Source organism: Argopecten irradians, chromosome 4 (assembly GCF_041381155.1).
Source record: "Argopecten irradians isolate NY chromosome 4, Ai_NY, whole genome shotgun sequence".
Classification (NCBI taxonomy): domain Eukaryota; kingdom Metazoa; phylum Mollusca; class Bivalvia; order Pectinida; family Pectinidae; genus Argopecten; species Argopecten irradians.
In genome coordinates this window covers 26,820,505-26,964,683 of record NC_091137.1, presented here as the reverse complement: position 1 = coordinate 26,964,683, position 144,179 = coordinate 26,820,505, and the positions used below count along the sequence as shown (strand labels likewise).

At 36.5% G+C, this 144,179-nt stretch overlaps 3 protein-coding genes and 3 long non-coding RNA genes across 7 annotated transcripts in view; 3 read left to right on the top strand and 3 right to left on the bottom strand.

Annotated features, from left to right (window-relative positions):
* LOC138321132 (tetratricopeptide repeat protein 28-like) overlaps positions 1 to 16,398 on the top strand; it is a 20,007-nt gene extending 3,609 nt beyond the window's left edge. The window contains exons 6-21 of one of the 2 annotated variants that reach the window (XM_069264572.1): positions 1,111 to 1,454; positions 1,794 to 2,426; positions 2,985 to 3,154; positions 3,386 to 3,610; positions 4,042 to 4,189; positions 4,810 to 4,982; positions 5,597 to 5,700; positions 6,559 to 6,784; positions 7,570 to 7,655; positions 8,180 to 8,337; positions 8,625 to 8,745; positions 8,881 to 8,946; positions 10,912 to 10,988; positions 11,408 to 11,486; positions 12,060 to 12,074; positions 13,829 to 16,398. In XM_069264572.1, the coding sequence (XP_069120673.1) occupies positions 1,111 to 1,454; positions 1,794 to 2,426; positions 2,985 to 3,154; positions 3,386 to 3,610; positions 4,042 to 4,189; positions 4,810 to 4,982; positions 5,597 to 5,700; positions 6,559 to 6,784; positions 7,570 to 7,655; positions 8,180 to 8,337; positions 8,625 to 8,745; positions 8,881 to 8,946; positions 10,912 to 10,988; positions 11,408 to 11,486; positions 12,060 to 12,074; positions 13,829 to 14,074 (2,871 nt within the window). In that variant the 3' untranslated portion in view covers positions 14,075 to 16,398. The remainder of the gene's footprint in view (positions 1 to 1,110; positions 1,455 to 1,793; positions 2,427 to 2,984; positions 3,155 to 3,385; positions 3,611 to 4,041; positions 4,190 to 4,809; positions 4,983 to 5,596; positions 5,701 to 6,558; positions 6,785 to 7,569; positions 7,656 to 8,179; positions 8,338 to 8,624; positions 8,746 to 8,880; positions 8,947 to 10,911; positions 10,989 to 11,407; positions 11,487 to 12,059; positions 12,075 to 13,828) is intronic. The other variant, XM_069264573.1, reaches the window with a different exon arrangement.
* Positions 16,399 to 23,494: 7,096 nt separating this feature from the next.
* Positions 23,495 to 85,981, top strand: LOC138322448 (uncharacterized). The gene is made up of 12 exons (XM_069266476.1): positions 23,495 to 23,553; positions 25,057 to 25,086; positions 25,786 to 25,862; positions 26,321 to 26,395; positions 63,549 to 63,666; positions 66,131 to 66,240; positions 81,602 to 81,676; positions 82,019 to 82,160; positions 82,529 to 82,576; positions 83,339 to 83,476; positions 84,942 to 85,077; positions 85,725 to 85,981. Exons 1-12 carry the CDS (start codon positions 23,520 to 23,522, stop codon positions 85,915 to 85,917), a joined length of 1,176 nt encoding a protein of 391 aa, XP_069122577.1. The 5' UTR covers positions 23,495 to 23,519; the 3' UTR covers positions 85,918 to 85,981.
* Positions 85,982 to 93,765: 7,784 nt separating this feature from the next.
* LOC138321130 (uncharacterized) lies at positions 93,766 to 106,073 on the top strand. Its single transcript, XM_069264571.1, has 13 exons — positions 93,766 to 93,901; positions 95,110 to 95,139; positions 96,446 to 96,522; positions 97,145 to 97,219; positions 97,836 to 97,953; positions 98,447 to 98,556; positions 100,070 to 100,144; positions 100,487 to 100,628; positions 101,503 to 101,550; positions 104,065 to 104,265; positions 104,471 to 104,869; positions 105,277 to 105,415; positions 105,799 to 106,073. Exons 1-13 carry the CDS (start codon positions 93,868 to 93,870, stop codon positions 105,989 to 105,991), a joined length of 1,641 nt encoding a protein of 546 aa, XP_069120672.1. The 5' UTR covers positions 93,766 to 93,867; the 3' UTR covers positions 105,992 to 106,073.
* An 820-nt stretch (positions 106,074 to 106,893) lies between these two features.
* Positions 106,894 to 114,658, bottom strand: LOC138321131 (uncharacterized). The gene is made up of 4 exons (XR_011208286.1): positions 114,523 to 114,658; positions 108,698 to 108,779; positions 107,688 to 107,777; positions 106,894 to 106,996 (listed from the first exon to the last, which is right to left on the bottom strand). It is a non-coding gene; the product is annotated as an uncharacterized lncRNA (long non-coding RNA).
* A 4,548-nt stretch (positions 114,659 to 119,206) lies between these two features.
* Positions 119,207 to 122,245, bottom strand: LOC138321129 (uncharacterized). The gene is made up of 4 exons (XR_011208285.1): positions 122,151 to 122,245; positions 120,516 to 120,591; positions 119,902 to 119,949; positions 119,207 to 119,622 (listed from the first exon to the last, which is right to left on the bottom strand). It is a non-coding gene; the product is annotated as an uncharacterized lncRNA (long non-coding RNA).
* A 4,484-nt stretch (positions 122,246 to 126,729) lies between these two features.
* LOC138321128 (uncharacterized) lies at positions 126,730 to 131,161 on the bottom strand. The gene is made up of 4 exons (XR_011208284.1): positions 131,034 to 131,161; positions 128,948 to 129,023; positions 127,512 to 127,568; positions 126,730 to 127,182 (listed from the first exon to the last, which is right to left on the bottom strand). It is a non-coding gene; the product is annotated as an uncharacterized lncRNA (long non-coding RNA).
* Between the last annotated feature and the right edge of the window lie 13,018 nt (positions 131,162 to 144,179).

Genomic DNA, 144,179 nt, shown 5'->3' with positions numbered 1-144,179 from the left:
CTTATTTTAGTTTCATTTTGTGCACATGTGCACAGACACAAGAAATTGTAATGAGCATGTCTTATTGACTAGAGCTCAACCACCAATTTCCTTTAGTCGTTCAACGTTAACTTAACTTCTTATGCACATACGTAATTTTTTGAAAACATGGCAGTGATTGGTTGTGGCTTATTACGCATTTTTAATTTCAACAAATAGAACAGCATTACCATAGTCATTAGTCAGTGATTGAATTCACTCTATATAAACAACTGTGAAAGTGTAGTCTTTAATTTATATTATACATTCTGTATTTTCGATGTCAACAAGATTTTATTGATTTTAATTAAAACAGTGAATATATCGGATATCAGGCTACCCTTATTTAAGTCCTTTCCAACTTGGTTATTAACATATATACATTCTGTATTGAAATGTATATGAGAAGATATAATTAACACCAAGTGAAGTCTATGGAAACCATTTATTTATTTGTGAAATACTTCCCCTTTGTAACTATTGAACAATTAATACCATAAGCAAAATTACATGACTGATTTTTTGTATTATAGTATGTCCTTTAAAAACATAATACTCATAAGAATTACTCACTCAGTAATGTTGAGAAATAAGGATATTTCTGAAACTACATAACTTACAAAGTATTTTTAATATATTATAAATATGAAGAAGACATGATATTGTATAATGTATTTTATGTTGATCAATGGGTGACACTTTAAGTAAACCAACATTTTCAACTTCCTTAAACTCAAAAACTGGTTGCCCCGGGCATCAGGCAAATGGATTTCAACACCCCTGTTTAATAAATTAATTTATTATTAATATTATCTTATTGTATGTTTTTAAAAATAACATCAAATGGAAATAATTATTTTCATTTTTCATTCATGTGTAGAAAATTGACTGTCAAAGTGCTTTATCTTAAAAATAAACTACCATATGATGGACTATTTATATCCAACCTTTTTCCTTTTGGAGAATGTAATATTCATATAAACTCCTGAGATCATGTAATACAACCAGATTTTAAGTACTGCTGTATAAAACATTAGAATAAACCAGAATTACCACAAAGGAGCAGATTTAACATGGATGATTCTCCTTCAGGTAAAAGACACTTTAGATGAAATGAGGGAGTATACTGATCGTAAGTCACTACAAAGCTCCTGTGAGAACAGGTGCTTACCTCCAAAAGATCTGGAACTGGAGTTAGTTAGGAAAAAAAACTTGATGCTAGGGAAGACTGACAGTGACTTAAAAAAGACTACATCGGAAGAGGATGCCTCCATGGAAAAACCCCTAAAAACACCAGCACGCCGACTATTTGACCTGTTACTGGCTCCAGTAGAGGACATCCTGATAAAACTGGAGCCTAAAAGTCCTCTTATCATCATCCCAGACAAACAGCTCCATCACTGTCCTTTTGGTATCCTACAGGACTGGTATTCCAGGTAACTACGTAAGGGACATTTTTATGTTAGGTTTTTGATGGTCAATGGGTGAAAGTATCTGAAATTCTCCCACCTGTCCTTGATTCCCTCTGGGTTGATAGAAAAAGCCCTCATGAGGCATTTGCTAGGTTCTGGCCGTAGGTCATTGTGTTTTTACTGGGAACTCTGGCTTTAATCAACCTACTTCATTTATATACAACGCAGCAGCCAATGTTTATAAGTGAATAGGACATTAACACAAATTCCAGTAGAATTGACTCTTCATGTTTGCATATTTCGATATTAATTATTATAGTATTTTCTAAATTACATATTTTCCTATTTTATTTTAAATTTCAGGTATCTGTATGACCGATTCCGCATTACCTACCTTCCAAGTCTTCTTGCATTGGAGAAAGTTATAAACAATGAACTTAATCACTTAAGAGAGAAGGATGATTTAGAGTTTGAACGGACACAGGCACGGAAGGGTGGTCTAAGTAAAGTGTTGTCCTTAATGATGCCATCTGCCAGTACGACACCCGGCGAAAACTCAAGTGTGGCCTCGTCTGAGGCCATTATAGACCTGAAAAAGGTGTCCAACCCTCGACTTGTCACATCCAGCATGTCCAGAGGAAAGACGCCAGTAAAAGACAACACAAAACTCTCGGATGACCTCAATAAAGTATCTACAAGGCAGTCCACTCAGATTCTACCTGGAATCTCTGAGTTTTCCGGCACGGAGGCAGCCAGTTTACAGCATTTACCTGTAGAGAAACTGAACCCAACGATAAGTGTGTTGTCGCCGCGACCAGTTATAGGTTACCCTGTACTTCCAGACAAGATGTTAAACATCCACAACTACTCCACTCTCACCACCCGGACCTCAACTGGTACTGACATTACAACCTCGGCTCAGTGTATCACCCAGTTTGAGCAGGTTTCCAGTCAAGACAGATGTATGGTGATTGGTAATCCCATGCTCCCGGAAAAGTAAGTTTATTTAAATGTCCCCGAAATATAAATAAGTTTGATACTACCAGAAAAAAGTTTATTTTAATGTCCCCGAAATATGAATTACATTAATACTACCAGAAAAGTAGGTTTTGATAGTTGAATGTGCGTGGAAAAGCAAACTGATTAATGATGTTCTCAGAAAAGTATAAGATAAATTATGTACAAAAAGAAAGTTATGTGTATTTTTTTATAGATTTTGTTTTAATTTCATTTGAACTCTGCCAATTAGAAATTTTGCAATTACTATGCTGTAAGATGATATCTTAGTCACATGTGTAAGATATCAACTTACCCAAAGTTAGCATATATCTTATTATAGTTTAGGGACAAGTGTACTAATCATGAATATTATATAAAAATCAAAAATCATTCAATCTTGTGTTAGGAAGAGTATCTTTAGTTTAATAGCTTTAATGACAGACTCATTCAATCAATATCACTTTCTTTTGAAGCTCTATTGTTCGATTAATGTGATGCATTTGATTAAGTTGTTAATCACGAAATGTAAGACATTATAGAAGAGAATACTTCCAGACTGATGCTTCATGGGCGTGAGTGGAGGCCATCGTTGTTGGACCTAGACTGGGCACGTCAGGAGTGTAAAACTATCGCCTCGTACCTAGATGTTGACGCCATCACAGGTTGCGAGGCCACGAAGGAGCGCTTCCTACAGGATGCTCCCAAGGCCACAGTCCTACACATAGGTAAGGTTTTCTGGATTTAGTCCATTACAGTGTTAGAGTTGGTTTGTTCTGAATATTATATTAGTGTTGACAAAGGTGGTTATAGGTATATCACATTTCTCACACTCCTTCAGTTTTGTGATAACATAATAGTATATGAGTTGATATTAGGCTACTGACATTAGGCAAATTGAAGTTCTAAAAAAAATTGAAACATTCTGTGGTATTCAAGTGATTGATTTCTTGTTTCAGCTTCCTATGGGTGTTATAAGGAGGGATTACTTGTGTTCAGCCCCAGTCCCGTCCAGTTGGAGGAGGGGCCCCCTAAGGAGTCCTCCTATCTAGTCACTGTTGAGGATATTCTGGATCTAAAGTTGTCGGCCCAGCTCGTCGTACTAAATGTGGGCTATAGTCCCTACCGTCTCAAAGAGACCATCAACCCTGGCTATGAACTGGCTGGTGCTTTCCTGGCAGCCGGTAGGTATATTTATACACTAAAGGTCAATCATCAATATGCAATTCTCTTGATCTGAGAGTCTATTAAAGAGCTGGAATGTGCAAACTTAATTTTCTAGCTCAGCTACTGTATATTTTATCTGATTTCCATGATGAACAGACATTTAACATCATTGTTCATTGCAAAGATGATTTTCTGCTTATATGAGCTTAATTAAGAAAAAATAAGAAAAAAAACCATTGCCCACTGATAGATCATCATTTAAACTCTTTTCATAATATTCTAAACTTTATCTTACACCTAATTGAGGAGAGAAATCACAAGTCACTGTATTATAGTTTGAGATATGCTATTCCAACAAAACGTTTTGTGAGCGACTGAGTTTTGGATCATCAAACCACTAAATATTTAGATAAAATATGTAACACTGGTAATGTACTCACTGATATAGGTGCAGAGTGTGTACTTGTGTATGGCTGGCCCTTACCTAACGAAGCAGTCAATAAGTTCTACTTTCACTTCTACGCTAACCTACAGAGTGGTACTTATTTGACAGCAGCAACAACCACTGCTCTTCAGGCAGTCAGAGAGGACAACAGGTCTGTATTATATCTACAGAAACGTATCAATTATGTCTTCTATTGTATTTCTTTACTGTTTTTGTCACATGAAACCTGACTTCAAGATGATAAGTCATATTTGTGTAAACATTTCAACATTTCTTGTCTGGGCAATAATTTTTTACTCTTTTAAATTTTCTGATGAAACCTTCAAGCATGTGATGCTCATGTATCATTTTTAAACAAAATTCAGTGCAATGAAACTAATTCTTTTCCACCCATAGGCTAAGGATTAACACCAAAGTGATGCCATTTGTCCTTTAATTTTTATTATTTTGAGACAATATGTTTTTGTTCAGAAATGCATGTCTCTGGTTATTGGTATGAATATAAAAGGAAACCAAATTGATTTGTTCTAAATGGAGTTTAATGTTTTAAAGATATATAATTAGGTTAGTGTTGTGCTCAAGTAACAAGATTATAACCTTGGTATAATTATATGAAATATAAAACTTTACTCGTTGGATTGAAGGAATGTCATTAAGACACTAACCCTTTACAGATTATATACATTGATAATAATCCATTTTAACCTTGATTCCAGTTCTATTGTATTATATGTATAATGGTACATCTCAGTATTATAATTTCCATGATAGATTCAGCGAGCCGTACTACTGGTGTCCGTTTCTGTTGGTGGGTAAGGATGTGATGGTGAACCTGAAAGAGATCCGACATTCCCAGTTGGACCAGACGCTTGATAAAACAGAGAAGACAGTAGAGGAAGAGATTGGACAGGAGATACTCAACCCCAAGTCTTCACTGCCCAAAGGTGATAACCACATAACATTGAATTATAATCACGAATCACGAACTTTATATCCACTGCCCAAAGGTGATAACCACATAACATTGAATTATAATCACGAATCACGAACTTTATATCCACTGCCCAAAGGTGATAACCACATAACATTGAATTATAATCACGAATCACAAACTTTATATCATCACACAAGTTGTGCAGAAGGCTTCTGTCATTGGAATCAAATCTGATTCTTCTTTAAGCTGTTTTTCAAAATTTGTAAAATTTTGTGGATTTCATCACACACTGTTACGCTCTGTCATTTTTGTGACAGTTACTCTTCTTTGCATACACTGCAAATGCCATTTCATCAAAAGTTTTCAAATTGAGACCAAATTGTACTTGTGCACCAGATATTATATTTCCTGTTCGGGTATGCTTTTGTGCCTGTTTGAATTAAGTCTTCTTTGTAAGTTATAGGCGTATGTGAGGACACTAACTATTGACTATTTTTTTATGGTTCTTCTCAGGGAATTCTAACTTTCCTTTGCCATTAATATTTAGCTCTTTCTTAAATAGACATCTGCAATCATAGCCTAGCTTTAGATAATGTGAAGTGATGTTGATGTTTTTGGTTGCAGTGCCTGTAAGAGAGGATCACTTGCTTACTCTGCAGTCCCTACTGGGCACTATACTCTATCACCACACCAAGCAGCCACATGTTGTCCCAGAGCTGATCGACTTGGTAAGTATCAGGCATTTTCATTGGATATCCTGTCTGAACTGATAGACTTGGTAAGTAACAGGGATTTTTATTGGATATCCTCTCAGAACTGATAGACTTGGTAAGTAATATGCATTTTCATTGGATATCTTATCTGAGCTGATAGACTTGGTAAGTAACAGGGATTTTTATTGGATATCCTCTCAGAACTGATAGACTTGGTAAGTAACAGGGATTTTCATTGGCTATTTTATCTGAAATGATGGATTTGGTAAGGTAACAGGCATTTTCGTTGGATATTCCCTCAGAACTTATACACTTACTTAAGTAACAGCGACTTCCATTGGCTATTCTTTCTGCACTGATGTACTTGATAAAATAAGCATCATGTATTTCCTTTGGCTGTTTATTCCTAGCTTGTGAAATGCTATTCAGTGGGTTTATATTCAATGACCTTTATTCCTATTAGGCCATATCAAACATAATAATTTGATGCTTAAGATATAGATTTCAAACTAGTGTACCTAATAAGTTTTTGGGCCACCGTGGCCGAGTGGTTTAGATGTCTCGACAAATATGACCACAAGCCCTCCACCTCTGGGTCTTGAGTTAGAATCCCATGTGGGGCAGTTGCTAGGTACTGACAGCTGGTCGGTGCTTTTACTCAGGGCACTCTGACTTTCCTCTACTAACAAACCTGGCACGTCCTTACATGAACCTGGCTGTCAAATTAACTTAACCCAAAAACCCAGAAATTTGAGCATTGACAACATTTTAACAAAACCATCATACCACATATGGACGTAAATTGATATTATTACATATGATATACATTATATTGGGTATGATAGCTTCGGTAATTGGTCTCTTTGTTTCCAGCTTGACAGCTCCCTGAAGAGACTCCATACTGAGGAACTTAACCAACAGACAACAAACTTGTCTCTACACCTTACAGGAAGTATTGGTGGCCTTGACCTACTCAAGTGTCTCGGCTTCCATTTCCAGGCTAAAGGGGCCACCCTGTCTAACCCCTATGTGGTGTATCCCCACTGGAACAGGGATGAACTACTTGTGCCTTGTTATGATGCTCTGAGGGCAGTGAGTGGTGAGTGAACTGGATTTAGTTTGCCATTACCTTAATTTTTATAATAGCAATGTGTCTTATAGAACCATGATAGCATGACTGAAACATTTACATTATTCACTGCCTAAATGGCAGCTCCTGCTGTTCGATTCACAGGAAATTCAGAAAGACCTTCCCTAGATACCAATGTCCAAATAATTTTTTGATGATATTTGAACTTCTGTGACTGTTTTATCCATTAGAAATTCTTAATGTTTATTATTCATTATATTTCTTGATTTCCGTTGTCTAACTAGTAAACTGAGTTTTTAACTAACTGATATTTAGTGATACTGTATTGGAACCCGTTCAATGACAATCTCCCAAAGGATGAAGAGAAAAAATACTTTTATAGCCATCAGGGTATTTTTTATTAAAGGTCAAATTGTATTGAAAGTGGTTATTTGGAACCCCCACCCCCTCAAAAAATAAGTATTCTCATTAGGCAAGTAATTGCTACAGTGAGATGGTTGCTGAGATGGTTTTACTGTATGTGTGTTTCTAGATACTTTGGTTTTCCTGTCCTGCTAATGATTTTGTTATCTTTCAACTCTATCAAGAAAATATCATCTTCATAAGTAATGAGCTAGTATATTTGGACAAACAAAAATCTGGCAATTGATAGTTGATTTCCCATTGAAACAAAAAGCTATCTATAATAGCCCTGTTCATGGGTTAAAAAGTATTGACTCTATAGCCACTCCTGTTGTGATTCATTGGATAATATGGCCTGTATGTCCTATAGATATGGGAGTATGTGTTTACAGAAATCACTAAGGATACCACATGTACAGAGAGGATCCACAGCATGCTTCCTCTGTCACAGGACATGGTCTCTCTTATCATTGACCTGGTACGTTACAAGTCTACCTTTACAGATGTCTGTACTAGTGTAATACAGTAAATATGCCGCACAATCATTTATCATTATGTATACAGTAGATATTCTACAACATCGCACAACTTTAAAAATAATTTTTCTGTACATATATACAGTGTGTATTCTGCAATGTTGCACAAATAAATTATTTAACATGAAATATAATTTGAACACCTGACATATTATTTGTTATATATCTGCATGGTAAATCTATATACCCTACACAAATTAAATGAATTTCATTGTTTCTACTATTACGTATACAGCAGATTTTCTAAGACATTACGATTTATTTGTTTCATAAATAATCTACAACTTGACAGAAGAATGCAGCAATGCATTGGCTATGGCTCTTAATGAATATCCTTTGATACCATAATGAATCTTCACAAAATTATTCCATATAATTACTGTACCACTGCTTTAGATTAATCTTGTATATTGAAATCAACGAGATTTGTTGTAGTGAATGATACACGTATTTCCTTAATTTTCAGACAAGCATCACTAAACATGCTCCTGAAATCCAACTAAAGGTTAATGATCTTTCTGTGAGGCCTCTGTGGCAAAATCCATCAGTGAAAAAAACTCTCAACGCAATAGGCTTCCATCAAATTGGTCTCCTGCTCAACTTTAATCGTACACCTCAGAACAAGTAAGGCCTAGCTCAATATCTTAACTACAAAACTGCATGTTTTAATAGATGAGCTGTTACATTTCATTTACCAAATCTACTGATAAAACAATATTGATTAATTTTGTTTTACAACAACAGCCATGGAATTTACACCATGCTTGTTAATCTAGATGAAATCAAACAAGCAATCTAACTTAACAAAGAAACGTCTCTGATAGATGAGAGAGAGAATTGATACCAGTACTTACATGCATGTTAACCAATGTTGTTTTGATACTTAAGTTATTCTTCTGTCATTCCTCCAGGACCCTGCTGACCGCCGTCCTTCAACTGTTCCTAGCCTTGAGTGCCTATAAGAGTCAGGTATTATTGTACAGACTGGATGTCAATCTCTTAGGGAAGCCTGGAACAACAAAGGCTATTAAGGTAGGCCTTTATATATGTCAGTCATTTTATTCGAAAAAATGCATATTTGGTGTATTTCTCGATCTTTGACAAGCAAAGATGACATTGCAATATTTCTAGAAATATTTTACATATTTGCTTTGATTTTTTTTTTAGCCTACAATGTTACAGGAGGTTGGTCGCCTACCTTCTCTTACTCCACTTCTGCTCCCAAGGAACCAGGTAAATGTAAACAGTTCTACAACATATATAAACAACATATATGGTAAACCAACTTCCTTTCACAGCTACTCAATTTCGAGATTTTTAATCCAACACAAGTGTGCAAAGATATTAACGTTCGCGAATTTGAAAATTAAATGCAAATATACCGTATTTTCCTGACAATAAGTCTCACCTGTGTATAAGTTGTAAAGGCCTTTTTAAAAAAAATCATTATATCAATAAAGGTTCATGTATGTTTGTGGTTTTAAACATTAGCAAAAGTAAATCGCACGCAGAAAAAGTTAGTGTACAGTTTTGTTTTATTGAAGATGCTCCACCGCCAAGAGAGCATAAACAATACTCATCATTTTAACAATAATTGGTGTTTAATTGTGTATATATATGTCTAATTAACACAAAAAATGATATAAAATAGTTCATTTTTCTGTTGGTGCTTGCGCAATAAGTACTTAATTCCATAAAGGACACAGTGCAAAGGATGTTTTTGGGGATACAATTAATTATTTTTAAAGTTTTTATCTTGAAGTAAAATTAGAAGCTCAAACTTGTCAATGGTGATATTGGTGTAATGTAAATAACTTTTGTAACTGGAGAAAAATACTATATTGTCTGCTCCTGTTTTTGATAGAGAAAAAGTACCATTTGTCAGCAGTGGAGCATCATTAAAGATCAATTCCATTAGAGGTTGAGGCCTTGGAAAAAAAATAAGCAATAGAGCTCATTACAATGTATAAACAAACACGATAATGATGAGAGAACAATTTGTATTGAAATCCATTCAGAACAATGATAAATTCGACATGAGTTGTAAAGAATAATTTCAATTTGACATGTGAGAATCTATATTCATTGATAGGTGATATTGCACCATTGTTCTAGCCAATTATGTTACTGAAAGCAACATCATTATAAGTTATGATATCTGATGATATTATAACATTAATTTTAAGCCAATATATATGTTTTTTTCACAAGTAAGACTAGACAACAAGGAAAACGTAAAAGTCGTTTTACAAATGATATTGCAAGAGTAGAATTAGTCACTATCAACATGAAGTCGCTTAAGCAGGCTTTGAATTAGTCACTATAAATATGAGATCACTTAAACAGTCTTTGAATTAGTCACTATAAACATGAGGTCACTTAAGCAGGCTCGCTTGAATTAGCAGGCTTTGAATTAGTCACTATAAACATGAGGTCACTTAAGCAGGCTTTGAATTAGTCACTATAAACATGAGGTCACTTAAGCAGGCTTTGAATTAGTCACTATAAACATGAGGTCACTTAAGCAGGCTTTGAATTAGTCACTATAAACATGAGGTCACTTAAGCAGGCTTTGAATTAGTCACTATAAACATGAGGTCACTTTAAGCAGGCTTTGAATTAGTCACTATAAACATGAGGTCACTTAAGCAGCTTGAATAGTCTTAATGAGGTCACTTGAGGCTTTGAATTAGTCACTATAAACATGAGGTCACTTAAGCAGGCTTTGAATTAGTCACTATAAAACATGAGGTCACTTAAGCAGGCTTTGAATTAGTCACTATAAACATGAGGTCACTTTGCAGGCTTTGAATTAGTCACTATAAACATGAGGTCACTTAAGCAGCCTTGAATTAGTCACTATAAACATAGGTCGCTTAAGCAGGCTTTGAATTAGTCACTATAAACATGAGGTCACTTAAGCAGGCTTTGTTGTTGGTTCTGCAGGTAACAGGGTGTCAAAATAATACTTGCTGCACATGTTGATTGTAAAGGCAACTTCATTTGGGATATTTTCTTTCCTGTTCCTTCTAAATTACTTAATTTTTCCTGATGGCTCCTTTTATAAGGTGAGCTATGGCTTCTTTCTCCAGGTCGAGACAAAATTTGGTTGTTTTTCTGTTTAATCTGCCATAATTTAGGGCTACTTAATTTGAGACATTATATTTCATATGGTTTATATTTGTTTTCTTTTAAAAGTTACGAATGAGTACACCTTGGTTAAGTCGAGCAGAAAAGGCTGATGAGATGGATGAGAAAGTCAAGTTAGCACGTGGGTAAGTGCCTTTGGGTAACATGAATCTAAGTTTCTGATAGTAAGCACAAAGATAAGAATCTTAAAAATCAAGTTAACATAAGACCAGGTTTATTAACATGATGTCTTATAAAATCTTATTATCAAATGTAGTTACCTGGATTATAAATGTTGTACAAAACCCAGCAAGAACTATCCATACAAAATAAAACAATAGTAAGCGTCTCATTAAATCTAGAAACAACAAGGATAAACGACTGACATAATTAATTTAGCACAATGATACTTGCTATATAAAATTACATAAAAATAATTAAATGGCTTTAAAAATCAGTTGTTGTTGAAATCTTTACTTAGTTAAGACAAAGTTCCTTCTTTCAGATATAAAGTATATTGTTAGAGTATATGAATTTCATAGAAATTTCACCGTTTGATTTCTAGGAAATCTGACCTTGATGAGCGATACACAGAGTATCAGGAAAGAGCCCGGACCTGGCATCAGATAACTGTTGTGGCTCAGGTAAGGCTTCTGGCATATGTGTTCTAAATCTCTCATTCAAACTTCGTCAGTCGATGTTTCTGTAAAACAGGAAAGCTTATAGAGTAACATCTGTCAGAAAAGTGACCCTTTTACGGAAAAAAGACCATGAGAACATTAAAACATGATGAAGTAATCCCAAAAATATATTTATGAAAGTAGGCCAACAAAGTTGATGTTGAAGAAGTTGTAGTCTACCAAATGATAGATGTTGGTAATTAGATAATAATTTTAAAATTCATTTGAAACGTTTCAAATTATTTATATTAAGTTCTGGTCATCTAATAATTTGATATCAGTAATTCATTTAAGATGGAATCATTGAGTTACATCAGTAGAATATATGTTTTACCTTGAAGTGATATGCCAATACCTTCATACTACCATCATTACGATAACCGCTTCACTATTGGTTGATGCTAACACCTTAACGATGTTCATTACAAAATACAATGTTTAGTCTATAAATGGGATGTCTGATAAAGAATAAACAGCAATGAAAGAGTAGTTTCTATTGGTGTAATTAAATTTTAACTCCTTATTTAAATACATTAGTCGGAATCTGTCAAGGTAAGCTAAATGCATGCATATTATCGAGTGGATATTGTCTTATTTTGTTGATTAGGTTTTGAACTTTGCCAGGTACAAGTACAAAGTTTATCTGAAAAGTAAAACTTTGCTTGGAGGTCTTGGACATGATTTATACAAAATTTCTCTCTTTCCAGTAGGCAACCAGCTTGTTTGATTTTGCCCATAAAGAAAAAAAACGTACATACAAACCTAAAACTAATCGATGATTACCAGACTTTCTCATGGTCTTGTCGAAAGATAAAACTAATCATCATTAAATACATTTTTATTCCTGTATGTACCACTAGATGTGTTGGTAATGCAATCAAATACTTACTGTTGACAGTGTCAAATCAGGAATCACTTTTTTGTTCATTTCATACACATTTTATGTTTGTGCTGCTTGAAGTGTCATATATGTACATCGAATATACATGAGACATTGTATTTTGCTGTTATATTGCCTTATTGTTAATTGGATGAATTGATCAGCAAATATATGTGCTATTTTGTGGGGGACCTTTGAAAATGGTATTAAAAATATATATTGCCATTAGACAGAACATTTGTGTATGTTCTTTGCCCCAAGCGCACTCAGAAATGGTCATTTCAGAACACATAAGGTAATTTTAATGATATATCGTGTACATAGACAATGATTTTGTACGAAAGAATAATGTTCAAAAATCTAGTTCAATTTGATAATTATAGTGGTGAGCTGGCAAAAACCCTGAGTGGTGTATGGAAAGTGAAACTGCCACAACAACCATATTAAAATTAAAATGCTAAAAGTAGTCAATGAGTGACTATCGAATAAAACGTTTCTTTAAATCTATGCATGTTGTGTTTTTTGTTAAATTGAAGTTCTTCTATTAGTGTTATTGATTTCTGTTATCGCTTTGTTTGGTTTTTGTTTATTTGTGGCTGACTTCGTTGTTGTGTTGTTGCTATTATCATTAGTTTTCCGTATGGTGTTTTCCTTTCATACTGCTGTGTGTCATCTTCGTACTGTCTGCTTTCTGATCTGTGTCTTTTGTTCAGTATTTTAATAGTATCATTGTTGATCAATACAACATTGATACTATTTTTGAGCATAAATCGCCATGAGGAAATCGCCCTGTAATGTAGTCTGTCTTTTGATATATTAGTTTTTATTTAATAATAATGATGTTTGTATCATTTGTTTTCGATGACACTTTCAGCGAATCTATCACTCCTAAAAGCCAAATAGGCTGTAAATTCAATGGAGTCATTATATCGCCAAATAAAAGGACTATGGATGAAATGAATGTGTATACATTGCATTTGTGTTTTTGCGTGTTTTCTAGTAAATATATCTTTAAGACTTCCTATCAAATGGGGGATAATTGTATTTATTTATTGTAATTATAAGTTAATAGCCTAAATATTTGCCATCCGATACTGAATTGCGATTTTTTTATCGATTTTTATTTATATTGTCTGTCTATTGTGACCTAGATTTATATGACGGTTATCGCTGTGACCTAGATTTATATGACCTATGCCGTCGATGAAGTAATGAGAAATATTCAACCAGACCAAATCGTTTTATCGTCTGTTTCTGTTTTTCAGGAGTTTACGTACATATGTCTATTCGATTTCGGATTATGATTTTATAATGAATTCGGCGTTTTAACACGAATTTTATTTTAGTTGTCCCGTACATTGAATTTAATGCAAGTAAATAATAATTCTTGTTACCATGTAATAATGTAGTGTATGCTGTTTTCCAGGCCAACGAATCTCTTTCTAAGTTTGGTCGTCCGCGCACCACGCCGACCAAAGTGAAAGTCCTGCCAGGTGCTAGTGCATCACGTGAGAGAATACCCGTTCAGCGCGAGCACATGATGGGTATTCCGGAGGTGGATCAGAGACGGGACTATGCTCAATACGTTTTACAGCAGAGGCTGAATAATATAGACCTGAGACATCGCAATGACGTGATGAAACTGTACCTCCCTTATATACAGAGTACATGAAGGTCTTTCACTTCACAGGGGTAGACTTGAAGTATTGTATGATTTATAATTTATTTGCAGCAATGGTTTAACCAATTTCATTAAAGGGGTTAAACTGAATAAACACAATTTTCGGTAGAATGACATTGTTACATGTTGATGACATTAAGACGTAATTAGACAATACCCACTTGTTTCATATTAGCACGTTATACATTATCCTGAATTACATCATCATTTACATCAGAAGAGAAGTATTAAGTAGTGCGTGTTGGCTTTGAGGTTTTCGTATACTACAGATTCGTGTAGAATATAAATAGACACAGGAAGGATTGGTTCTGATCTGCAAAGAAGCACCATGCATGCCAACAGACGTATTAAAATGTGGAAGTGATGCAATGTGTTTGTGATAGAACTATTTAAACGAGATGATCACAGGATTGTATGAACCTATTGGTATAAAGATTTTCCCTACTGTTACAGATACATAATTATATAAATATTTGTGATATAAATATTGCCAAACAATTGGAAGGTAGATCTGATATTTGTTATTTTTTATATACAATGTACTGTGATAGTCTATTTAGTTATGTGTTTTATGTTTACGGTAAAATCAGCCAAAATGTTTAATCATATCGGTATTTTATCTTTAGATGTGCTAATAACTGTACTTTTATGTGATAAATATTAGGTGTGTTGATAATTGTTGAGCTTTTGTTTTCTGGATGAAATTAAATCTGAAATCAAAATGTATTGTATTATTTTTTTCTGTGATAGCACATATGACATGAAAATGTATATAAATGTTTTGTAATTATCTTTGTTTGTGTGACAAACATCGTTGTATGTTACGATGACAATATGATTGTTTCTCGATTGAACAAGAAATAGTAAACCGGTCAATATAAAATATTGTTTCATGAAATAATGTTACGTTTGCAATTGTATATGTAATAACAATATAATACAAAAAATGTAACATATAAAAGAACGCGCGCAGCAGGCGACATATCAAGAGATTTTATAACATTGTAAATAACGTAAACTAAATGAAAAATAGATAATGCAAATAATAATTTCATGCAGTAATATTATACACAAGGCATTGCATGTATGACGACTTTTTCCATATACAAAACATATAACAATATAACATTCATATCAATATAATGTATATTATTTTTTGTCTATTTCTAATATTGGTTAAAGTGAGGCTATGTATCAATACAATAATAGTGAGCGTCCTCTTGGTAAAAGGAATTTGTTAAATAGCATTATGGGTATCAAGAAAAAATGTATTTTTAATAGAATTGACTGTCCTTAATATCACTATATTACGACATATTGTATTTTGTAAGTAAACATATAATTTTATGGCCATTATTTATAGTATATATTTACAAAACATGACACTTTCGATTTTTGCTCGTTTTCAATATTATCTATTTCACTGAAGATGTCTTTCATTTTACGCCCATTTTAGTGACGTTTTATAACAATAAGCAGTAAATCTTCTTTCATGTCGACTTGTAAGGAAGGAAAACAGGCATTTCATTCGAGAGCATTATTACAAAGTGATGTATATCGAATGATTTACATGGAGATTTTTTAAAGCTATAAGTATGAACAGTGGCTATTTTTCTCAATTATATATTGAATTTTTATTAGGGATCTTAAATTCAGTGCTTTTTTCAAGATGGAATGATGGTTGTGCTAATTGTAAATTAGAACATATATTACGGATGTCCTATTGTGTTAAGCAATTAATTTCAGTAAGAGGTTTGATAATTACCCAGCATACTTTAAAACAATTGATTTTCGCGTTCGATTATTTTGCGGTTAATTAATATTCGCGAAAATCAATTGCCGTAAAAATAATTTGATTTACAATATACATTATATCACAATTTGAACACATGGAAAAGTGTTTCTTCTATTTTATCTCTGATGCTGTGTGTTATCCTGTTGTCCTGTTTGTATTGTTTGCTCAAATTTATTCGATGCAGAAAGTATTGCACGTGTTGATATTTCACCTCTGTAATGACCACACGTTTTAACGCACATTTTATATAAGAGAACTTAAGTTTACGTTAGAATAAGTACTGACACAGGATTTTTTTGGGTGGGTTTACAAGACGAAACAGCGTGTTGTTTTAATATGGAAGTATTTTGCGATTAAAATAAAGAAAATTTTTAAATTACAAGAAACTGAAAATGGTAACTACCTTAATCAAACATTATAGATAATACTTTGATTTTGTTTTATAGGAACACAAATTAATCTTTGTTGTTTAATGATAATTATTTTATTGATTTATACAATAAATATTCTTTATTTTTGATTTTCTGTGTTGTTTTGATTTGTTTTATTCAAGTCACTACGAAAACATTATAACATATTAGGGAACAACCAACTAAATAAAAAAGACCTTCGAAATGGCCCCTGTGTATACAAGATTGAGCCCAGGATAGAATTTTAACCCGGTCGCTGATTGGCTGGCTAAATATGAATTTCAAAAGTAAAAATCTTTTCTGAAAGGTAATTATTCCTAGATAACCATGATATGAATTTGGAAATTCATATTGAGATTTAGGTTCAAAATTTCAATTTTGTTAATGAATAGGTAAAAACATTAGAATTTCAGGATTTTTTCGTGCAAAATGCGCCTGATTTCAATGAAGCTACCCTGGTTGGAGTTTGAGCAGAAGGACCCAAACTTTTTTTTCTATCTAGTGTTATATGAGAACCTAGACTTAAATAATAGAACACAATAGCTAACTAATATTCCTTTGTTTTAATTATACAGTACAAAACTTTAACAAAGTTTAACACTGTGGTCTATGTAAAATTATTTAGTTGGTTGTTCTCTATTAACATTTATAGCTCTCTATGATGTTGACAGACAACATATTAATTACCATGGACTTTAGCTCTCGTCGATCCGTAAAAGAAAACAAATATGAAATGTCAAAGAATTACCATTGAATCTCTTCTAGGCCGTTGAGAATAAAATAAGCGCTTTATGTTGTGGAGATATTAGCCAAAATCTGTATAACATGTGTAGAGAACTGTATCGAGGCCCGTCAGAGCCGAGATCTGTTCTTTCTCCAACATATTGTACAGTTTGTGGCTTATCTCTTACTTAAAACATAGCTAGTCTTTGTGTTTATAAAGTTCATTTTATTAGGTCATCCCGATGACCTATAGTCGTCATGTTTCGTCCGTCGTCCGCCGTTCGCCGTGCGTTAACTTTTGACATTTTGAACTTCTTCTCAAGTTCTACCAGTGCGATTTGGCTGAAACTTGCATGAAATGATCCTATTTTTCGGGTCGATCCGAAATCCAAGATGGCCGCCACAGCCGCCATCTTGAAAACACATTTTGAACTTCTTTTCAAGTTCTACCGATGCAATTTGGCTGAAACTTGCATGAAACGATCCTGACATGGTCCCGACAAAGTGTTGTTATTTTTCGGGTCGATCCGAAATCCAAGATGGCCGCCACAGCCGCCATCTTGAAAACACATTTGGAACTTCTTCTCAAGTTCTAATGGTGCAATTTGGCTGAAACTTGCATGAAACGATCCTGACATGGTCCCGACAAAGTGTTGTTATTTTTCGGGTCGATCCGAAATCCAAGATGGCCGCCACAGCCGCCATCTTGAAAACACATTTTGAACTTCTTCTCAAGTTCTAATGGTGCGATTTGGCTGAAACTTGCATGAAACGATCCTGACATGGTCCCGACAAAGTGTTGTTATTTTTCGGGTCGATCCGAAATCCAAGATGGCCGCCACAGACGCCATCTTGAAAACACATTTTGAACTTCTTCTCAAGTTCTAACGGTGCGATTTGGCTGAAACTTGCATGAAACGATCCTGACATGGTCCCGACAAAGTGTTGTTATTTTTCGGGTCGATCCGAAATCCAAGATGGCCGCCACAGACGCCATCTTGAAAACACATTTTGAACTTCTTCTCACGTTCTACCGGTGCGATTTGGCTGAAACTTGCATGAAATGATCCTGACATGGTCCTGACAAAAGGTTGTTATTTTTCGGGTCGATCCGAAGTCCAAGATGGCCGCCAGAGCCGCCATCTTGAAAACACATTTTGAACTTCTTCTCAACTTCTACCGGTGCGATTTGGCTGAAACTTGCATGAAATGATCCTGATATGGTCCCGACAAAGTGTTGTTTTTTTCGGTTCGATCCGAAATCCAAGATGGCCGCCACAGCCGCTATCTTGAAAACACATTTTGATCTTCTTCTCAAGTTCTAACGGTGCGATTTGGCTGAAACTTGCATGAAATGATCCTGACATGGTCCTGACAAAGTGTTGTTATTTTTCGGGTCGATCCGAAATCCAAGATGGCCGCCACAGCCGCCATCTTGAAAACACAATTTGATCTTCTCACGTTCTAACGGTGCGATTTGGCTGAAACTTGCATGAAATGATCCTGACATGGTCCTGTCAAAGTGTTCTTACATCTCGGGTTGATCCCAAATCGAAGATGGCTACCATGACATGATATCTAATTAATTTCCTATATGATTATTGCCAAGGTAGTCAGATGACTGTTAAGGCTCTTGGGCCTCTTGTTTCTAATCTAAGCCAGTTTTTTTGTCTTTGTATATGAGCTTGGGTAACTCTATCAATATGCATTCAACCATGACAAATCTAATATAGACAATGGACACATAGAATAACCTTTGCCGCGGTTATATGTGATGAACGGAATGCATGAAGCATGCTTTTGGGTTGGACAACTATCTGTAAATTCACTATCATCATGTCCATCGACTGTGATGAAGGGATATGAGGGGTGTCTTGCTACAATGATCGCATATAACAGTAATTTCTAAGCCAGTTCAAAACAGTCGGTGCCCCGTAGAACTTTCATTGAATAAGGAGGATTTAAAAATTTCAACATCTCTAGGGATAATCTTGGATTTATTGGGAAATACTAAATCATTATGCACACTTGTATCTTCATACCATGTGCAATTTCATTGAAGAAGCCAATGGGATTTAGGTGAAATTCTGAAATATTGTTGAAACACTATCAAAATAAGAGTAAAACTAGTGTAGATAATTTGGAAATTTAAATTCAAAAGTGGTGTACAAAAACAACAAGGTTCCAGAAAGCGGGAATTTGGGTTAATGCTGAAGATAAGTTTTATTAAAATGGTGCATTCATAAGAAGGAGGAAAAACTAGATCTGGGATATATAAAGAAATTCTGTGGATGTGTTTAATTCCGCATCAATAGAGGCTAAAATTCTCTTCATATTCATTTTGTGGGATTTTTTCGTAATTTTGATTAACAAAATAATGAAATATTTCGACAGGTTGTGTGTTCATTATAATTATGGGATTATGCCCGGAGACATACTCACCCGTATTGTGTAACTCTTCCATTAGTTACCTTTTACTGTCTTATAAGTGACTGTGCTATATTAGTCACATATAATACAGTAAAAGGTATTATTATATGACTGTGTGTTTTGCTCGCTCCTGATAGGCTGAAACTACACTTTCCCGACACGATACAACACGATATCGACCAGAAAATTCCGAACTATGCATTGTGACGTCATCTCAGGTTGATATAAGATTCCGAAACCCCCAGGTCGTGCCCATATATAGAAATCTTGCATTGTGAAGTAAAATGTATTACGTGGTGTTTTCTCTATTTTATTGATATTATCAACCTTCATTTTTCTTTTCGAAATTTATTCAACAGGACTATTGAGTATTGGGGAGAGGGGTTGCTCAGAGGGGTCAGTATTGAGAGGGGTTGCTCAATATCATGAAGAGGAAATACATGCACATTTACATGTAGTCAAATGGTTTACATTATGTAAATGCCATATAATAAAACAGATATCTACCTGTTTTCAGGTGGATACGGTGATTTATCAACTCTCGAAAGTGATATAACCCTCTGCCTTCGGCTTCGTGTAATATCACTTCCTAAGTTGATAAATCACCATATCCACCTGAAAACAGGTCGATATCTGTATATTATTATATGGCTGTGTGTTTTGCTCGCTCTTGATTGGCTGAAACTACACTTTCCCGCCACGATACAACCCGATATCCACCAGAAAATTACGAATTATGCCTTGTGACGTCATCCCAAGTTAATATAAGATTCCAGACACCAAAGTCGTACCCAAATATAGAAATCTTGCATTGTGACGTCATATAAAATGACGTAACAATCACTTCACAGGTTGATCTAAGATTCCAATGGATCCAGGTCGTACCCAAATATAGCGTAAAGGGAATTTCCGTGACGTCAAAAATATATTGTGACGTCATCATTCAGCGAGATGTGGCGGAAAGCAGATGGTTTACTGGATTCAATGTGACCCTGCCATTATTTTGTGTGTATTTTCCTCTATTTTATTGATATTATATGCCTTCATTTTTCTCTTTGAAATTATTCTACAGGACTATTGAGTATCGGGGAGAAGGGCTACTCAATATCATGAAGAGGAAATAAGTGTGCATATACATGTAGTCAAATGGTTTACATCATGTAAATGCCATATAATAAAACAAATATCGACCTGTTTTCAGGTCTATACGGTGATTTAACAACCCTCGAAAGTGATATAACCCTCGGTCTTCGGCCTCGGGTAATATCACTTCCTCGAGTTTATAAATCACGGTATCCACATGAAAACAGTTCGATATCTGTATATTATTATATGACTGTGTGTTTTGCTCTCTCCTGATTAGCTGAAACTACACTTTCCCGCCACGATACTATACAATTATCGACCTATTTTCAGGTGGATACGATGAGTTATCAACCCGAGTAAGTGATATATCCCGAGGCCGAGGGTTATATCATTTTCGAGGGTTGATAACTCACCATATCCGCCTGAAAATAGGTCGATAACTGTTTTATTATATGACACTTACATGATATTTACCCGACTCTTCTAAAAGACTAACCTAAAAAAAAAAAAAAAAAAAAAACCAAACAAACAAACAAACAAACAAACAAAACTCACCGTATCCACCTGAAAATAGGTCGATAACTGTTTTATTATATGACACTTACATGATATTTACCCGACTCTTCAAAAAAAAAAAAAAAAAAAAAAAAAAAAACCCACCAAAAAAAAAACAAAAAAAAAAAAAACAAAACAAAAAAACCGAAATCTGCAATCTTTCTGTTTACATGTAGTATATGGTAAATATCCAAATGCGTCTTGCTAACGGCGTAGACTGGTAGAACTGGAATATTGTACCAACAGCAGCCCGTCTGGCATTCTTGAACGTTTTCCATAAATTGAAGTTTGTAGTTGATCACCGTTGATCGCAGTAAATTTGCTGCCTTCCGCCATAATATATATGTTGCCGAATATAATAATGACGTCACAACAGATTATCCCGACGTCATTGAATGAGGGAAACTCCCGTTACGCTATATTTGGGTACGACCCGACGTCAAAAGTGATTATGACGTCACATCTCAATGGAGTTTTCCTCGATCTATTTTTGACACAGGTTACTGGACTCGCGAGAGGTGTCTGAACTGAGTCCAGTAACCTCGCGTGTTTTTTGCCGCCGATTTCGGGGTTGATGTCGCATTTGATGAATACTTCTGAGAAACGTATTGGCCAATTAAAATACAGCAAAAGCACCAGTCATATAATAAAACACGATATCCAACAGAAAATTCCGAATTATGCATTGTGACGTCATCCCAGATTGATATAAGATTCCAAAACCCACAGGTCGTACCCAAATGTAGAAATCTTGTATTGTGACGTTAGGGAAAATGACGTCACAATTACTTCACAGGTTGATATAAGATTCCAATGGGTCCAGGTCGTATCCAAATATAGCGTAAAGGGAATTTCCGTGATGTCAAATATCTATTGTGACGTCATCATTCAGCGAGGTGTGTCGGGGAGCCACCATCCTCGATACTCCAGGGCTTCCGATCACTTACTATCTCTACACCCCTGGACTATCTCATAGTGAAATTGAAGGCAGCTCAGTGGAAAACATTTGTTCAATCAGAGGCTCGCAAAGACTTCCTTTGAAGACTACAGAGAGAGCGACGCCAAACATCAAAGCCACACAGTCAACCACAGTGTACCGTTATACGGCTCTTTTGATGTACATCAAATGACTAAATTACCTGTTCTATTCTGTTGCCTCCAGTTTTACTATGAGATAGTCCAGGGGTGTAGAGATCGTAAGTGATCGGAAGCCCTGGAGTATCGAGGATGGGGAGCCACAGGTCTAGTGGAACCAATGTGACCCTGCCAATTATTGGTGTGTACATTTTTTGTCAGATTTTTCAAATAATACGTAAAATGTATTGCTGTTTTCTCTATTTCATTGATATTATCAATCTTCCTTTTTCTCTTCGAAATTATTCAATAGGACTATTGAGTATCGGGGAGAGGGGTTGCTCAATATCATGAAGAGGAAATACATGCACATATACATGTAGTCAAATGGTTTACATTATGTTAATGCCATATAATAAAACAGATATCTACCTGTTTTCAGGTGGATACGGTGATTTATCAACTCTCGAAAGTAATATAACCCTCGGCCTATGGCCTCGGGTATTATCACTTCCTCCAGTTTATAAATCACCGTATCCACCCGAAAACAAGTCGATATTTGTATATAGGACAGTTACAGATAATCGTCCGATAATCCGGGAGTTAAAGTAGAGAAGCAACAATAGATGACATCACAACTGTGTTTTAATACAAAGTTTTTTTTTTAAATGAAAATCCAACATATATTCTACATATTGTTATCACTTTCTTGATTATGCAAAGAGATGAATATCGTTGGAATTATTGGACAATATGTTGATAAAATTAAAATATGCATATTATTTCCATGTCAGTAATTATGCCCTGATCATTAGGTCCATTGTGTTGAAATCAAGCTAATGCAACAGACATGCCGATATATCGTGCAGTGCACTGACAGTTTGGCTTGGTTTATTATAAATACGTTACATAGCTAGGGCCATTTAAGGACGGCAATCTGTGGATGTGGTGTCTTGTGTGTATGAAATGCGTGTTCTGGGAGACAACGGTACATTCGTATTGTGTCTTCTTGTATGGTGTAACTCTTGTGCTTTTGATAGTGCTATATCACTGTGGCATGCAGTTCATGACATCAAGTAACAAATCCCACCCGGTCACATTACACTGACAACGGGTGTACAAGTCGTCCCACTCCTGAGCGCTAAATAGAGACAGAAACTATCACTTTTATAGACTTTGGTCTGTCGGCCAGGGGACAGAACCCAGAGCCTTCCTCACAGGGGCGAGCGCTTAACTTAAGGTCAAAAGTATTGTGGTGTCAAGATGACGTTGGGAAGAAAGAAAAGATAAGATCCTAAATTTACTCGCTTTCTACAGCGATCGACCTATATCTGTAAGCTCATTATAAGGAACAAGGCGAGTCATGCAGAGCCTTCAGGCATTTATTCTTCTTTTCGGTATGTAAACACTCCATCAACTGTGACCTCTGTAACAAAGCTAATTTATACATACGCTGTTGTACCAAATATTTGTATTAAATATTTGTTAAAAATAATTGAGATAATTGATTTGAAATAATTCGTTCAAAGAGCATATGTAAGTCTGTATTCATTGACTGTATAAGCAAAGAAAAGACATTAACGGGAAATAATGAAAATCACGTAAAGTCTTCAGGAATATGAGAGTTCTTGAGTAATTTTCAGAGGTCAAGTGAGATTAGAAGGTCTTGTATGGTTTCTTGTGGCTGTTTGTGCTCTCGAGCAAATCATGGATTTATACTACCAGTAGGGTATAGCATCAGTAAATTGTCTACTTTTGTATATCAAATATGAAAGATGAATAATTTATGCAAAATGAAAAGTTGTATTTTATTAAAGAAAAAAAATTACTCCATAACTTTTACAAAATGGAATAAACGAAGTTTAAACACACTGACCACATGATCAGATGTTTGTGCTTGCTTCAGAAACAGTAACCTTTTTTAAAGCTACGATAAATTAGAAACGAGACATCAGAAAAAAAAGTTAGCCATCAAGGCATTTTGTATGAAGCGTTGATTATGTCAAAATTGTGAAACACTGTAAGATACAAAAATAATGGGTTCAGTGTGTTACTGTAATTTCTATAAACGAAAAAGTAATTTTGTCAAGTATGCAAACAGTCATACTTATCAAACAAACAATTAAGTTTGTTTGGTTGTTTGTGTTTGATTAATTAACGTCCTATTAACAGCTATGGTCATGTAAGAACGGCCTCCCATGTATGTGGTGTGCTGCGTGTATGTTGTGCGAGGTGCGTGTTTTGGGAGACTGTGGTATATTCATGTTGTGTCGTCTTGTATAGTGGAACTTATGCCCTTTTTATAGTGCTATATTACTGAAGCATGCCGCCGAAGACACCAAGCAACAGACCCACCGGTCCCATTATAATGACAACGGGCGAATCAGTCGTCCCACTCCCTGTATGCTTAGCGCTCTGCGGGTGCAGATAGGCGTGTCTCGGCCAGGGGACAGAACCCAGAGCCTTCCTCACAGGGGCGAACGCTCAACTCAAGGCCAAAAGTTAGCCGGTGCCAAGGGAGGCATTATGAAAGATAAAGTTAGGAGGATGAGAAAAGATTATATCCTAAATTTAGTCGCCTTTTATCCTGCAGACATATACCAGAAAAAATACTCATAGGAAAACTCAGTGGTGACGATCCTTGACATTCATATAAGTTTAGGTATCATCCATATTTACAATATACATGTAATATGTATGTCAAAATTAGGTTCATTTTATATCAAAATTGGAATAAAAGTTTGAAAAATAAATCATTTTATAATAGAATGAACTTAGTAAAACCCTAATGATATCTGTATAACTTTCTTATCCTAGATGTTCACTTTGATGCTATCTTTTTGCAGACAAGATATTAGTGGTAGTAAGGACATGCTTTAATGTGTTTTCTTTTTCCACAGGTTTCTGCAGCTGTTTTATCGCAGTTAATGGTAATGTTGTTCTATATTCTTCAGAATCATCATCAATATCTTTATACGAGTAATTTATATAAGCGTCAGCCTCAATGATTGTTCATGTACTAATTTCCTCTAAATGAATTTCTGGACCGATACGTCAACAAAATGACCAATAGGAATCTTGATTTTGGTTGCTGAAGTTTTTTACCACTATTTCTCAAACAATATCTACGAGATCTCTACGTACGGGTCTTAGTTGTGCATATTATATTTTTGGACCGATCCACCAACAACATGGTCGACAAGCAGCAATTTTGGATTGTGATAGTTGAAGTTTGTTATTTTTATTTCACTAAAGTACTGGAGTATGATATTATCCAGTATTTCAGTGAATATTTAATTTGTAAATAAGTAAGCTGTCTTAAATTTCATAGTATCAAGATGTGCAAGTTGAAAAAAATTAAAACACAAAACATTGACATATTGTTGAATAATTTGTAGATACAACACATACACCTGCACGTGTAGAGTTAATAATACCTGTATTATTCAGACTTATTAGTTAAAACTATTTTCTATTGATGATAAGTTTGATATGGAACCAGATATATGAAGGTAATAATTGATCTGGGCAATAATTAGAGATCAATAGGATGTTTTCTTTGGACTGTTCAACACTTATTCCTAATATCTTCGCGTATTGCCATATTAACATTGATATTCATCCTATAGGTTTAATATGTTTTTCCTGTGACGAAGCTGAGGCACCGGATCAGTGCACAGAGTTGAGAGAGTGTGAACCGAACACTGTATGTACCGCATATGTGATAATATACTTACAGTAGTATTTATTCATCGCATACATTGATATAGTATTTTCACTCAGTTTTACGTCTGTTCAAGTGATAGTATCTCGTATCATTATTTGTTCTTTACTTATATACCTCAATTGTTGGATGGGCTCAAATTCTCATTACATATTTATGGTGCATCGTCTTATAATATGCTTGTTGTTATGTTATTAAGCATTTTTCGTTATCAATTCAAGATTCACATTATGTCTGATACAGTCGTTTTATCACATATCCAAGCAAATTTTGTGATATATTTGTATTTAAAATCTCCTGCTTCAAAACTCAATTCAAATTATGCAACTGGACTATAAGTTCATTTTCCGTTGTCTACGAAATTTGTGGATATCTTATAATCGGTGTTACAGATAAATAAGGCTTATGATTGATTTGTCGAAATACGTTCTGTATTAAAGGTGTGTTACTTAGAACGATATGTCAGAAGATTAGACGCAAGGATGCTCTACAGAGGGGGATGCAGACAAAGGCTGGTGAGACACAAAGAATGCATTTTTATTCTATGCATGTGTATCGTTGTGGGCATGACAATCGTCATACTCTTATCTTTTCAGTTCTTCACGTTATTGAGACTAATAATTCGGATAAAGCCGGCCATGTGATTTTTATGTATTGCAGTATACTTAATCTGATTAAAATGCAGATCTTTGGTATCACTCAGTTTTTTAGAGGATCTGACAACATCCAATTTAAGGTCACGTTTGGGTGACATTTATACTCAGTTCAAATGCATTTTCTCCACCTAGCTACATCAACTAAGAAATTCATTTCGTCTCAGCCCACATATACCTTTAGCTATAGCGAGATGACATCATTCCGTCCCAGCCCACCTATACCTTTAGCTATAGCGAAATGACATCATTTCGTCCCAGCCCACGAATACCTTTAGCGAGATGACATCATTTGGAACCAGCCCACGAATACCTTTACCTATAACAAGATGAAATCATTTCGTCCCAGCCCACCTATACCTTTAGCTATAGCGAGATGACATCATTTCATCCCAGCCCACATATACCTTTAGCTATAGCGAGATGACATCATTTCATCCCAGCCCACATATACCTTTAGCCATAGCGTGATGACATCATTCCGTCCCAGCCCACATATACCTTTAGCGAGATGACATCATTTTGTCCCAGCCCACATATACCTTTAGCTATAGCGAGATGACATCATTTCATCCCAGCCCACATATACCTTTAGCGAGATGACATCATTTCATCCCAGCCCACATATACATTTAGCTATAGCGAAATGACATCATTTCATCCCAGCCCACATATACCTTTAGCTATAGCGAGATGACATCATTTCATCCCAGCTCACATATACCTTTAGCGAGATGACATCATTTCATCCCAGCCCACATATACATTTAGCTATAGCGAAATGACATCATTTCATCCCAGCCCACATATACATTTAGCTATAGCGAAATGACATCATTTCGTCCCAGCCCACATATACCTTTAGCTATAGCGAGATGACATCATTTTGTCCCAGCCCACATATACCTTTAGCTATAGCGAGATAACATCATTTCATCCCAGCCCACATATACCTTTAGCTATAGCGAGATGACATCATTTCATCCCAGCCCACATATACCTTTAGCGAGATGACATCATTTTATCCCAGCCCACATATACCTTTAGCTTTAGCGAGATGACATCATTTCATCCCAGCCCACATATACCTTTAGCTATAGCGAGATGACATCATTTCATCCCAGCCCACATATACCTTTAGCTATAGCGATATGACATCATTTCATCCCAGCCCACATATACCTTTAGCTATAGCGAGATGACATCATTTCGTCCCAGCCCACATATACCTTTAGCTATAGCGAGATGACATCATTTCATCCCAGCCCACATATACCTTTAGCTATAGCGAGATGACATCATTTCATCCCAGCCCACATATACCTTTAGCTATAGCGAGATGACATCATTTCATCCCAGCCCACATATACCTTTAGCGAGATGACATCATTTCGTCCCAGCCCACATATACCTTTAGCTATAGCGAGATGACATCATTTCATCCCAGCCCACATATACCTTTAGCGAGATGACATCATTTCGTCCCAGCCCACATATACCTTTAGCTATAGCGAAATGACATCATTTCATCCCAGCCCACATATACCTTTAGCTTTAGCAAGATGACATCATTTCATCCCAGCCCACATATACCTTTAGCTACGCGAGATGACATCATTTCATCCCAGCCCACATATACCTTTAGCTACAGCGAAATGACATCATTTCATCCCAGCCCACATATACCTTTAGCTATAGCGAGATGACATCATTTCATCCCAGCCCACATATACCTTTAGCTATAGCGAGATGACATCATTTTGTCCCAGCCCACATATACATTTAGCGAGATGACATCATTCAGTCCCAGCCCACATATACCTTTAGCTATAGCGAGATGACATCATTTCATCCCAGCCCACATATACCTTTAGCTATAGCGAGATGACATCATTTTATCCCAGCCCACATATACCTTTAGCGAGATGACATCATTTCATCCCAGCCCACATATACCTTTAGCTATAGCGAGATGACATCATTTCATCCCAGCCCACATATACCTTTAGCTATAGCGATATGACATCATTTCATCCCAGCCCACATATACCTTTAGCTATAGCGATATGACATCATTTCATCCCAGCCCACATATACCTATACCTTTAGCGAGATGACATCATTTCGTCCCAGCCCACATATACCTTTAGCTATAGCGAGATGACATCATTTCGTCCCAGCCCACATATACCTTTAGCTATAGCGAGATGACATCATTTCATCCCAGCCCACATATACCTTTAGCTATAGCGAGATGACATCATTTCGTCCCAGCCCACATATACCTTTAGCTATAGCGTGATGACATCATTTCGTCCCAGCCCACATATACCTTTAGCTATAGCGAGATGACATCATTTCGTCCCAGCCCACATATACCTTTAGCTATAGCGAGATGACATCATTTCGTCCCAGCCCACATATACCTTTAGCTATAGCGAGATGACATCATTTCGTCCCAGCCCACATATACCTTTAGCTATAGCGAGATGACATCATTTCGTCCCAGCCCACATATACCTTTAGCTATAGCGTGATGACATCATTTCGTCCCAGCCCACATATACCTTTAGCCTTAGCGAGATGACATCATTCCGTCCCAGCCCACATATACCTTTAGCTATAGCGAGATGACATCATTTCGTCCCAGCCCACATATACCTTTAGCTATAGCGAGATGACATCATTTCGTCCCAGCCCACATATACCTTTAGCCATAGCGTGATGACATCATTTCGTCCCAGCCCACATATACCTTTAGCTATAGCGAGATGACATCATTTCGTCCCAGCCCACATATACCTTTAGCTATAGCGAGATGACATCATTTCGTCCCAGCCCACATATACCTTTAGCTATAGCGAGATGACATCATTTCGTCCCAGCCCACATATACCTTTAGCTATAGCGAGATGACATCATTTCGTCCCAGCCCACATATACCTTTAGCTATAGCGAGATGACATCATTTCATCCCAGCCCACATATACCTTTAGCTATAGCGAGATGACATCATTTCGTCCCAGCCCACATATACCTTTAGCTATAGCGAGATGACATCATTTCATCCCAGCCCACATATACCTTTAGCTATAGCGAGATGACATCATTTCGTCCCAGCCCACATATACCTTTAGCTATAGCGAGATGACATCATTTCGTCCCAGCCCACATATACCTTTAGCTATAGCGAAATGACATCATTTCGTCCCAGCCCACATATACCTTTAGCTATAGCGAGATGACATCATTTCGTCCCAGCCCACATATACCTTTAGCTATAGCGAGATGACATCATTTCGTCCCAGCCCACATATACCTTTAGCTATAGCGAGATGACATCATTTCGTCCCAGCCCACATATACCTTTAGCTATAGCGAGATGACATCATTTCGTCCCAGCCCACATATACCTTTAGCTATAGCGAGATGACATCATTCCGTCCCAGCCCACATATACCTTTAGCTATAGCGAGATGACATCATTTCGTCCCAGCCCACATATACCTTTAGCTATAGCGAGATGACATCATTTCGTCCCAGCCCACATATACCTTTAGCATAGCGAGATGACATCATTTCGTCCCAGCCCACATATACCTTTAGCTATAGCGAGATGACATCATTTCGTCCCAGCCCACATATACCTTTAGCTATAGCGAGATGACATCATTTCGTCCCAGCCCACATATACCTTTAGCTATAGCGAGATGACATCATTTCGTCCCAGCCCACATATACCTTTAGCTATAGCGAGATGACATCATTTCGTCCCAGCCCACATATACCTTTAGCGAGATGACATCATTTCGTCCCAGCCCACATATACCTTTAGCTATAGCGAAATGACATCATTTCGTCCCAGCCCACATATACCTTTAGCTATAGCGAAATGACATCATTTCGTCCCAGCCCACATATACCTTTAGCTATAGCGAGATGACATCATTCCGTCCCAGCCCACATATACCTTTAGCTATAGCGAGATGACATCATTTCATCCCAGCCCACATATACCTTTAGCTATAGCGATATGACATCATTTCATCCCAGCCCACATATACCTTTAGCTATAGCGATATGACATCATTTCATCCCAGCCCACATATACCTTTAGCTATAGCGAGATGACATCATTTCGTCCCAGCCCACATATACCTATAGCTATAGCGAGATGACATCATTTCGTCCCAGCCCACATATACCTTTAGCTATAGCGAGATGACATCATTCCGTCCCAGCCCACATATACCTTTAGCTATAGCGAGATGACATCATTTCGTCCCAGCCCACATATACCTTTAGCTATAGCGAAATGACATCATTTCGTCCCAGCCCACATATACCTTTAGCTATAGCGAGATGACATCATTTGGAACCCAGCCCACATATACCTTTAGCTATAGCGAGATGACATCATTCCGTCCCAGCCCACATATACCTTTAGCTATAGCGAGATGACATCATTTCGTCCCAGCCCACATATACCTTTAGCTATAGCGAGATGACATCATTTCGTCCCAGCCCACATATACCTTTAGTCATAGCGAGATGACATCATTTCGTCCCAGCCCACATATACCTTTAGCTATAGCGATATGACATCATTTCATCCCAGCCCACATATACCTTTAGCTATAGCGAGATGACATCATTTCGTCCCAGCCCACATATACCTTTAGCTATAGCGAGATGACATCATTTCCGTCCCAGCCCACATATACCTTTAGCTATAGCGAGATGACATCATTTTGTCCCAGCCCACATATACCTTTAGCTATAGCGAGATGACATCATTTCATCCCAGCCCACATATACCTTTAGCTATAGCGAGATGACATCATTTCATCCCAGCCCACATATACCTTTAGCAATAGCGAGATGACATCATTCCGTCCCAGCCCACATATACCTTTAGCTATAGCGAGATGACATCATTTCGTCCCAGCCCACATATACCTTTAGTTATAGCGAAATGACATCATTTCGTCCCAGCCCACATATACCTTTACTTAGCGAGATGACATCATTTCGTCCCAGCCCACATATACCTTTACTATAGCGAGATGACATCATTCGTCCCAGCCCACATATACCTTTACTATAGCGAGATGACATCATTTCGTCCCAGCCCACATATACCTTTAGCTATAGCGAGATGACATCATTTCGTCCCAGCCCACATATACCTTTAGCTATAGCGAGATGACATCATTTCGTCCCAGCCCACATATACCTTTAGCTATAGCGAGATGACATCATTTCGTCCCAGCCCACATATACCTTTAGCTATAGCGAAATGACATCATTTCGTCCCAGCCCACATATACCTTTAGCTATAGCGAAATGACATCATTTCGTCCCAGCCCACATATACCTATACCTTTAGCGAGATGACATCATTTTGTCCCAGCCCACATATACCTTTAGCTATAGCGAGATGACATCATTCCGTCCCAGCCCACATATACCTATACCTTTAGCGAGATGACATCATTTTGTCCCAGCCCACATATACCTTTAGCTATAGCGAGATGACATCATTTCATCCCAGCCCACATATACCTTTAGCTATAGCGAAATGACATCATTTCATCCCAGCCCACATATACCTTTAGCAAGCGAAATGACATCATTTCGTCCCAGCCCACATATACCTTTAGCTATAGCGAGATGACATCATTTCGTCCCAGCCCACATATACCTTTAGTTATAGCGAGATGACATCATTTCGTCCCAGCCCACATATACCTTTAGCTATAGCGAAATGACATCATTTCGTCCCAGCCCACATATACCTTTAGCTATAGCGAGATGACATCATTTCGTCCCAGCCCACATATACCTTTAGCTATAGCGAAATGACATCATTTCATCCCAGCCCACATATATACCTTTAGCGAATAGCCAGCCCACATATGACATCATTTTCGTCCCAGCCCACATATACCTTTAGCTATAGCGAGATGACATCATTTCGTCCCAGCCCACATATACCTATACCTTTAGCGAGATGACATCATTTTGTCCCAGCCCACATATACCTTTAGCTATAGCGAGATGACATCATTTCGTCCCAGCCCACATATACCTTTAGCTATAGCGAGATGACATCATTTCGTCCCAGCCCACATATACCTTTAGCTATAGCGATATGACATCATTTCTCCCAGCCCACATATACCTTTAGCTATAGCGAGATGACATCATTACAGTCATTTGTCCCAGCCCACATATACCTTTAGCTATAGCGAGATGACATCATTTCGTCCCAGCCCACATATACCTTTAGCTATAGCGAAATGACATCATTTCGTCCCAGCCCACATATACCTTTAGCAATAGCGAGATGACATCATTTTGTCCCAGCCCACATATAGCTATACCTTTAGCGAGATGACATCATTTCTCCCAGCCCACATATACCTTTAGCATAGCGAAATGACATCATTTTCGTCCCAGCCCACATATACCTTTAGCTAATAGCGAGATGACATCATTTCGTCCCAGCCCACATATACCTATACCTTTAGCGAGATGACATCATTTTGTCCCAGCCCACATATACCTTTAGCTATAGCGAAATGACATCATTTCATCCCAGCCCACATATACCTTTAGCTATAGCGAGATGACATCATTTCGTCCCAGCCCACATATACCTTTAGCAATAGCGAAATGACATCATTTTGTCCCAGCCCACATATACCTATACCTTTAGCGAGATGACATCATTTTGTCCCAGCCCACATATACCTTTAGCTATAGCGAAATGACATCATTTCGTCCCAGCCCACATATACCTTTAGCCCACATAGCGAATGACATCATTTCGTCCCAGCCCACATATACCTTTAGCTTAGCGAGATGACATCATTTCGTCCCAGCCCACATATACCTTTAGCTATAGCGAAATGACATCATTTCGTCCCAGCCCACATATACCTTTAGCGAGAAATGACATCATTTCGTCCCAGCCCACATATACCTTTAGCGAGATGACATCATTTCGTCCCAGCCCACATATACCTTTAGCTATAGCGAAATGACATCATTTTGTCCCAGCCCACATATACCTTACCTTTAGCGAAATGACATCATTTCGTCCCAGCCCACATATACCTTTAGCTATAGCGAAATGACATCATTTCGTCCCAGCCCACATATACCTTTAGCTTTAGCGAGATGACATCATTTCGTCCCAGCCCACATATACCTTAGCTATAGCGAAATGACATCATTTCGTCCCAGCCCACATATACCTTTACTATAGCGAGATGACATCATTTCGTCCCAGCCCACATATACCTTTAAGCTATAGCGAGATGACATCATTTCGTCCCAGCCCACATATACCTTTAGCGATAGCGAAATGACATCATTTCGTCCCAGCCCACATATACCTTTAGCTATAGCGAAATGACATCATTTCGTCCCAGCCCACATATACCTTTAGCTATAGCGAAATGACATCATTTCGTCCCAGCCCACATATACCTTACCTTTAGCGAGATATTGGATACCGTCCCTAAATGATCATGGCTCTTAATAGGAAATTAACCTTAGAAGTCAATCAAAACAATCTAACGTCAGATGTTAGTACAGTGGTACATACTGTTCTTTCGGTAATTGCTAATGGATTCTTTAAATTATGGAAAAGAGTTGTAAGTTAACCTTTATATTAGATGAACCTGACTATAAAATTGTATTTGTTTTTTTTTCTTTTTTGTTTGTTTGATTTTTGAAGAGATTTCATATGCGTACAAAGAGCATTTACATATGATATTCATATTCATTTTTTTAAAAATCTTAATCGTCATATACATATATTTACCACTATAAAATACTGTAATGTTCCAAATATTATATTTAGTACAGTTTCTTGGCTTCTGTAACATGTTATTATGATAATATTCCGATTATACATTTTGAGCAATGTTATTGATTTTACAGCGAATGTTATTAAGCTAGAACTTAATATACCTTAGTAAGATATATATATCTAAGAGTTATCGTGGAAGTTCAAATTCCATGTGGGGCAGTTGTTAGGTTCTGGCTGTAGGCCGATGGTTTTTTTTCCAGGTATCCGGCGTTCCTTCTTGTGATCCTATATTATATTAATGTTGTATAAGCCTTGTGTATTGGAAATCATGCCGGTTTTATTGTTCGAACTTACTGAAGTATGCCACCGATAACACCGATCAAACACTACTATCCGATCATGTTATACAGACAATGAGTCGTCCTGCTCTAATTATATCAGGGGACAGAACCCAAAGCTTTCCGCATAGGGGCGAGCGGCAAAATGTGAGAGGGTGTTAAGGGAGAGGTTGTGAGGAAAAAAGTCATTTTGGAAGAAGAGTAAAGATATATATCATACATTAAGTAGCATTTGATTATCAAGCAAACTACCTGCAAAGCCTCCGCTAGTTTTTAAGTCCGACATGGTAATGGTTGTAGTATTCTTTCGTTGTTGGGCAAATATTAAATACCTGGTATATCTATCATTATTCTGTAATAACTGATGCTTTAAAATTATTCGTTTGAGTTTTGATCATCACTCATGTCGTCAATGGTAATATCTCTTTATGTTGCGTTTGGTCTCACAGCCCTAAGATCTATCTTTTTTATTTTCGCTTATATTTACCATTATTCATGTCATTTCTATTCCATTAGAGTATAGAATTTTCGTTTAAGTTTCACGATGATTGTTCTGTCGCATAGTAGATTTTGGCTTGTGCTTTTCTCATATCAACATAGGCGCTGCTTGTATTTACTGCATAGGTCGTGGCATTTAATTAGTCATCCTGTTTGGGACTGTTTTTATAATCACTGGAAAGACACATCACCTTCGGCTAGCTAAATTGTTTATTCAGGGAGCGATTACTTTCCACTGACACCCGCATAAGGCGGATGCTCAGACTTTCAAAGTCAATAATTTCAAATTCTGATTGGATGCTGCTAGGTTCAGTACTTCGAACAATGAAAAAAAAAAACGCAGCGGTTTTGGCAGGTCTCTGACAAAACTTGCCCGAGTGTGATGGCAGTGCCAATTGGGCTGCTGGGTGAGGGCATGTCCATGTGCTGTCGACTAAGTCAGCATGTTTATGTACTATTAAGTCAATTATTGAATGTTTAAGAAGTCAGCTTAGATGAGGAGTAGCTTGGAATACTCTCCAAAGAACAGTAAGTATTATGGATTTCTGGTTTCACATAAGGTTGAACACATTATGCAAAGATAGACATTCGATCTCGTGGACGGAATTGGAGCACTGTAAGCATGAAAACACAAAATCGTGTGCTCCGGAGCGCGAACTCTTCGTAATAAGCAAACACTCACCCAATATGCTAGAATGTTTCTGTATTTTTGACTTCATTCAAAATTTTTCAAAGGCCTAGCCACGCTTTCTCCATCCAAAGGATCCGATTTGATTACTAGCCTTTTAGATTATGTTTGCATTTTACTTAATGGGACAGGGCGGCAACTGTGGTAGATATGTAGCGCAAATATCAGTCTCAGTTGCGGCAACGTTCTTTTATGAAGTGAGATCCACAAGGGTATTCTCTGGAGAGTTATCGTATTTAAATCCAACTTGGGCTAAGCACGAAGTCGATGATCGAATATACGATTAAATGTGGATATTAGTAGTTTTATTGGACATATCGTTACAGATGTGTGATTATACAAAAATGTCTCCAAGGAGCACAACAAAATTTTATGGGAAGAAGCGAGATGACTCGGCTGGGGAATTGTTGTGTCTGAATGCCGTGTACAAAAAAAGATTTTATTGTAAACCGTGTAAGTTGAGTCATCTCGTAAGGTGATTCTATCACATCCATAAAAGATTTTTAAAACTTTAGTTTCCATCTCCTTTTTAGAAGCACACCGAATCTCTTGTGTAAATAAGCAACTGTACGCACAGTATTGGGTAGGGGACTTAAAATACCTATCAGAGACTGGTTCATTTTCGTGGAGTTGATAGTTTTTTTCGCGATTTTCGCAGGCTAGCGACTCTGGGTCGCAAACGTTTGATCCATGAAATATGATACAGATATTCGTGAATTATACTTCAATGCCCATATTGGCCAATTCTTGCATGGCTCGCTAAAATTATTTTTTAAATTGGGATAGATAAGCCCTACAGTTAGGGCTTTAGAATTGTGCCTGCTTTCCCCTATTTGCAATTCGTTTGATTATATTTTAACGTCCTATCAAATCTGCCAGTGTAGTAACGTCGAGGACGGGCCTATGTCATGTATGCGGCGTAAGCTGTGTATGTTAGGCGAGGTTCGTGTTTTGTTTACGGGGTACTGCGGTATATTTCAAGTATGAGTCTATGTATGTATAGGGGGATCTTCAGAAAAGGATGGGCTGTGGACGTCACAGGAAGAAAGAGAAGAGATTACTTTCCGGGTCACTCACAAAGGTACAAACACAAGATGGGCGACTTATAAAAACTAATATAACAGAGACATAACATCCCTGCTTACACAATGCGATTACGTGTGACCAAAAGTTTAAACTTTACATATTTGCAAATTTGGATTAAAAAATGGGTTTTTATTGTTTCAAGAGGATACTGAGGCATTAAGACTTTTATGTTTACAATTGTTTATTGCTTAATATAATTTGTGGTAGGATGGTAGTTGTAGAAGCCCAGCTTGCCGAAGTCGGTGGGGCCCCGTCACACTTACCCGTTTTTTGTTCACACGCGTAGAAAATCCGAGTTGTGAAACAAGGTATGGTGAGATAATTGTATTGTCAGTGTATCATTACTTCTGTTCATTCCATGGAAAACTCTGATTCAAACCACTGTTAATATTAAAGTACAACGAAATTCGTGAACCACGTGGCCATGGTACCACTGCCGCTCGATAGTTAGGGCATTAGTAGGATCACCTCGGGGGGCCTCAGCCGATTGAAGCTTGGGAGATTAATAATATATGTACGGGAATTACCAACAACGTCTCTCAAAAGTTACTTGGTAGACAGATATATATTTCGTGTATTTACCTTGTAAATCTTGTTTTAAGGGAATGGTATAAACCAAGCTGGTACACATAAATGCAGATGTTTTGTGTACGTTACACACCCCCCTAATGGCTGCCAATATCTCAAAAAATACAAATGGTGATGTCGTTCAATTTCATGCTGTAGAGCTTAATTTTATTTTTAAGTCACTTTTATTCCATGTACCGCTATTTGAAGTCCCAAATTGAAGTGATATTAATTTTAAATAATTTGAATACAACATATGCTACATAGGCTACATTTAGATTTATGAATATAGCTAGATCGTAGTACTACTGGAAATGCCGACCAGGGACACATTGCGCACGGCTTCGAGAATCCTAAAAACTAACTCGAAGTTTTGTTTTAAAAAATTAATAAAAAGTAACTATTTAAATGACTCATTTGAATGTCATAAACATAACTTCCAATATTTCTGACGAAAAAGGTATTAAGAATACATAAATTTTGTGACTCTGAAAAATGACGAAAAATTTTTTTACGGGATCACGACTGAGTACAGAAAGAAGTAATGGCTGCCGTGCCCTTTGGATAATCTACGGAGGCAAATTTTAATTTGGTCATAATCACAATCGTAAGGTGTTTTACCAAGTTAGACTTAGCAAACAGAAATCGCTTATTAAAATGTCAGTATAATATTTTTGGGAAACTTGGAATTTAATTTGTAGTTTCTGTCAATTTTGTAATAATCTCTCAATGGGTTATAAGCAGGTGCTAATGGTGACCGTGTTTTTTCTCTCGTGGCGGTCGAAAATGGGAGTAAAATGTATGAATACCAGATGTTTATATCTAAATATTATTGCTTAATATTGTTTTATTTACACTTTTTAAAATCAAAAATAACGCAATAGTTCTCGGATTGTCGTACTATTTATTACAATAAAATGTAACCAAACATCGCAAGCGTCTGTGCTCCCACTATGTTCATGTGTACATATACGGAGTTGTACCTTTGAGCGCCCGGAATGTACCTTTGTGTGACGTCATCGCCATCTTTCTGAAATCTCCTATAGTGGAACCCTTGTCTCTTTTGATAGTGCTGTATCACTGACGCATGCAGCCGAAGACACCAAGCAAACACAACTCACCGGTCACATTATACAGACAACGGGCGAACCAGTCTCCCAACTCCCTTAATTATGACGCGTTAAGCAGGAGCAGAAACTACAACTTTTATAGACTTTGGGGTGGCTTGGCCAGGGGACAGAACCCATAGCCTTCCTCAGAGCGGCGAGCACTTAACCGAAGACTAAAAGTGAGGTGTTGTCAAGGTAGGCGTTAAGAAGAAGAACGTAAATTAGAAAAGATAAGATGCAATAGGGTAAGCAGGTGCAATTAGACTTTTGGCCCGCGAAATTTCCGACTATACGGTATATTGGGACTTATTCGTTCTGTTTTGTTCTATAAATAGCAATATACAACAGCAAACCGATTTTGCTTTCCAGTTGACACGAACCAATGAAGATGACCCAAACGAAGGCAGTCCGATGTTATAGCTGTGACAATATGGGACATCCAGAAAATTGCGACCTATCAAAGATTTGCTCTTTAACTGAAGTACGTTATTCATGTTTTATATTGGGCTTAACGTGGATCGTCCCTGATGTTACGTTATACTTTTGTAACGTCGCTATCCGAATCCCAACGTATATACATCCGTACCATCAATATACGAAAAAGCCATTTATAAGACATCTGAAGCCATTTGATTTGATTTTCACAGCTTAATTCATTCAAACCTTATGGTTTTCAATATGATTATTTTTTCTAAAAAAAATAGCATAATCAAAATTTTCGCACAGTTATGGCATAATGAGAGAGATCTATAATTTTAAGTCTAATCGGTAAAATATAGTATAATTTTGAAAATCCAATTGATCTATATGAAATAAATTGAAGAATCACAAGTCGACCCAAATGAAAAACTTAGTTTCAGTTTAAAGGGACAATTTATTCTAAAAGTACATTAAAATGCTAAGATTTCGGAAAACAAACTAGTTCGTTGAGGTATACTTTTATTAGTGTTATGCGGGTTAGGATCACACTATCTGTACAAGAAATTTAGGTATAATTTTGTGTAACAAGCATGTACATGGTTACATGTCGATTTAGATAACGTTGTGTTCAACTGTGTAACAATGTTACGGTGATTATGGTTGGATATGTTCTGATTTTGTTCGAGAAAATAGTTTGCAAATGGTAATTATGGAGAGAACATATCATTATAAATGTATAATATCGAAATATGAGTGCATATTGATGGTGTGAACCATGTAAATTGACAATACATAATGCATTATGACATCGTATGTTTGTATTGAATGTTGTGAGCAGACGATAGGTTTTACGAATGTTGTCGAAAAAATTTCAATAAAACTCATTAAACAACGATGAAAAATGTTAAAACATCGCAAGATGATAGTATACCTGATATGTCTATTCCATTTAATCTCGAAGTAAGGTGTTTTATAAGTCATTAGAGACATTAGTTTGTCACCGTAGTCACGGTACGTCTTGACAGGCGGCCATCAGTGTTTATCTTTTTCGGAACTTCTCTAGAGTTTTTAGACTTCACTTTATACTACGGACGTCTCGGGTGTTATCCAGACATGATTATAGTTGGAGCGCGGGATATCTCTCGTGCTAGAATTTTCTAGCCTTTTGATTGGTTCAAACTAGACATAAGTTGAGAGCCGGGAAGATTCAAGGTTTCAGTGTCGTTTTGACCTCACATGCGGAAAGCTGAGCGGAGCAGAGCAAAGCAGTAGTTTTAAGTAGAGCAGAGAACCAGAATGTCAAAAGAAGGAGAGCAGGTGTGTTCCAGATACATGTACTAAGTACTTTATTTCAGTTAGGGTTTAGGATAGTTTAGGAGTCAGTAAATATAGTTATAGGTGAAAAGTAGGAAATGTAGGAGAAATTAGGAGAACTAGGAGTTATTAGGAGATATAGGAGTAGTAGGAGAACTAGGGGAGTAATAGGAGAAAGATTAGGAGTAAATGTCAACAAACATAATTTTTAAGAAGCAATGAACTAGGGGCTAAATATTTAACTACATAATGTAGCAAGAAATTTAACTATAACTTAACAATGTAAAAATAACAACAAAAAAAAACTGCGTCACAATCTTTTCTTTCATTTATTGTCAAAGGGGAGGCAACTCTTTTGTGTCACCTTACGCTTGTTAACTTTGTGAGATAGTCTGATTTGTCTATGTTCTTTGATGTCCTAAATATATCCTCATGTATGTATTTAATTTGCTGAGTTCATTCTTGAATTGTTGCCACAAGCCATCCCCAGACGAACCTGAGAAAGGGTTCATAAACCTTTTATACAATTCACCGTCAGGAAAGATGCTCAGTCTGACGACTAGACTTTTATATGTCGGGGGTTACCTGACGGTCGGCATTGCATTGGGCGTCGTCGGCAGGATTTTCCTTGTGCACATTTAGACTTATTCAGATGCAACTTAAGCTGGTTGGAGTTGCCGAGATTGCTGGTAGCAGTTGAAGAGTTAGCTGTTTAGAGATGCAGTTGTGGCAGGTTGCACAGTTACTGTTCCTGATTGCTGTTGTGTAACAAGTTGTATCTGAAAAAACCCAAATTTAAAATTTACATTATCAAATATCTGGTGTTGGTGGTAACTATTCAGGAATAACAATACTTTAAATTTTGTTAAAAAAAATCAAAATGGATGACTCAAATATTGTAACAATCAGACAGAATGAACAAGATGTTGACAATGTAAATGAAGATGTTGATGATGCAGGTTCTCAATATAGTAATGCAGAATACACTGAAGTAGCAGATGAACAGCAGATTAATTTTAATGAGCATAGGGCAGAGAACAACATCCAAGATAATATTGTTAGAATTATGCAGAGATTGGAGAATAATATGGCTGGGTTGAGAGGTGAACTTAGAAATAACATTACAGAGTTTAGGGGAGAAATGCAAGATAATTGTTAATTTAGAAAAGATGTGGAAAATTTAAGACAGGATATGGACCAACCAAATCGTAACCAGAGACCAGTAATGACGTGTTAGGATGGGGTGAAGGCAGAATGAATAATCGAGCAGAACATCAGGATTTTAGGCCACACACTCATTCTTCATACACAGACTCCCCAAGGTATAAAGATGAAAGGTCTAATGGTAAGGGTGTTAGGATGAAACCTTCACCATATAGTGGAAAAGGTGAATTGGGAGGATTATATATCTACAGTTCGAGATTGTAGCAGAGTTAAATAACTGGACTTATTATGAAAAGTCCCTCTATCTTGCTGTCAGTCTTACAGATGGAGCTGCAGCTGTACCTAAATGGTTTTTTTTATTTTGGGGGAGCGTCATAAGAGAGGATTTTGACAGTGTGGTTTGCTGCTTTAGGTCGAAAAGTTCGGGTCAGTTAATAAGCAGAGAATTTATAGATCCCAGTTGCAGACGAAGGTTAGGGGAAAGGAGGAAACTATGCTAATCTGGCGCAGACAATTAAAAAGAATGACAAGGAAAGGTTATCCTGAGATGGAAACAAAGTCGACTGATGTATTAGCATTAGATTACTTCATACAAGCCCTGTCTGATTATGAGATGAGGCAACATATTAGAAAATATGTACCCTAGGGATCTAGATGAAGCAGAGAATTTAGCCCGTCCGTTTCGAAACACATCAATTGGCAGACAAACAGAGGTCCTAAACAGGTTAGTAGAAGGGTTGAATTTGAGGGAGATAGAAACAAAATTAGAGAGGAGTCAGAAGACGGTGAAAGAAACTAAGGTGGAAGGGTAAAACTGAGCTGAGTGATTGGAAAGTATAGAGAGGGAGAGGAGCAAAAGAGCAAACAATTTTGATAGCAGAACCACAACAAAAACAGAAATATGTATCAAAGGGTGCAGAATAATTACAACTCTAATGCTGCATTCTCCAATGACAACAGGGAGAGATAATCAGAGACAACACGGATCAGGAAACGGAGTTGGACCGAGTTCAAGGGCCACAACTCGGCAGTAGACAACACAAGGGCTCAACAAAAAGTTTAGAGATCTAATTCAGGTGAATTCTGCAAATTGGCTGAAAGGTTATTTTGTCAGAGCTTTGGTACAAAGTATTCCGGTGACTATGCTGGTAGATACAGGGTCAAGTGTAACCATACTTAGGAGCAGTCTTGTGCGAAAAGCTGGCCAGAATTTTTACAACCAGAGATACAACCTGTCAAACAAACAATGTTGACAGTAACCGGAGAAAAGGCATCTTTTCTTAGGAAAGGCAAAGGTTAAAATTTCCGTATGGGATCACACACCTTTCAACATGAAGTATACATTGCTTGATATTCAGCGGTGATGGTATATTAGGAGTAGATTTTTTTGTCCATGGCAGAGTGTGACATTATGTTTTTAGTACTTACTACTAGTGAGAGGCGAGAAGTGTACCTTTTTTGCATGAATTTAAGGAGTATTACCCCAAGTTGCTGGTAGGGTGACAATACTGGAGGAGGTGGTGATTCCACCGAGAACTGAAATGATTGTAGCTGGTGTTCCAATAGATGGAGTAGCAAAGGGAACAGGAAATATAGAACCTGTGACCCAATTCATAGGCAAAAACAGTGGTTTGTCTGGTTGGCAGAGCAGTAGTAGATCCTAAGAATGGCATCGTACCTCTTAGAAATACGCAAATGTAGGGACTGAATCTTGTACTAATTCACAAGGACAACTGTAAACAGCGTACCTATGAACCTGTAAATATTCCTGACGAGAGGAGGCATGCAGTCAAAGTGTGCCAGGTTTAACAGGGAAGACGGAGTTACCAGAACATATTAGCAGATTCTTTATGAAAGGAGCTCAAAGAATTTATCCTACAAACAGAGACAAGGTTTGAAGGACATTTTGATCAAATACCAAGAATATTTTTCTCAAAGGGTTCCGGTGATATTGGTAGAACTAACCTTGTAGAACCATGGAAAAAAGAGCAACCGATGGGGCAAAAACCTGTAAAACAACATCCATACATAATACCATTTAGCGAAGCGCTTACAGGCAGAGGCTGAAATAAAAGAAAGGGCAGATAAAGGGTGTTATTGAACATTCTGAAAGTCATGGTGTTTCGCCTATAGTTAATATGGTACCTAAGGGTGATGGAATTAGGTTTATTGCTGTGATTTTAGGAAGCTGAACCAGGTCACAATTAAAAGATTCAAAGCCACTTCCAGCGTTATTGATTGACACCCTAGATGCACTGTCAACCAGAGTGGTTTAGCACACTAATTTGAAGTCTGGATTTATGTGGCAATGTTGGACTAGCTGAAGAAGATAGAGAGTAAACAGCTTTCTCTAATTGGCAGTTGATCTTTGGCAGTATACTGTTATGGCTTTTGGACTGTGTAATAGTCCGGAGCACATTTGAGAGGCTTATGGAAAGTAGTATTACTAGGGGTTTGACTTGGAAATTGTGTCCTATGTAAACCTTGATGACATAATGTTTTTTTATTTTCCAAGACTTATGAGGATCACCTTGATAATCTTAGTGAAGTTTTACAGAGATTGGAGATATTGCAAATTTGAAATTGAGTCCCAGAAAATTTGTATCTCTTACAAGAACAGAACTCGTTTTTTTTTGGACAGATATTGTTAATAAACATGGTGTAGTCTACGATCCAGGAAAGTATTAAGTCGGTGGGAAACCTGGCCTACTCCCAAGAAACGTGAAGGAGGTGAGAAGCTTTTTAGGTTTATGCTCATACTACAGGAAATTTGTATACCATATTTGCCAGTAAAGCAAAACCTCTATATCGCTTGACAGAGAAAAACCCACAAATTTGTTGCTGAACGAATGAGTTGCCAGAAGGCGTTCGAGGACTTTTAAAGGACCGAATGCCAACGTCTCCAGATCTGACATATCCACAACAGAGAGGGTTTATTATAATTGATACTGATGCCATAGTGCTTACAGGCATTGGGCGGTGTTCTTCGCACCAAGTACAAGATGGAGTCAAGAAGGAGATTGGTATACTTCAGTTTAAGTGTTTCTCAAAAAGCCGAGAGACAATACTGGTGTTTACTAGGAGAAGAGCTTTTGGCTGCGGTTAATATTGAAAGCTATTAAACATTTTCACCATTACCTTTATGGGATCTGTTTTCCCATTCTTGTCAGAAGTGATCATGGAGCATTGTGAGGTGGTTACTGAACCTTTAAGAAACCAGAAGGGCAAATTGCACAATGGCTGGAGACCTTAGCTGCTTATATGATTTTATAATATGAACATAGAGCGTGGGAGAATTCACTCAAATGCAAGATGCATGTGTCTCGAAGACCCTTTGCGAGGAAAAAGGATTGTACTTATGATGTGAACAGGGAGGGGGCTGAAAAAGAAAGGCGAGGAAAAAAGACCAATGAGGGGGCAACCATTACATTGAAGGATATGGCAATGGTTCCTCAAGAAGATAAACGGATGTAATTTAACTCAAAACAATATTGACAATGACTTTCTCGTGAATAAACATATTTCGGATAGAAATATGGGACTATTACAATCCCTAATGTAGATTGTACTTCAGTGAGTTATGGTGGTGTGAGTTTTGAGGAAAAGTTTCCGGTGTAAAAAATTTGGTGTTGTAGCTGAGCAGGCGCTAACACTGAAGAGAAATTCTGAAGGAGTTGAAATTAATGTTGAGGCGATTTTGCTGAGAGTAAATAGCTGAAATGCGAATGTCGATACCCGAATTCTTTAGACCGCCAAATCAGGAGCAGTCCTTTGGTAGATACCTCTGAAGACGGGTCAATCGAGAGTGTGGAACTTCACAATGGTGCCCAAAAACAAAGGTAAAGATGAAACCACACCAATCAGATCCTCCGGTGAAACTCTTGCAGGGCGATGAAGATCATAAGGGAGTCTCCGAAGGTGAAGATGAAGCCGTGTCCAACCAGTCTTGTCTGAGAAAAAACAAACTAAAAATAAAGAGCATGGAATAGTGAATCATATAAAAAATGACAGACGTAATCATAGGAATGTTGACTAGAGTGGAAGCAATTAAAAACACTACAGAGGCGAAGACGAAATACTAGACATAGGTTATACACATTGGAAGCTGTCTGGAACTAAAACCTCGGTGGGCAGATGTATCGAAATATGGAGAAGTTGTTAAGTATTTACTGGTACCGCTGGGGTCCTTATTGCATTACATAATGACATTTTGTTTAGAAGGATAGAAAGTGTATGGATGGCAAAATGACAGTAAAAGGCCTTCTTAAAATTATACCAGCACCTTTAAGGACAACTTCTGTTTTTGGAGCAGTTACATGATTGTCCAACAGGAGGTGACCAACTCGGTGATTAAGAAAACACTTGCAAAGGTCAAGGAAGATACTTTTGCCCCCACATTTGTCCAAATTTTGTGGAAAATTGGTGTTCTACTTGCGATATTTGTGCCTCCAGAAAAATGCCTAAAGAAAAGACCACGAGCACCTATGAAGCAGTAAAGCAATGTTGTTGTACCTATTGAACGTATTGCTATTGATAACGTGGGGGCCGTTTACCTAATCAAAAAAAGGGAACCTGTACTTAATTGTTGTTGGTGATTATTTTTTCAAAAAATGGGTCGAAGCCTATCCAGTTAGAAATCAAGAAAGCAGGGAAACTGTAGCAAGCAAACTCGTGGAGAGATTTATATCTTGTATTTGGTGTACCATTAAGTGTGGGCAGATTCATAACCGATAAAGTGTCCTAATTTCGAGTGGCCAAACTTTTCAAGGAGACATGTCACTTTTAGGGATCCGAGAAAACACGTACATTACCACAATGGAGACCACAATATTATGGAAAGGGTCGAAAGAGCTAACAGGACCATTGAGCAAGTATGATCTCAGCTTTTGTTTCTGATGACCAGAGGGAGTTGGGACTCTTACATAACCACTCCTAATGAAGGCTTTACCGATCATCTGTCCATGCACACAACAGATTAACACCGATCCAAGATGATATTTGGCAGGGAGAATACATACTCCCCATTGACATCTTACTGAGGGAAACCCAGAAAAAAAAAACAAAAAAACACAATAATTTTCCAGTATCGATTATGTGAACAACTTAATAGAAATCTCCTACTTGACAATCATGATTTGGCACGACGGAAGCTGATCATGGCCGAGGATGTAATGAAGAAGATTTACGATCACAGAATAGTGGAAAATCAATACAAAATAGGGGAAATTAGTTTGGTACTTTAAACCATGGCAGCCAGGGATCAAACCAAAAGTTCCAACGTAAGCCTGGACTGGTCCCTTTCCCTGTCATAAGCCCTAAGTAGGAGATAATTTTTTATATAAATAAGCCGGGGCCTAGGGCACAACCTGTTTTTGGTTCATCACGACCGGTTTAAAGAAATACAGAAGACGTTTAATGTAAATTATTGTGGTTTAAATCTTGGATTTATTGTTCCTGCATGAAGCAGTAACCTAGTTTATAATACATTTAAATTAAATTATCTGCAGACACCATTATAAAATTTTAATTTGGGAATCCAAGGCTGTAGGAATAAATGTAGACTTTTAACTATACCTGATGTTCTTCTGAACAGTTGGAGTACCTGTGTGTGTTGTGTGGAGATCTCATGTTAGCAACCTAGTTTGGGATTCAGCGTGCATCTTGAAGAGAAACACTCAGGTATCAGATGGGTAGTGTATCACATTCCATAAGCAGTTTCCCAGGCAGTCCAATGGTGCGCAACAAAGGAGCTGATGCAAGGCCCTGCAGTGGTGACCTTTTTTTATGTGTGAATCCATGATGGGAACATGAGAGGTAGCGCAGTCCAGGCAGCAGGCTGGATATGTGGCGAGAAGGAGCAGCCTATCCAGGCTTTTGTAAGTTTTGCCTAACCGTAAGGTGCCCGGAATAAGAAGATTGAGCCGCTGCGATTGTCCCTGCTTCCACCAGAGGGCTAGGACGACAAGAGTCTAGGCTGACCTGCCACCTTCTCCTAAGGTTTGTATCAAAGAAGTAAGCAGGTCTAGGAGTAGGAGTAACTCGAACTGGCGGAGTCTCCTGTCCCCTTCACCGACTTATAATCCGGTAAGGATTGCTCTTCCTCATCCTCATCACTCAGGTTTCAGATGGAGTGTGTCAAATGCCCTAAGCATTTTCCCCCGGCAGACCTTGTGCGCACAAAGGAGCTGATGCGAAGCCCTGCAGTGTAACCTATTTTTATGTGTGGAATCAGGATGAGGAAAACCTGAGAGGTAGCGCCCAGCCAGGAAGAAGCTGGATCAGTGGGGCTGGAGGGAGCAGCCTTCCAGGCTTTTGGAAGTTTTTAGCCCTATCGAAGGTGCCCGGAAAAGGAAGATTGAAGCCGCTGCGATGCTCCCTGCTCACCTGAGGGCTAGGACACCAGAGTCAGCTGACCTCCCAACTTCCTCCTACGGTGGTTATAGTCAAAGAGGTAAGCAGGTCTAGGAGTAGGAGTGAAACTCGAACTGAGCGTGGATCTCCATTTCCCTTCACCACGTATTATCCGGAGGGATTGCTCGTCCTCATCCCTCATCATCATCTTCAATCATCATCCCGTTTCTTCTTCATTTTTCCCATCCTACGGAGAAGTGCCTTCAACTCGGCCAGTTTATGACAGTCCATTTCGAAGACAGTCAGTGTAACCGATGACACACCAGCGACGGAGGGAAGGCTAGTCAGGTCCGCTGTCGTTGGCTCTTCCCAAGGTGTGGATCCCTTACTTTCGATGTCAGTCCAGAGAGCCCAAGAGAACCCAGTTATCCTGAACATTGGGGGAACAGATTTAAAGACTAGCAGAGGAACACGTTGTCCAGGATCCCAAATCCTTTTTTGCTAGGATGCATCAACGAAACTCAACGCTGTCATCCCGATAAGTCTAATCGTTATATACATTGACAGAGATCTGCCACCATTTTCGTTTTAATTATAAATTGTTCTGAGGAATGGCTGTGTTTCAAAATAAACCTCGCCAAAAGATCCCAGGTATCTATCATGGACATGAGTTACTAGAGGAAAGATTCTACACATAGAACCCCCCCCCCCTGGCCTTCCGGGGTGGGGGGGGGGGGGGGGGGGGGCCACCCCGGGCCCCCCTTAGAAATTCCATTTGTGGAAGATTGGAGGACATTAAGAATTTGGATTTGTGAAAATGAAAAAGGATTGGGGGGGGGGGGGGGTGTGATTCAAATAAGTGTTCCTTTTGTTCCATGTGAGATCGTGTTGCCTGGTGGTGGTTCTTGTTCCAGTTTGCTGTTCCTGTGTTGCTGTGTTTCCTGTGAAGCTGTGCTTCCTGATTGTGTTGCTCTCCAGTGAGTTGGTGTTGCTCTCCCGTGTTGCTGTAATTTTCTGTGTTTTCCTGTTTAATTCCGCCCTTCCTGTGATGCTGTGTTCCTAGGATTCTGTGTTTCCTACTTGTTTTGCTGTGATGCTGTGTCCCTGTTTACTTCCCTTAGTGTTGCTGTGATGCTGTGTTCCAGATCAAAAGCTTGTTTTTCCTGTGTACCCGTGTTTTTTTGGTTGTTTCCGTGATGCGTTTAGATATATATCTTTATAATCTGGATTATTACCAGCCATGTGATATATTAGTATTCAACCGTTCACCTTGAAAAAGAAATGACATAATAATAAAATGTCAAGATCAATTTCGTCCCAGGATTCACAATTTAATACCTTTGTATATAATCTTTTTGCTATAGCGAAATGATGATATCATTATATGTCATCCCAGTTAACCCACCTATACTTTAGCTAGCGAGATGATATCATTTCATCCCAGCCCACATATACATTTAAGCTACAGCGAAATGACATCATTTTCTCCCAGCCCACATATACCTTTTAGCTATAGCGAGATGACATCATGATTCATCCCAGCCCACATATACCTTTAGCTACAGCGATATGACATCATTTTATCCCATAGCCCACATATACCTTTAGCTAAAGCGAGATGCGGCATCATTTCATCCCAGCCCACATATACCTTTAGCTATAGCGAGATGACATCATTTCATCCCAGCCCACATATACCTTTAGCGAGATAGCGATAGTGACATCATTTTCATCCCAGCCCACATATACCTTTTAGCTATAGCGATATGACATCATTTCATCCCAGCCCACATATATTCTATTACCTTTAGCGAGATGACATCATTATTCGTCCCAGCCCACATATAACCTTTAGCTATAGTATTAGATGACATCATTTCGTCCCAGCCCACATATACCTTTAGCTATAGCGAGATGATATCATTTCCGTCCCAGCCCACATATACCTTTAGCTATAGCGAGATGACATCATTTCATCCCAGCCCACATATACCTTTAGTTATAGCGAAATGACATCATTTCGTCCCAGCCCAACATATACCTTTAGCTATAGCGAAATGACATCATTTCGTCCCAGCCCACGATATACCTTTAGCTATAGCGAGATGACATCATTTCGTCCCAGCCCACATATACCTTTAGCTATAGCGAGATGACATCATTTCGTCCCAGCCCACCTATACCTTTAGCTATAGCGAGATGACACGTTCCGTCCCAGCCCACATATACCTTTACCTTTAGCGAGATATGACATCATTTATGTCCCAGCCCACATATACCTTTAGCTATAGCGAGATGACATCATTTCGATCCCAGCCCACATATACCTTTAGCTATTAGCGAGATGACATCATTTCGTCCCAGCCCACATATACCTTTAGCTATAGCGAGATGACATCATTTTGTCCCAGCCCACATATACCTTTAGCCTTTAGCGAGATGACATCATTTTGTCCCACCCACATATACCCTTAACCAATAGCGAAATGAACATCATTTCCCAGTCCACAATATACCTATTAGCGAGAATGACATCATTTTGTCCCAGCCCACATATACCTATACCTATAGCGAGATGACATCATTTCGTCCCAGCCCACATATACTTTTAGCTATAGCGAAATGACATCATTTTGTCCCAGCCCACCATCCCAGCATCATTTTTGTCCCAGCCCACATATACCTTTAGCTTTGACGAAATGACATCATTTTGTCCCAGCCCACATATACCTATACCTTTAGCGATGATGACATCATTTCTTCCCAGCCCACATATACCTTAAGCTTAGCGAAATGACATCATTTCATCCCAGCCCACATATACCTTTAGCTATAGAAATGACATCATTTCGTCCCAGCCCACATATACCTTTAGCGAGATGACATCATTTCGTCCCAGCCCACATATACCTTTAGCGAGATGACATCATTTCGTCCGAGCCCACATATACCTTTAGCTAATAGCGAAATGACATCATTTCGTCCCAGCCCACATATACCTTAGCTATAGCGAGATGACATCATTTTGTCCCAGCCCACATATACCTATACCTTTAGCGAGATGACATCATTTCGTCCCAGCCCACATATACCTTTAGCTATAGCGAAATGACATCATTTCGTCCCAGCCCACATATACCTTTAGCTATAGCGAAATGACATCATTTCGTCCCAGCCCACATATACCTTTAGCTATAGCGAGATGACATCATTTCGTCCCAGCCCACATATACCTTTAGCTATAGCGAGATGACATCATTTCATCCCAGCCCACATATACCTTTAGCTATAGCGAGATGACATCATTTCATCCCAGCCCACATATACCTTTAGCTATAGCGAAATGACATCATTTCGCGTCCCAGCCCACATATACTTAAGCCTTTAGCGAGATGACATCATTTTGTCCCAGCCCACATATACCTTTAGCTATAGCGAGATGACATCATTTCGTCCCAGCCCACATATACCTTTAGCTATAGCGAGATGACATCATTTCGTCCCAGCCCACATATACCTTTAGCGAGATGACATCATTTCGTCCCAGCCCACATATACCTTTAGCTATAGCGAGATGACATCATTTCGTCCCAGCCCACATATACCTTTAGCTATAGCGAGATGACATCATTTCGTCCCAGCCCACATATACCTTTAGCGAGAATATAGCGAAATGACATCATTTCGTCCCCAGCCCACATATACCTTAGCATATAGCGAAAATGCAATATGATACCTTTAGCGAGATGACATCATTTCGTCCCAGCCCACATATACCTTTAGCCTATAGCGTATACAATAGCGAGATGACATCATTTCGTCCCAGCCCACATATACCTTTAGCGAGATGACATCATTTCGTCCCAGCCCACATATACCTTTAGCGAGATGACATCATTTCGTCCCAGCCCACATATACCTTTAGCTATAGCGAAATGACATCATTTCGTCCCAGCCCACATATACCTTTAGCTATAGCGAAATGACATCATTTCGTCCCAGCCCACATATACCTTTAGCTTTAGCGAGATGACATCATTTCGTCCCAGCCCACATATACCTTTAGCTATAGCGAAATGACATCATTTCGTCCCAGCCCACATATACCTTTAGCTATAGCGAGATGACATCATTTCGTCCCAGCCCACATATACCTTTAGCTATAGCGAAATGACATCATTTTGTCCCAGCCCACATATACCTATAGCCTTAGCGAGATGACATCATTTCGTCCCAGCCCACATATACCTTTAGCCATAGCGAAATGACATCATTTCGTCCCAGCCCACATATACCTTTAGCCATAGCGAGATGACATCATTTCGTCCCAGCCCACATATACCTTTACCTTATAGCGAGATGACATCATTTCGTCCCAGCCCACATATACCTTTAGCTATAGCGAGATGACATCATTTCGTCCCAGCCCACATATACCTTTAGCTATAGCGAGATGACATCATTTTCGTCCCAGCCCACATATACCTTTAGCTATAGCGAGATGACATCATTTCGTCCCAGCCCACATATACCTTTAGCTATAGCGAGATGACATCATTTCGTCCCAGCCCACATATACCTTTAGCTATAGCGAGATGACATCATTTCGTCCCAGCCCACATATACCTTTAGCTATAGCGAGATGACATCATTTCGTCCCAGCCCACATATACCTTTAGCTATAGCGAAATGACATCATTTCGTCCCAGCCCACATATACCTTTAGCTATAGCGAGATGACATCATTTCGTCCCAGCCCACATATACCTTTAGCTATAGCGAATGACATCATTTCGTCCCAGCCCACATATACCTTTAGCTATAGCGAGATGACATCATTTCGTCCCAGCCCACATATACCTTTAGCTTTAGCGAGATGACATCATTTCGTCCCAGCCCACATATACCTTTAGCTATAGCGAGATGACACTTTCCGTCCCAGCCCACATATACCTATACCTTTAGCGAGATGACATCATTTTGTCCCAGCCCACATATACCTTTAGCTATAGCGAGATGACATCATTTCATCCCAGCCCACATATACCTTTAGCTATAGCGAGATGACATCATTTTCGTCCCAGCCCACATATACCTTTAGCTATAGCGAGATGACATCATTTTGTCCCAGCCCACATATACCTTTAGCTTATAGCGAGATGACATCATCATTTTGTCCCAGCCCACATATACCTTTAGCTATAGCGAAATGACATCATTTCGTCCCAGCCCACATATACCTTTACCTTTAGCGAGATGACATCATTTCATCCCAGCCCACATATACCTTTAGCTATAGCGAGATGACATCATTTCGTCCCAGCCCACATATACCTTTAGCTATAGCGAGATGACATCATTTCGTCCCAGCCCACATATACCTTTAGCTATAGCGAGATGACATCATTTCGTCCCAGCCCACATATACCTTTAGCTTAGCGAAGATGACATCATTTCCGTCCCAGCCCACATATACCTTTAGCCTAGCGAGATGACATCATTTTGTCCCAGCCCACATATACCTTTAGCTATAGCGAAATGACATCATTTCGTCCCAGCCCACATATACCTTTAGCTATAGCGAGATGACATCATTTCGTCCCAGCCCACATATACCTTTAGCCATAGCGAGATGACATCATTCCGTCCCAGCCCACATATACCTTTAGCTATAGCGAGATGACATCATTTCGTCCCAGCCCACATATACCTTTAGCTATAGCGAAATGACATCATTTCGTCCCAGCCCACATATACCTACACCTTTAGCGAGATGACATCATTTCGTCCCAGCCCACATATACCTTTAGCTATAGCGAGATGACATCATTTCGTCCCAGCCCACATATACCTTTAGCTATAGCGAGATGACATCATTTCGTCCCAGCCCACATATACCTTTAGCTATAGCGAGATGACATCATTTTCGTCCCAGCCCACATATACCTTTAGCTATAGCGAGATGACATCATTTCGGTCCCAGCCCACATATACCTTTAGCTATAGCGAGATGACATCATTCCGTCCCAGCCCACATATACCTTTAGCTATAGCGAGATGACATCATTCCGTCCCAGCCCACATATACCTTTAGCTATAGCGAGATGACATCATTTCGTCCCAGCCCACATATACCTTTAGCTATAGCGAGATGACATCATTTCGTCCCAGCCCACATATACCTTTAGCTATAGCGAGATGACATCATTTCGTCCCAGCCCACATATACCTTTAGCTTAGCGAGATGACATCATTTTTCGTCCCAGCCCACATATACCCTTTAGCATAGCGAGATGACATCATTTCCCAGCCCACATATACCTTTAGCATAGCGAGATGACATCATTTCGTCCCAGCCCACATATACCTTTACTATAGCGAGATGACATCATTTCATCCCAGCCCACATATACCTTTAGCTATAGCGAGATGACATCATTTTGTCCCAGCCCACATATACCTTTAGCTATAGCGAGATGACATCATTTCGTCCCAGCCCACATATACCTTTAGCTATAGCGAGATGACATCATTTCCGTCCCAGCCCACATATACCTTTAGCTATAGCGAGATGACATCATTTCGTCCCAGCCCACATATACCTTTACTTTAGCGAGATGACATCATTTCGTCCCAGCCCACATATACCTTTAGCTATAGCGAGATGACATCATTTCGTCCCAGCCCACATATACCTTTAGCTATAGCGAGATGACATCATTTTCGTCCCAGCCCACATATACCTTTAGCTATAGCGAAATGACATCATTTCGTCCCAGCCCACATATACCTTTAAGCTATAGCGAGATGACATCATTTCGTCCCAGCCCACATATACCTTTAGCTATAGCGAGATGACATCATTTCGTCCCAGCCCACATATACCTTTAGCTATAGCGAGATGACATCATTTTGTCCCAGCCCACATATACCTTTACCTTTAGCGAGATGACATCATTTTGTCCGCCCACCCACATATACCTTTAGCATAGCGAGATGACATCATTTCTCCCAGCCCACATATACCTTTACAGCGAGATGACATCATTCGTCCCAGCCCACATATACCTTAGCAAGCGATGACATCATTTCGTCCCAGCCCACATATAGCTATACCTTTAGCGAGATGATATCATTTCGTCCCAGCCCACATATACCTTTAACAATAGCGAAATGACATCATTTCGTCCCAGCCCACATATACCTTTAGCGAGATGACATCATTTCATCCCAGCCCACATATACCTTTAGCGAGATGACATCATTTCGTCCCAGCCCACATATACCTTTAGCTATAGCGAAATGACATCATTTCGTCCCAGCCCACATATACCTTTAGCGAGATGACATCATTTCGTCCCAGCCCACATATACCTTTAGCTATAGCGAAATGACATCATTTTGTCCCAGCCCACATATACCTATACCTTTAGCTATAGCGATGACATCATTTTCGTCCCAGCCCACATATACCTTTAGCCTATAGCGAGATGACATCATTTCGTCCCAGCCACATATACCTTTAGCTGACATTTTCGTCCCAGCCCACATATACCTTTAGCTATAGCGAGATGACATCATTTTGTCCCAGCCCACATATACCTTTAGCTATAGCGAGAATGACATCATTTCGTCCCAGCCCACATATACCTTTAGCTATTAGCGAATGACATCATTTCGTCCCAGCCCACATATACCTTTAGCTATAGCGAGATGACATCATTTCGTCCCAGCCCACATATACCCATTTTAGCTATAGCGAGATGACATCATTTGTCCCAGCCCACATATACCTTTTATAGCGAGATGACATCATTTCGTCCCAGCCCACATATACCTTTAGCTATAGCGAAATGACATCATTTCGTCCCAGCCCACATATACCTTTAGCTATAGCGAGATGACATCATTTCGTCCCAGCCCACATATACCTTTAGCTATAGCGAGATGACATCATTTCGTCCCAGCCCACATATACCTTTAGCAATAGCGAGATGACATCATTTCGTCCCAGCCCACATATACCTTTACCTATAGCGAGATGACATCATTTCATCCCAGCCCACATATACCTTTAGCTTTAGCGAGATGACATCATTTCGTCCCAGCCCACATATACCTTTAGCCACATATACCTTTAGCGAGATGACATCATTTCGTCCCAGCCCACATATACCTTTAGCTATAGCGAGATGACATCATTTCGTCCCAGCCCACATATACCTTTAGCTATAGCGAGATGACATCATTTCGTCCCAGCCCACATATACCTTTAGCTATAGCGAGATGACATCATTTCGTCCCAGCCCACATATACCTTTAGCTATAGCGAGATGACATCATTTCGTCCCAGCCCACATATACCTTTAGCATAGCGAAATGACATCATTTCGTCCCAGCCCACATATACCTTTAGCTATAGCGAGATGACATCATTTCGTCCCAGCCCACATATACCTTTAGCTATAGCGAGATGACATCATTTCGTCCCAGCCCACATATACCTTTAGCCTATAGCGAGATGACATCATTTCGTGTCCCAGCCCACATATACCTTTAGCTAAGCGATGACATCATTTTGTCCCAGCCCACCCCATATACCTTTAGCTATAGCGAGATGACATCATTTCGTCCCAGCCCACATATACCTTTAGCTATAGCGAGATGACATCATTTCGTCCCAGCCCACATATACCTTTAGCTTTAGATACATCATTGTCCCAGCCCCAATAGATTAGACATCATTTTCGCCCACTATACTTAGCGAATGACCCACATATACCTTTAGCTATAGCGAGATGACATCATTTTGTCCCAGCCCACATATACCTTTACCTTTAGCGAGATGACATCATTTTGTCCCAGCCCACATATACCTTTAACAATAGCGAAATGACATCATTTCGTCCCAGCCCACATATACCTTTACTAGCGAGATGACATCATTTCATCCCAGCCCACATATATTACCTTTAGCGAGATGACATCATTTCGTCCCAGCCCACATATACCTTTAGCTATAGCGAAATGACATCATTTGTCCCAGCCCACATATACCTTTAGCAAGCGAGATGACATCATTTTGTCCCAGCCCACATATGCCTTTAGCTATAGCGAAATGACATCATTTTGTCCCAGCCCACATATACCTATACCTTTAGCGAGATGACATCATTTTGTCCCAGCCCACATATACCTTTAGCTTTGGCGAAATGACATCATTTTGTCCCAGCCCACATATACCTATACCTTAGCGAGATGATATCATTTCGTCCCAGCCCACATATACCTTTAGCGAGATGACATCATTTCGTCCCAGCCCACATATACCTTTAGCGAGATGACATCATTTCGTCCGAGCCCACATATACCTTTAGCTATAGCGAAATGACATCATTTCGTCCCAGCCCACATATACCTTTAGCTATAGCGAAATGACATCATTTCGTCCCAGCCCACATATACCTACACCTTTAGCGAGATGACATCATTTCGTCCCAGCCCACATATACCTTTAGCTATAGCGAGATGACATCATTTCGTCCCAGCCCACATATACCTATACCTTTAGCGAGATGACATCATTTTGTCCCAGCCCACATATACCTTTAGCTTTAGCGAGATGACATCATTTTGTCCCAGCCCACATATACCTTTAGCTATTAGCGAGATGACATCATTTTGTCCCAGCCCACATATACCTTTAGCTATAGCGAGATGACATTCATTTCGTCCCAGCCCACATATACCTTTAGCTATAGCGAGATGACATCATTTCGTCCCAGCCCACATATACCTTTAGCTATAGCGAGATGACATCATTTCGTCCCAGCCCACATATACCTTTAGCGAGATGACATCATTTCGTCCCAGCCCACATATACCTTTAGCTATAGCGAGATGACATCATTTCGTCCCAGCCCACATATACCTTTAGCTATAGCGAGATGACATCATTTCGTCCCAGCCCACATATACCTTTAGCTATAGCGAGATGACATCATTTCGTCCCAGCCCACATATACCTTAGATAGCGAAATGACATCATTTCGTCCCAGCCCACATATACCTTTAGCTATAGCGAGATGACATCATTTCGTCCCAGCCCACATATACCTTTAGCTTTAGCGAGATGACATCATTTCGTCCCAGCCCACATATACCTTTAGCTATAGCGAGATGACATCATTTCGTCCCAGCCCACATATACCTTTAGCTATAGCGAGATGACATCATTTCGTCCCAGCCCACATATACCTTTAGCTATAGCGAAATGACATCATTTCGTCCCAGCCCCACATATACCTTTAGCTATAGCGAGATGACATCATTTCGTCCCAGCCCACATATACCTTAGCTATAGCGAGATGACATCATTTCGTCCCAGCCCACATATACCTTTACCTATAGCGAGATGACATCATTTCGTCCCAGCCCACATATACCTTTAGCGCAGATGACATCATTCGTCCCAGCCCACATATACCTTAGCGAGATTCGTCCAGCCCACATATACCTTAGCTATAGCGAATGACATCATTTCGTCCCAGCCCACATATACCTTTAGCTATAGCGAATGACATCATTTCGTCCCAGCCCACATATACCTTTAGCTTACGAGATGACATCATTTCGTCCCAGCCCACATATACCTTTAGCTATAGCGAGATGACATCATTTTGTCCCAGCCCACATATACCTTTACCTTTAGCGAGATGACATCATTTTGTCCCAGCCCACATATACCTTTAGCTATAGCGAGATGACATCATTTCGTCCCAGCCCACATATACCTTTAGCATAGCGAGATGACATCATTTCGTCCCAGCCCACATATACCTTTAGCTATAGCGAGATGACATCATTTTCGTCCCAGCCCACATATACCTTTAGCAATAGCGAGATGACATCATTTCGTCCCAGCCCACATATGCCTTTAGCTATAGCGAAATGACATCATTTTGTCCCAGCCCACATATACCTATACCTTTAGCGAGATGACATCATTTCGTCCCAGCCCACATATACCTTTATCTTTAGCGAAATGACGTCATTTTGTCCCAGCCCACATATACCTATACCTTTAGCAAGATGACATCATTTTGTCCCAGCCCACATATACCTTTAGCTTTGGCGAAATGACATCATTTTGTCCCAGCCCACATATACCTATACCTTTAGCGAGATGACATCATTCTGTCCCAGCCCACATATACCTTAAGCTATAGCGAAATGACATCATTTCATCCCAGCCCACATATACCTATACCTTTAGCGAGATGACATCATTCTGTCCCAGCCCACATATACCTTAAGCTATAGCGAAATGACATCATTTCATCCCAGCCCACATATACCTTTAGCGAGATGACATCATTTCGTCCCAGCCCACATATACCTTTAGCGAGATGACATCATTTCGTCCGAGCCCACATATACCTTTAGCTATAGCGAAATGACATCATTTCGTCCCAGCCCACATATACCTTTAGCTATAGCGAAATGACATCATTTCGTCCCAGCCCACATATACCTATACCTTTAGCGAGATGACATCATTTCGTCCCAGCCCACATATACCTTTAGATTAGCAATAGCGAGATGACATCATTTTGTCCCAGCCCACATATACCTATACCTTTAGCGAGATGATATCATTTTGTCCCAGCCCACATATACCTTTAGAAATAGCGAGATGACATCATTTCGTCCCAGCCCACATATACCTTTAGCTATAGCGAGATGACATCATTTCGTCCCAGCCCACATATACCTTTAGCTATAGCGAGATGACATCATTTCGTCCCAGCCCACATATACCTTTAGCTATAGCGTGATGACATCATTTCGTCCCAGCCCACATATACCTTTAGCCATAGCGAGATGACATCATTCCGTCCCAGCACACATATACCTTTAGCTATAGCGAAATGACATCATTTCGTCCCAGCTTACATATACCTTTAGCAATAGCGAGATGACATCATTTTGTCCCAGCCCACATATACCTATACCTTTAGCGAGATGATATCATTTTGTCCCAGCCCACATATACCTTTAGCAATAGCGAAATGACATCATTTCATCCCAGCCCACATATACCTATACCTTTAGCAAGATGACATCATTTTGTCCCAGCCCACATATACCTTTAGCTATAGCGAAATGACATCATTTCGTCCCGAGATGACATCATTTTGTCCCAGCCCACATATACCTTTAGCTATAGCGAAATGACATCATTTCGTCCCAGCCCACATATACCTTTAGCTATAGCGAAATGACATCATTTCGTCCCAGCCCACATATACCTACACCTTTAGCGAGATGACATCATTTCGTCCCAGCCCACATATACCTTTAGCAATAGCGAGATGACATCATTTTGTCCCAGCCCACATATACCTATACCTTTAGCGAGATGATATCATTTTGTCCCAGCCCACATATACCTTTAGAAATAGCGAAATGACATCATTTCATCCCAGCCCACATATACCTTTAGCCATAGCGAGATGACATCATTCCGTCCCAGCCCACATATACCTTTAGCAATAGCGAAATGACATCATTTCATCCCAGCCCACATATACCTATACCTTTAGCGAGATGACATCATTCCGTCCCAGCCCACATATACCTTTAGCTATAGCGTGATGACATCATTTCGTCCCAGCCCACATATACCTTTAGCCATAGCGAGATGACATCATTCCGTCCCAGCACACATATACCTTTAGCTATAGCGAAATGACATCATTTCGTCCCAGCTTACATATACCTTTAGCAATAGCGAGATGACATCATTTTGTCCCAGCCCACATATACCTATACCTTTAGCGAGATGATATCATTTTGTCCCAGCCCACATATACCTTTAGCAATAGCGAAATGACATCATTTTGTCCCAGCCCACATATACCTATACCTTTAGCGAGATGATATCATTTTGTCCCAGCCCACATATACCTTTAGCTATAGCGAAATGACATCATTTCGTCCCAGCCCACATATACCTTTAGCGAGATGACATCATTTCGTCCCAGCCCACATATACCTTTAGCTATAGCGAAATGACATCATTTCGTCCCAGCCCACATATACCTAGCTATAGCGAGATGACTACATACACAAAAATGCCTAGGACATCTCTTGCAAACTATTTCGTCCCCTACAATTCATTACAAGAATGGCCAAATCAAAAGATTACCATAACGGAATACTTCATGATACCAAGCGTGAATAAAGATATGTTTTTAATCAGATTGTAGTAGACTTGGCCTAAGTCCTCAATGCTCATCAATGAAAAATGGTTGATAGATACCACGACACTGTTATGATAAAAATAATATATATATTTTTATAATGACATCATGAATAGTAAAGTTTATTTGTTTGATTAAATTAGAGTCCTGGTAACAGGCAAGGTTATATAAGGACGGAAATAATAATGTGCATAGGTGCTAACACTCACCAATGATAATAATTTCTTTTACGCCCTACAGTTAGCATTACATATACCTGCTTCCCATATTGCATGATCAAACAAGCGACTGAATTTAGATTATTTAGCTTTTCTCGCCTTCCTACCGTCTCCATTGACACTGCCCTCGAAAACATGTAAATATTCACACATTGCAACAAAATGTACACATTGGATACCGTCCTTAAATGATCATGGCTCTTAATAGGAAATTAACCTTAGAAGTCAATCAAAACAATCTAACGTCAGATGTTAGTACAGTGGTACATACTGTTCTTTCGGTAATTGATAATGGATTCTTTAAATTATGGAAAGAGTTGTAAGTTAACCTTTATATTAGATGAACCTGACTATAAAATTGTATTTGTTTTTTTTTCTTTTTTGTTTGTTTGATTTTTGAAGAGATTTCATATGCGTACAAAGAGCATTTACATATGATATTCATATTCTTTTTTTTAAATCTTAATCGTCATATACATATATTTACCACTATAAAATACTGTAATGTTCCAAATATTATATTTAGTACAGTTTCTATCGGCTTCTGTAACATGTTATTATGATAATATTCCGATTATACATTTTGAGCAATGTTATTGATTTTACAGCGAATGTTATTAAGCTAGAACTTAATATACCTTAGTAAGATATATATATCTAAGAGTTATCGTGGAAGTTCAAATTCCATGTGGGGCAGTTGTTAGGTTCTGGCTGTAGGCCGGTGGGTTTTTTTTTCCAGGTATCCGGCGTTCCTTCTTGTGATCCTGTATTATATTAATGTTGTATAAGCCTTGTGTATTGGAAATCATGCCGGTTTTATTGTTCGAACTCATTGAAGTATGCCACCGATAACACCGATCAAACACTACTATCCGATCATGTTATACAGACAATGAGTCGTCCTGCTCTAATTATATCAGGGGACAGAACCCAAAGCTTTCCGCATAGGGGCGAGCGGCAAAATGTGAGAGGGTGTTAAGGGAGAGGTTGTGAGGAAAAAAGTCATTTTGGAAGAAGAGTAAAGATATATCATACAATAAGTAGCATTTGATTATCAAGCAAACTACCTGCAAAGCCTCCGCTAGTTTTTAAGTCCGACATGGTAATGGTTGTAGTATTCTTCGTTGTTGGGCAAATATAAATACCTGGTATATCTATCATTATTCTGTAATAACTGATGCTTAAAATTATTCGTTTGAGTTTTGATCATCACTCATGTCGTCAATGGTAATATCTCTTTATGTTTCGTTTGTTCCACAGCCTAGATCTATTCTTTTTTATTTTCGCCTTATATACCATTATTCATTTCATTATATACCATATAGTTTAAATTTTCGTTTAATTTTAATGATGTTCTGTCATATAGATTTTGGCTTGTCTTTACTCATATCAACATGGCAGCTGTATTTATCATATGTCATTAATTAGTCACCTGTTTGGACTTTATAGGTCACGGAAACACATCACCTTCGCTAGCTAATAGTATTCAGGACGATACTTTCCATGACACCCAAGCCGGATCTCACTTCAAATTCCTAATTTCAAATTCTGATTGGATGCTGCTAGGTTCAGCCGAACAATGAAAACGCGGTTTTGCATGTCGACAAAACTTCACCGAAGTGATGGCAGTGACCATTGGCTGCTGGTTGAGGCATGCCATGTCTGTCGACAAGTCACATTTATGTACTATTAAGTCAATTATTGAATGTTTAAGATCAGCTAAATGAAGTACTTGAATACTCTCCAAACAGAAGTATTTGGATTCTGTTTCACAAAGTTGAACACATTATGCAAAGATAGACTTCGATCTCGTGACTGAATTGGACACTGAAGCATGAAACACAAAATTCTGTGTCCGAACTAATAAACAAACACTCACCAATATGCTAATGTTTGGTATTTTGAATCATTCAACATTTTTCAAAGGCCTGCCACTTTCTCAATCCAAAGATCCATGATACCAGCCTTTTCATTAGTTGCATTTTACTTAAATGGAAGGGGCGCAACTGTGGTGATATAGCAAATAGCTCAGTGCGGGAACTTCATTTCTGAAGTGAGATCCACCAAGGGTTTCAGGGAGAGTATCGTATTTAATCCACTTGGCTAGCGAAGTCGATGATCGAATAAACGAACTTAAATGTGGATATTAGTAGTTTTATTGGAATATCGTTACAGATTTGTGATATACAAAAATGTCTCCAAGACACAATTATTGGAAAGCGAGATGACTCGGCTGGAAATGTTTGTTCTGAATGCTGTACAAAAGATTTATGTAACCTGAAGTTGTGTCACTGTAAGTATCAATCTACATAAAATTTTAAAACTTTAGTTTCCATCTCCTTTTCAGAAGCCAATCTCTTGTAAATAAGCAACACCCGCACAGATTGGTAGGGGACTAAAATACCTATAACTGGGTTATTTTCGTGGAGTTGATATTTTTTTCGCGATTTTCGCAGGCTATCACCTGGGTCGCAAACGTTTGATCCATGAAATATTACGAATTCGTGAATAATACTTCAAGCCCAATTGCCAAATTCTGCATCGCTAAAATTATTTTTTATTTGTTGATAAGCCCTACAGAAAGGGCTTTAGAATTGTACCTGCTGCCCCTATTGCATGTTTGATTATATTTACGTCCTATCAACTGCCAGTGTCACGTGAGGACGGCCTATCATGTATGCGGCGTAAGCGTGTATGTTAGGGAGGTTCGTGTTTTGGGAGTCTGCGGTATATTCATGTTGTGTCTTCTTGTATAGGAGATTTCAGAAAAGATGGCGTGACGTCACAGAAAGATTACATCCGGGTCCTCACAAAGGTACAAACACAGATGGCGACTAATAAAAACAATAACAGATACATACATCCCTGCTACACAATCGATACGTTGACAAAAGTATACACTTTCATATTTGCAAATTTGGATTTAAAAATGGGTTCTTATTGTTTCAGAGGTTACAGACATTTATACTTTTATGTTTACAATTGTTTATTGCTAAATTTATTTGTGTAGATTTAGTGTTGAAGCCAGCTTGCGAAGCGGTGTCGGGCCGTCACACGTACCCGTTTTTTGTTCACACATAGAAATCCGTGTTGTGAAAAAGTTATGAATAGATAATTGATTTCAATGTATCATACTTCTGTTATACATGGAAAATCTGTTCACAACACTATTAATATAAATACAACGAAATGTGAACCACCTGGCCAGACCACTGCCGCTCGAGTGCATAGTAGATCACCTCGGGCCTCAGCCAATAGTTGGGAAATTAATAATATCAATACGTAATTACCAACACATATCTCAAAAAGTACTTGTAACAGATATACATTTCGTTATTTACCTTGTAAATCTTGTTTTAAAGGAATGGTATAAACCACTGTTACACATAAATGCAGATGTTTGTGTACGTACACAGTATGGCTGCCAATATCTCAAAAAATAAAATGGTGATGTCGTTCAATTTCATGCTGTAGAGCTTAATTTTATTTTTAAGTCACTTTTATTCCATGTACCGCTATTTGAAGTCCCAAATTGAAGTGATATTAATTTTAAATAATTTGAATACAACATATGCTACATAGGCTACATTTAGATTTATGAATATAGCTAGATCGTAGTACTACTGGAAATGCCGACCAGGACACATTGCGCACGGCTTCGAGAATCCTAAAATACTCGAAGTTTTGTTTAAAAATTAATAAAAAGTAACTATTAAATGACTCATTTGAATGTCATAAACTAACTTCCAATATTTCTGACGAAAAAGGTATTAAGAATACATAATTTTGTGACTCTGAAAAATGACGAAATTCGGGATCACGACAGTACTGTAAGTAATGGCTGCCGTGCCCTTTGGATAATCTACGGAGGCAAATTTTAATTTGGTCATAATCACACATCGTAAGGTGTTTTACCAAGTTAGACTTAGCAAACAGAAATCGCTTATTAAAATGTCAGTATAATATTTTGGGAAACTTGGAATTTAATTTGTAGTTTCTGTCAATTTTGTAATATCTCTCAATGGTTATAAGCAGGTCTAATGGTGACCGTGTTTTTTCTCGTGGCGGTCGAAAATGGAGTAAAATGTATGAATACCAGATGTTTATATCTAAATATTATTGCTTAATATTTTTATTTACACTTTTTAAAATCAAAATAACGCAATAGTTCTCGGATTGTCGTACTATTTATTACAATAAAATGTAACCAAACATCGCAAGCGTCTGTGCTCCCACTATGTTCATGTGTACATATACGGAGTTGTACCTTTGAGCGACCGGATGTACCTTTGTGTGACGTCATCGCCATCTTTTCTGAAATCTCCTATAGTGGAACCCTTGTCCTTTTGATAGTGCTGTATCACTGACGCATGCAGCCGAAGACACCAAGCAACACAACTCACCCGGTCACATTATACAGACAACGGGCGAACCAGTCTCCCAACTCCCTTAATTATGAGCGTTAAGCAGGAGCAGAAACTACAATTTTTATAGACTTTGGGGTGGCTTGGCCAGGGGACAGAACCCATAGCCTTCCTCAGAGCGGCGAGCACTTAACCGAAGACTAAAAGTGAGGTGTTGTCAAGGTAGGCGTTAAGAAGAAGAACGTAAATTAGAAAAGATAAGATGCAATAGGGTAAGCAGGTGCAATTAGACTTTTGGCCCGCGAAATTTCCGACTATACGGTATATTGGGACTTATTCGTTCTGTTTGTTCAAATATAGCAATATACAACAGCAACCGATTTTGCTTTCCAGTTGACACGACCAATGAAGATGACCCAACGAAGGCAGTCCGATGTTATAGCTGTGACAATATGGACCATCCAGAAAATTGCGACCTATCAAAGATTTGCTCTTTAACTGAAGTAAGTTATTCATGTTTATATTGGGCTTAACGTGGATCGTCCCTGATGTTACGTTATACTTTTGTAACGTCGCTATCCGAATCCCCGTATATACATCCGTACCATCAATATACCATTTATAAGACATCTGAAGCCATTTGAATGATTTTCACAGCTTAATTCATCAAACCTTATGGTTTTCAATAGATTATTTTTTTAAAAAATAGCATATCAAAATTTTCGCACAGTTATGGCATAGAGATCTATAATTTTAAGTCTAATCGGTAAATATAGTATAATTTTGAAAATCCATTGATCTATATGAAATAAATTGAAGAATCACAAATCGACCCAAATGAAAAACTTAGTTTCAGTTTAAAGGGACAATTTATTCTAAAAGTACATTAAAATGCTAAGATTTCGGAAAACAAACTAGTTCGTTGAGGTATACTTTTTATTAGTGTTATGCCGGTTGGATCACACTATCTGTACAAGAAATTTAGGTATAATTTTGTGTAACAAGCATGTAATGGTTACATGTCGTTTAGATAACGTTGTCAACTGTGTAACAATGTTACGGTGATTATGTTGGATATGTTCTGATTTTGTTCGAGAAACTAGTTTGCAAATGGTAATTATGGAGAGAACATATCATTATAAATGTATACTATCGAAATATGAGTGCATATTGATGGTGTGAACTATGTAAATTGATAATACTTGATGCATTATGACATCGTATGTTTGTATTGAATGTTGTGAGCAGACGATAGGTTTACCGTTGTATGTTGTCGAAAAAATTTCATTATAAACTCATTAACAACGATGAAAAATGTTAAACATCGCAAGATGATAGTATACCTGATATGTCTATTCCATTTAATCTCGAAGTAAGGTGTTTTATAAGTCATTAGAGACATTAGTTTGTCACCGTAGTCACGGTACGTCTTGACAGGCGGCCATCAGTGTTTATCTTTTCGGAACTTCTCTAGAGTTATTGACTTCACTTTTACTCGGACGTCTCGGGTGTTATCCATATGATTATAGGAGCGCGGGATATCTCTCGTGCTAGAATTTTCTAGCCTTTTGATTGGTTCAAACTAGACATAAGTTGAGAGCCGGGAGATTCAAGGTTTCAGTGTCGTTTTGACCTCACATGCGGAAAGCTGAGCGGAGCAGAGCAAAGCAGTAGTTTTAAGTAGAGCAGAGAACCAGAATGTCAAAAGAAGGAGAGCAGGTGTGTTCCAGATACATGTACTAAGTACTTTATTTCAGTTAGGGTTTAGGACAGTTTAGGAGTCAGTAAATATGTTATAGGTGAAATAGGAAATGTAGGAGAAATTAGGAGAACTAGGAGTATTAGGAGATATAGGAGTAGTAGGAGAACTAGGAGTAATAGGAGAAATTAGGAGTAAATGTCAACAAACATAATTTTTTAAGAAGCAATGACTAGGGTAAATATTTAACTACATATGTAGCAAGAAATTTAATATAACTTAACAATGTAAAAATAACAACAAAAACTGCGTCACATCTTTTCTTCATTTATTGTCAAAGGGAGGCAACTCTTTGTGTCACCTTACGCTTGTTAACTTGTGAGAAGTCTGATTTGTCTATGTCTTTGATGTCCTAAATATATCCACATTGTATGTATTTAATTTGCTGAGTCATTCTTGAATTGTTGCCACAAGCCATCCCCAGACGAACCTGAGAAAGGGTTCATAAACCTTTTATACAATTCACCGTCAGGAAAGATGCTCAGTCTGACGACTAGACTTTTATAAGTCGGGGGTACCTGACGGTCGGCATTGCATTGGCGTCGTCGGCAGGATTTCCTTGCACTATTTAGACTTATTCAGATGCAACTTAAGCTGGTTGGAGTTGCCGAGATTGCTGGTAGCAGTTGAAGAGTTAGCTGTTTAGAGATGCAGTTGTGGCAGGTTGCACAGTTACTGTTCCTGATTGCTGTTGTGTAACAAGTTGTATCTGAAAAACCCAAATTTAAAATTTACATTATCAAATATCTGGTGTTGGTGGTAACTATTCAGGAATAACAATACTTTAAATTTTGTTAAAAAAAAATCAAAATGGATGACTCAAATATTGTAACAATCAGACAGAATGAACAAGATGTTGACAATGTAAATGAAGATGTTGATGATGCAGGTTCTCAATATAGTAATGCAGAATACACTGAAGTAGCAGATGAACAGCAGATTAATTTTAATGAGCATAGGGCAGAGAACAACATCCAAGATAATATTGTTAGAATTATGCAGAGATTGGAGAATAATATGGCTGGGTTGAGAGGTGAACTTAGAAATAACATTACAGAGTTTAGGGGAGAAATGCAAGATAATTTGTTAATTTAGAAAAGATGTGGAAAATTTAAGACAGGAAATGGACCAACCAAATCGGAACCAGAACCGTAATGACGTGTTAGGATGGGGTGAAGGCAGAATGAATAATCGAGCAGAACATCAGGATTTTAGGCCACACACTCATTCTTCATACACAGACTCCCCAAGGTATAGAGATGAAAGGCCTAATGGTAAGGGTGTTAGGATGAAACCTTCACCATATAGTGGAAAAGGTGATTGGGAGGATTATATATCTCAGTTCGAGATTGTAGCAGAGTTAAATAACTGGACTTATTATGAAAAGTCCCTCTATCTTGCTGGCAGTCTTACAGATGGAGCTGCAGCTGTACTAAATGGTTTGGGGGAGCGTCATAAGAGAGATTTTGACAGTGTGGTTGCTGCTTTAGGTCGAAAGTTCGGGTCAGTTAATAAGCAGAAATTTATAGATCCCAGTTGCAGACGAAGGTTAGGGGAAAGGATGAAACTATTGCTAATCTGGCGCAGACAATTAAAAGAATGACAAGGAAAGGTTATCCTGAGATGGAAACAAAGTCGACTGATGTATTAGCATTAGATTACTTCATACAAGCCCTGTCTGATTATGAGATGAGGCAACATATTAGAAATATGTACCCTAGGGATCTAGATGAAGCAGAGAATTTAGCCGTCCGTTTCGAAACACATCAATTGGCAGACAAACAGAGGTCTAAACAGGTTAGAAAGGTTGAATTTGAGGGAGATAGAAACAAAATTAGAGAGGAGTCAGAGACGGTGAAAGAACTAAGGTGGAAGGTAAAAGAGCTGAGTGATTGGAAAGATAGAGAGGAGAGGAGCAAAAGAGCAAACAATTTTGATAGCAGACCACAACAAAACAGAAATATGTATCAAAGGGTGCAGAATAATTACAACTCTAATGCTGCATTCTCCAATGACAACAGGGGAGATAATCAGAGACAACACGGATCAGGAAACGGAGTTGGACCGAGTTCAAGGGCCACAACTCGGCAGTAGACAACACAAGGGCTCAACAAAAAGTTAGAGATCTAATTCAGGTGAATTCTGCAAATGATGAAGGTTATTTTGTCAGAGCTTTGGTACAAAGTATTCCGGTGACTATGCTGGTAGATACAGGGTCAAGTGTAACCATACTTAGGAGCAGTCTTGTGAAAAGCTGGCCAGAATTTTTACAACCAGAGATACAACCTGTCAAACAAACAATGTTGACAGTAACCGGAGAAAAGGCATCTTTCTTAGGAAAGGCAAAGGTTAAAATTTCCGTAGGATCACACACCTTTCAACATGAAGTATACATTGCTGATATTCAAGGTGATGGTATATTAGGAGTAGATTTTTTGTCCATGGCAGAGTGCGACATTATGTTTAGTACTGAGTGCTTACTATTGAGAGGCGAGAAGGTACCTTGTTGCATGAATTTAAGGAGTATTACCCCAAGTTGCTGTAGGGTGACAATACTGGAGGAGGTGGTGATTCCACCGAGAACTGAAATGATTGTAGCTGGTGTTCCAATAGATGGAGTAGCAAAGGGAACAGGAGTTATAGAACCTGTGACCCAATTCATAGCAAAAAGTGGTTGTCTGGTTGGCAGAGCAGTAGTAGATCCTAAGAATGGCATCGTACCTCTTAGAATAGCAAATGTAGGGACTGAATCTTGTACTATTCACAAGGACACTGTAACAGCTACCTATGAACCTGTAAATATTCCTGACGAGAGGAGGAGCAGTCAAAGTGTGCCAGGTTTAACAGGGAAGACGGAGTTACCAGAACATTTAGCAGATCTTTATGAAAGGAGCTCAAAGAATTTATCCTACAAACAGAGACAAGGTTTGAAGGAAATTTTGATCAAATACCAGAATATTTTCTCAAAGGGTTCCGGTGATATTGGGAGAACTAACCTTGTAGAACATGGAATAGACACCGATGGGGCAAAACCTGTAAAACAACATCCATACATAATACCTTTAGCGAAGCGCTTACAGGCAGAGGCTGAAATAAAAGAAAGGGCAGATAAAGGGGTTATTGAACATTCTGAAAGTCCATGGTGTTCGCCTATAGTTATGGTACCTAAGGGTGATGGAATTAGGTTTTGCTGTGATTTTAGGAAGCTGAACCAGGTCACAATTAAAGATTCAAAGCCACTTCCGCGTATTGATGACACCCTAGATGCACTGTCAGGAGCAGAGTGGTTTAGCACACTAGATTTGAAGTCTGGATTTTGGCAAGTTGGACTAGCTGAAGAAGATAGAGAGAAAACAGCTTTCTCTATTGGCAGTGATCTTTGGCAGTATACTGTTATGGCTTTTGGACTGTGTAATAGTCCGAGCACATTTGAGAGGCTTATGGAAAGAGTATTACTGGGTTTGACTTGGAAATTGTGTCTTGTATACCTTGATGACATAATGTTATTTTCCAAGACTTATGAGGAGCACCTGGATAATCTTAGTGAAGTTTTACAGAGATTGGAGATTGCAAATTTGAAATTGAGTCCCAGAAAATGTTGTCTCTTACAAGAACAGAACTCGTTTTTGGGACATATTGTTAATAAACATGGTGTAGCTACTGATCCAGGAAAGATTAAGTCGGTGGAAACCTGGCCTACTCCCAGAAACGTGAAGGAGGTGAGAAGCTTTTTAGGTTTATGCTCATACTACAGGAAATTTGTATACCAGTTTGCCAGTAAAGCAAAACCTCTATATCGCTTGACAGAGAAAAACCACAAATTTTGCTGGACGAATGAGTGCCAGAAGGCGTTCGAGACTTTAAAGGACCGAATGACAACGTCTCCAGTTCTGGCATATCCACAACAAGAGGGTTTATTTATAATTGATACTGATGCTAGTGCTACAGGCATTGGCGGTGTTCTCGCACAAGTACAAGATGGAGTCAAGAAGGTGATTGGTTACTTCAGTAAGTGTTTCTCAAAAGCCGAGAGACAATACTGTGTTACTAGGAGAGAGCTTTTGGCTGCGGTTAATACTATTAAACATTTTCACCATTACCTTTATGGGAGCTGTTTTCTTGTCAGAAGTGATCATGGAGCATTGAGGTGGTTACTGAACTTTAAGAAACCAGAAGGGCAAATTGCACAATGGCTGGAGACCTTAGCTGCTTATGATTTTATAATTGAACATAGAGCGGGGAGAATTCACTCGAATGCAGATGCATTGTCTCGAAGACCTTGCGAGGAAATGGATTGTACTTATTGTGACAGAGCTGAAAAGAAAGGCGAGGAAAAGGACCAAGGAGGGGGCAACCATTACATGAAGGTTATGGCAATGGTTCCTCAAGAAGATAAAACATGTAATTTAACTCAAAGCAATATTGACAATGACTTCTCGAATAAACATATTTCGGATAGAAATATGGGACTATTACAATCCCTAATGTAGATTGTACTTCAGGAGTTATGTGGTGGAGTTTCAGGAAAAGTTTCCGGTGTAAAATTTGGTGTTGTAGCTGAGCAGGCTAACACTAAGAGAAATGCTGAAGGAGTTGAAATTAATGTTGGAGATTTTGTTGAGAGTAATGCTGAAATGCAAATGTCATACCCGAATTCTTTAGAGCCAAATCAGGAGCAGTCCTTGGTAGATACCTCAAACGGGTCAATCGAGAGTGTGGAACTTCACAATGGTGCCCCAAAGGTAAAGATGAAACCACACCAATCAGATCCTCCGGTGAAACTTGCAGGCGATGAAGATCATAAGGGAGCTCCGAAGGTGAAGATGAAGCCGTTCCAACCAGTCTTGTCTGAGAAAAAACAAACTAAAAATAAAGAGCATGGAATAGTGAATCATATAAAAATGACAGACGTAATCATAGGAGATGTTGACAGTGAGCAATTAAAAACACTACAGAGGCAAGACGAAATACTAGACATAGTTATACATTGGAAGCTGTCTGGAACTAAACCTCGGTGGGCAGATGTATCGAAATATGGAGAAGTTGTTAAGTATTACTGGTACCGCTGGGGTCTTATTGAATTACATAATGACATTTTGTTTAGAAGGAGAGAAAGTAATGATGGCAAAGACAGTAAACTTCTTAAAATTATACCAGCATCTTTAAGGACACTTGTTTTGGAGCAGTTACATGATTGTCCAACAGGAGGACATCTCGGGATTAAGAAAACACTTGCAAAGGTCAAGGAAAGATACTTTTGGCCACATTTGTCCAAATTTGTGGAAAATTGGTGTTCTACTTGCGATATTTGTGCCTCCAGGAAAATGCCTAAGAAAAGACCACGAGCACCTATGAAGCAGTACAATGTTGTTGTACCTATTGAACGTATTGCTATTGATAACGTGGGGGCCGTCACCTAGATCAAAGAAAGGGAACCTGTACTTAATGGTTGTTGGTGATTATTTTTCAAAATGGATCGAAGCCTATCCAGTTAGAAATCAAGAAGCAGAAACTGTAGCAAGCAAACTCGTGGAGAGATTTATATCTGTATTTGGTGTACCATTACAGATTCATACCGATAAAGGGTCTAATTTCGAGTCCAAACTTTTCAAGGAGACATGTAAACTTTTAGGGATCGAGAAAACACGTACTACAGCAATGAGACCACAATCTGATGGAATGGTCGAAAGAGCTAACAGGACCATTGCAAGTATGATCTCAGCTTTTGTTTCTGATCACCAGAGGGATTGGGACGATTACATACCACTCCTAATGATGGCGTACCGATCATCTGTCCATGCAACAACAGGAGTAACACCATCCAAGATGATATTTGGCAGGGAAATCAAACTCCCCACTGACATCTTACTAGGGAAACCTGAAACAGAAAAAACACAGATATTTCCAGTATTGATTATGTGAACAACTTATAGAAATCTCTACTTGACATTCATGAGTTGGCACGACGGAAGCTGACCATGGCCAGTGATGTAATGAAGAAGAATTACGATCACAGAATAGTGGAAAATCAATACAAAATAGGGGAATTAGTTTGGTACTTTAAACCAAGGCAGCCAGGGAGCAAACCAAAGTTCCAACGTAGCTGGACTGGTCCATTCCCTGTCTTAGCCCTAGTAGGAGATATTTTTTATAGAATTAAGCCGGGGCCTAGGGCAAAACCTGTTTTGGTTCATCACGACCGGTTAAAGAAATACAGAAGACGTTAATGTAATTATTGGGGTTTAATCTTGGATATTGTTCCTGCATGAAGCAGTAACCTAGTTTATAATACATTTAAAGTTAATTATCTGCAGACACCTTATAAAATTTAATTTGGGAATCCAAGGCTGTAGGATAATTAGACTTATACTTACCTTGTTTTCTTCTGAACAGTTGGAGTACCTGTGTGTGTTGTGTGGAGATCTCAAGTTAGCAACCAAGTTTGGGATGCAGCGTCATCTTGAAGAGAAACACTCAGGTTTCAGATGGGAGTGTGTCACATGCCATAAGCAGTTTCCCAGGCAGTCCAATGGTGCGCACAAAGGAGCTGATGCGAAGCCCTGCAGTGGTAACATATTTTTATGTGTGAATCATGATGGGAACCTGAGAGGTAGCGCAGCCAGGAAGCAGCTGGATATGTGGCGGAGGAGCAGCCTTCCAGGCTTTTGGAAGTTTTGCCCTACGGAAGGTGCCCGGAAAAGAAGATTGAGCCGCTGCGATGTCCCTGCTCACCAGAGGGCTAGGACACCAGAGTCAGCTGACCTGCCACCTTCTCCTAAGGTGTTTATCAAAGAGGTAAGCAGGTCTAGGAGTAGGAGTAACTCGACTGCGGGATCTCCAGTCCCTTCACCACGTATTATCCGTAGGGATTGCTCTTCCTCATCCTCATCACTCAGGTTTCAGATGGGAGTGTGTCACATGCCATAAGCAGTTTCCCAGGCAGTCCAATGGTGCGCACAAAGGAGCTGATGCGAAGCCCTGCAGTGGTAACATATTTTTATGTGTGAATCATGATGGGAACCTGAGAGGTAGCGCAGCCAGGAAGCAGCTGGATATGTGGCGGAGGAGCAGCCTTCCAGGCTTTTGGAAGTTTTGCCCTACGGAAGGTGCCCGGAAAAGAAGATTGAGCCGCTGCGATGTCCCTGCTCACCAGAGGGCTAGGACACCAGAGTCAGCTGACCTGCCACCTTCTCCTAAGGTGTTTATCAAAGAGGTAAGCAGGTCTAGGAGTAGGAGTAACTCGACTGCGGGATCTCCAGTCCCTTCACCACGTATTATCCGTAGGGATTGCTCTTCCTCATCCTCATCATCATCTTCATCATCATCCCGTTCTTCTTCATTTTCCTCATCCTCGGAGAGTGCCTCATCGCCAGTTAGGACAGTCATTTCGAAGACAGTCAGTGTAACCGAGGACACACCAGCGACGGAGGGAGCTAGTCAGGTCGCTGTCGTTGGCTCTTCCCAAGGTGTGGATCCCTTACTCGAGGCAGTACAGAGAGCCCAAGAGAACCAAGTTATCCTGAACATTGGGGGAACAGATTTTAAGACTAGCAGAGGAACACTTTGTCAGGATCCCAAATGCCTTTTTGCTAGGATGCTTCAACGAAACTCACCTGTCATCCCGGATAAGTCTAATCGTATATTCATTGACAGAGATAGCCACCATTTTCGTTTTATTTTAAATTTTCTGAGGAATGGCTGTGTTCAAAATAAGACCTCGCCAAAAGATCCCAGGTATCTTCAGGAAATGTTACTAGAGGCAAGATTCTACCAAATTGAGTCCCTTATCAAAACCATTTGTGGAAGATTGGAGGACATTAAGAATTTGGATTTTTGAAAATGAAAAGGATTGGGGGGTGGATTTCAAATAAGTGTTCCAGTGAGTCGTGTTCCTGTGTTGCTGTGTTCTGTGTTGCCCTGTGTTGCTGTGTTCCTGTGTGCTCCTGTGTTCCTGTATGTGTTGCTGTGTTGCTGTCTTGCTGTGTTCCCGTGTTGCTGTGTTCCCGTGTTGCTGTGTTGCTGTGTTCCTGTATTCCTGTGTTGCTGTGATGCTGTGTTCCAGTATCAAAGCTGTGTTCCTGTGTACCCGTGATGTTGTGTTCCTGTGAAGCTGTCTAGTTATTCTTAATCAGATTATTACCTCCATGGATATATTATATTCGCGTTTCACCTGTGAAAAAGAAGTGACATTAATAATAGAAATTCAAGATGGAATTTCAACGCAAAACAGTGTCTGATACAGGATTCATGTTGGAATAAGAAAATAAGAATTTATAACTGAGAGTATATTTCTTACTATTGTATAATCTTTTTGTTAACTATAAATTGCCTTTTGTGAAATGTGACAATATTGTCAGTATCAATTATATGTCAATTTTCTGAACAAATAACTGATGGATGGCACATCCTAGGATATTTTTCAATTTTTCACTTTTCTGTTGTCGACATATATAATAACTGAATGTTGGTCCTTCTAGGAAAAGTACTTGTATAAATTAAAGTGTTTTTGAATTGATAGTAATCTATACTTTGTGAATATACACATGGATTAGAAACACATTCACTTGTAATGAAATGGTAACTTTCTACTTGCCTGATACTCACTGCATTAAAGAATGCAGATATTTTTTTCTTTTGTAGCAATTAGGCGTCTTCAGTTCTGCAACAGCATCTGTAATGTAAATATGAACAATTTGAGTAACTTGAGTTGAAAAATTGACAATACCCATCTATATTGCAGTCTATTTGTATCATATGTATCATTCTATGTGGTTATTGTTGAGTGTTCTATTAATTTTAAACCCAAATGTCTTTTTTTATCAACAAGGTTGTACACTTTATGTAATGCTTAATAGCATAAAGAAGTTGATTTGGAGTCAAAATCTCTTGTTAAGTATTGAAGTTTGAATTTCAAAAGTTAAAAGTTTTTCATAGGCATATCTTAACGATATAATTAAATTTGTTAAATAACATTGACTAATTAATTTTCAATTTCAATTTTGAATTTATAAGTTTTGAAGAATTTCAAAGTTGAGTACTCACTCTTAAAAAAAATATGGTCCAATTCTTAAGTTTTTGACATTTTTGTGTAATAACTGTTATAAATTATATATATTAAGAATTATGTGAATTATATCTTACCAACCTCTTAAAACTCTTGCAGCTTGTTGGATCCATTGTTGTTTGGGGTCTAAACTTTTTCGTAGGAGGGGGCAATGTTATGCCGGTTGGATCACACTATATGTACAAGAAATTTATGTATAATTTTGTTTAACAAGCATGTAATGGTTACATGTCGTTTAGATAACGTTGTCAACTGTGTAACAATGTTACGGTGATTATGTTTGATATGTTCTGATTTTGTTCGAGAATCTAGTTTGCAAATAGTAATTATGGAGAGAACATATCATTATAAATGTATACTATCGAAATATGAGTGCATATTGATGGTGTGAACTATGTAAATTGATAATACTTGATACATTATGACATCGTATGTTTGTATTGAATTTTGTGAGCAGACGATAGGTTTACCGTTGTATGTTGTCGAAAATATTACAATATAAACTCATTAACAACGATGAAAAATGTTAAACATCGTAAGATGATAGTAAGAGCGCAGCTCTCTAAGCGGCCGAAGGCCGCGTAGAGCGAAGCTCTACTAACCATAACACGTGTGTGAGCATATAGATTCCAATACACTCCAGTACCCCTTGGACTTTGAAATCGTGTCCCGCGGGAAAAGTCTCGCGCCTCCATGTAGGCAGCCATGTTTTAATTCTCGTTATCAGCACGGCGAGATTTGAAATTTTCTGTACTAGACGAAACGTGTCATCGGGATACGCTTTAAAATTACTTTAACTTACATATATACAAGAACAACGCAACAAATGTATTGACCAAATATAATAATAGGGTACTCTGTATGTTCTCAAGCGCACGGCACCGTCAGCAGTGACGTCACAAAACCTGACGCCAAAGATGACGGCACTGTTTCCCGCGTATTTTTGATAACATGTGTGGCATATTTCCAAGTTTTCTCCGCATCTGATGAAAAGTAAATTGGACTATTGCATTTGGATTATATCGAATTCTTTCCAACTATTGATATCCTGTGCATGTCAGTGAAATATATTTTATTGTTAATCTCGTAGAAAAATGTAAACAATATAAAGTTATGATGTTATATAATCCTGTATTTAAATGACATGGAGCTGCGCTCTTCTGAGGCTTTGCCTTAAATTCATATTATACCTGATATGTCTATTCCATTTAATCTCGAAGTAAGGTGTTTTCAAAGTCATAAGAGACATTAGTTTGTCACCGTAGTCACGGTACGTCTTGACAGGCGGCCATCAGTGTTTATCTTTTTGGAACTTCTCTAGAGTTATTTACTAGGACGTCTCGGGTGTTATCCATATGATTATAGGAGCGCGGGATATCTCTCGTGCTAGAATTTTCTAGCCTTTTGATTGGTTCAAACTAGACATAAGTTGAGAGCCGGGAGATTCAAGGTTTCAGTGTCGTTTTGACCTCACATGCGGAAAGTTGAGCGGAGCAGAGCAAAGCAGTAGTTTTAAGTAGAGCAGAGAACCAGAATGTCAAAAGAAGGAGAGCAGGTGTGTCCCAGATACATGTACTAAGTACTTTATTTCAGTTAGGGTTTAGGATAGTTTAGGAGTCAGTAAATATGTTATAGGTGAAATAGGAAATGTAGGAGAAATTAGGAGAACTAGGAGTATTGGGAGAACTAGGAGTAGTAGGAGAACTAGGAGTAAAAGGAGAAATTAGGAGAAAATGTCAACAAACATAATTTTTTAAGAAGTAATGACTAGGGTAAATATTTAACTACATATGTAGCAAGAAATTTAATATAACTTAACAATGTAAAAATAACAACAAAAACTGTGTCACATCTTTTCTTCATTTATTGTCAAAGGGAGACAACTCTTTGTGTCACCTTACGCTTGTTAACTTGTGAGAAGTCTGATTTGTCTATGTCTTTGATGTCCTAAATAAATATCCACATTGTCTGTATTTAATTTGTTCAGTCATTCTTGAATTGTTGCCACAAGCCATCACCAGACGAACCTGAGAAAGGGTTCATAAACCTTTTATACAATGCACCGTCAGGAAAGATGCTCGGTCTGACTACTAGATTTTTATAAGTCGAGGGTACCTGACGGTCGGCATTGCATTAGCTTTCCTTATAAAAATCGTGTAAATATCTTTATATTGAAATCACTATTATCACAAAAAATGTATCCGCATTTATTTTAAAAGCAGCAATATTTCGTATTAGTAGTATTTGATATAGTTATTTGTAAGGTATATTTCTCTTACTGAAGGTATTGGTATAGTCTTAATATGTTAAAGTAAGTTGCATGGATGGAATATTGTTTCTTTTAAAATCCTCAAATCTCATATGTAGTTCCCCTAGGACCCTAGTTGTGCATATTGCATTTTGATACCAATCGGTCAACAAAATGGCCGCCAGGCAGCCATCTTTGATTTTAATAGTTAAAGTTTGTTACCGCTATTTCTCAGAAAGTACTGAAGAGATGTCTCTCTTTCACATGTAGGTTCCCAAAGGGGTCTAGTCGTGCATAATGCATTTTAGGACTAATCTGTCAACAAAATGGCCGACAGGCCGTCATTTTTTTAATTTCGATATTTAAAGCTTGTTACTACTATTTCTCAGAAAGTGCTGAAGGGATCTGTATCAAATTTCACATGTAAGTTCCCCTAGGTCCCTGGTTATGCATATTGCATTTTGGGACCGTTTTGTGAACAAGAGGGCCGACATGACGCCATCTTGGATTTTGACATTTGAAGTTTGTTACCGCTATTCTCAGAAAGTACTGAAGGGATCTATCTCAAATTGCATGTGCAGGTTACCCTAGGGGTCTAGTTGTGCATATTGCATTTTAGGACCGATTAATGAACAAGATGGCCAACAGGACGCAATTTTGGATTTGACAATTGAAGTTTGTTACCGCTGTTGCTCAGAAAGTACGGAAGGGATCTCAAATTTCATGTGCAGTTTCCCCTAGGTCCCTGGTTATGCATATTGCATTTTGGGACCGATTGGTGAAGAAGATGGCCGACAGGACGCCATCTTAGATTTTGACAATTGAAGTTTGTTACTGCTATTTCTCAGAAAGTACTGAAGGGATCTGTCTCAAATTGCATGTGAAGGTTCCCTAGGGGTCTAGTTATGCATATCGCATTTGGGATCGATCGGTGAACAAGATGGCCGACAGATAGCCATCTTTGATTTTGATAATTGAAGTTTGTTACTGTTATATATCTCAGAAATTACTCAAATGATCTTTCTCAAATTTCAAATGTAGTAACATGTAGTAAAAGTTTCAAAAGCAGATAAGAGATCCCTCTTTCGTTTGTCAGACAACGATTATTCTTTGGTGGGCACTAAGATCCCTCTGGGATCTCTTGTTTTAAATTATTTTATTAACCATGTGCAAACTATCTGACCACGATTTGTTTATAGACGATTATTTATTCTTAATTTCTTTATTTCCCTTGCATTAATATTTTACGTATATCAATATATTTTACATTACAGTTATAGGCTTAATTTTGACCCATGAATCTATAGATCATAGTAAAAATATATGATACGATTATGATTATTATACGCTATTCTTTTTACGTCTCCTTAAGTTATTTGGAAAATTAAAAGATCTTTTTCATTTTCTTCGTACATTTATTGGTAAAAATTTCCAATTATCGAAATTTCTTTCGGTTAATCTTTCTATCCAATTTAATTTTGACACGTCGATATGGGATTCCATATCTCTTACCCTGAGTCATCCTTGCTCACAGTTTCCAATCATGATGTTCATATTTAGTCCCCCCCTTTTTATGACATATAAAATTATACATCATTCATGGTAGTTCCCTAATCTGATCCTTTGTTTGTGAATTTGCAAGGTTGGTTAATTTTGGTATGACTAGCAATTTTACTATCAAAACTGTCCAAAAAGGTTACAAAAAGGTCCCTAATGATTTTATTTATCTCGTGTCCATTCAATACCTTAATATAATTAAAGTTTGTTTTTATTGGATCACAGTCATAAACCTTCTGATTTTCCTTCATTCAGCTTTAAACCAGAAACATCCCAACTATTTTTTAAAGCTTTAGGTATATAAAGATATATTTAAAAATAGTGTGTCATTAGCTAATTGTTCAATTAGCATCTGTTTTCTGCTTATTTTGAAACCCGATTTTTCAATTAAAGGTTTTTGTAAATATTTGTCTGCTTCCTGCGAAAGAGTACAGCCTACCCAGTCACATTATACATACAACTATTTTGCTATAGATATAGTGTAATTTCTTGGATAATAAGGAACAATAAGTTGTGACTGTGTACTCTCCCATTTTGTCCCCTTGTAATAGGGATGCTTTCCAAAAATTCTGATTTTATCTTTTCTCTTCTTCTTAACTTCACCTTTGATATCATCTCACTTTTGGCCGTTGGTTGAGCGCTCGCCCCTGTAAGTAAGGCTCTGTGATCTGCCTCCTGGCCGAAACACACCACAGTGGAAGTTTATGTTCTTGCTTAGTGCTCAGCGTTTTGGGAGTTGGGCTACTGGTTCGGCCGTTGCCAGTATGATATGATCGCGCGTGTTGCTTAGTGTCTTCGGCGGAATGCTTCAGTAATATAGCACTATAAAAAGAGCAAGAGTTCCATTGTACAAAAAGACACGACACGAATATGCCACAGTTCCCAACATTATACCCATCGCACTTTACACACGCAAGATATCCCATACACGGAAGACCGTTCTTAAATGACTCTGGCGGTTAAAAGGACGGTAGGAGCGGGGATGGGGGTTTTGGGCAATTTCCTAGTCCTTATTTATATCCTAATACTAATACTTGCCATGTAAGTCTGGCCCTTAATGACCTTAGATGTCGATGGGCCGTAGCACGCAAACAAACAAACAAACAAAGTAAACCAAATATGAGTATGATGTCCATGCTATGGTTATTATCACAGTGTAGTGTAATATTTCGTGTTATATTATTACAGTACTGAATGTGTAGTTATACAAAATATTTGAATTTATCGTTTCCAAAGAAATGTGGATTGGAAGGCTACTATTCAAACCTTTTCCAAAAAATACGATTCCGGAGTGACTGCTACAGGACTGCCGTAAGTAAATCAGTTTAATTAATTGATCACCGTTGGCGTATTAAGTGTTGCAAAGCATAGCTTTAATGATGATTTACTCATACAAATTTAATCAAATTGAAACCTATAATCAGAATTAAATAAGATATTTTCTATAACCCAAACATGGCTTTGTACGACTCATTTTTAGTCTAAACGATCGATATTTATTCATTAAAGAAAGAAAAGCTTTTAAGCTGTTACCTTCTTGTCAAAGCATTGAGAATTATTGGATCGCTTTAACGTGTACATCTGCCATCATGATGTATCAATATTTTTTATCACGTGTCTACATAATGAATAACAATTCTCTCAAATTCAAAGGAGTGTGAAGCTGCTGCAGAACAAGTTGTCAAAATTTCACCGGTAGGCCGGCGTCGTAGAGAAGCTGGCACGGCCAACATAGTGCTCAAGTCTGAATGTTGTGATCACTCGCTCTGTAACAACTACAATCCTTTCAATAAGAGTAAGTTAACAAGCTTAATTCTATTTTTTCATTGAACCAAATCAGTGTTTTTCTTTTTTATTCATTTTTTTTTTCAATTTTAGTTAATTAGTATTTGTGCATTAATGATCCAAGCTATCTATTTGATATTTTTTGACACTTTGTTATGTTGCATTTATTTGTGTGAGAGGGATTTTTTTTTTTTTTTAATTTTTTGTTTTGTTTTTTTGTTTGTTTTAGAATAAAGAAAAAAATATTTATCTCATATCATTGCCCATATATATTATTATTGTCCGGATGGATGAACCGATGCCAAATTTTAACAACATTGATATATCGGCATTGTTGTTAAGATATCATATAAGACGTTCTATATCGATTTGTTACAGCGGGTCACGATAGTGTTGGTAAAATCAACTCAACTAACGTTGATTGTGGTAAGTATGCTTCACATAATCACAGATTTGAGACAATAGAAATTAGCATAAGTTTCTGTGTAGTTTGTTGTTGTTATATATTATGATAGTGTACACCGGTGTATGATGACAGTGTGCCCTCGGTTTCGCGTTACATCTACATCTGCAACATACATATCGATTGAAAATCTAATCGTTTTAATTCAATATATTCCGCTGAAAATTCATATTTCTTGAGGTACTATATTCTCTCAGATATCAGCGATCGACGCGATGCAACACAAACAGCGACTTCATCTTTGCAGTATGTTTTTAAGTGCGAATCTAATGATTTGCTTGATTAAATTAACGTCCTATTTACGGCAAGGGTAATTCAAAGACCATGTGTGCAATGTGTGGTGCGTGTTGTGGGAGGCTGCGGTTAATTCGTGTTGTGTCTTCTTATAATAGAGGAAATCTTGCTCATTTTATAGTTCCCATTCTTATTCCACTGAAGAATGCCGGCGAAGACATCGACTAAACAGAAGCAAGGTTTACCACTTGTATGTAATTTAAAGTGCATCAGCCAGGAGACACGTAATGAATAAGAAAGTATGACAGGAAAATCAAGTACAATTCAAACTCCCTACCCGCAGGACTCAATGTAGTAAGATTTTGCTTAACAGAACAAGTTCACCGGCTGTATGATTTGTTATTACCAGGCATGGAGTTGAAATGTATAATAAACATTATGAAAATGATTTCAGACGTTTCTAAAATACATTTTTCTATTTTTTACAACAGCACCCATACTAAATATAACCAAATCAACTACAACTACTACTACATCTACGACCACGCCCACAACTACTACTACCACGCCCACAACTACTACGACCACGCCCCCAACTGTACCCACAACTCCGAAACCAACAACTCCAAGTAAACATATATTTAAAGTACTTTCAATTAAAGGAAGGTTTCGTCCAGTGAAATATAAAGACTACGAAATTGAAATTTATCCTGTACATAGATATAATCTTCAGACCAGTTTTAATGCATACAGCGAACAAGTCAAGCTTTACATAGAACATGACGTATTTTTTCCAACAAACGGAATCGTGCAACAAAAAAGTCAGATAGCAGTGACAGTCTTGCCACGGCATATTCAGTAAAAAAATAACACCAACAAATCGAAGTGCGATGGACTGTTTATACATATCATATCATCTAAAACACTTCAAGTTACTTACATACGCTCGCTAGCTTAGTACATCAAATGTATATCAAGTAAGTCTGTCGCTGTATGTACGCTGGCATACGTGTTGAAATTTAACTCACCACGTGCAACAGAATCCGGGCAAGTTCCGCTTGAAACGTGGTTTCTGTTTCTTCTAGTGCTACATACCATCTCTGAATTTCATTCCCTAGAGATATCATAGGGTGCTACAGATTCCATTTTAATTTCCTTGTCTTTGTTGCTGATTCAGATACATTTTTTTTCTCACACGGTGTCGTTCAGCCATTTTGTTTACTTTTAGTGCGTAACAATGCGCATGTGCGAAACTACGACAACACAATCTATCACAGCTTCATTTGCATACTATTCTGTCTGGCTGACGATCGTAATAAATCAAGGATTTCCTTCAATTTTGTATTCAAGACACATTTATTCAATCTCATACACAAAAAGAAATTAAATTGGGGCATTTTTAATACGTTTCTTTTTATCTTTTCTTCCGTTTATCGGAGTTTGCAAAAAAATATATTTATTTGGTTGGGCAAACCTACCTTTAACAAATCCATGCTTCCTGAAAGCATACAATGTTTTTTGCAACCACCGAACATGCCATGTTTATTTTGTTCTCAACATCTTCTACAACGAAAACAGCAACAATGAGCGCGACTAGCAACAGCAACCACCACGACAACACCTACCAATATAAATACAGGTCCTTCGAAATCTACTATGACCATGCCTACAACTACTACAACCAAGCCCAATTACGACTACACATATTTATTGATTTAATTCTTATTTAAGGACAGTGGAAAGTGGTATCAGTATAGCTTCGTTTAAATGCCTAAAATCAAAGTAAATTATGTGCAGTAGATTTGTAGAGCACTCTGAACTTACCTTAAACTTCATGATTTTTTTGTTTTTATTAAATTCCTTAGAAGGAAAAAAAACAGCTATTATTTCATTTAGTTTTTTTAACCTTTTGGCATAGATAGGTTCTATCAAAATTAATGCATACAAATTAATCTTATTTTAAAGCTTATTGCAATATGCTTTATGTTACTATTAAAAGTGACTACCGTCTATTTAAATTCCAGTATTTGACCTTTCAATATATTTTAAATGATTTATAATTTTTATAATTTGTATGCGAATTGTACTTTCCAGTATCATGTTACGTCTGCGATGGTCCTCCATTTTTGTGCGAGAGGAGCATTACACCACAGAAGTGCAGTTCTGATCAGCAATTCTGTCTCAACAAGTTAGTCAACAACAATGACGGTACACGAACGGTGTTAAGATAGTGAGTAGATGATATTCAGATTGGTTTCCGTAACTTGCTTCCTTTGATTACACATTATATTCTTTGTTTTACGTTGTCAAATGAACAATTTATTGAAGAAATGCTCTGATAAGTTTAGACAAATACTTAAATAAATATTTTACATTTGGCACTTGTATATAAATCTTAAAGATGCTCCACCGCTGACAAATGGTATTTTTTTTCACTATCAAAAACAGAAGGAGACGATTTAGTATTTTTCTTCGGTTACAAAAGTTACTTACTTTACACTATTACCACCTTTGAAAAATTTGAGCTTCTAATTTTACTTCAAGTTAAAAATATGAAAAATAATTAATTGCATTCCGAAAAAATTCCGTGGCACTATATCCTATATTGAATGAAGTACTGATTACGCATGCACCAAATGCAAAACAAATTATCTTATATTCTTTTTTTCGTGTTAACGACATATATATACACGATTAAACACCAATTATTGTTCAAATGATGGATACCATTTATACTCTGTCGGCGGTGAAGCCTCTTTAAGAAAGAGCAGAATAGCCCATTAAATGTTCAAGTCAGAAGTACTAACTTACATTTCAAGAGTACTGGCGAGTTATCTGTTGTAATATGTGTTATATATAGCTTCTGTTTTGAAACAGCTGCGGTACAGAAAATGAGTGCAAGGCACAATGGTTTGATAGAACGTCTGACCGACACGAATGCACCAACTATGACACGTCACACATGTATACGCATGGCTTCGAATGCACCTACTGTTGTACATCGCCCCTTTGCAACCACGATCTTGTACCGCCAAAAGATACGTTATATGTCGATCACAATCAAGGATGATACTGCTATTTTATGTTAAGTTGAATCCAATTCCAATTTGAAAATAAACTGTATTATGGACATACAAAAATCTTTTGTTAAGTAATTGATTACGAACATACAATGACTAGTATCCTCGGTGTCTGTCTGTCAGCTCGGATGTTGTTTTCCATACACTCTCAGATTATGATGTAACACTGCATGGGATTGTATTTTAGGTTAAAAGGTCAACAAGTATCAGCTTCCCAAAAAGCTAAGAAGGGTACCGTACAGCATTATTTATTAGGAAGCAATTATAGAAAAGCTTGACAAATTGTTCTGTTCACAGTTAGCTGGCAAAGGACTAGGTATGGTAAGGGTCTTTTATGGCCCCCAAATCCGCCATTTTTCAAAGTCTGTTTTTTTAGATTTGAATCTTGCATTTCAAATATTGACTGCATACCTGACATATTTGATAGTGCTATAAGGTAATATAGCAGTTCTTGTTGCGATGGCAACCATTTTTTGATACGTAAATTATGCAAAATATGAAAATTTCATCAAAATTGACCTTTTTTATGCAGTTTTTCATCTAGTTAACATAGTGCGCATTCTAGAACAAACTTTATATTTCTCATTATGATGTATTCTTCGTGTCTGCTAATTTGCTTAATATATAAAGTTTGTTCTAGGTTGTGCTCTATTGCCTTTAAAAGAAAAACTGTTAAAAAATATGCATCAATTGACCAAATTTTCAAATTTACATAATTTATGCAAAGTTACCATGGTTATATAGCAAAAACATACTTTCTGTCAACAAAAATATCATTAAGTTTTATCAGGGGCGTATTCAATATTTAAAACGCAGCAACTTAATTTCTAAATACTTCATTTGAAATTTGGACCAAAAAGAGCCATTATCATATCTAGTCTTTTCTTATGACCATTCATTTTTGAAGAATGCTAATTTAAATGTTTACACATTCAATGTAAAAGATAATCAACTTGATGATATTCATGAAGGGCCACTAGGCTGCTTATCCGAAACAAAAATTAAAGGTTTCTTTAAAACAATCACAACAATTGATAACGATGGCCAAAAATAAGGTTATAACACCAAACAAATTAAAAAATCTATATATAAACAATGAGGATTTATGTTGTACCGTCTGGCGCAGTAATAGTCAACTTACGCCTGGTATTTAGGGCGACGTCGGGAAACATAAAACCACTTGCCCGATGAAAAGCAACGTTTTGAATATTTTAAAACAGTTGTTTAGAAGGTGTGGTGGACCTTTTCCTAATGATTACAAGTTTTCCGTCTAAAATACAATGTACGGATATACTGGGACAAATTGGTGAAATACATTTGTAAACTGCACTTTACTTTAGCGCATACAGTTCCACAAATATCCTCTGAGTAAAGACTAACATTTTGTTTAAGCATCTCCCATGTACGGACAGTTACTACAAGTAGGTCATGATCTAGATGTACATATCACAAAGTAGACTGGCCACCGGACCCTAAGTTTCTAATAAGACTTTCCCAGCAGAGATCTTTACTAGATTATCTCCCCCGAGTTTAAAACTTAGGAATAGAATTAGGCATGTAGTAGAGACAAAAATAATCAAGCCAAATTTTAGTAATTATTTTTCAATATTCTAGAGACAGGTAGCTAGTTTAATCACTGAGTAAAGCCTTGCATTTTGTTTCAGCATCTCCCATGTACGGACAGTTACTACAAGTAGGTCATGATCAGCTAGCTAACAGGCTATAAATAGATGCACACAACACCGTACATTTGAAACATCTCTAGACGTTCCCTGTTCGGTACTAGTCTGGTTTACCAGACGCTTGATAGTACGCAATCTCTGTCTGGCGTAGCATGTGAAGCCAACAAGAGTCTAGTTGAACGAGTCTATATTCAGTAATGTAATGTCCGACAACCAGAAAAAGCATTCGGACTTCTCTGGGTGTATCTAATGATAATTTTTTCAATACTTTTCCCACACTGGTACCCCTTACACACATGACATCTCCAATAACAAGTAACCAATCAACACAAGTAAATAGATTTGGCCAACCAATCAAAGTGAACAGAATATTTATAACTATGCGAAATCCTAACAACATGGCAGGCAAAGCGACCGATTATAATAGCTACCATCTTGAAAACCAGACTTTGAGACCAAACAAAGGATTTCTTTGGCTTTCTTACCACTTCACTTTTCTCATCGAGTTGTCAATTTTTGGTTTTGCAATTTGAGTATCAAAAATCATATAAAAGGAATGAAACCTGAAAGAGCATTCTTCATATTTTGATCAGCTGTCACGTCATAACGAATGAAAATAAGCTCTGTCAATTAAGGTCAATATATAGAGGATCTATCCTTTCCTTTCATATTAGATTTATGGTGCGAGTTCAGAATTTTTCATTTTTTGCGGCCCTATGAAACGAATATCATCAATCTAATACGAAGGGGGAACTAATGATAGATTATATTTATCATATAACTAATATTTGCCTTTGTTTCTTCCTGTTTAGAGTTTTTGGACGGATGATCAATCAGTTAAGATTCGGATCGTATCACTAGAAAACAAAAGTCTGTCAAGTACCAATGCACCGTAATGAATAGTGCGAAAAATAACCAATTTATATAAAGTATTAATTTAGTTTTATCATGTACTTCATTATCAAACCTTTACATGTAAATGATTTATAAAGGAATTTGTAGCAACAGTTTATGTTCTGACGCTTCCGTGACGTCACAGATTGACGCTGGGCGAGAAAACATTCCCAAACAATCATTCATGGCTGTCATCATTTTCACCGCTTTGAAATTTTATTGTTCGATTTAAGAGATTTGAAAGATGTTTTCATATTTTATCATGTTCAAATCGTGCAAAAAGGTGAGAAAACACGAAAGTCATATCATAATTTAATCAATAGAACAAATTAAAAAAAAAAAAATAAAAAAAATATGCAATATGTTACACACAATATAGCAATTATACACACAAGTCACATCCTACATATTCCTTACGTACCAATCAAGAACGGAATACATACAGACATTAATACACAGCACATCAAATACAGGGGTAACCGTCCGTAACTGACCATAGCCGTTAATGGGATGCTAGGACAATAAACCATAAAATATTTTGCTTTTGTTATTTGCGTAATCGGTACCTCATTCCATATAGGTCATTGTGTCATGTTTTTTTGGGCAGCAATTAATTATCTTAAATGCTTTTCTATTGAAGAAAAGTAAAAGCTCAAACTGAAGAAAAATACTAATTCATCTGCTCCTGTTATTAATTACCATTCGTTGGCGTGTAACATCTTTAAATTGGTTTAACCGTTGTGTATGGATTAATGGATAGTTTTTGTTATTTATATATTACAATGTGCAAATGTACTTCGCAAGTAAAGGTTCGAGGTGGCACAAACCGTCCACCATATAATATAGCTTTGGCCAACATGATCGGTATATCTGCCCTGCAGGTAAGGCGTTAGATTGCACCCGATGCGTCACATTTTTGCGTAAAAGGCGACTTAAGGTACCTAATTGAGTTTTTCCTATCTATGTCCCTCTAAACACCGCTTAATTTGGCCTTTAGATGAGCACTTGCCCCTATGAGAAAGACTTTGGTTTCTCGTCACTCACTGGTATACCATAATGCATGAAGGTGGTAATTTCTGCCCCTGCTTAGCGCGCTCAGCATAAAGAGAAGTGGAACGACTGGTTCGCATGCCGTCAGTATAATGTAACCAAGTAGGGTGTGCTGCACGGTTACATTTACAAACACATGGCACTGCATAGAGGCGACGCTGTACTTAAGTGACCATTGATATGCACGTTAAACCTAATAAATTATTAACTATTTAGGTTTAAACGTTGTTGTTCCCAACATTAAATGTGAAATTTCAACAGTAATGAAATATTGCGATACAATTTAGAAAGCATCCTCGTGAATTTAAGCAGCTGTATGGAACGTGTAATGAAAACACAGCTCTGGGTAATAATCCCCTGATGTGACATTAAAACAAAATAGAGCAATCACCAATGATAGTCCTGTTTATAGGTTAATGAGTGTTGCCTCTATATCCACTCCTGTTATGATACATTGGATAATATGGCCTGTACGTCCTATAGATATGGGAGTATGTGTTTACAGAAATCACTAAGGATACCACATGTACAGAGAGGATCCACAGCATGCTTCCTCTGTCACAGGACATGGTCTCTCTTATCATTGACCTAGTACGTTACAAGTCCACCATTTGCAGGGTCTATACTTCTGTAATACGTTATACAGTAGATACTCCACAACATTGAACAAGCATAAGTTTATTATCACTGTTACGGTAGACATTCTACAATATTGCACAAATGAATTTTATAATGCGGCATATGATGACAAAAACCGATGCTTGGTTTTGACAAGGTATAGTGATATATATAAACACCATGGTAAGCATTGTAAATGGCCTAAATGACTCGATCTCACGTTTTACACAATGCATGTTGTCTTGTCATTGTATACACATCTTACTTGTGATCGAAACGTCACACAAAACCATTCACTGGTTGTATTACAATATTATTACATAAATCATGTTTCCATATAGAAGAAAATATTGAGGTACATATATGATTTTTCAGAAATAAATAAATTCACAATGGCTCTATGGTCGATATCATGTGACATAAAAATTCCTCATAGGATGGGTGACTTTATATTATAGCCATTCCTTGCATTTTGGAACTAAAGATCTGTTTTCATTAAGATGATTTAAGCTCCAAGCTTTACAGTGACTGTTTTATTTCAAAAACAAAAGTTTTAGGATGACTTTTGATTTAATATTTGTAGTTCACCATGCTGCAAGGAGTTGACCGTGTATCTTCCGAAATTCTACCTCTGGTGACAAGGAACAAAATGCATAGATAAAACCATATATTAAAAAAGAACAGTCTTGGCCGCATCGTTATAGAGATGAAAAACAGAAGAAAGATTTAGTGTTTTATTGTTTTCTTTGAATCATTTTTGTTATCATGGAATCACCTCATTATATATCACAGGAGTGATGTTGAGTACTTCGTACGATTGGTGATATTTCAGTAACAACCGCTTTTGCTAGATATATTATATATAAATAACCTATTTACAAAGATACTCTAATGTATGTTTTCCGGTATTTTCAGTTTAAAGATTTATTTGCTGTAATTGTGTTACTCGCGAGTCAAGAGGAACTTTTAATATCTTATTCACCACCAAATGTTACATTTTAAGAATTACAATATTGACAATGCATAAAACCTAGTGCATACATTCTGTATTTTAATTGATGTTTATAAGGCATCATACATGTAATGTTTGTCCATGTGAATGATTTTCACAACGTATTTCATAATGGTTTTCAATAAATTACTGAAGACAAAATATGTCAAAATGTTCGCCCAGATATAGCTTTAAGACAACACTCTTTTATCTCCATAAATACACGCTAATTCACTATTTCCCCTTAGTTACACTAAGATTGGATCAACTATTCGAAACATGTTGAGTGATCTGTCGATTCCATTGTCATTAAGATATACTTACATAAATAATTTGATTATTAATTTCAGTAGGTTTGTTTGTTTGTTTGTTTGATTAATTAACGTCCTATTAACAGCTATGGTCATGTAAGGACGGCCTCCCATGTATGCGGTGTGTTGCGTGTATGTTGTGCGAGGTGCGTGTTTCGGGAGACTGTGGTATATTCATGTTGTGTCTTCTTGTATAGTGGAACTTTTGCCCTTTTTATAGTGCTATATCACTGGAGCATGCCGCCGAAGACAACAAGCAACACACCCCACCTAATTGTTAACATTTCCCGGATTCATATTGAGTTTTCAGTATGTCTGTATTTGTTGATGTTTTACACTTATGATGGCCGACATATGTTTAAGACATAGAGCTGGTCCAGTTTAGACTGTGGATTGTATAGGAAAACATGTGCATGTGATAGGAGCCATACAGTGTCCTGTTGATTAGGGCTCGCTATCATAGAAAGTGTTTACAGTCGCAATGTCATTGTCATACATATGATAAGAATTGGACACTGTAAGTGTGTAATACACATATAGTGAGTGTACTGTTTTGAACTGGAAATCAGGAAGAGATAATAAATTTTTTATTCAAGGTAGATCAACAAATGTCTTTTCCTTTAAAAAAATGGAAAAGCAAGATGAATTTAAATATTACTTTTCCAATTTTTGAAGCAATCTTTAATAGTCATTATAATTCACATCTTCAAGTACACATTCATATATTATGATCATATTTCGATAGAAAGTCGCTTGCTGTCTAGGTTTCTAATAGACAGAAAGAAAAAGTAAATGATTTCTGTTTCCAAGTTTTGGGTTAAACATATAATCCCTAATTGCAAATAACCTTTATTTTCGTGGTAGATACGGTTTTGAGAGTTGACTCCCTTGTCACAGTTGATGTTACCTGTTACCAGAAAAAAACCAATGGTGACGCCGTTTATCTAAAGGAATGCAGGTACTTTTCCGTACGATGGACCAAAATACTGGAAACTGTCATGAGATTTATAACTTTTTAATCAAGCATTAATAAAGATCCTTACGAATTCCCTCGTGGAAAAGGGAGTTGATATTTTCCGAACATTAATCTTCAATATTATATTTTTAATTCAATTCATCTTAAATTCTTGATGTATATTATTGTTATTCCACTGGCTATTAAGTGTTTGTTTGAAATTTTGGGAGAAACACTGCCCTGCAGGTAAGGCGTTAGAATTGTACCTGCTGCCCCTATTGCATGATCGTAAAAGGCGACTAAATTTAGGATCTTATCTTTTCTCTTCTTCCTAACTGACTTTATCTTTCCTAATGCCTCCCTTGGCACCGCCTCACTTTTGGCCTTGAGTTGAGCGTTCGCCCCTGTGAGGAAGGCTCTGGGTTCTGTCCGCTGGCCGAGACACACCAAAGTCTATAAAAGTGGTAGTTTCTGCTCCTGCTTGGCGCTCAGCATACAGGGAGTTGGACGACTGGTTCGCCCGATGTCAGTTTAATGTGACCGGGTGGGGTGTGTTGCTTGGTGTCTTCGGCGGCATGCTTCAGTGATATAGCACTATAAAAAGGGCAACAGTTCCACTATACAAGAAGCCACAGCATGTATATACCGCAGTCTCCCAAAAACACACACCCCGCACAACATACATGCAACACACCGCATACATGGGAGGCCGTCCTTACATGACCATAGCTGTTAATAGGACGTAAATTAATCAAACAAACAAACAAACAAATGGGAGAAACAGTAAGTGGTCTACCGCAACATCCTGCCACTCTACCTATCGTGATCACTAGTTTGTTAGACATAAAAACATTACAATTATTATCCCAGATAACACTTTGAACTATTCCTAGTTCATCTAGTTCACCTAGTTCACGTAGTTCAGCTCCTGGTTATCATACTATGACCGAGTATCAATTCTTGAAACAAGAATACCACTGAATCTCCCTTAGGCTGTGAAGGATAAAAATATACGTTATTCCAACAAGAAAGGCCAAAATATATCTCCATTGATATAGAATTGTTTATGAAACTGTTTAATTGGATATAGAATTCAAAGAGTGACACTCCATTGGACTTATCAGACAATGCATTGATAACATGAAATTATGCAGATTCGTTCCTAATTCAGTCTTCAAAACTAGCATTTTACTATCCTCATTATAATATACAATTCACTGATGTTTTCTATGTAGGCGACATGCTTCGTATAGTAGCTTCCTAACAACCTTCTTCATTTCTAAAGACATCTGTACACATGTCTTGAAATCAAGCTAAGACAACAGATATATCCATGTAAGGGGCAGTACGTTATGTAGTATATACGACAGTGGTTGACCTATATCTCCAATCTCAATGTACGCAGCGCTACGTCGCAGGGCTCAGGAACAAGGCGAATCATGCAGTGCCTTCAGGCATTTATTCTTCTTTGCGGTATGTAAACTCTCCGCCATCTGTGACCTCTGTAACAAAGCTAACTTATACTCATTTATTTACCTTTGAATTCCTCTTCTGTTCGATATTGTTTGAGTGTGTATAAATAATATTCCAGATATCGGTATTATATAATTCTTTAGTGTGAAAGAACACTAATAAGTTTATCTTCATGGGCCGGATCAGCAAAGGAAAGGAACGATTTAACGGAAAATAGTGAAACAGTTATTAAAAAACACGAGTAATTTTCCCTTATGTCAGGCAGGATTAGGAAGGAATCAAGATATGGTACCTTGTGTCTGTGTAAGCTGTCATAGCACGGAGAAGTATATTTGGGCTCCAAGACAATGATAATGGCTATATATAATATCGCTATCTTCTGAAGAATATTGGGCATACAATACGAATATGAAGATGCATATCAAAAGAAAACTTATAGTCAATATATTTTGTGAATATATCTGAGAGACGCAAAAAAGTCTTTAATACTATATCACTATTTACTATTTATCTGTTGTTTGCTTTATTGCCAAACATAGCGAAATATGTAGTAAGTCTATTTGGACAATAATAATGTTTATTGCATGGAAATAATTTCATATAGATAAAATATGAGGTAAAACACTTTGTATCAGCGGTACACTATACAATATCATATACATGTCAAACTTACCAGTAACAGGAGAGGAGTAAATGTAGCGACAAGACCAGGATTCGAAGTCGGCACCCTCCAAACACTAGCCGAGTACTCTACCAACTGAGCTGCCTGATCACCGATGATCGACCTAATCCCGCTACACTCCTCCCTTCTTTCTCGAAGTCTTCGTCCTCGAAGAGACATACAAGGTCCTTTAAAACTCCACCACCGTTGGTTATTTAGTTGGGCGCCAATTCTGTAACAGGAGAGGAGAAAATGTAGCGGTCAGACCGGGATTCGATCCCGGGACCATTCAAACACTGTCCGAATGCTCTACCGATTGTACCTGGTCACCGATGATCGACCCAGTCCAATCCCGCTACATACCTATAATAAGAAATATATAATTATGAAAAAGTAACCATTGAGTAATGCGCATAATATACAATAATCAGGATACAAGTAAACTATTTTAACCTGGACGATCCATAGGTCAATGTTATTTAGAAATATCCATGAAATATTAAGACAAAGGTTAACATAACTTAATTCAAATTTTCTTTTTCAACAGGTTTGATCAGCTGTTTTGTCGCAGTTGATGGTAATGTACTTTGTGATTTTTACTATGAAGTATATTGAAAAACATCTTTATATATGCGAGAGTGGAAATGTCGTGGCATCAGCCTCAATTTATTAGTTATATTCCTTAAAATTCAGTACATTTCCCCTTGGAAGCATTTGTTAACCACTGTTAACTTCCAAGAATATTTAGGGGGCTCAACGAAACCCAACATGTTGTTTCAAAGTGATTTATCAACCGATATATATTGATCACCGTTCGCTCATTCATTTGGTTTTTGTAATATGTGAAATATGTACAGCTCTTTTTGTGTGTTTTTAAAGACACAGAGGTTCAGTAATTTGATGATTTTGATTTTTTTTACGAAAATACCAGTATTGAACTATGCAATGAAAATAAAAAGATGAAATTAGCATGTATAATTATTATAATGGGTACCATATACTTTTTAATTCCTTAATGTAGAGTTTTAATTTAGTATAAAGGTATAAAAAGATCTGCAAATTAAATACAAATCAATGTACATATGTTTATGTATCACCGAACAATGTAAATATATAGATATTGCACAGATATTTATTTATGTGTATAGTATATAAACTGAAAAGTGAAGGAGGAGGATATTTTATAAACACCTTTCCTGAAATTGTTTTATTGTGTAAAATACAAGCTTTGTATTGATATAGAAACGACAAAGCGACCAACTAAATAAGTATACATAGATTATTGTGTAAAATACAAGCTTTGTATTGATATAGAAAACGACCAACTAAATATTTTTACATAGATCATAGTGTTAAACTTTGTTAAAGTTTTGTAATGTATTATTAAAATAAAGGAATATATATTGGGGTATTGTGTTCTATAAGTAAAGTCTAGGTTATCATATAACACTAAATAGAAAAAAGTTTGGGTCCTTCAGCTCAAACTCCAACCAGGGTAGCTATATTGAAATCAGGCGCCTTTTGCACTAAAACATCCTGAAATTCTTTTGTTCTTACATATTCCTTATCAAAATTATTATTTTGAACCTGAATCTCAATCTGAATTTCCAAATTCATATCATGGTTATTTAGGAATAATCACCTGAATTTTTTTATCTTTTGAAATTCATAATTAGCCAGCCAATCAGCGGCCAAGTTAAAAATACATCCTGGGCTCAATCTTGTATACACAGGGGCCATTTCGATTTGTCTTTTTTCATTTAGTTGGTTGTTCCCTATATGTTGAATCAGACCAGTAATAATTGCTGCGTTTAAGCAATATTGGAAAACTTTATAAAACATCCACGTATGCTGCCATACTAAGAATGACTTTCTTCCTATAGGTTTAAAATGTTTTTCCTGTGATGAAGCCGAGGCCCCAGATCAGTGCACAGAATTGAGAGAATGTGAACCGAACACAGTGTGTACTACATACTTTAATGATAATATACTTACAGTAGTATCTACTCATAACATTCATTGATGGGATATATTCGCTAAGTTGAATGGGTTGTTTTATATATCGATACCGATGGCATTATCTCGCATCATTATACGTTCTTTTAATAGTAATATACACCTAATTGGTACCCTTAGTATGTTGCTGTCTGATCTTACAAATGTTAAAGCTTCACATTACATCCGATAAGAATTTTTATTACTTTTCGAAGAACATTTGGAGTTTTGATTATCATATGAATGTACAGTTTAAACACATTATCTCAAAATCGCTTGACTCGAAATTCCGGTTTAATCAAATGCATTTTGAAGTCACGTTGTTTTTTTTCTTCTTTGTACATGTATATTAAGATCGGATGGCTCGAATTTCGATGACTCGAAATTCCGATGACTCGAAATTCCGGTTGAATTTAAGTCAATTCCTGGTCCCTAGAATGGATATTCAGCGAAAACATAGTCGTTAAATATATTATGTTATAAAATGTGTTATGTTAGTTTTATAACAAGTGAAGAATGGCAGAAACTTACATTCATTTCCGTGCTATAAGCAGTGGTACACAAATAATACACGTCTTCTATCAAAGGTGTGTTACCTGGAACGTTATGTCAGAAGATTAGACGCAAAAAAGCTCTACAGAGGGGGATGCAGACAAAACGCGGTAAGCCATTAGATATATGTTTCCACTGCGTGCATATGTATTATTGTGGAATTTCTTTGACTATTCATAACGTTTCGTTATCTTAGTCGTTGTGTTGGTAAAACCATATTTTTTTTTTACTAAAACCATATTTTACCATACATATATACAATATATATATATATATATTCAGTATCTCTGGGGGAGAGGAACCTGATCTACCAATGCACATGGTACTATTACTCTTTCACTTTTCAGTGCGTTTCTTTAAACCCTTTTCGTTTGGATTGTCGCTGCATTTGTCAATATTCATCATTTAATTTTTGGTTTGTTTATATACCCTAAACATAATCTTTAACCAGCACTACAAAAATGAATTGGTTTTATCTTTTTCCCGTCCACTATCGTAATTACATTCACTTACAGCGTTCTATATATAGATTTTCACCTGTTGTTAATCATATCACTATTATTACCGTCTTGATGTTATCATATCACTATGTCGTAATTTAGTCGTCTGTCGGGATTTTATAGGTCAAGGGATCACATCTGCCTCAATATACGTGTCAATTTGATTAACTGAAACAGATACTATGTGTTGGTATCAAGACAATCTGATTAAAAAATATCGTTGCAGATTTGCGATATACAAAAATGTATCCAAGAAAACGTACTTGGAAAGCGAGATGACTCGGCCGGAATTGTTTGTTCCGAGTGTTGTACAAAAGAGTTATGTAACCTGAAGTTGTGTCATTGTAAGTATTCCTCAGTAAATATTAGGTTGGTTTATTTATTAAGATTACCTTACAAGTGTTTGTCGTCCTTGTTGCTTACCAATAACATTTAAAAGTTCTTCTCACTAACCACAAGTGTAAGAGTCTTGATAATGGCACAGTAACATGCCGTGATATGTCACTACAAACGTTGCTCAAATAGGTGACCTTAACTTTCATTCAGGGTTACGAGGTTGAAAGATTGAACAAATCTTTGAATGGCTTCTAAATTAGAAAGACATCTACAGATATGATATTTCAACGGTTTTGATGCACAGTAGACTATCGATTGTGGCAAATCAATAAGCATGGCCACTTCATTGCTATATGAAAATGATATCGAGACTAGGTTCCAGATAAGGCTTGATAGAACTATTCGTCCTAGATTTAAACATCTACGTCACTCTATATAAAAACCCTTTTAATTACAATGTGCATAATTGTATTGTCTTACAGGAATTGTATTTTTTTTCAGTTGACACGGCCAATGAAGATGACCCAACGAAGGCAGCGCGATGCTATAGCTGTAACAATATGGACCATCCAGAAAATTGCGACCTTTCAAAGATTTGTTCTTTAACTGAAGTAAGTTATTTATGGTTAAATGCGGCTTAATTCTATCATGAAATTAGTTTTGGATCGTTTTGTTTTGAAAGCATGATTACTGTCAAGGTTTGTAGGTAGCCTACGGTATATTCGTGATTAGTCGTATTGTGAAAGCGAACAGCCTTACCCGCGAAACTGTTTACTCTTTTGCTACCAAGGAATATCCTGAAAAATACCCTTCCAAGTCTCATAATACTTAAATTTGCAAATAATTCAGCGCATTCATGTGATGGAAGCACTGCGTATTTTCCCCCATTGTGCCCCACCCTTATATTGTATACTAGTCGTTAATTTTTTTCACTACATAACGCCATTACATATTCCATTTTGTATATTCCACCATAGGTTTGAGAATCTGATGTGTGTCTCTTTCAGGTAACAAAAGTAAAAATAAACCAAGACCATGCCAATTCATTCATTAAAGTGTTGCCTCCATTTTCTCCATTTTCTCTGCGGAAGCATGTGCTGTCGGTCTGGCGTTTTGCCATATCGAAGAACACCGCATTGAAAAGGCAATCATCTGTTTCGACTCTCTTTCGGTCCTTCAGGCTTTGAAATCAAGAAACCCTAGAAACACATTAATCCAAAATCTTTTTATCCGAACATTTCGATTACCTTTTAAAACTCAAACTACTTATCTCTGGATTCCCAGCCATGTGGGTATAAAGGGGAATGAAAAGGCCGATAAAGCAGCTAAGACTGCTATTCGCTTAGTACCAACAAACATGAAACTACCTTACACCGACATCAAACCCTCAATTCAATCAGTCATTAAACACCATTGGCAACAAAGGTGGTCCACCGAAACAAACAATAAACGGTTTAGTATACAAACTACAAGCTGTTCTCTCTCGGCTCCGAACTGGACACACATATTTTTTCACATTTCTATCTATTGAGAGGGGAGGATCCACCTACATGCCATGCATGTGATTTCCTCTCACGGTTTAACATATTTTAGTGCACTGTATTGATTTTAAACACATACGAGATAAGTATTACGATGTCTCTGACATGTACAAATTGTTCCATGTCGCGAGACATAATCGTATTTTAAACTATCTCAAAGAGATCGGCATTTTTAACAATATTTTAACATTTTCTCATCTGATCATCATATCAACGTTACACTCATCGTCTCATCAACATTGTGCATGAGTTTTCTCGTGTGTTTTAACAAAACCTATTGTATCCTATGCAACATTTATAATTCGTGTTTTAGTTTTTACTTGCCTTTTTCTTATCATGATCTTTTAGATAGAGTCCTTGTTTATATCCTAATACTAATACTGGCCATGTAAGTCTGGCCCTTAATGACCTTAGATGTCGATAGGCCGTAGCACGTAAACAAACAAGCAAACAAAGTAAACAAAATATGAGTATGATGTCCATGTTATGATTATTATCCCAGTGTTGTGTGATATTTCGTGTTATATTATTACAGTACTGCATGTGTAGTTATACACAATATTTGTATTTTATCGTTTCCAAGAAATGTGGATTGGAAGGCTACTATTCAAACCTTTTCCAAAAAATACGATTCCGGAGTGACTGCTACAGGACTGCCGTAAGTGAATCAGTTTAATTAATTGATCACCGTTGGCATATTAAGTGTTGCAAAGCATAGCTTTAATGATGATTTACTCATACAAATTTAATCAAATTGAAACCTATAATCAGAATTAAATAAGATATTTTCTATAACCCAAACATGGCTTTGTACGGCTCATTTTTAGTCTAAACGATCGATATTTATTCATTAAAGAAAGAAAAGCTTTTAAGCTGTTACCTTCTTGTCAAAGCATTGAGAATTATTGGATCGCTTTAACGTGTACATCTGCCATCATGGTGTATCAATATTTTTTATCACATGTCTACATAATGAATAACAATTCTCTCAAATTCAAAGGAGTGTGAAGCTGCTGCAGAACAAGTTGTCAAATTTTCACCGGTAGGCCGGCGTCGTAGAGAAGCTGGCACGACCAACATAGTGCTCAAGTCTGAATGTTGTGATCACTCGCTCTGTAACAACTACAATCCTTTCAATAAGAGTAAGTTAACAAGGTAAATTATATTATTATGTTGCGTTAAGTTAGTGATTCTATAATTCGGGTGTTTATCAAAATTTTAGTAGTCATTGAAGTTTTGATTTTTTTTAAATTGTGCGTTACCTATCAATAATCACAGCAATCAGTTGAATGTTTTTATGGAACTTATTATGGAATTTTGCATTGATGAATCTTTAATTGTTCATATATTTTGTATTTTGTAAGAAAGAAAAAAGTCTTAATCAAAATATTTTGAATTAGCTTTGTATACGTCTTGGGAAAGTTGATATACAAAATTGTAAATAGGTTTACGCGTATTTAAGTTTCAGCAGACATGAATTAACCTTTTAAATGTTTATTATTGCTTATTAAGTTCAGTAACTATTAAGTTCTGGTCTTTGAATTGGCATCAACTTTGCAGTATATTGAACTAACAATAAATGCATAAATGCAAATTTATACAGCTAGGGGAAATTACGACAATAACGGTCCATCAAAAAACAGGACATTCCCCAAATACGTCCATGTAAAAATCACGACAAATCTTTGATAATGGTCTGTTGGTACAGTTTTTGCATAGCTGTCCCTGTTCAGCCCATTGATAATCTATAAATATATTGCCATTGGCATTCAACTCTATCTCAAAATCATTCTATGATGTGAACCAAAATATTCATAAACTCTTAACGTCTTTCCTAATTCGTCCAGACATGAAAATATAAATATTTGTAATATGATGTCCGGAAGGATGGAATGATACATCGTAAAATTTGGTCGCTATCAGTTCCAAACTAACAACCACATCTCTTAACTTTAACCAATGCGATGTGTCTGCTTTGTCATACTACATGAAACGTATTATATCGATTTGTTTCAGCCGATCACGACAGTGTTGGTAAAATCAACTCAACTAACGTTGATTGTGGTAAGCATGTTTCACATAGTCACAGATTGGAGACATTCAGAATAATTTGTTTGTCTATTCAATGTTAATGTTACCAGAGAAAAAATGTCTTGACACTTATTCTATCGGATATTGTCCGTCGTCTTGCGTCGTCCGTCGTGTGTTCGTAATTTTTTGATTTATATTTTATTTCAACTTCATCACCAACACTAATGGCAATTAAGTAAATTTATGGACAAAATTTGTTATTGCTTATGATATGGTCTACACCCTCAATGTGCTGTGGCAAAGGCAATTGCTGGTAAAATTGAATAGTTTTTGTTTTAAACATTCTTCTAAAATCAAATAATGTGATGAAACTAAATAGTCTTTTTATGTAGGGTAAAGGTACTTTACAAATCATATGAATTTAGGTATCACGTTTTCCCACGGAGGGAACTGTTTATGTAGGAAAACGTTAAAGATGCTCCGCCGCTGACAGAGCAGAAAAAAACATTCACCAATTGAACAATAATTGTGTTTAATCGTGTATATGTATGTCTAATTAACACAAAAAATAAGATTAAATAGTTCATTTTGCCTTTGGTGCATGCCCGATCAGTACTTCATTCTATATAGGATATAATTACACGTATTTTTTTCGGGATGCAATTAATTATTTTTCATATTTTGAAATTGAAGTAAAATTAGAAGCTCAAAATTGTAATGATGTAAAATAAGTAACTTTTGTGACTGAGATAAATACTAAATTATCTACTCCTGTTTTTAAAGTTGTATGGTCTATAACTTTCGCTCTTTTTGTCATAGTGAAAACTGTTTAAGTGTTATGCAAATTTTTCTCCGTCTGTCTGAGGTTTTAAATTTCTAATTTTACCACTTTTTATAAAGTTGCAGCACTGGAAGTATCTTTAATTATAAAAGTAAAAAATCTTTTTAACGTGTACACGTGAAAAATAGGCTCGAAAGATGCCGAATCATTCCGAACTCTTCCGGATATCGTCGCGACAATCTCGAAGTAAAACGAGAGTTGTGAAACCAAGAGAAAATATCAACAATTTTTCATAAACAAAATATGTGGTCGACCTCATCAGACTCTATCTACAAAGAAAATAATGCTCGCACATTACAATATTTGATAAACACAACATTTTACGGTAATGTGTAAATTGGATGTTTCAAATACTCAATCTGTGGACATATACTAGCATGATTTGCTCATATAGGCCAGAAGGAAAACGTAAACAAACACATGTGTGCTTACGCTAGTTACCTGGCTCACCACGTGCAGGTCGTGTCGAACGTCAGTCACGTGATACGATTAGGAATCCGACACAACCCGAAGTCACTGAACATGGCGGTGATTGAAGGCGCTTTATTCAAAACCAGGAATATATGATTCCTAGATTTCGGCTCTCTTATAGGCCGACATATGCTTTTGGGGAGCTAAATCATCAAGTTACATGTCAATGTTTAAATATCAAATGTTTAAGTTACATATCGTTACAGTGAAATTAGCAGCAATACAACTTTAATAATGAAAAAATACCATTTGTCAGCGGTGGAGCATCTTAAAAGGATAGTTTAAGGTCCTTCAAAAAGTTCGACAAAATCAATTACTCTATAGAAAAGTTTTCTTTTTCTTATATCTTAATGTCATTTTTTATATTATGTGATCAATTTCGTCATCACTGATGTTAAGGCAGACTGTTGGTGACAAAAAGTATTAGCATATTCCAGGTGACCGTTAATTTCTTAGGTTTCTTGCTTTGTTATATAAGGATTAACTACACACTTTATTGGAGGTATAACACAAACTTAGAGTGTACTCTTAACAACAACAACAACAACAAACAACAACAACAACAACAACAACAACAACAACAACAACAAACAACAACAACAACAACAACAACAACAACAACAACAACAACAACAACAACAACAACAACAACAACAACATACAACAACAACAACAACATCAACAAACAACAACAACAACAACAACGAAAAAAAAAAAAAACCAAACAACTGCGAAGTAATAAATGATGACTAACTTTGATTTCTGTGTTGTACCTCCATATATATTTGTTGATGTTATCCTTATAATTCAGTCGAATCCACTAAAAATGCAAATGTCTTAAACCAATGAAACGCGACGCAATGTTTCAAGCAGGATTATATTAGATAAGGGGTCCATCTACCTTTCTCAAATTAAAAATACAAATCGCAAAAAGCTCTTAATTTCGCTATACTAAATCTCGTATGCTCGAATTTGCTTCAACGAATCCACGGTTAAGGTTGCCATGATATGTTTTTAATAAGTGTATTACGAACTACGTGTATAAAGAAATGATTTTGTTGGTTTCCAGAGGTTCGTTATAAATGTATTTTACTGTGTATATGCTTTAATTAAGAAATTGTAGTATGTGAGCAGTATGCATATTGATTCAAATGATGTCAATAACATAACTTGTACAAATGTGGTTTACGAAATCAGATTCACTAGCTTTATTGAAAATTTGTTTTTCACAACAGCAACCATACTAAATATAACCAAATCAACTACAACTACTACTACATCTACGACCACGCCCACAACTACTACTACCACGCCCACAACTACAACGACCACGCCAACAACTACTACTACCACGCCAACAACTACAACGACCACGCCCACAACTACCACTAAACCAACCACAACTGTACCCACTACTCCGACACCAACAACTCCAAGTAATTGTTTTTGAAGTACTTGCGATTTTCAAATTTGCAGCTTAGGTGCTTTGATGATAATTTATTACAAACGATGCATTGGAGGGCAGTGCTTTGTTGTCTTTCGCCTGCTTTTATTATCAATAAGAAAACACGCTTTTGATGTGGAAGCTTTACAACACATGCAATGCTTATTTCGTTCTAACATCATCAACAACGATTACAGCAACAACGATTACGACTACATCAACAACCCCTACTACAACGCCTACCACCACCACAACTATTCCTACTACTACGACCACGCTCACATCTATGACTACGCCCACAACTACGACTACGCCCACGACTACAACGACAACGCCCACAACGACCACGCCTACAACTACTACGACCACGCCTACAACTACTACGACCACACCTACAACTACGGCTACCACGCCATCAACTACTACGACCACGCCCACAACTACTACGACCACGCCTACAACTACTACGACCATGCCAACAACTACGACCACGCCTACAACTACTACGACCACACCGACAACGACTACGACCACGCCTACAACTACTACGACCACACCGACAACGACAACGCCTACGACTACTACGATGGTACCGAGTAGGTCGAAGACTGATTTATTAGACGGAAATATTTTAGTCATGAAGTACCGTTATGCCGCCTTTTCGCAGCTTACGATTTACCCAGCTTCTGGTGGTTTTGGATAGTCAACAACAGCTTTTTCTAGATTAGATTTTTCATGTTTTTACGTTTTAATGTATACATTTTACGTTTAAAATGTATACACCACTTTGAAGTGTATATAAAAATTAAAGCAACATTTTCTTTAAGTGAGATGCCGGTGTTAGAATTTTGCATATTTGGAATTAATATGTTCATTGATTAAGACTTCCCGCAATTATATATTTTAACATCTGATGAAACGCTTTTACTAAAATTGAATACCCTTTTTTGATTTTCAGTATATGTCATTTGTATGTATTTTAATCATTATTGCCTTTTTACAGCGTCTTGTTACTTCTGCAACGGTCCTCCATTTTTGTGCGAGTCTCGCGTTAGGCAACAGAGGTGTAGCTCGGTCGATGAGCAATTCTGTCTCAACAGGTTCATCAACAACGATGACGGTACACGATCCGTGTTTAGATCGTACGTAGATAGCATTCAGCTTCTTTTTTTTTCTTTTTTTGTTATTTGCCTCGGAGGTTACACAGAACCATAATATGACATCATGATTATTATTCCCATGCCTTCTGTTGTCAATAATTGAGGAGAAGTTATTTTTATCTAAAAATCGGAGAAACTTTCTGCAAGTTTATTTGTCAAAAATGTCCAAACACATACTTCATTTTCCTCGGGCATTTTATTTAAATAAGCTAAATACTCGAGGTTACGAAGCATGTGTTTTGACAATTGTATGGAACTTAAAGCAACAACTTTCGACATGTATTACATAAAAATTGTCAAGTCAATGTGACCATGCATTATATATTGTATAGTGTTAAATACAACATGCTTTGTTTTTGAAACAGCTGTGGTACAGAAACTGAATGTAAGGAACAGTGGCTTGGAGCAACCTCTGATCGGCACGAATGCACCGACTATGACACGTCACAACTTCATTTGTATCCCTTCGAATGCACCTACTGTTGTACATCGGCCCTCTGTAACCACGACCTTGTACCGCCAAAGGCATCGTTGTATGTCGGACAAAAACAGGGATGACGTCACTTGGATGAACATCTTCCTATTTTCAAAATTTGAATCAAATTTCTACTTGCAAATAAATCATCATGGATATATAAAATATTTTGCAAAGTTATTGTTAAGAAAATATGCAACGTAAATAGAAATGACTCGCCACACAACATCACATTACTGTTTCTCTTCATGTTGGGTGTTCAGAAACGATATAAAGCAAAATCTGAACGTCGATTAATTTACTTCAGGTCTATCATTACAATGAAATATATGCATTTCTGTAAATTACGCCTATAACATTTTATTAAAGGATAAACTTGATAGCAGTCGGGTCAGCATCAGTTTGTTAGTATAGTACGCTAAACACGTATTCATACAGTACGTCTACATCTCGTAATTATTTTCCCATACTATTGGATTATTATTTCATGACGCACCCATACGTCAAGGTATTCTAAAGTTTGTCTACCTCGAAATCTGCATTGAAATCTATTGCTCAAATATTTATATTTTTTGAATTCATGGGTTTCGTAACAAAGTATGGTCTGATAAGGAGACTACACCCTTTTGTGGTGTTCGCAATGTTCACACATCTACAACCTCTTTTTTAAAGAGCTAAACTCCTAATCCTGAAACTATCTAAATACCATATTCATACCATATATGATTTACAACGATATGATTTATACGTGAGTGAAAACTTAGCATTAACATGGCCAGGCTGATTCATGCTTATTTTGTATTTAATCACAATCAATAGATCCCACCGATTGAATAAATGTTGTATACAATGAAAGGAAGATAAAAAAATTAAATGATCTTTATTAATGCAGAAAAGTTAGTCAGCTCTACAGAAAGACATTAATATAGATAATATTTTCAACACGCGAAAATTAACGGCTATATACGTTGTTTATCGATGGTTCTTTTTAGTAACAAACGCAAAGGTGCAACATCCTAAAATCAGCATCCCGGTACCCCCAGCACAAGCGCCGATCACCACCGTAATGCTGACACCAGACTCCGACTCTGTTTCAAAGAAACATATAGTATTAATTCCATAATAAAACTACCATGACGATATACATACATAGTGTTAATTCAACAATAAAGCTAACATGGCGTCATAAATGCATAGTGTTAATTCAACAAAAAAAATATCATGACGTCATAAATGCATAGTGTTAATTCAACCATAAACCTATCATCATAAACAGTATTAATTCTGTGATAAAAATACCATGAAATATATGCATATTGTTAATACTATGATAAAACTATCATGCTTTCATCGATATATAGTGTTAATTCCAAAATAAAACTACCATGACGTCATAAATACATAGTATTAATTTCATGATAAACATTCCATGACGTCATAAATACACAAGGTGAATTTGATGTCTAAAATTTTCATTTTTGATTCACATTGAAATGTTGGAATATTGTTTGCTTATTTTAAGACAAAGGTTTCTTACAGGCATTTTAGACTATTTAACTAGTTTGACAAAACGGGAAACCTATTTGTTGCCAACGTTCTGTGGTTCCCATATTAAATATCAATTCAGATTTTGGCACGAACATGCTCTGACTGTATATTGGATTATGGTATGTTTGTTTATTTACGATACAGAGGATTACTTTAAATACAACAAGTAAGCCATCATGTCAAAAAAGTCAAAAATATAAAACCACAGACATAAATTGTCTGCTGCCATACCTTCATCGTCGAGTGCCTCGTCGGTGTGACCATGACTGTGATGGTGGTGATTACCACCTGACAATACTTTCGGGACTAGCATTGCCAAACCTGCCAAAAGGAAGAAATCAATTATTATGATCAAAACCTGTTTTACAAAGATAGTTTCTTTGACTGATAGTTTGAATTTGAACTGCCATAAACGAATGTATATTTGTAATGGCGTCCTGTTCTTCAAATGTACATAAAATACCGATAAATCTAAATGTTGTAAACAGAACAGTAATCAATAGTCAAATTCATTGTCCTAATTTCTATGTATCTTTGAAATTTTTATTTGTTTGTTTTTCTTAATACTGAAGGATAGGGGTTTTCCACTCGGGAGGTCATAAAATGCGGTAAAACTTGAGGCTTGCCGAGAGTTTTACCACATTTTCTGACCCCGAGTGTGGAATATTTCCTTTTCTCTCATTTCATTACCTTTCCGTTAAAATACCTTACGGTCGTTCATTTTACTTTATTTTTATTACATAATTTTATGTTAAAACTATAATGAATTCTTAGAGTTTTTGGCGAATTGAAAGTTTGCGGACAATTTTTGTGTATATTATTCGTGGCTTGACCTACTGTTATTCTTGTACCCGATCACAACATACACGTATGCATACATCCACCTAAATTTATTGTGCCAATATTCAAGACGAAAGTACAGTCAAAGAGAAAGGATTGATTTGATGTGTTACATGTATTTCAATTGTAACTATAACATTGTTGACATTTTGAAGAAATAGCAATAATATAACATTGCGTGATATGAGAGAAACTGTAATGTAAAATTTGGCTAGTGTTGGGAGGTTCATAGTTTGAACCCAAGTCTACCCGACACATCGTTAACTTACATTTGATGACAGTGACCAAACCTTGATTTGAAGGATGAAGTTATTAACTTGTGCTGTAAGTTGATTGCTCGGGCCGATCATAAAGGGCAGAAATTAAATTCATATATGAATGAAATTATTTAATAAACTCACAGATCACACCGCACATAACTGTCATCCAAAACTGCCTGCGGACGGAACCCATCTCAACTGGTGGAGCAAGTAGGAAGATTTCCTGCAATTATATGAAAACTGTTGTACACTAATGTAGAGGCATTGTCAATTTTGATTAATAATACAAAGAATTCTAACCATTTCCATTTTTTAAAAGTTTGTATATCTTTATACATCTACATATTGGCGCAAAAATAATACAACAATACATATGAATGAAACTGGCCAATCTTTAGTAGGCTGCCTGAAAATTTATTAACGCATTTTCAACGCAAAAGACAAAATAAGCAAAAATAGATGATAAAAACTTAGATAAATTTATATATCGAAAAAGGGGGGCCAAAGTGGGTGAATAAAAAGGGCAAAAAAGAACATTCAAATCAGTTTATAACATGGGGGGAAGAGAGCGGGTACTTTTTTTGTTCAGAATGTCTGAATAATTAGTCTTAAGATTTCGCACTTATTTCAAAAATCCAATTTGGCTGACTGGTGAGAGTGGTTTCAGCATTCCACAAAATACCAGCGGCTTATAACAAAATATTAAATTATATTGAACCGGCTATTTGTTTTGTCGTTACTTTTGGTCTTAAACAATTTTTGCTCTTGTTTGTCGAACAATTTTGTTCAAATGATGATCTAGGACTTTCCTTTCAAAAAGAACGTCATTTGGTCATTTCATTTCAACAAATTTTATTGCAAATAATATGCAAATGGATTTGGCAACAGGCAAAGCCTATATTAGCCATCTCCAAACAAATCCGGTATAGTACAATTATCAACAAAATATTTTAACATTTAACATTACATTATGAATGAATATTATTATTAGTGTATCTCCCCAACCTATCATAGTAAAAATCTAAAAAAATCTTTTAGTTTCAGATATATATTCTGATATGCATTGCAATAAATATGTATTTTTTTCTTCATCACAATTGTCACAGCCATGCAGTAGAGTTTTTGCGTTAAAATGCGAGTGGGGGATATTAGAGTTATGTATTTTGGTTCTGAGTGATGATCTTTGTTCATTAAATAAAGGACATATGAAAAGATAGTGTTCGGCTGTTTCATTACCAAGGCCACAAGAACAAATTGGAGAATCTCTCAAATGATCGTGAAATAGGTCAGAATTTAGATTGCTAGAGGAATTTCTGAGCTGGCACAGAGTAATATTTATAATTCGAGAACCTTTGTTTATAAAGGTATTTGTTATATCAGGTTCCATTTTATTAATGTTAAAAAGGAGTGTTTTAAATTGTGCAACAGTATTAACATTCGATAAGTCAAAGTTTAAAGCGAAAGAATTAAATTCTCTAAAGGTACTTGGAAAAAAAACTAGTATAGTAACTTGCAGTTCTGCACATAGGAATATTAAAATATCTTGTCATCCTTAGTGGATATCTCTCATTTTCAGGCTGATATAAAAATGGTTGTACAATTTCAATCAAATGCTGTGGAGCAAATCCACGGAGTATCTTAAACATAAGAATAAGTTTGTGTTTTTGACGCCGATCAGAGAGAGATTCCCAAGCTAGTTCTTTATAAAGTATATCATGGGAGGTACCTCTGCGCAATCCCGTTATAATCCTAGCGGCTTCTAAGTGGACAGACTCTAACAGAAGTTTACATTGTTCAGTACAGTTATCCCATAAAACATCAGCATATTCTAAAATAGGTAAAATATAACTTTTATAAATGTTTAAAAGAGTTTTACGTGACACTCTTTTTTTAATGTTTTTAAAATATTTATCCTTTTAAATGCTTTCTGGTATACATAATCTATGTGGTGAGTCCATTTACAGTCGTCAGAAAGTAGAACTCCTAAATGTCTATGTGTGCTAGCTGTATGAACCGTGTTATTGTCAAAGTATATATCGGGATGAATGACGTTTCGTTTCCTTGAAAATATTAATGATTCAGTTTTAGTGGGGTTAAACTTTATGTCCCATTTCAGAGCCCAGGTACTTATATTCGAAAGATTTTGTGAAAGTGTATGGGCAGCATAGATTTGGTTTTTATCAATTACTTCACTAATCGAAGTGTCATCTGCAAACAATTTGCAATCACTAGTAACAATATTAGTTATGTCGTTAATATATAATAGAAATAAAAAAGGGCCTAAGACAGATCCCTGAGGGACTCCAGCGTTAACAGTTTTAAATGTAGAGAAAATGCCTTCAGTTAAAACACGTTGCTTCCTATCAGTAAGATAATTTCTAAACCACCCTTAATAATTTCCCTTTAAAACCATAAGATTCTAATTTAAATAATAGTCCATCATGCCACACTCTATCAAAGGCTTTACTTATATCACAGAAAACAGACCGGACTTCTTTTCCTTTGTCTAATGAGTTAGTGATATTATTGTATATCGAAAGAAGTTGGTTTACAGTTGAATCACCGGGAATGAAGCCGGACTGATGTTTGGTGATTACTTCACAGTCACGTAGGTAATTATAGAGATACTTAAAAATTACTTTTTCTATTATTTTACTGAAGCAAGAGGTGATAGAAATGGGTCGATAGTTGGAAATATCATTTACATCACCTTTCCCTTTGTATATGGCATTAATGTTAGCAGCTTTCCATGGCAAGGGAATACAACCGGTTTCCATAGTTTTATTGCAGAGAAGGGTAAGAGGAATAGAAATAGAGGGTGTCAATAGTTTTATGAATTTTGGGACAATACCATCAGGTCCTGCAGGTTTCTTTTCATTAAGATTAGAAAGCTGATCTTTGATATCCTGTTCAGTAAATACAATATTGTCAATCTTAAAAGGAAACTCGGGAGGAGGGGGAAGAGGATCAAGATCATTAGAAGAAGTGGAGATTGAAGAGAAGTATGTATTTAGGTGTTCCGCTTTTTCAAAAGGATGTTGGAGAAAAGACTCATTGTGTTTTAGAGGGGGGATAGACGTTTGCTTATTATCAATTTTTAATAAAGATTTAGCAATTTTCCACCATTTATCTGGAGACAAGCTATTATTATTTAACGATGATTCAAGTTTCATGAAATAATTTTGTTTTGTTTCTCTAATTAGGTTAATAGTTTCATTTCGAACTAATCTGTACCTTTCCCATTGAGTAGGTGAGTTTGAATTAATAGCTTTTTTTGTGAATGCGGTTCCTCTGTCTAATTTTTAATCTAATTGTGTTTGTAAACCAAGGCTTATCATTCGGTCGCACTGTAACTATTTTTTGTGGTACATGGTCATTTATTTGTGTGTGAATTGTTTCAACTAGAATATTATTAAATTCGTTTACATCATTATTTTGTGAGATAGATATCCAGTCAATATTACTAATATTATCATTAATCCTATCAATGTCAACACCATCATATTCATATATCGTTTTCTTATATGCAGTTTGTCTATATACTGAATATGATATACAGAAGTTAATAAGACAATGGTCACTGCAAATCGGAGCAAGAACATTTGTATCCCTTATAAGGTGATTGTTGTTAGATAGAACAATGTCAATAGAAGAAGAAGAAGTAGAAGTAATGCGAGTGGGTTCTTTAATAAAACTGTTTAGATTATGTTTTGTAAGTAATCGGCCTAGATGAGAGTGTGGCTGAAGGTTTGACATATCAACATTTATATCACCAGTTATAACTACATCATTATTATTATCATCAAAAACAATATTAAACATGTCATCTAATTTTCGCCAGTATTCTACATTAGATTCTGGTCTATATATACACCCTAGTAAGAACTTATGGCTATCTACTAAAACTTCTAACCAAATAATTTCAATATTGTTAGACTCCAAATCTCTTCTTCGCTTACAGATTACAGTATCTCTTGTATATATAATAATGCCACCAAAAAGAACGTCATTTGGTTCTCATGGCCTGAATTCAGGGGTAGCGTGGATATCAGTTAGTCAGTACCTTAGTTTTTCTTCTTCATTTCAACAAATTTTATTGACTGAAGTAAAAGATTGAATTACAGGCAAAGGCTTAATAAATTCTTTCATTAGGTGGATAAAGTGATAATATTTACATATATTTTGAAATGAATAATTATATAACAACAAACCATACAGAAGGTTACTAATGAGGTTACATATACATACTACATACATACATTCATACACACCATTCCAGAAAAAAATTAAATTGCTTTAATTCTGGTTTATTACAACCTTGTTTCGTAATGTTATCACTAAATAAGTATCAGTTACGGGCTACAAGTATGTGTTGTTAGTAGTAAATGAATAGCAGCGACATTGACAATCAATTTTATTTGGGCTTTTAAAATATCAATGGTATATTATGTTTTAACTCAGAATTGTTATCTGATATAGTTAATAGTGCGTGAATATATATAATTGTTATTGCTTACGTTCGTAACGGCGTAACAGATTGCAATTGTCTTTCTTATTGTTTGACAGTGTCTTTGTCTAATTGTACAAATATTATTATCATCGCGGCCTTATGATATATTTTAATTTTGTAGTTATTATCGTTCACTAACCCGTTTATTGTCCAAAATTGTAACCTGTATTGAACTCAGCTGTCAATAGAAAGTGAAGTCACATTTCATGTTAAAATACGTATCGGATCGCATTATGATTTAACAAATCTTTTCCATGCTTTATTTATCACTCTAGAACCGCTAAGAATATCGAAAAGCACACCGCACTTGGTCACACTAACGTGACAATACTCAAATTGGAACGCTACCAAAAAATGAACACTTAAAATATGTGACACAGAATTTTCGATTGACAATCTAAAGTAACAATAACTGTCCTGAACATAAATTAAGGTGCTGAATAGTAACTGTGACAATTATTTTCTTTCCTGTTGCTCATTTCCTTTATTTTAACATGAAAATAATGAAATTGTGAAAAAATCCTGTAAATGACGTCGTGCAACAACACTAAGCACGCCATATATGTTATCATGTATAGATATTTATTAATCAAACTATATTCAGGAGGTATTCCGTGTTGGGTACTCGAACCTGCTGAAACGCAGAGCTGGACTAGGCATGTTTCAAAACTCGCTATTTATAAATATGTGCACTGGTGACATGTAAACAAATCATGAAATTAAAAGTAAAAGCATATATATGTTGGATGTTGAGAAACAAATTTGGATTCAAACAATGTAAGAAATGTTTAATATTTATCTTTTCAAAATATTTTCCAATTTGGGTAGCGTCACATTATACTGACAGCTACCAAACCAGTCGTCCCACTCCCTTTATGCTGACGCATCTGAAGTCAATGGAAGTGTTAATTTCTACTTCTGCTTAGCATTTAGATGCTAAATAACTGTGCTGTTTCCTGTTTAGTCTTGCGACATTAAAGTTTTCGATATTATCATATTTAACGATTATTACGGTTATTATAGGACGACATAAGACGCGATGAATTACGTATGATGAATGCAAGTGAATGTGGATACTGCAGTACCATCTGTTTAATGTTTTACTTCCTTAAAAAATACTGTGGTTTTCACCATCCGGAGTAAAACTAAAATTAACGAAATGAAAACTCATATAAATTCCTATTGTGGTTTACTGGTTTACTAATTAATGTGTGCAAGATAAAGAAAAAAATAACCATCTGTGTGATAGTCCCAAACCACACTTCTCCAGTCTTTAAAGACATTAATGAGAATCAAGTATTTGTTCTAATGACTGATAATTTCAGAAAAGAAATATGTATGATATTTAGTGCAGTAGGATATCAATAAGATCGTCGTGTTAAATCAAACATTTAAAAGTTAAATTTAAATTTTCAATCGCAATAACTCTTCAAATACATTGTTATACAAAACCTACCTTTACCGCCCAAGTTCTCTGGTTGAAATGTGTTGTTCTTTTCTGAAGTAAAGTATTTATTCGTTGTCATGCGCCAATATCACGTGATATGTATTGGTATTTTACAAATATCACTTTCTGAGATAACTAAGTTATTTAAACTTAGTAAATTCAGAAAATTTGTAATTCATAAAATCTGTTTTCAAAATAAGTATCCAACATTAAAAAAATAATTATTACAAATACAATGATGCTTTGGTTTGAGAGTATGAGTGACGTAAGGAATATTCGGGGAAAAAAGGTATGACCTTCTTAGAAGCCGAGGAGGTGTGTATATTTGGCAGTTACCAGAATCACATATGACCTGTTTTAAAACTAGCGCAATTATGCTTACAAGATTGCTTTTAAACATTTTATAATTGGCCACTCTCAAAACTGAACAGAAACTAGTTTTGTGACTGCCGTAGAATTAAACTTCAGAGTAAAACATCATATAATAAAAAAAGTTTATTTGTATATCGCGCGATGGCGTTATTGGTACGAAACAAGGAATAATACATTTGGTTGAACTTGAAATATTGTCGCGACGTTTCAGTAGTAAGATATCAGATAAATAATGTATTCAACGTACGAACGAATTCAACACTCAAGGATTTCATATCAAACATTAATTCGCATTATTTTGAATATATACATTAATTAATTACCTATAACTACTATGAAATTAATTAATGATTTGCTTGGTTGGCAAATTATGCTTAACGTCATATTAACAGCTATGATAAGTTAATTTCCTTTGACATCATCTCCCTTTTGATATTGAGTTAAACTTTCACACTTCTGAGGAAGGCTCGGGGTTCTGATCCCAGGCCGAGACTCCTCAATAGTCTATAAAAATGATATAGTTTCTGCTTTTGCTTAATATTTAGCATAAAGCGAATGGAACGACTGTATGATAAAATGTCTTTAATGCTTGTTTTGTAAAGTTGTCCGGGTTGTTTCCTGTGATACTGGCGTTGTTACTGTAATTGGCCGGTATGGTGTCTTTGTTGTGGTTCAATGATGATGGAGACCAATATTGTGTCGACGTTTTATTTTTTCGTGCATTTTACAATATGCATGCAATATACATTGAAAGTTATATCAGGAGTCCAAAATGGGGCCACACACAAGGTGTGTGCTCCTCTATGTTTCTTCCTCCATCTCTCTACAATAATTGTTCAGCTCTATTTACACATAACAACGAGAGCATTGGTATCAGTATTTGGCCATGATATCCAACACCTGAAATATCTGATACATGGATAGCTACTGCATAACATAAGTAACACGCTGAACCAATTAATACTGACCAGTTTCACAATTAGCATTACATATAAGATGTTCAGGCACCACATACCATTACACAACAACGAGAAACTTATACCTATAACCCATAGTATTATGTACAGACCTGGCCAGCCATCGCATGACACTGATAACTGACAGTAAATATACGCTTAGACCTGGGACACACACGAATAGCTGTAAGTCTACATCAGTATCTTATGAAATAAAACTAATTATATTATAACTGGTTTACCCTTTGTCAGTATTGACTTTGTCTCTGACGGTGTGTTTTAGTGACATAATATTTTAAAATGCATTTAAGCAACATAATATGCAATACGTTGCATATAGGAACGGTTGTCCTTATATGACCCGAGTTATTTCATGTAAATATATCATCATATAAACTATCATCTAATCAAGCATAAACGATAAACCACTGATCATAAACAATTAGCTACTTACCAAAAACAATCAACCACTTATTATAATAGCCCAAAATACTCTGGCCCTGACACCAGACTTAGACATTATGACAGAAAGATGTATGGTGTAGGACCAGAGCGCAGGGTATCTTGGGCTATAATCATAAGCGATCATCTGCCTAGCATAAACGATCAATCAATACAGCATTTAAGCACAGCCTCCTGAATTTGATGTGATGTGGAAGCCGTTAGTTATATATAAAAAAAACTATGATTAACTAATACGAATAAGTTTGATTTAGATGACTGTGTATAACTTAGTATTATGTACGTACGCATATTTTTTTATATTAATTTTGAATTGTGTTTCAAATTTTCCACGCCTTTTAAGGCAACAGGTACAATTCTAAAGCCTTACAAATTTTGTCTGCCCTGCAGGTAAGGCGTAAAAGTTGTACCTGCTGTCCATATTGAATGTACATAAAAGGGTTCTGTCCCTTTGCCGAGATACATCATAGTCTAACAGTGATGGTTCCTGCTCCTGGTAAACGTTCAGCATTAAAGGAGTGGGACGACTGGTTTGCCGGTTGTCCATTTGATGTGACCGGTTGAGGTATGTTACTAAGCATCGTCTCCTTCAGTAATTTAGCACTATAAAAGGACAATGAGTACCAAGTACATGAGATGAAAGTCCTATGATATTTTAGGACTATCACTCTAGACGTTGTGTTTAAGCTTTGTTGTGTCATTTTATGACATTAGAGTTCATGCCCTCTTTATTCTGCTGTCACACTGACGCAGGCCACCGAACACGGCCTCCTTACAGCCTGATATTGTATCTGTTCATTTGATCAGACTTTTATGTATCGCAACAATAAGGTGTTGAATAGATGAGATCAGAATCACTCTAACATGCCATTTAGTGTACATTGTTGCGAACAATTAACCTGGTCTATCTACCGGTCTACAATCTATTGTATATAAACAAATTGTAACGCTTGACATTTTTTCAATAACGTACTATTGGCAGGAGGTATTTGTCATAGACCTTTGACTGGATGATATTAAAACATTATATCGATCAATTAAGAAATATCGATTAATCAAATGGTGTTGACGACAATTTATTCAAATAAAATACATGTATACGAAATCCCTTTGTAAACGACGGTATACTTTCGTGTGATGTTATGCATACCGCGACCTTTATAACTTGTTAATTAAGGGTACACCGTTATTGATAAGTATGCCTGTTAACTCCCAATTAAATAAATCCACATATGCCCTTAGTTTCATACAATGCAATTCTACAAACAGTTCATGTGAAATATTGCTTTAGTACTCGTGTTAGTTTATATTCTTGAATTGTACATTTTTTAACTTGTGTAGGTAGCAGGTACATTTCTTACGTCCTGCCAGTGGGAATGACATGGTGATGCATTGCAATGTCTTGCATAAATCATAACAAATGGAAATAAGTTTTTTTGTGTTAAAAAACAGGAGACTAACACATAATGTATGTTACGAAAAGAATATTTGAATGTGCAATCGATACTAGCTACTTTGTCAGTACTTCGTGACGTGACTGAAATACAAAACATGGCAACAGGTTTTCAGCAGAGGTATCATAGTAATAGGATAAAATATGATAAATGGACCACAATTTTATATAAAAAACGATATTATTTTGTGATGATGTTATACAAAACATGTATTTTACGATATGTAGCATATCTCCTGAACCACTTACGACATGTAAACACCGTTTGTTTACTATACGTCCTGATATGTTTTTTGTAGGCGGTAACGAGACTGATTGACTTGTGACAGCACATGTACATATATTTCCACCCTCCGATATCGAGTCAAACTAACTGCGAAGAAGACAGCATAATGCTGTGGGTTTTATGTTGTTTTACCACAAACAACAATAACAGTTGGATTAAGAGCAGTTTCTTTAGGTTTTATATAAAAACAACCAATATAGGCAAGTGTGGATGGAATAAACCCGGCCAGTATATAAACCGTCTTTACTATTGCATAGTGTACAGATAAAAATGGCGCTGCCAGCATTGTTTCATTACATCATTTATATTTTGAAACATCATATGTAAAAATAGGGTGAACAATACGACAATTTCATAAGAAACCCACAATACAAGTCAAATCAATGTTTGAAGACAGCAATTTATTTAATTGTAACTGACAATAAATAAAAACAAATGGGATTATGCAGAGAAAGAACATATACAATACTGTAAGTACTGAAGGCTAAAGATTTTCATTATAAGAGTTATCTTTCTTTGTCCCGTTATAAAATTATTTCATTCAGTTTCTTTCAAACAGACATCCCTGGTCATTTGCATGTTTATCAAATGACCTTTCAGATGTTTATGGAAAACAAAACCCAATATGACAATTGAGTTGTCAAACGTGTCAATATCATCTTAAACTCATACCGAAAAAGATAATGAACCAAGACTAGTTCGATTTGTTTGTTTATTTGATAAAATAACGTTATAGTAGAGCCAGGGTCATTTAAGGACGGTCTCCCATGTTTTTGGTGTCTTGCGTGTGTGTAGTGCGAGGTGCGTGTTCCAAGAGACTACGGTATATTCGTGTTGTATCTTTTTGTAAGCGAAACTCTTGGCATTTTATAGTGCTATATCAGTGAAGCATGACGCCGAAGACACCAAGCAACACCCCCACCAGGTCACATTATAGTAACAATGGGAAAACCAGTCGTCTCTCTCCTTTATACTGATCGCTAAGCAGGAGCATAAACAACTTCTTTTTAGACTATTGTATGTCTCGGCCATGGGACAGAATTCAGAGAATCAATGAAAAAAATTTGAATGAGGAAAAAAAATGTGTACGATTCCAATATTCCAAACATAGATACATGCAACACTGTTTGTAATATAAAATAGCATAAGAACTGAAGATAATCGTCTAAAACAACACTTTATTGACCAAGGGCTTAATCACAAAAGGAGTATGTACTTTTACGGATGTTCTGGGGAAGTTTCACAATCTTTATATCACTGTTGATATATTTAAAGCTATTTACAAAAGTTAGATTACATAATTGTTAACGACTAATTCCATTATTTGAATTTTTATAACAGGTCTTGCAATTGAAAAGAGAATAAACAGAAACGATGAAACTATGCATGCACATTTACAATATCCAAGACAAAAGTTTTACAGCATTATTCCCTATCATTGAAAGCATTTGATTTTGTATATCTGGTGTACATCTTCTATTATTTGCAGCAGCACCACCAAATACAACACAGGATGATTAAACCCGTAATTCCTCCGCCTCCACCCAGTCCAATATACAATACGGAATTCGAGGACGAATCTGCAGAATAAAATATTTGGCCATTTAAGTTTATTAAAGTTTTGAAAGTATCATTCGAAAGAGTACATTAAAATAATTGAATAAAACAAAAATGTGAACAAAGTTATTTTTTAGTCTAAAACAAGTTCATTATTATTTACATTTCAAAGTATCGAACATATGCATTGAAACCCATCAAATATGAAATATTTGGCTTTTTCAATATACACGCTAACAAACGCCACCGCCATGAATTTGGTCATAACAAATTGGTTGTAGTAATTGTTAATTCAAACATACCCTCCGTGTCAGACTGGGACATCACCATTTGTACAGTGACGGTCAAACCTGAAAAATGGAAACAGAAATAATCCATTATATGAAAATTAAACATACATGGATTCCAACCAATTATTAGACTGAACGCCCTATTAACAATTTAAATACCAACCAGTGTCATTTAAGGACAGCCTCCCCTTGCGTGTTGTGTAAGATTCCTTACCGAAACCTGATGCCATATGCACCCTGGTCATATTATACTGATAACGGGTTAATCAATCGCCCTGAATGCTAATCAGGAACAAATATATAACTATGATATACCACGGCGTGTCTCTGCCGGGCGACATAACCCAGAAGCTTCATCACAGGACACTCGAGGCCAAAACTGAAGCAGATTAAGGCAGACGTTAGGAAGAAATTAGAATAAAATCCTGCTGCCTCAATACAATACGGAGATTTTTAGATCCCAAAACGACGTGGGTAAAGTACAAATTTACCGTCGATTAGTCCCACTATCTGGTCATTATGACGTAATGATTTGATATAATATTTTGTAAAGCTTTATATACGTGACTGTAGGTATCCATTATGAACACTACTAATCTTCTCAACCGAAATGCAAGTGAACTCACTGATAAAACTCCATATCATCAGTCTGGTAATAGGCCGAAGTACTACATCCATAGCGACAGAACCAAGGTAACAATTCTTAAATAGAAAAAAACCATTGGTTATAATACCGACACATTGAAGTACATAACTCAGATTTAAAAGAATGCATAATTCAAATCAAAGGACGAACCGTGAACAAAATATTAATTTTCATTTTCTAGATTAAAAACAAATACAATTTCTTAATTAAAATCAAAAAAACTAGGGCAGATTATGAACAAATAAAATTTACAATTGCATTTGCTAGCGGTCCTGGTTTATAAAAAAAACATATTTCCAAGGGGTAGTGCAATAAAAACGGAAAAATACAACTTTATCTACTGTCATTAGAATAATGCTATTTAATCAAATGCAATTCAGATACAAAATTTCATCGGATCGCTACTCTATTTTTAATGTGTTTAACTCTCTATCAACAAAATTTTAATATTTAAATTACTTATAGTAGGAGAGGCAAAACTTATTATAATGGCGCTGGTCGTGTTTCTGAGAAGACATTTACAGTCTCTACTTCTTTGAATATGGAACAGTGTTTGCGTGTTCAAGTATAATTTCGAAAATTTCATGACTGACATTTACTTATCGCGGGTATATTAACAGCTCGACGCTGCACAAAGAATCGACCTAGGTATTTAAATGTAAAACGTCTTATTATATAATTTGCTAGCGTAACACGATACCTTACCTGGCGGCATTGACATAGCAACGCGAAGCATTAAAACAAGATGTTTACCTTGGTCGGCGAAAACGTATATTGCCAATGTTTATGTTTACCATTTGCAATGACGCTTTTCACGTTATGCATTGATACTTAACTTTCAAAAATGTAATTTATTGCATATCGTTGGAGAAAAAAAAATATATATGTGATATATATGTAGTATATATAGACATATTTGATTTTTTCGTTCGAGCTTATCGGGCTTTTAAGACTATACAGGTCAAACAGATTCCTGGCTTCTTTCAAGTGTACTTACTGTTTATGAGGAATATACATACCCTTTACGTAACATCGAAAACCATCCAAATTTACATTTTCTGCCATTGTTTTTGTCACGAAATTAGAAACAAAATCTAAACAAAGCCTTTTCTAAGTAAACATTTTCCCCTTATTTCATTATAAAGTTGTTTTCCTTCTTATGATGTTCATTCTCAATTTGCAATAGCCTTTCCTCATTCCAAAAATAATCGCTTTATGTATTTCTGGCCTAAACAGCAATGTTGCTCAAATTTACTTATTTTTATTGATCGAATGTTTTCACGTTTCATTGGTGCTATTTGTTGGAACCTACTAACTTTTGGCCTATTCCAATACTAGCAAAACGCCGGTTTTACATTAACCTAATTTGATGAATCTTTCTTGCTTTTAAACAGTTTCAATAAAATGAAAAAGGCTACAGTATATTATTTTGGATTAATACACTTTATTATCGTAGCCTATTAATACAACATGAACAATAATAGAATGCATTTTATAAGATTAAAATCATTGAATTAAAAATATATTGAAGTAATTTTAAAATTAATGTAATAAGAATAATAAGAAATCCAACTATCGTATTGATAGAACAAACAAATGTAAAGTTAGCACTTACCGTAATGATGTGTTTCGCGTTCAAAGGATCTGTTGTGTAGCTAAAGATTTTAGTGAAACCATTTATATACTTGTTACCATAGGTACACAGATCACGTGAGAAAATATTACAAAAGATATTGTGTTGACAGTTAAATTTTTTTTTTTCATTATAAAAAGCATTATAAAATTACTACTTAAATAAACAAAAATAGAAAACAAATTTAAAACTTAAAAACAACATTTAGATAAGTGTGATAAGTCGTATATTATACCAAATTTGGGGATAGTATCGGGTCTAGTTTCCAGGAAGTGGTTAAACGCGGAAGTTAATTTACCAAGAAAACACGTGGAATCATTAACAAATTACCACCGATTTCATAGAGATAAAATAGTAATAAAGTTTAAATGATCGAAGTTATTGAATAAAATGTTCTTCACCACGAAATAAGAATACGCATAGTATTACTGACACATTGAGAGTATTATGTAAAGGACGAATTATTATTCATAAAGAAAAATCAGGTCAATTTGCATGATAAAGTCATGTTTAAACATACCACAACAAAAGTAATTTTATATCAAAATCAAAGTAAAGGATTGCGCTCCGTGGGGGTTTTAAATCATTTGACTTTCTGTCAAACTTTTCAAGGATGATCCCTCAATAAAGGAAACCTATTATACACTGCAGAAAGTCGGGCAGGAAGGATTACAAACAAGAGGCCAAAGGGTCCTAACGTGATGATAACCAAGACAGCAGTCGTACCGGAAATTAATTGGATATGATGTTGATTTGGGGAAAAAAATAACGCTTCAGCTCAATCACACTGGTAGAACTCGAGAAGTTCAAATGTGTTTTAAGATGGCGCCCGTGACAACCATTTTTAAATTTGAATCAACCCGAAAAATAACAACATTTGGTCGGGACCATGTCAGGATCATTTCAGGCACGTTTCAGCCAAATTACAAAGGTAGAACTTCAGATATGTTTTCAGGATAGTGGCTGTTGTGGCCATGTTGGATTTCGGATCAATCCAAACGCACTGGTAGAACTTGAGAAGAAGTCGAAAGTGGTTTTTTAAGTTGTCCATCTTGGGCTTTGGATCAATCCAAAAAGTAGGAAAATCTCCGGAGACAGGATGTTGGTAGAGGAGTTTCGGAAGAAGCTGCCAATATCTTGGCAGAACTCTCATGGAGGAAAGGCACTAACAATGCTTACAACAGCTGTTGGAGTCAGTGGTGTTGCTAGTGCAATAGAAAACAGTTTGATTCATTTCGGACCCCCGTGGTAAACGTTGTTAACTATCTTTCTGAGCGTTTCGAGAGGGGAGATAAATACAGGACCCTCAACTCTCGGATATCTGCTATTTCAGCATTTCACGAGATTGTTGACGGAACTAAGGTGGGTCAGCATGACCTTGTAAAGCGTTTCTTCAATGTTAGACCTCCACAACCTAGGTATATGGGCACATGGGATGTTCATATGGTATTGAGTTATGTCGATTTCGAATCAATGTCTGTTCTTTCAGATAAGATGTTGACATTGAAGGTCAGTATGCTATTGGCCTTAACTTCAGCGAGTCGAATTTCTGAGCTTTGCGCTCTAGACACAAAGTTCATGTCGGATACAGGTTCCAAATTTTCTTTCAAGTTAGCCAAACTTACAAAGTCTCGTCGTGTTGGAGACCCCTCTATTGAAGTTGTGTTTCAGGCTTATGTAGAAAACCCCAATTGTGTGTAGTACAGACTCTCAGAGAATATATGACGAGGTCAGAGTCTTGGAGAAATCGTGACGATACTAGTCGAACCCAGATTCTACTTAGTTAAGTAGAGCCACACAAACCGGTTGTCTCGTGTACAGTTGCGGGCTGATTAGTTTCACTGTTAGGTTTGGCTGGCGTTGACACTGACAAGTTCAAGGCACACTCTACCCGTAGTGCCTCTACTTCAAAAGCTCGGGCAATGGGGCTATCTTGCCAGGAAATAAAGGAGAGAGGCCAATGGTCAAAAGTCTCCACGTTCAGGAGACATTATTTGAGGGAATCTTCTAATCTATCAAGTAAAGATAAATTTCAGAAAGCAGTGTTACCTGTAGGTTAGTACAGATGTATGCTTTAAACATAATATTTATATCTTATTGAGGTTTGCGATATGAAATTGAGAATTTCATCAGTGCATGTAATGCACACAATGAAATAAGAATTTCATGAGCAAACCGAAATAAGATATAATTCCCAGGACCCTTACCCACCCTCTTTCATGCTTACAAAGTTATCTTTGTATTGGTTTTTATAACAAATGTGTTGTTTAGTATACATGGAATGACTTCATGTACATGATTTCCTTTTTATACACATGCATGAGCAAAGTTGGCTTGCGTTCCATATAAGTTTCCTTCGTTCTATGTTACAAGACGGAAGAGCGCAGGTGATGTCTAGACAGAGAATGGGGACTCGTTAGACGAGTCGACAGACCGACGTCCGTCCATGGATTTTGGAATTTATATGTAATTTTGATGTTTGATGCAATAAATATTGCAGTGTTTAATGTTTCTCTTTTTTTTACGTTTTCCTTTACTATCATTCTTCCATTTTTAAAACTGAAGATCTCGCGTTGAGACTTTCCAAGCCTCGTTTTGGCGAGACTTTCGCTTTGCAGGGCTTGATGTTTAGCATGATGCCGTAAATGCAAAATTATATCTTATTTCGGTTTGCTCATCAAATTCTAATTTCATTGTGTGCATTACATGTACTGATGAAATTCTCAATTCTTTCTATGGTGATTATTCAAATTCTAGTATTTTGTTTATTCCGTATTGTATTGATTTGTAATAAATAACATTGACGGCAAAATAAAAACTTTAATTTTTTATTACTTTTCATCTATATTTCCATTGAGTGTCAAAATCGATATTCAAATTACAACTTTTTTCTAATGGGCTATTATTTCATTCAGTCTGAACATACGCATTTTTTTAAATGATCATCCAGATGTTTTATGGAAAACAAGCCTCAGGATGATCTTTGAGTTGTCACTATATTGATTTTTTTGCAAAACATAGGGAGAAAAATTCGAGCTAACTAATCGAAACAACCGTTAGTGTTTGATCATATCAAATATCTTAATGTGACATCGACAAATAGTGTATAGTTTGTATCGCTGGGTTCTAGCTGAGACACACCATAGTCTATACAAGTGGTAATTTTTCTACTCCTGCTTAACATTTTTGTCCGTTGTAAGTATAGTGTGATCGGTTTTGCGTGTTTGCGATAGTTTAAAAAAGGCAAAAGATTCGACTATTGCAAACAGAGATAACATTGTTTGTAGTTAAATTCATATATAAGCGGCTGTCAGACGGTTTGTTTAGAAAAGGTAGATACTTACGTGTGATGATTGGCCCTCATGTACTGCCAAACTGTTATCGATAACTAAATATTGTGATACAATGTACTAAGTATCCTGACCGGATAACGTTTGCTAACAATGCTGCGTTTGAAGGAATGAATGTATATTATTCTTTACATTTTTAAAATATGACAACTTACAGCATACAAAAGACAATGTATGGTTTCGGTATTATGTGGCCCTAATGTCGTCAAATCTTAAAATCAATACGCATTTTTGTTATTCCTGGAAGAAAAATTCAGTAAATCGATGTACCTGGAAATATAGTAGGTGTGTAACATGTGGAATATGTGTGATTTTGATACATAACCGTCTGGCGCGGTTTCGGCATGTAAGATGCATATGTAATTATATCATATTACATTGTAATTGATCACCAATATCAACTTTAAATGCTCTTTCAGACTAAATTAAATTTTTCGTTCAATAAAACATCTATGGTTACACGCACCTCGCACTTCACACACTCTACACACTGCATACATGGGAGGCCGTCCTTACATTACCCTGGCTGTTAATAGGACGTTAAAATAGTCAAACAAACAAAATCGAATATCAACAAGATACTAATTACAAGGATATTATGTCATATTTAGCAACATGTATCGACATGCTAAAATATTTGGGTTATATGAAGAAACCATCATCATTTTGTATGAAAACGGAGATTGTATCGATACTACCTGAGAGAACTTTAAACGTAAATGAATGTGGGGTATGCAAACATGGCTGGTTTAACTGTGAAGATGAGATTAGGTAACGTCGGCTAATAGATCATACGGGTGTTAAACCATCGTTGCAACAGTAGAGGGAACTATAAGTACAAAAGAACATTTTAGATTTAGAGACAAACAGAAGATAACGCACAATTAAGTTGGTTATACGGTAATCAATTTTGTATTGTCTTGTGTATATAAAAAAAACAACCCAAAAAACGCGAGGATATTCACGACGTACTAAGTGTGTAAGTTATTAGATTACTAAAACACACGTGTAGCCTATAACGTAACGCACGAGCCTAACCGGACAATGGGGTGTCAGTTTTGTTTAGGAAATAACATCCTAGCCTCTTATATGTCCCATCCACATAAAGGAACCCCAAAACAGTGATCTAATAATCACATTCGGTCACAATACACTAACCATCAGAAAAGTAAGGATGGGCATAATCAATATAAAATAACAAACGAAATGAAGACAATCGACTAAAACAATACTTTATTGACCAAGAGCTTAATTACAAAAGGAGTATGCAATTTAAATTTGGACGGATGTTCTTGGAACGTTGCACAATTTCCATAGTATGTATACTGTTGACATATTTAAAGTTATTTAAAATTGTACGTTTTGAGCGCATAATCTATAACGACTAATTACATTAATTGTAGTTTGATAACAGGTCTTTTAATTGAAAAGAAGATATACAGAAACGATGAGACTATGCATGTGTGTTGTACATTTTCTACATTCAAAAAAAGCTTCGAAACATCATTTTATATATTGAATGCAATTGATATTGCTAACATATTCGGTGTAGATTGTCTATTACTTCTTGCAGCAGCAATACCAAATACAACACAGAATGATTAAACTCGAAATTCCTCCGCCTCCACCAAGGCCAATATACAATGTGGAATTCGAGGACGAATCTGTAAAATAAAATAACACAGATTGGCACGATGTCTGACCATTCAATTTTTTTAATTTTCAAAAGATAATTCGATAAAGTAATTGAATAAATAAAAATAATTTCTGCACGTAAACAAATTATTTTTATCTCAAAAGTGAATAAACTCATGTGGTCCAAATTATGATTTTGTTTTTGCTTACATGTTATCCAAAGCACTTGCAACATGGCAATATATTTATTATTATGGAATTATATCCATTAATATAAATTTCACTATAGACGCTAACGCCAACGCCACGGGTTGGTTATAAAACAAAATGGCTTTAGTAATTGTTAATTCAAACATACCGGTCGCAGGAGTCGTGCCAGACTGGGACCAGACCATTTGTACAATGATGGTCAGACCTGGAAATGGAAACAGAAATCCGATACACAAAATTAAGACTTGGATTCCAACCATTTATTAGGCTTAACGCCCTATTAAGAATTTATGTGTCATTTAAGGACGATCTCTCCTGTATATTACGCGGGTGTATGTGTATGTATTGCGTGCTGTATATTTCTGTGTAATAGTAAAACTGCTGTCCAGATACAGTGTTATCTCCTTGAAGCCTTCTGCCATATACACTGACCCCGATCATATTATACTGACATCGGGTAAAACAGTCGCCCTTAGTGCTAAGCAATCACATATTCTACAACTATGATATAAAAATCAAATAATAAATATATCATTAACATTCTACACCAACGATTGAGCGAACGGACAATAATTGTCATTTTACCACTATAACATATAGGTCTTATAAAAACCGCAGAACCAAATGATTTCGCTATATACGATATGTTAACGTTTGCCACTGTCCAGGTTAAATGGAGTTTTCAAGTCTGGTCACCTGTTATTAATTTTGAAGAATGGCATCTCGTATACCTGTGATTAAATGTAATTAAGATCTACCATCTTGCTGAACTTTTATGTGTGGGTGCCATCTTATGTTGAATTCCACCAAAAATTGACCAATATATTCATGAAATTCCCATTTTGATTACCCCGCCTATCAGAAACACACTTGACAGAGTTTTAAAATGTCTTTACATATTGTACATCTACATGTATTGCCCAACACATTAAACTTTTGAAACTGATGCGTCCTGAATACCCAATAAGCAGGCTCCGAAACATTCACCTCTCTATGAAATCTTGTGCCCAAAAGGGGATTTCCAGAATTCTATTTTTGGTTTGATTCTGCGGTCCCTTAATGGCACTTTCAAATAATAATATTTTCTTTTCAAAGATGAGTGAGAATCTTTAATTGGTCAATGATGATAAAAGTGTTACCTTGTTGCTTTAGTAACTGATGAAAAATTCAAATATTGCAAATGTTTGTCTTTAATTTATTGAGGTAACTACTTGTTGGCGGTGAAGCGCTTGTAACGAACTTCATCTACCGTATTTGCCGTAATAAGTGGGCGCTTATTTGTGAACCAAAATGTGAGTTGTGGACGATTATTGTCATATTTTAACTCTTTCTGTACCAATGACAAATTAAAACATGTAAAGGATCCGCAAGTTAATCTAATAGGGATGCAATGCTTACAGTATGTTAGAGGCATCACATGTTGTAAAACATCATTAAATCTATGGGATGGGGCGTTTATAGAACTTCAACTCCTTCTCCAGAAAAGGGGAGAGACGCTTATTACGGCGAATACGGTATATAGACATGTGCGTATCTGAGGGTATCCATTGTTGACACTACTAGTCTTGATTTAAGTGAACTCACTGATAAAACTCCACATCGTCAGTCTGGTAATAGGCCGGAGTACGACATCCATGGCGACAGAATCAAGGTAACGGTTCTAGATCAGAAAAATGTATTGGTTGATATAATTGGTATTTCTAGACTCATTAAAACATATATTCTTAGTTCAGAATAAAATACAGGAGGACAAACTATGAACGAATAAACTGCCCTGCAGGCAGGGCTTAAGAATTGCACATGCTGTTCATAAAAGACGACTAAATCTAGGATATTTTTTGTTTTCTTCTTCCTACCAAACTTTCTTCTTCCTAACGTCTCCCTTGTCACCACCTCGCTTTTATCCTTCTAATGAACACTCGCCCCTGTGAGGTAGGCTCTGGGTTCTGTCCCCTGGCCGAGACACACCAAAGTCTATAAATGTGGCAGTTTCTACTTCTGCTTAGTGCTCATACTACAGGGAGTAGGACGACTGCTTCGTCCGTTGTCAGTATAACGTGACCGGATGGGATGTGTTGCTGGGGGTCTTTGGCAGCATTTTCCAGTGATATAGCACTATAAAAAGTGTGACAGTTTCACTATACAAAAAGATACAGCACTAATATACCGCAGTCTCCCAAAACACGCACTACGCACTTCATACACGCTACAATCGGCATACCTGGGATGCCGTTCTTATATGACCATGGCTGTTAATAGAATTTAATCAAACAAACAATAAATGAACGAATAAATATAGTATTACTTTTTCTAGCGGGTTGGCTTTAAAAAAGAAAATATTCTTTGTTTAAAGTACTACTATCCTCAGTAAATACATGTAACCCTTCTCATTAATAACATTCTTATTTCTACCCCTTTGTTCTAGACTCATCAAACAGTAAATCATTTCTTATAGCGACATTACTGGCCAATGTGTCTTTTGTCAAATATACATATGTGAGTTTCTGCTTTTGTCCTAATTGTTTGTTTATTGCCTCGTGTGTTGGTTTGTTGTATAGACTGTTGTCTGTTCGTGAATGGTGTATGCACATGTGCTTGTTAATGAATATATTGTCATTGTTTACCTCTCCACATAATTGTACCTACTGCTACTTATAAATTACATACATACATGTAACAAATTCCACATTATTTGACTGATTCTAAGCTATAAAACAGTTTGTTCCGATCAGATTTTCTTATATCCTTACTTTATAAGATTGACTCTTCATATCAATTAATCATTCATATTATGTAATTTAACCTTTGAGAATATGTCAACGGACATTGTATGGTTTCTTTGTGGTTGTTTGGTATTATCTTCTTCTTTAACTGTGTGTTGTTTTTGTATGATTTTCAAAAAAAAAATTCAAAATGAATAAACAGTAGATTAAAAAAGAAGGGAAAAATACATAGCAACGGGAAGAACACAAACGAAGTACATTGTATTTACCTAGCTCAATGCTTATCCTTATCTTTGAACCATAAATAAATTACTGTTTATACAGGCAACGTAAAAGTTCTTAGCGTAAAATAGAAAAACATTCCAATTTTTATATTCTGTCATTGTTTTTGTCACGAAATTAGGATTCAAATCGTATCGAAATCTTATATCTGTTTAAGCAAACCTTTTTCTAAGTAAACAATTTTCCTTTTCCTTTGAAGGCACTACTATTTCATAACAATTTTGTTTAATTCTCGATTTGCCGTCGTCTTTCCTTTTCATTGTAAAATCAACGGTCAATGGCCTTTACAGAACGTTTTTCATAGTGTTCAAATGTACTTATGTCATTGATCGAGGTTTTTAACGTTTTGATTAGAAAAATTTGTATCATCTATGCGCCTATTTTTTTAATCTACTAACCATAAGCCTGTTCCGTTTTTCTTCAATATGCAATCAGAATACTAATCAAACACTGGTTTTGCATTAATCGTATTTTGATGAATTACTCTTGCTTTTACACGTTTTCGATAAAATGGTAGCTAAAAAATACAACATGAAAAATGTGGAATAACTTTTATAATATTTAAATGATTTGATATAACAATTTTGAAGTAATTTCAACATGAATATTATAAAACTCTAGATTATCATATTAATAGAACAAACAATTGTAAAATTAGCTCTTACCGTAATGTGTTTCCCGTTCGAAGGAGCTGTGGTTTATAGTTAACGTTTTCAACGAAACCTTATATATACTTGTTACCATAGCTACACTGATCACGTGAGAAATCATTACAACAAATATTGTGTTGACAGTTTAATTCAATTTGTTATTATGTATTATGTATTTCTACGCAAATTAACGAAAATAGAAATGAAATTAAAAACTAAAAAACAATATGTAGAAAAGTTTGAAAAGTCGTATATTATCCCAAATTTGGGGATTTGTATTGGGTGTAGTTTCCAGGAAGCGTATTAACACGGAAGTTAATTTACCAAGAAATGAGTGGAATCCCCTTATTGCGGGTAAAAATGAATTATTAACTAATTACTTCGATTTCGTTGAGCTAAAACATCAATAATGTTTATACGAACGAATATATTGAATTTCATAATGTATTAACAACAAAATAATAATACAATAAAACGAAGCGCAGCGTACTATATAAAGGGCTAAATATTATTAATAAGTGTAAAGCTGATCAATTTGTATGATAATGTCATGTGTCAACATTATATACCACAACAACATTAATTTTATATCACTAAGGATTGAGTCCATGTAAGTTCTTTAATCATTAAAGGTTCTGTCAACATTTTCATGGTCAAGGGTCAAACTATGATACACTGCAGGAGCAAAACCAATGCAGTCACTCGCCTTTTAGTTCATGGCGCCCTCAGATATAATCATACTATCTTGGTAATCAGATCCTTCATACTGTGATATACCGTTTTGGAATTGAAAACATAATAATAGACATATTCTGCCTAAATAGTTAAGGTATAAGCCTCTCTATAAACAAGTGATATATCGTGTATACCTATACATCTCTTCTTAGGTTACTTGAACATAACTAAGTTGATCAAACGTGTGTATGCATCGGGCCTAACCTTATGTATTATCGTTGATTCTTATCTTGTTGTGTTGATGAATTTTTGGCAAAAAGTCATTTTCGTCGCCTAATAACAATGCCACTATGTTTACTAGCGTCTATAGCATATACAAAGAGCGCCTTTTTAACTTTACAAAAACACGTATTTCTATTAAAGTTATATGTGCCTTAACTGTGCGAACATTTCGACATTTTTCCCGGTATGTATTGAAAACTACCAGGTTTGATGAATTTAGTTGTGAAAAACATATAAGTGGGCAGACATTCATGTATGGTGTTTTGTAAACATTAGTAACAACACAGTATTTACGCGCTTTAATCGTTTTATTTGTGTCATATATATGTTCAGACAGAAACATACCATCGTTTTACATTTTTAATATTACAGTCTAAATGTGAAATAAAATTGTAGATTACAAGTTGGCGTCATGGTCTGACCGTATGTTCACTGTAAATGTAAACATAATGAGTTTTGGCAGAATTGGAAAAATCGTTTTCGGTTATTATTTGCACTCGTAAAATTATTCATTGTAAGTCATGTTATTCTCAAAAACTGGATAATTTTTGTGGGTGGATCAAATATTAAACTTTCTGATTCTTGAGTTTGAAAATTACGGTACCTATAATTAATATTATTTAGACGACGCGGCTTCAGCATGTGAGGTGTTACGTTCTGTACCAATGCCCTATATGAAATGAAGTACTGATTGCGCACGCATCCACCAAAAGCAAGTCGATTATGTTGTATCATTGTTTTGGTGTTAATTTGATACATATTTACATGATTAAACGCCAGTTATTGTTCAAATGTGCCCTGTCGGCGATGGAGCATCATTAAGCAAATGCTATCATTTCTGTTGTCAGTATAGTTGTCCTGAGTGGAGTTTGTTTATAAGTTTCTATTCCATTAAAGTATCACATGTGTGTCGAATGAAAACATTTCATAAAAATCAGATTAAACTATTAAACTATTAAAAATATTAATTCTGTCCCACATGTAAGACATAAGAATTGTACCCGCTGGCGCTTGCCCCATTTCATTAAAAAAACTCAACTAAATGGTATACATATTATATTTCATATTATTTTTTAGACGGACCTTCAATGACCCTGTGTTAAAACCGTTGATTGTGCAATTTCGTTCTTGAAATGCTCGTAATATGATAGAATATCTCAGTACGAGGACCTGAACCTGGTACCAGTCCTTCAAACTAATGAAGTACAAGAAATCATATATTTATATCTATATATGCCAAATAAACAGTGAAAACCTTTAACGCGGTTTTTCATTCTTTATAAATAAAAATCCTTTTTAAATTTAAATAATATGTTAAAGATTAAGAATTACATTAGAATTTACACTTTTTATTTTAAATTCAAATGTTTATAAAGTTTCTTTTTTTTCAGAATTAACGTTTGAATTATTTGTCAATTGTTGCCGTATCGAAACAGGATGAAAATCTCAGAATCATCAGGAGTTATCGATCTTTAAACACAGATACATCTTTTCTGTAAACGAGTACATATTATATTTCTTTGCAACGTTATGGTGTAGTTATATATCACGCTCTATTAATTCGAATGCTTTGATATTGAAGCAATATTAAATGTTGGTGTTTTGATTATTCTGTCTCTGTTTTGGTTTATTATACATAATATTAATGACAAAAAGAAAATTTCACATTTTAATTTGTTATTGTTACAAGTGTGAATTATCCTGTATTCATTCGACAGTCTGTTGATAAATATCATGGACGAAGATAATAATTGACATACACTGTTCCATGTTTGTTTCAGTTTTACGGTTCATCGACAACTAATGTCATTTAGGGACAAACTACAAATCATGTAATAGATCCAAAAGATAGATATCTAATGATTGCATCTAAAAGGTCAGGTTAAAACATAGACAAATAAGAAGGTACAACACAGATTGTAAATTTTGATTTGCTAAAAAGATTGTTGCTATGCATATGGTTCTCCTCTCACTGTTTAACATAGTTTAGTGCATTGTATTATTTTTGACACAGGAGATATGTCGTAAGACACCATAATATTTTCAGTATCTCAGGGAGATCGGCATATTTAATAAAATATAAACGTTTGTCATCTTATCATATCTATTTAACATCATATCTTTTCATCATCAGTATTTGCGAGTTTTCCTACGTTTTTTAACCAAAACTATTTGATCCCCTCACTGTTCAACTATTGGCCAGATACCACTATATAGTTTGATGCCAACTGTTACTAAGTCAGTACTTAAAGAGTCAGTTCTGTATGCCAACTGTTACTAAGTCAGTATTGTACTTAAAGAGTCAGTTCTGTATGCCATTCGTAATAGTATTTAGTACTTATGTCACTTCCTTGTAATGATTAAATTAGAAACCATTTTATATTGCTATCCTGCATAAATTCCAAACATCATGTCCTCACCGGGCTAATTGATATTGACAAGGGATAGACCTATCGTCATATTCCTATAATAGTTAATTACGTTAAACATGTACAGAAACTACTATTTGAATGGTTTAAAAAACAAACATATTAGGCCGGGATCTAGGGGGGGGGTCTACGTGCACCCCCCACAACTTAACGAACCAATGTTTTTCTGAAGCCTTATGACCCACTGATAACGAAATCGAGAGGTAACATTGTATAAACTGGGATGAACTTCCGGTTATGACGTCATCAAGATGGCCGCCATATCGAATTTCACTAAAGGTTGAAAAATAGTCATAACATTGACATTTTTCAACCGAAGAAGACAAATGAGGCATCAAAATGACCACAATAGAACAACAATTACATATCAGGACCATATAAACCAATATATGTAGTTATTTCTACGCAGGAAATGAATAAATCGGATTTTAAGCTAAAAAATTGTAATTTTTTAGCAAATTTTTCATATTTGGCTTGACGCAGCAAAAATATTTGCCAACAGCAAACTATTATTTCTAATCAGTTATTTGACCTCTTATCAATCAGTTAAAACAACACCAACAAAAAAAAAAATGTTAACATTGTATAAGCTCCAGTTATGACGTCATCAAGATGGCCGCCATCTCGAATTTCACTAAAGATTGAAAAATAGTCATAACATTAACATTTTTCAACCGAAGTAGACAAATGAGGCATCAAAATGATCATAATAGAACATCAAATTCATATCGGGACCACATAATTCAATATATGTAGTGATTTCTAGGTAGGAAATGAAAAAATCGGATTTAAAGTTCAAAAATAATAATTTTTAGCAAATTTTTCATATTTGGCTTGACGCAGCAAAAATGTTTACCAACAGCAAACTATTATTTGTAAACAGTTATTTGACCTCTAATCACTCAGTAAAACAATAAAATATATAGAGATACAAAACAGAATTATTGTTATATACCATCATTAAGTTTACAAAACATTCACTGGGTGCGTATACTGGGTATATGCTATTTTTCTAAATCCAAACCGCTGACACTAGTTTCCTGGTGTGTTATAAGTTCCTTAAATAAGTTTGACTATTGGCGATTTATAAGTAGGAAACATGAATGTAAAGTTGACAGAATATCTAGCCTCGGGTAGGACAAATCACAGTTTCGTTTATTTCCTATGCATATTATTAGCAAAATGTCAGATAGGTACCACACAATGTCACATATTTCTTTCGCTGGTTCTCAATTATAACCATTATCATTGTGCGTGCTTTCCCACCTCACTGCACTATCCTCTGACGTGACTCGCCATGTCTGGTAGCTGGTACATGCAGTCCAAATCAGAGTAATCGAGATATCAGTATCCAATTCGTCGTAAGCCAGAGCGTCGTCGTCGATGTCGATGAGATGATGTGACACTACATTACCAGTGGTGTTCTAGCCTGACATCTTTCATGGCCCATCCATAGCCAGAGTTTATATCAGGAACAACAGGTTCAAGGATGTGGGATCTCCTTCAGATTCTAACATATCGTATATGCTGTTTCAGACTTCTCAGGAAATTACACCAGATCCAGATTCTTCGAATGGTTGAATGATTCAAGCACCATTCATCAACCTTGTGGACACTCGTGCGACTATAGGTGGCACAGGTGATATCCTTGAGGTCTTTAATGAGGTCATAAATGTTAAATGTTTTTCATTGGTCAGACTTTCCCCATGTCCCTTGAAGGTACTGGTTGTGTCGCATCTGGTGTATGCATGGATACACCATTGAAGACTCTCCAGAAAAAGTTTTCTACAGTGCTCTCCAGACTTGGCAAAGAGAGGAACTTCACTGTAGACCTCAGTTATGACCTCAAATAATTCACCTGTGTCATCTCTGGTCACTGAGGGTTCACAAGAATGAGGAATTGTGCTTCATACGAATTAAGGAGATGCAACTCAACCCTTCGCAGAATGTGGCTCTGGTGTCTTTTCCATCCTACCGGAGAGGTCTGGAACATCATATACGATATGTGAATCACTAGGTTGAAAACAAGATGAGCTCCAACATCCGCGAACCCGATGTTCTTGATGTTACCTCTGGCCATGGACGGTTGACAAGTTAGAACCACGATGGTAAACCGGTAATGTAATATCACATCAGCTCATCAGCTCATCGACACTCTGGCGAGAAAGCACGCACAAAGATAATGCTTATCATTAAGAACTATTGAAAGAAATATGTGATACTGCAGTAACCATCTGACATTTCCTTACGTTATACACAGAAAAATAAAGTTAACAGTGGATGCGCTATTTCTAAAAGAAACAAATTTCGGAACGTGTCGTGGTATTAACAGAAACAAATGCTTTCTTCAGTTTTAATTTGATACCCTATTAGTTGGTGTTGTGCAGTAAAAATTCATCTTGAGACGCTACTAGTCTACAAACTTTCGAACATGAAAATGGATTTTGTTAGGAAATAAGTCCCACTTAGATATTAAGCCAACTTAAAATTCAAATGTGTTAAGATATGAATCGTCAATTGCCAATGTTATCTTTGGGAAGTTCTAAGACATCCGGAAACTGTATTGTCAGCGGTTTGGAAAAAAACAGCAATCATATACCCTGTATATGCACCCGGTGATGTTTTGTAAACCAAATGATGGTATAACAATAATTCTCTTTTGAATTTCTATACATTTTTGTTGTTTTTTGTTTTTGCTAATTGATAAGAGGTCAAAATAACTGATTTCAAATAATACTTTCTTGTTGGGAAACAATTATAGCTGCGTTTAGCCAAATATGAAAAAATTGCTATAAAATTATCATTTTTGAGCTTAAAATCCTATTTTTTTTCATTTCCTGCGTAGAAATCACTACATATATTGGATTATATGGTTCCGATATAAATTTTGTGTTATATTATGATCATTTTGATACCTCATTTGTCTAATTCGGTTGAAAAATGTTAATGTTATGACTATTTTTCAATTGTTAGTGAAATTTGAGATGGCGGCCATCTTGATGACGTCATAACAGGAGCTTATACAATGTTAACAATGTTTTTTTGTTGATGTTGTTTTTACTGATTGATAAGAGGTCAAATAACTGATTATAGAAATAATAGTTTGCTGTTGGCAAACATTTTTGCTGCGTCAAGCCAAATATGAAAAAAATGCTAAAAAATCACGTTTTTGAGCTTAAAATCCAATTTTTTCATTTCCTGCGTAGAAATAACTACATATATTGGATTATATGGTCCTGATATGTAATTGTTGTTCTATTGTGGCCATTTTGATGCCTCATTTGTCTTCTTCGGTTGAAAAATGTCAATGTTATGACTATTTTTCAATCTTTAGTGAAATTCGATATGGCGGCCATCTTGATGACGTCATAACCGGAAGTTCATCCCAGTTTATACAATGTTACCTCTCGATTTCGTTATCAGTGGGTCATAAGGCTTCAGAAAAACATTGGTTCGTTAAGTTGTGGGGGGGGGGGGGGGGGTGCACGTAGACCCCCCTAGATCCCGGCCTATATGAGAACCACATAAACAGAAACTGCTATTTGAATTATGTTTGAAAACAACATATCAACAGAAGCTGATATTTAAATGGGTTTAAAACAAAAGAAAAACAAAGCACAAGAACGGAAGTTACTATTTGAATGGTTTTCAAATAAAACATGAAAAATACTACTATTTGATTGGTGTCAAACCGTACAAGAAGAAAATCTGAAACTACTATTTGCATAGAACATTAATATGTGTAAGTATGAGGACAGACCCCAGACTTCCATACAATTCCAAGGCGTAATATGATGCATCGTCAAGGCAGACGTTAGGCCTGATACACAGGATGACTGCTATTGAAGAACAAGCTTACAGTATTTTTTTAAGCAACATACGTCCTCTTCCTTCAATAACATTTTCTAATCTATGGCAAATTATTATTATTACTTAGTTATGCCATCATTGAATGAAGTTTAAACAAATTCTCAAAATACCAATGAAGAGGTACTATCAAGTAGAAATTAAATGACCTCCGCTTTTCTATGAGGCCCGTTACGCCCACTCGTGACCAAACATGGTACCTACAGGAAAAGCCATCGTCATATGGTGTAGGACAACCGTCACAATTGTTCCTGTTTAGATAAAAGAGTGTTAATATGCGTGAAAAGGATTAATAATGAAAACATTGAAAGTGAAATCATAGTATTTATTTTATTTGTTTTTAATTCAATATCTGCGGATCGAAATTGCGTTCTTCACACAATTCTTAAATTTAATTTATTTGGAAATTTATCACAAGATGATGTCATGTTCGGTTTTCATCTCTGACTATATTCCCTTTAAGTGTCAATATCGATATTCAAATACCAACTTTTTCTAATGGGTTTCCTAATGAGAACTAATGGATTATTTTCCGACAATCAATTGTTTAATGAGAAACATATCGGTTTCGCAGTGAAGTTAACGTGAGTGAGGCCGACAAATTGATTTTATTAATATTGTCTTTTATCTTCGTTTTGACAGTCATTTTTTATTCCAAGGTTAAAACGTCTTGAGAAATACATTTAAATAAGCTTGAAACAAAGAGATAAGCACATGTAAGTTTTCACAATATCCAACTGTTATCACGTGACTACACCAGTATATGACCCTTGCTGTTAACTGGACAAAAACATCCCCCAAAAAAAACACCAGTGTTATATGACATGGGACGATTTGGCTTGGCTTTACTGTGTAGGGGATATATTGTAACCTCATCATATGATATAGCATCTGCAGCATGTGAAATAAAAACAGTGGAAGTTGATTGGTTGGTCGATCGATCTCTTTTTCCTATTTACAGTTGAGGAAGTTTAAGGACGACCTCCCATGTATGTCACGTGTTGTGTTTGTGAATGTGTTCCTATTGTATCCCCTTGTAATAGCTGACCTTTTGACCCTTTGGTAGTGATATCATATATCGTTATGCCGTTACATCACCCCCCCCCCATCTTGTCACGTGCTGATAATTGGCAAACCAAACGTCACATTACTTTTATACTGAACATTTAACCTTTAAACTACTTCAAAAATGTAGGATGGAGTTGTGACATGATGGAGCTATTCTCAAAAAAAATTATAAATATCATCCGGATCACACACGTTTCATAACATTTCCTTTACATTTTCGATTTTCAATAAATGTGAATTATATGGTCCCCACCCTTACCCCTTCCACAGCGGACTATTTGAGGTGCCAAAGTGGTCACAATAACTAAAATCTAAAAAAATCCTTTCAATTTAGCGGTGTCATGAATTCAAATACTCTTCATTGATTAAAATTAATTGATAAACTATTTCATTTCAATATATATTTTACTGCAAATAACACGGAAAGCCTACAAGTTTGTATCCATGTTATATTAACGTAATTGATTTTTTTTATTTAAAATTTTGACTGAAATTAAATTCGAGATAGGAATTGACTTTGACTCAACCGGAATTTCGAGTCATCGAATTTCGAGTCATCCGATTTTAAAATACATACACAAAGAAAAAAAAAAAAAACAGGACTTCAAAATTAATTCAACTCAACCGGAATTTCGACTCTGAGCGATTTTGAGATAACGAGTTTCGACTGTGTGTTTGCCATCTCCAAACAATTCCGGTATAGTACAATTATCGACAAAATATTTTTACATTTAACATTGCATTATGAATGAATATCATTATTAGTGTATCTCCCCAACCTATCACCGTAGAAAAATCTTAAATACATTTAAGTTTCAGATATAATATTCTGATATACATGGCAATAAATATTTATATTTTCTTCATTACAATTGTCACAGCCGTGTAGTAGAGTTTTTGTGTTAAAATGATAGTGGGGAATATTAGTGTTATTTACTTTGGTTCTGAGTGATGATCTTTGTTCACTAAGTTGTATGGTCTATCACTTTCGCTCTTTTTGTCGTAGTGAAAACTGTTTAAATGGACAATTCAACTAGAGTCTATAAATAGGGTTTTACGTCACTCAGCTCAACCCGCGAGTTTCACGTGATCTCGCCTGAAGTAACACGAGAGTTGTGAAACCAAGAGAAAATGTCAACAATTTTTCATAAACAAAAACATGTGGTCGTCCTCAGCCGACTGGATTTACGAAGAAAATAATGCTCACGCATTACAATATTTGATACATACATTATTTGACGGCAATGTTTGAAATTTATGTTTCAAATGCTCTAATTACCTGGCTCACCACGTGCACGTCGTGTCGAACGTTAGTCACGTGATACGATTCGGAATCCGACAAAACCCGAAGTCACTGAACATGGCGGTGATTTAAGACGCTTTATTCAAAACCAGGAATGCATGTATATATATCCGTTGATTTCGGCTCTCGTATAGGCCGACATATGTTTTTGGGGAGCTACATCGACAAGTTACATGTCAATGTTGTGTCCACTCCGTATCCAAAAAGTATACTCCGTACCTAAAATTTCGAGTCCACTCCGTGATTAAAAGATCATAAATTTTCATAGTCCACTCCATGTCAATGCGAAATTGTTTAAACATCGATAACTAATTAATAAGTTGACCAACGTGATGAAACATTCGGTATATATGCATCAAAACGTCCGAAAATCGCATGTTTACAATGATTATTACGCTTCGATTTTTAAATCGCAACTAACGCCTACTTCGATTCTGAGCAGTGATACAACCATAAAACGTAATGATGGATCCAGAGGAATGGAAGTGCTTGTTCCTTGTCAAATTCTCTCAAAATCTAGCCATGCTATGGAAAAATCGGCTCCTTATTTCTGCAGAAACCTCACTTTGTAATCGACACCTACCTTTTTCGTTCTGAACCGGCCGCCATCTTGAAGTCTCCACTCCAGATCGGGTACACTGCAGTGATTTCGTGAACAAAAGACATCGGTTGGCTAGTAAATTACAAAGCTAATTTGTATCAAAGATCAGGTGACCTTGTTTAATTATAATACCGGTATGGTAATTCTTCGTTATTATGTTCGATAATATATAAGGACACATTTGTCCAAAAAATATCAAAAGGCTGGTAGGTGCATGGGGCAACATTTTTACACATCTTTGTGATATTCAATATCATCATTCCGGTGATCGTTTATGCCATTGGGCCTCTTGTTCCAGCTTTAATTTTGCATCACCTATATATCCTGTCGAATCGTCGTCAGTAAGTTTGATTTTATGTTGCTCAAAGCAATTCAAAACTAGTAGTAGTCTTCAAATATTTTGTGGGTGCTTTCAGTGAGGGGCTTGCATTTCATACCTGTTTATACAGCCAGGGTCGCATGAGGACAGACACTAATGTATGCAGTCTTTTTTCATATGTGAAAAGCGTTGTGTGTGTGCTTTGAAAATTTGCGGTATGTTCGTGGTGTGTTTCTTGTAACTGTTGGCCTTTTTACGGTGCTATCCCACTGAAACATGTCCCCGAAGTTACCAAACCAGCTCTTCCACGGTCACATTAAACTGACAACGGGTGCACTCTTGAAGCTGAACGCTAGGAACAGAACCTAATACTTTTATGTGGTGTCTCGAACAGGGGCAAAACCCAAAGCATTCTTCACAGGGGCGAGCGCTTAATCAAATGCTAAAAATGAGGTGGTGTCCAAGGAGACACAAAACAAGAGGCAATCATGCGTTGTACCTTCTTTATAATCTATGTAAACACATTGCGTTTTTTAAATAAATAAAGTACTAGATTACTTAGATGTGTATATTTACAAGAATGATCATGAATTAGTTTAAACTTTCTTTATTTAATTTCTTCACACAGCAATACAATATACAGTCGATATAAAGGAAAATAGAAACAAGCGTATACGACACTTATATTAATCTATGACTTTGATATTAATTTACTAATACATTCTTGACAAGACAGCATATAGAAAGTTTACTTAAGCAAAGTTTGCAATATTGAAACTTAATAAATTGAAAAAAGTTTTTTTATGGAAACATGGGGGGAGAGGGGGTGTAGGGTTTGGGTTAAAATAACATATATAGACAAAGTTAAATTAAACAATAGTTGAAAATCTACCGAATTTAAGTATGTAATTGTGAACAGCTAAGCAGATTATCTTATTTTCGTGTACAGATAGTGTTTCGTTCCCAAAGAGAAGAAGGTCTACAGTAATAGTATATAGTAATGAACGTATAAATCGTGTTCGAACTTCGTCATAGCTAGTACATTCTAATAGGAAGTGAGAATTGTTTTCCATTTGACCATAAACTTATCTTGGAGACTCACGATATTTTTGTTAAAAAGGTGTTCATTGAGGGAACTGCATTCCTTGCGTAAACGGGCATGGTGAATTTGTCCCTTACGAGTTACAAAGTTAACAAAGTTAAAATAAATAGGTATGATTCTTGTATGATTCATGAATTTGAACAATAATAAATAAATTTGTCAGTATTATTCGTATATCACTAAACGGGATAAGCAAACACCACCAGCAGATAAGAGAGTATATACATACATTTATTTTCATTTCCCCCCATATATTGTCATGGATAGTATGTCATTATGGATAAATATTACGATTTTTAATGAAGAAAATGTGTTAAGTGATTTTAAAATACAAGAGGAACGAAAATAGAGTAATATAAGGTATCTCATCCGAATCTTTTTTAACAAATATCATATCATCAAAAATATATTTTGTGCGGAAGCAATGCTCATTCTAAAACAGAAACATGTCAGTTTCTGCATTAACAAGAAATCGATATTTGAAAATGAAGTGCATTTCCTGATTTTAAATGTCGATTTTTTTCTGACAACACAAATTATTTCATTCTTCATTTGTAATTACTCTTCTCGCTGTTTTTGAGGTAATTGGGTTTTCAGCCTAATTCTCCGGCGTATAGCACTCATGACATAGCTACATGGTCGTGTACTTTTAAGATATGGATGTAGATAGAGATATATATTTACATTCAGTTTTCACTATTACTATATCATATAAACTAACCAAATCAGACTGCAATCTATCACGCAATACCGTCATGATGTCCCCTATGTCAATTGACAGTTATAATGTCAATAATGTCAACTGACCGTTAGGTTGTCACTATATATCCACTGACTGTTATGATGTCACTAATATCAACTGGTCGTTATGATGTCACTAACGTCAACTGACCTGTTCAGAGGTTGATATTGCAAATCCGGTAACCTGGCTATAAATAGACACAGGGAATTCCCTGTCTCTTCCACATTTTTGACCAATCAAAATAGAGCATTCCCGATCAACGGGCAATAGCCAAATCCAACATTGCAGACAACAGTGAGGTAGGATTAGGAAAGATGTTAGCCTAAGGACTTTTTAAATGTAGCACTATGTTCGAAACTTATATGCACAGCAGAAGTACTAAAAATTTTTCTTGAATTTTGTTTAAATACTTATTGCGCTGTCCTTGCTTCAAAATTGTTCCAAGTAGCAAAACTTGTATCATTGTATTGTTTCATATAACAAAACAATTATTGACTTTTTGTAAGTTAATACGAGGAAGTGTTAAACCTTTGAAAGGTGATATTATATTTCTCCTGGCCTTCGGCCTCGGGGAATATCACCTTTCTCAGGTTTAACAATTCCTCGTATTAACCTAGAAAAAGTCAATATTTGTATAATAATGTCATTTATGCCGACTGACCGTAAGGTTGTTACTAATGTCGACTGATCGTTATGATGTCACTAATGTCAACTGACCAATATGATGTCACTTACACAATGTATGTCAACTGACCAATATGATGTCACTTATG

Coding starts and splice junctions, on each gene's coding strand:
- LOC138322448 (XM_069266476.1), top strand. CDS start 23,520: ATGCAGAGCCTTCAGGCATTTATTCTTCTTTTCG. Junction 23,554..25,056: donor GGCATTTATTCTTCTTTTCG/GTATGTAAACAC, acceptor CTTTTTCCACAG/GTTTCTGCAGCTGTTTTATC. Junction 85,078..85,724: donor ACACGAACGGTGTTAAGATA/GTGAGTAGATGA, acceptor GTTTTGAAACAG/CTGCGGTACAGAAAATGAGT.
- LOC138321130 (XM_069264571.1), top strand. CDS start 93,868: ATGCAGTGCCTTCAGGCATTTATTCTTCTTTGCG. Junction 95,140..96,445: donor CTGTTTTGTCGCAGTTGATG/GTAATGTACTTT, acceptor TTCTTCCTATAG/GTTTAAAATGTTTTTCCTGT. Junction 100,145..100,486: donor GTGACTGCTACAGGACTGCC/GTAAGTGAATCA, acceptor TCAAATTCAAAG/GAGTGTGAAGCTGCTGCAGA.